This window comes from Pelmatolapia mariae, linkage group LG7, assembly GCF_036321145.2.
Source record: "Pelmatolapia mariae isolate MD_Pm_ZW linkage group LG7, Pm_UMD_F_2, whole genome shotgun sequence".
In the NCBI taxonomy this organism is placed as follows: domain Eukaryota; kingdom Metazoa; phylum Chordata; class Actinopteri; order Cichliformes; family Cichlidae; genus Pelmatolapia; species Pelmatolapia mariae.
The window spans coordinates 3,476,516-3,620,694 of record NC_086233.1 but is presented as its reverse complement, the minus strand read 5'-3'; the positions used below and the strand labels follow the sequence as shown (position 1 = coordinate 3,620,694).

At 40.6% G+C, this 144,179-nt stretch overlaps 3 protein-coding genes and 1 long non-coding RNA gene across 5 annotated transcripts; 1 reads left to right on the top strand and 3 right to left on the bottom strand.

Moving 5' to 3' along the window:
* Positions 1 to 52,551: 52,551 nt before the first annotated feature.
* myod1 (myogenic differentiation 1) lies at positions 52,552 to 55,220 on the top strand. Its single transcript, XM_063480462.1, has 4 exons — positions 52,552 to 53,130; positions 53,736 to 53,817; positions 54,514 to 54,653; positions 55,188 to 55,220. The coding sequence occupies exons 1-4, from the start codon at positions 52,552 to 52,554 to the stop codon at positions 55,218 to 55,220; spliced, it is 834 nt and encodes a 277-aa protein (XP_063336532.1).
* A 17,405-nt stretch (positions 55,221 to 72,625) lies between these two features.
* LOC134630371 (troponin T, fast skeletal muscle isoforms-like) lies at positions 72,626 to 79,414 on the bottom strand. Its single transcript, XM_063477591.2, has 9 exons — positions 79,397 to 79,414; positions 78,731 to 78,749; positions 78,550 to 78,595; positions 78,342 to 78,458; positions 77,803 to 77,880; positions 77,360 to 77,473; positions 77,174 to 77,286; positions 76,886 to 76,976; positions 72,626 to 72,946 (listed from the first exon to the last, which is right to left on the bottom strand). The coding sequence occupies exons 4-9, from the start codon at positions 78,423 to 78,425 to the stop codon at positions 72,821 to 72,823; spliced, it is 606 nt and encodes a 201-aa protein (XP_063333661.1). The 5' UTR covers positions 78,426 to 78,458; positions 78,550 to 78,595; positions 78,731 to 78,749; positions 79,397 to 79,414; the 3' UTR covers positions 72,626 to 72,820.
* A 1,936-nt stretch (positions 79,415 to 81,350) lies between these two features.
* LOC134630372 (uncharacterized) lies at positions 81,351 to 83,988 on the bottom strand. The gene is made up of 3 exons (XR_010094288.1): positions 83,397 to 83,988; positions 82,756 to 82,796; positions 81,351 to 82,504 (listed from the first exon to the last, which is right to left on the bottom strand). It is a non-coding gene; the product is annotated as an uncharacterized LOC134630372 (long non-coding RNA).
* Positions 83,989 to 95,100: 11,112 nt separating this feature from the next.
* On the bottom strand, positions 95,101 to 135,774 carry lsp1a (lymphocyte specific protein 1 a). 2 transcript variants are annotated; one of them, XM_063480461.1, is made up of 13 exons: positions 135,397 to 135,774; positions 121,904 to 122,050; positions 115,953 to 116,340; positions 115,516 to 115,655; positions 114,991 to 115,243; positions 114,316 to 114,453; positions 111,266 to 111,309; positions 107,287 to 107,368; positions 105,416 to 105,553; positions 104,048 to 104,146; positions 103,457 to 103,543; positions 102,916 to 103,024; positions 95,101 to 96,357 (listed from the first exon to the last, which is right to left on the bottom strand). In XM_063480461.1, the coding sequence occupies exons 1-13, from the start codon at positions 135,453 to 135,455 to the stop codon at positions 96,335 to 96,337; spliced, it is 1,707 nt and encodes a 568-aa protein (XP_063336531.1). In that variant the 5' UTR covers positions 135,456 to 135,774; the 3' UTR covers positions 95,101 to 96,334. The 2 variants fall into 2 exon arrangements, with proteins under 2 accessions (XP_063336531.1, XP_063336530.1); XM_063480460.1 differs by having other exon boundaries at positions 114,991 to 115,246; positions 135,397 to 135,773.
* Between the last annotated feature and the right edge of the window lie 8,405 nt (positions 135,775 to 144,179).

Below are 144,179 nucleotides of genomic sequence, written 5' to 3'. Positions count from 1 at the left end.
TTAAGTCACCTTTCTTCTCCATTCTGATGCTCGTTTTGAACTTCAGCAGGTGTTCCTGGCCACATCTGCATGTCTAACTGCAGTCAATTGCTGCCATTGGCTGGTTATACATCGGCATTAATGAGCAGTCGAACAGGTGTACCTAATGAAGTGGCGGGTCAGTGTATATGACAGAATTTTGCGAAATGCCTAACAGGTCCCCTTTAAGTCTATCAGTAGCAGTTCAAACAGTGCTGCTGCACATAAAACACATCAACACTGAAAGCCAAATGGGATTACATGCAGCACAGAACTCCATCTGCTTCCACTCAGCTTCACTCAGTGTGAGAATCAGACGCGGCATCCACCATAATCTGACATCACACAGACAGACAGAAGGTGCAAAACTTCAGTCTGAAAGTCCATCCAGTCTGAGAAAACCCTCCCTCCCCACGTCTGTACAGCGAAACAAAGAGCAGACACGGCTCCGTCTGAAACTGATCTCTGGTCCTGAACCCAAAACAAAATGAAAACAAAACAAATCACAACCCTCTTCCCATGCTCCCCTCCATTCATATTCATCCCATAAGAAAACAACAAACCTATTAGGGCTGATCATCAACCATAAATATCAAACAATCGCAGGGCCCAGATGGAGAGGATTATGTCGCCTTAAAGTCATTACCATCACATCCTCTCCTTAAGCTTCCAATTCCCCCTCTCAGCTGCATTGTAATACCCGACTGCGGATCATTTTCCCATATTAAACTCACTGTTTGCCGATGAGCTTATTAATGCTTTTGTTTTGCCGTGCTGAAACAAGCACTCTCAGCTCAGGCAGATAAAAACTCCTGAGCATGATGAATCCAATTTAGTCTCAAGTGGGTCAGAACAATAAGGAAACAGGCAGAACGGGGCCCTTGGTGGGGCTCTTCATAGGTGGCAGCAGGCTGTTTCTTTTCCCCCTCAGTGCCCGCCTCCTTTGAAGTGAGGACAGTGCATGTTTCACGCTGAAAGTGGATGTCAGAAGTCGGGCCGGGTTTATAACAGGCCGTAACCCGAGAGTGCAGAGGGGCTTAGGCTTCCCCAGCCAGAGTTTTGATATCAATTAGATTTGTGGTCACCTGATATGGCGAGGGTCCGGTGCTGAACATCTGCATGGGATAATGAGAGGAGGAGGAGGAGGGGGGCCTGTAACTCTGCAGTGGTACCTTGGCACTGCTGGAACACACATGAAACATCAGCCAAGACTGATGAAATACATTCACAGAGAGGCAACATCTTTTCTCACAGGGCTGCAAATAAAAACACCATTAGACCCTTTATTAAAGCATTTCCATGAATAACGTAATAATAATAATCCTGATTATTTTCAAGTCACTGTTTTCCACTCACACTTTACTTGGCAAGTAATCCAGGTCTATTAATGACTTCCCAAGTATGTTTTGCAATGCATTTTTATTATATCAGAGAAGAATGCAGTCACGCTGATAGTGAGAAATCCTTTGCTCTTATTCTGAAAGTTAACTTATTGCAAATCAACAGTGTTCCGTTTTCTCTTTTCCCTGCCAGCTGGTCACCAGTGTGGTAATATGTGATGTCTTTGAGTTGCCCCCAAAGAAAGCAACCAGTGCTGTGGTTGGATGCACTCTAACTGAAACATGATTTGCACGAGTGCTTCTTCTGCAAGTCCTGCACACACAGAATGTGCACATTAAAAAACAGACCTGTTGGATGTGACCACTCCTGCACAAATATCACAACTGACAGGATGTGGACTCATCCATGAGCAGCTCATGTTTCTAACAGGATTACTGTGATTGCCGTGACGCCAACTTAAAAATGCCATTATTCTTAGTTTCAGAAGTATTTTCCACCATTAATATCTAAGCGAATTGAAGGAAATTTACAATTACTTTATGGATTTTCATGTGTTTAAAATGAACAGATACTGTGATTTTTTGTTTTTGTAACACTGAGCTCAACTGTTTTGTGGTGATGCTAACAGTCTGATCTGTCGGTGATGACGTGCAGCCGTGTGTCATCTGTTGACACCCTGCTGGTTAACGTCTTTCAGCTGGATGTTAACAAGATGCTGAGAGGCTGAAAGGACAGAACTACTTCTACCAGCCGTCACCAGGAAAAAAAACCCTCAGAGGTTCATTTCTGGTGAGCAGGTGAATATTAGCTCTTTTGCTTCTTTAGCTTTGGTTGCAACCCAAGTGTAACGTTTAACCTTGCAAATGCAGATTCTACCAATCCTACTAAATTTTTGTGAGGTTCCTTCATCAGACCTTTTCAAGCTGGATTTATCTGCTCATTCCTAGAGTAACTTTTGATGATACGCAGTTCTTTATTTATCTGCAGGACCTTGGCGCAGTTCATGAATAGCAAACAAAAGGTTACTTGGACATATGCTGACCTCTGTATTTGATAACTGGCAATGTTTTATTCTGTATCTAGGAAAGCATCGTGGGTCGGTCTTTATGTTAACAAGAATAGAGTGATTAGAATTAATCTTTTCAGTCAGCTCTTGCCTCTGCTGGGGTTGAACACGTCCTTTAGCATAGGATACACTGGGGACATCCTTTTCATGTCTTTATGCTCCAATAAGTGCATGTTAAACACACAGCTCAATTCTGAACATCACACTGATGAAATAAACATTTTGCAGTAAGTTTTGTGCCACAGACTTTGTAATTCATCTCCAAGTTACTTCCTTAAATAATTTTGTTGCCTATTTTCTGCACTTGGTAGCAGTCATCTGGTGTAAAGGACTCTCAGCACAACTCTCCTCTCTTTTCCGAAGTTCTTATCAATTCTCCTACCCTTGACTTCCATGAAAATCTCACTGAGTTGAAGAAAAACAGGTTAGGAAAAGGAGATAAGAGGAACTTTAAGAACAGAACTCATGGACATAAAATACCGTGAAAACCTGCCATTGTATCCAAAAGAACTACAGTACTCACCTGCAGTAGTATCGAGAATGACTGACATTAATTGGTAATTATTAATGATTATTCACAGTTCAAAGGTTATTGCCAGACCTTGACAGTATGGGTGATGGCGATGGTGGGATGACAGACGCCTCTCTCAAGCGATCTGCTGTTGCGACACCTGTAGTGAATAAGGAACCAGCTGAAAGTAGCCTTGAATTTTGGTTTAATATTGAATGTCTGAAATATTGTAAATCATAGTGGAAATGTAACAAGGAAAAAACAACAACGCCATACTTATCAAAGACTCAAACTTTTCCAGAAACCTCCTCCCATCAGTTCTCATAGTGGAAATTTGTATAACAGTGTGTTCACTTCCTCAGCATGCATTAGGACTTCAGTCCTCTGGTATGACCCAGTGAGTACTTGTACTGGTCAGTTGAGTGTTTGAAAGCCACGTGCCCAGTGGAGCAGAGGCTGAACCACTTTAAAGGTTTGCTGAGAAGATGGAGAACAGAAGTTGCTGCTGGACAGGAAAGAAAGTCCTGTTCTCCGGGGACACAGACAGAACCTGTCCCATAATTAACGGCCTCCATGTTCCTCTGCCAACCACTCATAAAACGTAAAACAAACAACCACGCAAGCATCTAAGGTTTCAAAGTCAAGTCCTCAGCTCCAGCTGTAGAGTAGGGTGCATATTTCACCATCTACTGCTGAGACCAGAGCAGAGGGAGGCTGAAGACAGAGACAGAGGAATGAGTACTTTTGATAAACTGCAGATGTTCTGCAGGATAAGCTGAAGCTGCTGAAAGGCTCTCTGAGACGAAATATCAACAGTTCTACAGGCTGATTGAGTTGTTAAAGAGTAGATACACCATGCTGGAGCTCAGAATAGGGCTTTCCTGTTTATTGCACAATGCAATAGAACTATCGGCTTTGAAGACAGGTTTCATCCACAACTGTGTGAAAAAATATTACAGTTAATCATGACATTACCTTTATTTAACCTCCTAAGACCCGAACTCTTCCACGGCATGCATTTTTAATTTCTCTTTGATATTTGGGCTGATTGGGACCTGATGAATGTAAAAACAAAGAATAACCAGATTTTTTTTACCTGATTTTTGTTTTTAAGAAAAATGAGAGCCACATATGAGGATATTTGTTTAAAATTTTGATAGAACAGTAGCAGTATAATGTCCTCGTAAGTGGATATCAGGCCCCTGTAGAGCAAAATTGAGTATTTTGGTCTAAATAACCCAAAATGTGATGTCCACATATGTGGATGCCAGATCCTAGGAGGATAAGTGTAATTTATTACTTGGGTGGGTTACACAGGCATGTTGGGGGTCACCAAAGTTAATTTGGCTCATTTTCGTGTTAGATATTTATTTGTAACTTTCTTTTGGATACTACGTTAGCCAACAGAAAGTTAGATTAATTTGGAAATTCTGAATTGGACAGGGTTCCCTTTGTCCCTGCTATCCCTGTGATAGACTAGCAACCTGCCCAGGGTGTGGAGGGTAGCGCTCATACCTGACAAAACAAAACAAAAAACGATGCCAACTTGTTAACTGTGCCCATGACCGTGTGCCAAAATGGCCATGGCATGTTCCTTTGGAAACCTTCAGTATCTTTGTGCTGCATTCACTGCCTGCTTGGGTGCTGTTACATCTCAGTAACCTTACCCTGGCTGACCCCTCCCATTTTGTCCTTCGTGACCCCTCTTGGGACCAGAGCTGAATTTACATTCTTCACCAATCCTTTAAGCTCAGCAACCAAGATGCTCTCATCCCCTGATCAAAACAGACCTGTTGACACTTCCAGGCAAGTCCCAGAACACAGTTTGTCCTCTTCTGCTCCTGTAATTGGCTTACTGAGACGAAAAATATGTTCTACAGAGAGACGAGAGCAGGAGGAAAGACCTACCGCACTAAATCTTCTAGTGGCTGTTAACTGTCATCTGCTGTGACAAGTACAGCTTCATTAGGAGGGGATAAACAGAGTCTGGGTGTTGGGTCAAAGGTGAGGGATGATGTGTAAAAAACGAAACACCTGCAGGGTCAAGTTGTGAACATGAATTCCAGCTTCAAAACCACAAATTCACTATAAGTTAAAAAAAAAAAAAGTAGTAGTAATTAGGTTTGTTTTTTGTAGAGAAATGGGCCAAGAAAGGGTTTTTTCCTTTTACTGTCACAAAACTAATAGCATTGAAGGTATTTTCTAACTCTAATGGCAGCTAAATGGGTAGGTCAGTGCATATTACTTCCCCCCCCCTAAATGCTTTGTAGCTGACGCGATTCCCATGATTTGTGATTTAAAACCTCTTAGTGAAGTTTGGCAGATTGATGCACCCCCACGGGAGAAGTGATTTGAAAACCTGAGAAAATATTCCAGGACTGACACCATCGCAGTTAAGCTTCATCGTGGTTCAAACCTCAAAATCAAAACCGTACAGACTTGATGTAGATTCTTCTGGGTACAATCTGTGGTACGAGGGCCGGTCAACAGCGCTGTCCTGTTCTAACCGCTTTAGATAATCTATCGCTCTTTTCAGGTAACCGCTACCTGGGTCTGACTCAGGGGCTCATAAGTGTTTTTGTCACCGAGCAGTAACAAAGTATTCTCATGATAGTCTTCCTGGTTTAGCAAAACTGTGCACCTACCCTTGTCTGCTGGAAGGATGGTAATGTTGTTGTCACAGTTTACATATTAATTATTATGAAACTGACCTCACGGTGCATTGTTGGTTAATGGTGCTAGTTTTGGTCGTTATGCAAAAATCCAGATGTACTAGCATAATAAAAGAAGTCAGTTGGAGTTTTGGTCTGTGCATTGTGTAATGTGCATTAGCACGATTAGGATATAAGTCTTATCACAAAGGTTACAAGTTGCATCTGCCTTAGAAAGCCAGGTATATCAAAGCATTCCCCACCTGATCCAATTTAGCATCAGTGTTCAACTATATCAACACTCAGGCATGCTAGCTGTTTAACTGTGCTTGGACACAGTGGTGTTTAGACGCTGTAATTCACACATTTATCATTATAGTTCAGTCTGTTAGTACGCCAACATTCACAATTCACAAGTATTTATAGAAATCTTCAAAAATAAAATTCCAATAGAGTTGAGCTCTTTCTACAAAAACAAATGCATGGTGACATGGATCACTAACATAAATAAGGTTCATCCTCGGGGACTGGGAAAAAAAATGGATCGGCATCGTAGGCCAGATAAAAAAGTCCAAGTCGGTTAATGCCATGTACTTAAATTTTCCAGCTCATGTCAGAACACCCAAGAGTTTCTTTGGAGTAGTGGCCATTAGAGGAACTGCAACTATACTTCAGGACCAACTTCCACGCACTCGTGGTCATCTCTGAGCACATGCCACCTGACCTTTATGAGAACAGTGGGAGAAAGAAAAAAAAATCAAAGGCTGACATAGGGAAGCAAAGAAAAATGACTAACACAGACACTGAAATGAGATCCATGTATGAATGATGACACATAGTGATGTGGTGACAATGTAAAGTGCCAGAAACTTGACTGGTATTTTGCAGTGTTGTGAGTCATCATGTTGATATCAAAGTGATTTCCCTGATCCCTGAGGATAAACTCATCATAGTTTCGTGTCTCTGTGACCTTCTACTCCGGGGACAATGATGGTGGAACTGATTTGTCAAAGCCTTTCAGTACATGAAAAGCAAAGCAGCCAACAGTTCTGCCAGTCCTTGGAGAAACTCTGTATAAAAATCTGCATTTTGTGGTAGAGTAATTTTGTCATCGTTCTGGATCATTTTGACACAGCATTTTGTGTTTCTTGTGTTTTTATGACCTCTTGTGTTATGGTTTACATTGGTAATCCTGAGTTTATTCCATGTTAACTTTTGTACATTGAGGCTCCCCATGTGTCTTTGCCTTCTGTGTCCCCTTCTGTGTGTATGTGTTTAGGTGTGTTAGTCCTTGTGCCTTATTTCCCTTTCCTGTGCCCATGTTCCCGTCCTTGTGTGTGTCATTCCATCTATGTTTATCTCCCTAGACCTTCTTGTTTTCCCGAGTATGCTGTCCTCCCAGTCCCCGTGTCATGTTATGATGTTTTGTCTCCCTTTGTGTCATGTCTCTCTCCCGTCCTCCCTCTCATGCTCCCTCATGTCCCCTCTCGTCTTACCTTTTCCCCCACTCCTGTGTAATGTTCCACCGTTTCCTGTTTTATTGTGAAAGTCTCATGTTTTCATGTTCGGTGTACTTCCCCTGTGGCGTCTTGTTAATTCGTGTCAGCTGTGTTCCCCTTGTGTTCTCACGTTCCTCGTTATCCTTCTGTGTATTTATGTCAGCGTCTCCCTCGGTCGTCTCCCTGTGTCATGATCTTCCTGATAGTTGTGCATTTCCTTGGGTTCTTCCCCCTGTGTTTAGTTGATATTATTTTCTCAGTATAGTTTGTATTATTTTCCATTCTCGGCAAATAAAGCTGTGTTTTGAGTTCACGTTCTGCCTATGAGTCTGCGTTTGGGACTTTTTCTACCTGCTGCTCACAGTCGAATCATGACAAATTTCTCTTAAAGTAAGTGTTGTTCAACATTGTTCAAGAAGCTGACCACAGCACAGCATTACCACTACAACGGTATTTTGAATGTACTTTAGTGATTTTAAGCTGGATTGTATTTGTATAAACACAGCTGTCACTTGAAAGCTGGAAAACCTTAGTTATAGATTTGTACATCACAATCATTGCCAAATCCAGAACCTCAAAAATGACTCTAGAGAAAGGCTTCAGGAAGTTGCTCAGTGTTTGATTTGCTTTAATGTTTCTCCTAGCAACTAACCCCCATCCTAAATAAAAAGAAATCACAATCAGCATGTCTGAGTTATTAAAAATTAGAAAATAAAATGGTGTCAGTGCGTCTCTACTTTTACAATACAAAAGTAAAAACTTCGGACAGCTTTTCAGTCTGTGATCAAAGAGATGTTGTGCTGCTGTGGGGGAAATTTTAAACCTTGAACTGAAACTGAATGTAAACATCTAGACACACACACACACACGTACACGCTTTAACCATAAGATATGAGTCATATCAAAATCCATAACCTCTGCCACAATTCTTTCCTAAACATGAATAAAATTTAACAAGGTCTCGCCATGGCTCACACGCTCGTCAGTCAGCACCCTCTCAGTCTTTCTTGCATCATTTACATTTTACAATGAGTTAAAAGTAGGTCCAAGGTATTTACGGGGTGAAGTCTTGGTATTAAGAGCTACCGACTGATTGCATGCCTGAGGTCTTACTGTCGTAAAACTCACTCTAATCAATTACAGCATACAGCTGCAGCGTGCTGATCTGATCGCGTTTCCCACTCAGAGCACCTGCTATTAGCTGTGATCACAGCTCTTTGCAGCTGAAAACCCACTGACTCACATCGGCCTCACAGTTGGCCCAACCACCAACGGGGCATCTACACACACACGGATACATATCGGCTTACACAGCAGCGTGCGTGCCAACAGCTAACACGCTTCTTTATGTACTGCCTCGCAAACTTTGTCATTTTATTTTCGTGACCGTCACAATTTCACACATCTTTTCCGGGTGTGGTTGGATAATCCCTCGCGGGGCAAACGCCTGCGGGCTGGCAGAGCCACGGCGTGCCGGGCCAAGGCCGTCATGACCCCCAAAAAAGATGAAGGCTGAGGTAAGAGGGCTTGGTTGGACAATGAAACACTATCCAACTTTTAAGGAATTTCTTTACTTCTTTTTGCTTCTTTTTAAGAGAGAAGTCGAGTTCTCTTAACAGCAGTAATTGCTTTTATTTACAGTACAGTTACTGCTTCGCTTCAATGTTTCTATTTAAATTTAGTTATAAAGGCCTTTAAAAAAAGTTTGATAAGGAGCTTTATTTTTCCACCTGACCTCATTGATTTTAATTGCACATCTGTTACGATTTCAGATCCAGAGAATCTCATAACTCCAGCTATGTTCATACATCATGGTTTTATTTTTAATGTATTGTTTTTAGCATTTAGGTTAGCCTCTCATTAGATCCCAAACTTAAATCTTAAACCTTCATGGCGAAGCAGCCGTGTTAGAATCAGAGACTGAGATGCAACATCTTAAAAATGCTTTTTAAAAAGTCACCGTCTGTTTGGAAAAAACACACATCGCGCTTTAGATTTTCTTGCTGTGCAAGTAATTCCATTACAAAGAGAGAAATTTAATGAAACATACAATGCAGTACAGAAAGAGGTCCTCACCTTGTTAAGTAGGCATCGCTAAATAAATAGCAAATGTACTGTATAAAAATATACATATAACTATATAAAGAAGTCGCATGTCTAGGTATCATCACAAATGACCAATGGGGAGCTGCAGAGAGAGGCAAACCCCATCCAATAAGATCACAGAACCTCCTGCTGAGGCCATATACTGCACTTTATACAATACAGTTATTTTACTGGGGGAGCTTTGCAGATTTGGTGGCTAAAACTGGACCTTAAATGGACAGATGTTTAAGATACTTCCAGTTACAACAGTGCACCCCCACTGGAGCAAAGCACGAAACTAATTTGGTTATTGGGTGGTTGCGAAAGGCCACACAGCATCCACTCAATGTATACATACTATTACACCATGTTTATACCATTTACATACATCTACATTTTGTCTCATTTTTTTCATGGTGAACTTTGTGTGGACTGCATTGTTAATCTCATTGACCAATAGTTTTTGTTAAGGACCTTTTTCGTCTCATGAAAACAAGACAATAACTAAATAACATGTATTAACACTTTGGTCAACAAATAAAAACAAGAAGGAAATATTCTGGAGAGATGAGAGCTGATCAGAAATAATTAAGGTTTGTAGAAAAGGCAGGACGTGTTTGGAAGTGATCCAATTACAATTCTCTCTTTAGATGTCCAGGTTTGATCTGCCCAGCTCGCAGTTTCTCATGAAAATACAACAACATGTCAGTGGTTGGGAGGAAGAAAACAGCAGACATATGAACTCATTTCACATCTGATGTCAAGGAAAATAAGACACTTTGTAAACATCATGGAGTAACTCTCACCTGTAAACACAACAAACCTGGATGTTTTCATCAGTTTCTTGTTCATCCCACAAGTGAGAGTGTCTGGATCATCTGACACGGTACCATCACCATTATCATCTGAATGGTAATATGAAAAAATTCATATTAGAGCCATTTTGTTATATTTTGCAACTTTGTTAAGTAATGTATTATTTAATTTAGTTTAGTTGGTTACTGTTCTTAACATCTTAGAGCAACTGTAACCACATCATTAATACAGCATTCTGATTCTGATTCATACATACAAACTTCCTCTTTGCTGGAAAATCCAAGGAGGACATCCAAGAGATGATGTTAACTGGAATCAAAGGAAAAGTTCTATGACATTATATGAACTTATTTGAGTTCCAAATACAGACTAATACTATGCTTATTGTGTCAGGTGACAGCTTTGGGCACACTCTCCTTGTTCACGGTCCTGGCCCTCTGTGGCATGTTGAGTCATGTTGAGTGGTGATCAGTTTTCAGCTGACAGAGGGGACATCGGAGTTGATACCAGCCAAAGTAGATTGATACAAGTCCTAAGGAAATAAGTGTACAAGCAAGTAAACAACAGAAGTTCACAATATAAAATAAACTGTTGGGCCCGCTGACGTTGGTTCCTCAATTTCAAATACACCAACACCCTAACATTTAAATTTAAAGACATTAAATGTCTTGGAACTGAGACTTCTAGAGAGCTTTGATTCTACTTACAGATTACTTGTTCAACTTTAATCTGCCTGATGATACTCCCCCCCTTAAGCCACCACCCCCGTGTTACAGATTGAAAGCACGCCTGTGTGTTTAGTGTATGTACTGTATATATCCATCGGTTTCAGCACATGACTCACAGTAAAAACCTCCAGTGAGTGGGACTCTAGAGAATAATCTGGTCCAGCAATTTGTCTCCTCTCTGCAGTTACAAGTCATCGCTGTGAAACACCCTCGTGCTTCGAGAGTAGAGTCAGTGCTTGTTAAAAACAAGGATTACCTCACCGATTCTGCACGGTAAAGAGGCTGAACGCTCCAACATAGACATTCTTTCCACTTTACTGTTGGGACGGTAATGAACACGAAGAAAAGAATGCCTTCTGAACTCCATGTTAGTAACGCCATTGTCTCCAGTAATAAAACCATGCCTGCTTCTGTGTTCACCACTGAGTTGCAAAAGCCATTAAGCTATTTTCATTCATGTACTCCTGAACTTTTACTGAGTGGAACTGTCTTTAACAAATCTTTAACCAAGTCACTGCAACTACTTGCAGTCGGTCCCTAGCAGAAAAAAAAATCAATGCAGTAACTGGAAAGCCACAAATTTCCCTAGTCACATAGAATACTTATACTCCAATTAAATCAATTTTATTTATACAGCACCAAATCACAACAACAGCTTCCTCAAGGCGCTTTATATTGTAACGTAGACCCTACAATAATACATACAGAGAAAAACCCAACAATCATATGACCCCCGATGAGCAAGCACTTTGGCGACAGTGGGAAAGAAAAACTCCCTTTTAACAGGAAGAAACCTCCGGCAGAACCAGGCTCAGGGAGGGGCGGGGCCATCTGCTGCGACCGGTTAGGGTGGGAGAAGGAAGACAGGATAAAGACATGCTGTGGAAGAGAGACAGAGATTAATAGCAAGTATGATTCAATGCAGAGAGGTCTATTAACACATAGTGAGTGAGAAAGGTGACTGAAGAAGAAATACTCAATGCATCATGGGATTGAGTGTATCTGTGTATCTCCAGCGTATCTGAACCATTAACAATTAACTAAGAATGTATTTTTTCTGGAGTTATTATATCAGAACCTCTGTATCAAGATCAGTTGTCAGCTGGAAGAAAACCACACTTTTTCCTCTCAAAGAACTTGAAGAAAGACAATTTTTTGTGAAAACATCCACTGAGATCCAACCGAAATACTGAGACACTCAGCCTCCCACTAGAAAAAATGAACTGAACACAAAAGTATAGATGTTTAAATTCATCACAGGATATAAACATGACCACCGACGCCCAGTGGTTACCTTTACCAGGATTCACTTAGAGCCATAAAATCCAAGTTTTCAAAATAAAAATCCTAACTGAATCATGCTCCCACATTTATAAGTGCTATTTTCAGTTTTTTTTGTGCTGAAAACTGAAGTAGACGTTTCATTGTAGTTTGTGCATATTGGAATATCAGAACTACATGAAACATCATTGGCAAGAGCCAGAAATTGAAGGCTTGACACAGATCTCTGCCATCTGCTACGATGATCATCCTCCAGTCAGCAGGTTACCTGCTGCTTTGCAGTGATAATATGTCCAGCAAACAGTCATACTAAAAGAAGCTTGGTGCTTGCACAAACTCCACTTCAATTAACGTGAAACAAATGTGATCTAAGCATATAAACTGGATAAAAAGCCTTTTGAGTCACACATGAACAACTAATCTCTGGTAGGACTTCAGACTGCTCAGGTAAAGTTTAAATAATTTGTCCTTCCAGGGTGAAATAAAGATTGAACTGTACTGTAATGAAGGCTGTGGTCCCCCAGTGGTGTCAGAATGGGGTGTGTGGTGAGTGCAGAGGTTAAAGATCATGGGAGATGGGGCGGCTGTAAACAGTTTTGGTGGGCTCTAACAGGCAGGTACAGCCTGAGTTTTATTTATGAAGCTACAGCCGCGGCCTGGGTCATGGTTGCCAGGGGCGACAAGGGGGTCGTTATCTTGCCCACAGGGATAGGTAGTTGGTCACGGGGCCAAGGGTCAAGGGGGTGGGTAAAGGGGTAAGAAGGGTGGCGGGGTGTGTGTGTGTGTGTTTGTGGGCACGGAGGGGGTCGAACTGACAGGTGGGACGACGCCGCTGCAGACTGGCCACACCTGCCCCGCCTGTCAATCAGCATCCAGCCACGAGTGTGCAGTTACAGTGAGTGAGCGCGCACGTGTGTGTACGTGTGTCTGTTTTTCTGAATGAGATTAGAGAAGTTGAGTTAGACAGATGGACCAAACTATAGTTTAGACTTCTTTCACTTCTAACAGCAACGACCTGGGTTTGGTTTTAGAGGTGCACCATACGCAGAGATATTTTCAGTTTCCAGAGATGGCACGTGAGTGATACATAAGATACATTTAAGGTTTAGATTTTATGAACAGTTATGTTAGAATCAGAACTTGAGTATTTTATGAACATAAATCTCAACTTCGGCCCAGTGAGCACCCAGATTGTTAACACTCGGAGGCTGTGATGGAACATTCTGAGCTTTTTTCAACATGACAAGAAGACCAAAAAAATATACAGATTTTTTAAAATTAGATTTTAGGTGCAATAAGTAAATCTTTGATCCTGAGTTGAGAAGTCACTCTGACTTTGTACTTTAAGAGGAAATGTAGAAAGAACATGAACACTATAAAAAGGATGAGTGTGATTAGATTATTGCTCTGAAGATTTAAACAACATGACAGCTGTTTTTCCTGACATGTGACCAGGGTTGATTTTTGAACTAATCTACATCCTTCTGCTTATACAAACTCTTAGAACCTAATGCAACAACTGATATGTGATACATGAATTTGCAGCTTAACTGTAAAGCTTCTTATATCTCATATGTTTCATCCACAATGTTTCTGCCTCTCAAAATTTTAAGACAAGCTGTTGCATAATCTTTCTGACTCAAGGGTCTGTTCAGAGCTGGGAAGTTTTTTCCATATTTTTCAGAAAACATGAATCCACTAGAAATAGTTCTCTTTCAGCTTTTTTTTCTCAAAACATTAAAAACAGAAAAAAGAAACATGAATGAAGTGCAACGGCACCAAAACAGAAGGAAATGAGCTTCAATCTTCAGTTTATTCTACTTATACTGAATCTGACAGCACAAACCAGGAAATTAAATGAAGAAATAAATCTGTGGGAAGTTTCCCACCCTACTATTATGAAATAATCCACTAAAAAGTTGCCGTAATAATTCAATGCCAAGGCACTAAAATCAGTTTCTGGCTGATAAAAGACAAAGCAGACAATAGAAATGAAGGAGACTAGGGAGGAAAATAAGAAGCAGTAAAAGTAGCGTGTATCAGTACAGATGATCCCAGTTATCCAAGCACAATTTCCCAGAATGCCCTGCAACCGGCTCCGTCTGTCTCTTCTAAAGGCTGGTTGTGTGAGTGTGTGCGTGTGTGTGTGTAGATACATTTGCTGTGTCAGTGGCAGGTGCAGATTAGATGGGCCGTTGTCCTGACAGTTGCAGTCGACCCCAAACAACACATGCAACACACACACATCCACCCTTTGGTGAGTCAGCAGTGTGTGTGTGTGTGTGTGTGTGTCATGTCAAAAGTACACTTTCAGTATCACACAGCTTTCATTTCGATTTCAAAGAGAACAATATATAATTCAAGGTCACAGTGGTCTCCTTCAAACAAGCCTTTGTTTTTCACTCGGTCATTAGGATGATAACATTTTAGTTATGAAAAATCAAAGTGTCATCCTAAAAGGATTTTTCATGTAATTTTTCATGTAATCACCTACCAGAATAAAGCAAATGTATGTTACATTGTTAATCACGTTAAACCAAAATTTTCAGTTAAGAACAAATTTAAAAATCTTTCAAGTTATAATTCCAAGAATCCAAGCTTTAATCCCCATCCTGAAAATATCTGTGGTGTCCTTGAATTTTTTTGTGTCCACTAATAAAATCTTTGAGTAATTGTACAGTTTGATATCATCACAGGAAACAGCCTGCCAGTGCAAAATAAACTGATTCAATCCCCTTTTTGGTGGAAAAATCTATTTCCTTTTTCCTGCAGAGGCAGGGCAGCTCAGCTCATCTTCTAATTAAGTTTAATCTTTGTTTTAAAGTTCTACAGGCCATGAAGGAAAACTTTTTTTCATCTTATGCTTAGAGGGGGAAAAAAAGAAACACAAGTTTGCCCAGAGTTCAAACTCTGAGAACCGAGAAAGATGCAACAGCAGTTTTATTTGATGCTCAATTTGCACTTTTGGGCATGAAATCAGCCACAATTATTTTAATTAAAAAAAGCACACAAATTCTTTCTGCTGCGTGATTGCAGTTATTACACAATCTGTGCATAAACTTGTTTACCTTCATATGATCATTTTACATTAAGCATATATACTAATGCTATGACTATCAGCAGTCCAAATTATTCAGGCCTTCACTGCACCGAGGACAAATATGAGGCATGAGCAAACTGTTCTGCACAGAGGTGAAAAAAGTCCTTTTGTCTCCAGAGGGCGCTAATCCTGTTGCACTGCCAGTGCGTGTGTGTACGTGTGTGTCTTTGAAGGCCATGAGGGACCCATGGGACTCTCCAGTTGCAGGCCTGCAGACTGGCTGGCACCCTCAAAGTAGCTTCTTCATCCTGGAGACAGCTGTTGTCTCCGTGACGACACGTTCAGCCAATGAGGGAGTGGGTGAGGAGGCGGTGGATGGAGGGGGGTGTCGGCATGTACATTTGTGGATTTGTGTGTGTGTGTGTGTGTGTGTGTGTGTGTGTGTGTGTGTGTGTGTGTGTGTATCGTATGTGTGCATGTTGTGCAGCTAATGGCGCTCATATTGAGTGACAACATTCCAGTACGGTTCTTTTGTTTTTGTAAATATAAATAAATGCAGACAGAAAATAATTAAATGTTAAAGTGAAATGTAGATCCAGATTCGCACATGAACTTCAGGAAACGTGTGTGAATGGATGTGTGTGTTACAGTGTGTGTGGAAGTGGTGCAATCCAGTTGGCTCTGTGCAGTAAACACCATTCCTTCAGTCCCACTGTGGCACAAGAAAAGACTCTACATACATTCAACAACAAGGAAACATAATTCTGGGTCTGATCCTGCAGTTAGCAGCTGGACGTGTAAAGAGCCTGCTGGGACCAGACAAAGGCTTCACTTACACCCAGCTCACAGGCCCCACCACGACTGCCATTTGCCACATGCACGTATCAACAAAACGTGTCTGTCCGGTATAATATTCAAAGGTTGTGTCTGCTCGTCTAAAACAGTCATTTAAAATTCAAACGGTCCCTTATAGTAGCTCTGGAATAATTTAGTTCACAAGAACACCTGAAGCAACTTTCTGGACTAAGAATTTAAGCTAGCAGGGAGTTGATATTGGCTCCAAAGTATCCCAGCCCCTGTAGGGTTCCAGATCAAAATGTCCAACTTTACAGCAGAAATAACTCTGTTTACAAGCTATTAAATGTTTTTGGTTATGTGAATAGATACTGCTTGCACAAAAAGGTGTGTCAAACATAAGGTCTGGGGGCCAGAATCCAGCCTGGAAAAGAGTTGCCTGCTAGACAGCTTTGACAGATATGAAGGGGGCACAAATTTTGGGACTTTTAACGATATTTGTCTATGTTGTAGTGTTTCTGTTTTTTTAAAGTGAATTTTCAGCATTATACCAGTCAGTTACTTGGCAGTAATTAGCCTGTATACTTCATGAATGCAGCTTGCTAACCAGGCTGCCTTGTGTTAACTGAGATTTGATTGGTTATGCACACTCATTTACTGTCAGTAAGTCAGTAATCATTAGGTTAAGAAATATCAAGGCAGTGAGCCTGCACTGCAATTTAACTCCAGTTCCAGTACATTGGTTTGTATGCAGTAGTGCAGACAGGTGGAAAGTTGTTGGCAAATTTACATTTTAATTCAAGCTACCTTTTTAAAATGTAGAAATGTAAAAAGTATAGATGTAACCATGTTATTATCGTATTTAAGTCAGCCTTCTTGGGGAAAATGGTCTCCTCTGCTGGTGTAGACTCATTTTGAGAACTCCCTTTTAGACACAAGAGAGAAAACTCAAAGCAGACATTTGGCGTTGAAATGTCTGCAGGCTGAGGAGACAGGTGCTGGTTAGAGATTTGACAAAACCCCAACAATAACCAAGGGAACAAATGCAAAGAAAGCTGAAAAGTGATTGGCCAAACGATGATGTAGGGACAGCGTGTGACATTTGCTTCTTAGGAAGTGACCCAACACCTCTGAACATGGTGTCCAGTGGACTCATAATAACCTCCTTCAGCAAAAAGTGCTGATGTGGTCGGACGGGGGTTAGGGTAAAACACTAATATGTTCTCAAGACACAGCTTCAGTAGAGAAAGACAGGTGTGTGTGTGTGTGTGTGTGCGTGCGTGTGTGCGTGCGTGCGTGCGTGCGTGCGTGTGCGCGCGTGCGTGTGTGCGTGCGTGTGTGTGTGTGTGTGCGTGCGTGCGTATGTGTGTGTGCGTGCGTGCGTGTGTGCGTGCGTGCGTGCGTGCGTGTGTGTGTGTGTGCGTGCGTGCGTGCGTGCGTGCGTGTGTGTGCGTGCGTGCGTGCGTGCGTGCGTGTGTGTGCGTGCGTGCGTGCGTGTGTGTGTGTGCGTGTGTGTGTGCGTGTATGTGTGTGTGTGCGTGCGTGTGTGTGTGCGTGCGTGCGTGCGTGTGTGTGTGTGCGTATATGTGTACGGGTTCGTACTATCCTGGTGGGGACCAAAATCTGACTTTTACTATCCTGGTGGGGACTTTCTGCACCGTGGGGACCAAAATCCAGGTCCCCTCGGGGTTGAAAGCAATTTTCACACTCAAAATGCGGTTTTACTGTCAGGGTTACAATTAGGTTATGGTTAGGTTTAGGGTAAGGGTTAGGGTTAGGCATTCATTTTTAATGGTTAGGGTTAGGGTAAGGGGCTAGGGAAAGCATTATGTCAATGGGATGTCCCCACGAGGATAGCAAACCAGACATGTGTGTGTGTGTGTGTGCGTGCGTGTGTGTGTGTGTGTGTACGGGTTCGTACTATCCTGGTGGGGACCAAAATCTGACTTTTACTATCCTGGTGGGGACTTTCTGCACCGTGGGGACCAAAATCCAGGTCCCCTCGGGGTTGAAAGCAATTTTCACACTCAAAATGCGGTTTTACTGTCAGGGTTACAATTAGGTTATGGTTAGGTTTAGGGTAAGGGTTAGGGTTAGGCATTCATTTTTAATGGTTAGGGTTAGGGTAAGGGGCTAGGGAAAGCATTATGTCAATGGGATGTCCCCACGAGGATAGCAAACCAGACATGCGTGTGTGTGTGTGTGTGTGCGTGCGTGTGTGTGTGCGTGTGTGTGTGTGTGTGCACGTGAACAAACTGTCTTGTATTTAAATACAAATTCATGGATTTCTCATTTACACCAAACTAAAAAACAAAAAAAGGAGAAAAATGTATTTCGAGCCTGGTTAAGGCTTTCAGTTCCAGACCCCTGATTCAAGTATTTGTATGAGGATTTAAACAGGTCAGGTATTTGGCATTTGTTTGACACAGTTCATTAGATTGTGTATCAGAATCAACTAAAACAGAACATTGTGACAGTAACAAACATGGACAGGAAATAATTTGAACAAAAGCCAAAAAATACATATGTTTTGAAAGCTTACATGGTAACTGCAACCAACTGCTGCAGATATTTTACATTAGATTGACCATATATAAACTGCATCAACGCTCTCTTCTAAAGTCACTTTTCTAACCAGTTCCAAACGTGTCACTCCTGATTTCCAAAAGCCTTTACAGCATTCAACTCTGACATCCTAGGGCTGTGTACTCTGCTCCATAGTCCCCCTGTCAGACCGTTTTAGATTCATCAAAAATTGCTGAGAAGCTTTCACTGCGTTTACAGTAGCACAGCATGTTGTCATCAGCTCTCAAACTATTCTGTTCACCTGTCCCTCTCCCACTCTGTGGCATCCCCGCACACACGGAGTTGTGTTTAACGAAAAAACACTGACACAGTGACACAAAGTTACTGAATGGAGACAAACAGCCTTCTTCACTACCATGTGACAGAAATGCAGGAGCCATGAAGTAAGAAATATAATATTAAAAAAAAGACAGTTGCTACATTTGAAATCAGTTTAACATTATTAACAGTTTATACATACAATAGTTTATACGTTTGACCACCATTGTCAATCCTTGTGATCACTGCCAAGCAACATGATTGAATCTTTATAATGTTCAGCTTTTCCTTTTCTGAGCTGAACAATCCATTTCAGCTCACTTAGCTCACATTTGCTTTTAGCTATCACGTTTAATTGGGACAGGGAGAGCACTGTTCATGACTGCTGGTCATTAGAACAGCTCAAGTTCACCTTGGGGTTTTCAGCAACAACTGCTAACATGTGAGTCTCCAGCATCGTCACCTGATTTAAGATAAACACAAGAACCCAGCTGAATTTCACTGAAAGGGTTTTAAGTGCAGTTAATATTACATGTAATCACTCATCAAATTGAATCTTTTCTGCAGTGTGAGTCACTCCATCTGGTTTTTCTGCACTGCCACATCATCCCAGGCTTCATTCCAAGTAGCTGGACAGAGAAACCTGACACTAAGGATTCAGTTAGGAGAGGTCACACAGAGGTCAAGGCCAATGTCCAAATATCAGGAGCAGCTGATTAACAAGCTCAAGGTGTTGCAGTCGAAGAGTTTGACCCCCAAAATTTACTAGTGTCTGACATCAATCATGATTTTGTACCAGTACCAGACTTTCTAAGTATATATTTTTTTCTGAATGTCAGGTTTGGAAAGTTGGCTTTTGGTTTGCTATTGTTGTAATTTGGATGACTAGAGTTGTGCTCACAACCTTGGACAATGAGGCTTCACACTCTGAATACAAACATGTTCTGTTACAGAAAGCAATCAAGTGTTCAACGATGGCAAGAAAAACAACATTTAATCTAAAAAGAAAGCCCCAAACATCATATTCCTCAGCACGTGTGTTTCAGTATGAAAAAGATCAAAAGATTCAAACCCAGGTTAGTCCCAATTTGATGTTTTCTGAATTGATGTTAACGAAACACATTTGTTTGCCATGGTATCATTTGTTTTCTCTTCTCACCATTTCAGTAAAGATTAAATAGACTTTTTTTAAATAGATTTTTCAATGGACACAAAGACTTGTGTCTTGGCTGTAAACAGTCTAATCTAACCGAGATCTAGCTGTATGCTGATGACAGAGTTATTTAATGGTTGCACAGAGCACCAAGCTACTTCCAAACTTCCTGGTACAATCGGCTATATTATAATATAACTAAATCCATAATGTCTAAATTTGGACGGTCAGTAGGAACACTCCTACCAGATTTAGAGCATGATTGATTGGCATTGTCATTAATCTTAAATTCAAAACTCTTAAATTCATTTATTCACACGTATCTGAGATGTAAGGCCATCACGAGAAACCAAAGTTCTTACGACCAGGCTACATTTTTATAGAAACACTAATAAAGTGCTCACTTTTACACGGTTTATCTCTTAAAGCACACTCCCTTCAGTTTCTACCAGTCGTTACAGAAACAAAAATGTTGCAGGGACCATTTTCTGGCTACAGGACCAAAAAAGTGAGTGATGACTTTAACCGAAATAAACTAATGTGAGAGAACCTTAAAACTGTTTTTGTTCATCTTTTATCATCAGAATGATTTTGCTGTTCAACCTGATCACAGTCTTTATGGTCAGTGATGTAGAGCTAGGCTTCACCTTACCAATGAAATTCTTTAACATCTTCACAGATTGATCACCCAGTTCTCCCCTCTCTGCTTCTGGATCTTCCTGGTCAGAAAGTCATTTGTCAGTATTAAGGTGGATCATGTCAGGAGCCACTGTAGGTACCAAGGTTAGGACACAGCAGTTGAGTAAACATCAGTTGGGGTATCGCTTTCAGTCTGGCTGCTGGCCTCACCTCAGAGTAAACACAGGCAGCATCTGAGTTCTGCTGGTCTCGTATCAAACTGACATACGAATGTGCAAAAAAAGAGAAAAAAAACTTCTCACTTATGCCACTGACTGTAGAGTAGACAGATCATGGCTGGGGTGTTTATGTCTCCTCCTAGGATCCTGTCTGAGTGGAGGCTTCACTGCAGGTCAACCTGTGACCTGCTGGACATGAAAGTTCCCCCCAAACTTAAACCACCGACAAGAAAGATTTACATGTTTGTCTAATTAAAATACTGGCGTTAGGTTCCATTAAAACACACCTAAAATGACTTTAGTTAAGCTAAAACACTGCAGCAGGAAGTGTTAAATGATATGATTCAGTGTACAATATCCAAAAACTGTATCCAAGGATGTGAGCACAACTCTAGTCATTCAAATTGCAACAAAAGCAAACCAAAAGCCAACTTTCCAAACCTGACATTCAGAAAAAAATATATACTTGGAGAGTCTGGTACTGGTACAAAATCATGATTTGATGTCAGATCTGTGGTTAAAGATCCAGATCTCAGAGTCAATGAGAGAAAATGTATCCTAGTTGTCTTTCTGAATTCCCTATCCACTCTTTAAAGCTAAAAAGAGGAAATGAACATAAAGGTTATGACCTTGTTGCGACCATCCTTTTGCAGTTCTGAGTCTGTCATTGAATCAGCGAGTTAATCCAATCTTGTCAGGACCTAAAACACTCAGGGGAAAACAACTTCACTCCAAACAATGCAGACTTCCCTAACACTATGTTGTTTTGAGCGATTTTCAGATTTCAAAAGGACTCTATGCAGTGCTGTGAAATTTGAAAATTAGCCCACTGCTGCTAATCACAGATGATTAACTGATCATCAGCTTCTGTAACCACATCTATAAAAGCAGATGTTTTGGCACTTTGTTGGTCTTAAATATTCACGTGTATATTAACACAATGCCACAATCTTTTAAGGTTTGGACTTGTCAGTAAATTTGTCCCAAAGTTACATTGTGCTTAAGTTGCAAATAACCTCAGACCTCAGAAAACTGTTAAATGTTAAATTTCATGAAAATACAATCAGAACAAGACTGAATGAGTATCGCTTGTTTGGAAGGGTTGCCAGCAGAAAACCTTGTTTCTCTATAAAGAGCAAGACAGCATGGATTAGGTTTACAAAGCTGCATCTGAACAAATTGAAGGGTCGTGCAACACAACAATGACCCCAAGCACAACAGCACATCTCCAACAGAATGCTGTGTCAAAGTCCAGACCTCAACCTTTTTGACATTCTGTGGCAGGACCATATGAGAGCTGTGCACAGACAAAGTCTAGAAGCTTCAGTGAACTAAAGCATTGTTATAAAGGAGAGTGGGCCAGTGAGAGACTGATAAGGTACAGAAATCCAGTGACGGATGCATGTTGTCCTCATTGATAATACACAGTAATGCATATATACATTAATGCTTGTTAAAAAATTTCCACAACTAAGAAGGTGAGCAACTGTATTTGTACAATTGTATTACTTTAATCCCACACGATAGTTTTATTAGTTTCAGAATTTCAAAATTTGCTTCAATGCTACAACTTTACCGTCTTTACCGTCTTGAATAACTTGATGAAACTTGATACGTCACATTGTTTGTTGCTGTTCTAATTTGGCATTGAACTTGGCATCCTCCTGCATGTCTGTGACTCACTGTTTGACACTAAACTATCACGTTTCCAAAACAGCAGTGACTCTCCACATGGCCGATGAAATATTCAATGATGCTTGGGTTTCAGTTCTTCTCCGGCCTGAATCCAGCAGCTTTCTCTCTGGCGTCCCGTGAGGCAGTGGCCACAGGACCATCGGCGTCCTCTGCAGTTTGGCCCTCGTCAGTCAGAAGCGGTCCCCTGAGATCCATTTATAACCCCAACCCAGGCCTCGCAGGGCAGCACATATTCTCCTGCACTTCTCTGCAAGTGTTAAAAGAGGGGTTCTTAAAAATGGTGCAGCCATGTACGCCGGCTCAGAGCTTTAAATGAGCTTTCATCGAGATGGGGGTCGACTTTTCTCTCCTTACATCCAAAAGCACTCAGAACCAAGGCCAGCCACCTGCTGACAGGTCAGCTATCCTCGAGGATTTCTCCTGTGGTGATGTGTGGCATTCCGTGGAGAGCACTGATCCACTGCCGGAGTTTGTGTATCACAAACGACGAGATTATAAACCGTAGCTCAGGGGGTTGGGAAGGGCACCTGTAACCGGAAGGTCGCCGGTTCGATCCCCGGCCTCTCTGTCCTGGTCGTTGTGTCCTTGGGCAAGACACTTTACCCTACCGCCTACTGGTGTTGGCCAGAGGGGCCGATGGCGCAATATGGCAGCCTCGCTTCTGTCAGTCTGCCCCAGGGCAGCTGTGGCTACAACTGTAGCTTGCCTCCACCAGTGTGTGAATGTGAGAGTGAATGAATAATGTCATTGTAAAGCGCTTTGGGTGCCTTGAAAAGCGCTATATAAATCCAATGCATTATTATTATTATTATAAGATTAAAAAAAAAGTTTAAAAACTGGTTTTCAACAATTTGAAAAAGATTTGAAAATAAGATCAAAACTGGTGAAAACTAGATGTGACAAATTCAAAATAATGATATTCTTACATAGACTGTATATAAAAGATGGTTTTGGACTCCACATTCTGAACGGCCGTTGCCGTGTTGTTGCAAACATTAACAGTAAAAGAAGTAGAGTTTCAAAATTATTGACCAAAATGTGTAAAATTGCAAACAGTAATAATAGTACAGATTCATATTCTGTATACATTTATTCTCAAGGAATTCCCTAATTTTATTTATGAGTTTGAACTTATTAAATGAAGCTTATGCGTAAGTTCAATAAGGAAAATCGATGGTCTCCCAGGTGTTGCTGGCTGAATCCAAGCTTCACATCGCTTCCACCTTCCCATGCTGTCAAGCTGTTTGTGACATCACTGGTCTTGTCCAATCATATTTCTCCCGGCCTTCTTCAGGCCAATCAGCATTCATGCCACGTACTTTAAATCTGCACATCGGTCATTCTACTTTGCAGACCCCTTCGTGCAAGGGTGTGTTGGTTGCTTTCAGTTCTAGGGCTGTCTTTCCTCTTATCGATCATGTCTGATTCTGCTGCTGACATGTTCGAGGATACCTCCTTTACAGGTTCCCTTTCCAGGAGGAGGAGCTCTTTCATTGCTTCCCATCAACAATCTGCTATGACAGTGGTTCCGAAAGTGGGGAGCGTGGCCCTTTTCTGTTATTTAAAAGAGGTAGTGGTTTATTTTATTGCTGTAACCTGTAACTTTTTGATTTTCTTGTAAAACAAAGGGGGGGCCTAGCAAGAAAAGTTTGAGAACTACTGTGCTATGATAAATCCTCTCAGCTGCCAATATCAATCCAGTTCCCAGCCTCAGTTCAATTACAGGAGCTTGTTGCTGCATCAGCCACTCCAGGGAGTCACGTCTGCCCTTCTCTTCTTCAGGCCCCGTCTCCTGGTGCTTCTGCTCTACTCAATTCTTCAAATGAACATAAAAGAACCAGGAAGTACAGCTATCACAGTCTGCAGTTCTTGCTGCCAAGGCTGGCAAAAGCAGTTATTAGGTTATCTTTATCTTTATTAGGTTATCTTTATCTTTATTAGGTTATCTTTATCTTTATTAGGTTATCTTTCAGAAACTGTATTTTGCATTCGGGCTCTTTCAGTGCTGAGTGTTGACTACAGCTGCTCAAGGCAGAGCAAGCTATTGGGTGAAGGTAAGTACAGAAACCTGCATTTCTCTGCATGTGTACATTTAAAAATGAACCAGCAGCAAATCCTCCAAGCACACTCTCACTAAATATTGCTGTATTTAATAGTTTGAACTTATCCCAGAAGAAAGCACCATTAGGAAATATAGAAGACACCTCATATTTACACCATTCCCAGACAACTGAAGCTGAACTTATAACTTTATACAGAAAAAACCTGTGAGCTTCACATAATTCAGACAGTTTTTTAAAGCTGGAAAACAAAACTCTAAAAGCCCAAATCCTTTTAAGGATCTGCCACAAATGTTTTTTCTTAAATGTTTTCGGAAATCAAACATCTGGTACAATTTGTTCCTGAAGTTTGAACAGCCCAGCTGTTGCCCCAGACATGACAGAGGCACGTCTCTGTGGATGGCAATGTTAATATCTCAAACTAACACATGGACCACCATGACATTTTCTAGAAATGTTCGTGGTCCCTTGAAGAATAATCTTACTGACTACCCAAAGATAGGATTTTACCAACATTTTCACTCATCCAAATTCTGTAGACGTAGTGACACCACATTTTTAAAACTGGCAAAAATCTCCATGCAGCATAGTTAGAATTAAAGGCTGCGAGAAAGCTCAAAGCAGCAGAATGTCCTCCACCTGGATGTTTTTGTTCACAGAGGAGAGCAAAGCGAGAGAGAGCAGCAGCAGCAGCAGCAGCAGCTTTGTTTATAATAAAGTACTGACCATAGGTTTTGTGCTACATGCCTTTTTTGGGAAAGTTAATTAATTTAGTGATGAAACTGTTAAGTTGTGACACTGAGATGAACAACCACCGCTGTTAGTGAGAGATGTGAAGTGATCTAACTGAGATGGCATTTCCAGATGAAAAGTAAAACACAAAACTGGAATCCATCCATCATATTCTGCCGTTCCAAAGTCAGGTTGCAGTGGAAACAGGGTAAGCAGGTATTGCAGTCCTCCTTCCCAGCAACACTTCCTAATAATAGATCTCAAGGCATTCCCAGGCCAGATGACAGATATAATCGCTCCGGTGGGTTCTGGGTCTACCCCAGGACCTCCTTCCGGTTGGGTGTGTCTGGAAAACCTAGAAAGGGATGTGCTCAGGATGCAATTTAATCAGTTCCCCAAATCACCTCGACTGATATGAAGGAGCCAGTTGAGGTGATTTGGGCACCTCAACTGGGCTTTGTGTTAAAGGAATACTGGAATACTGGAATATTGAAAGCTTTATACCAATTCATTGATTAAAAAAAAGTTTAATTAAAATCTGAAATGTTAGCCAAGCTATTATTTATAGTCTGTAAAGCAAAATCCTTAATATTAACTACAGTAAATGACATAACAGGAAGCTCTGTGTTGAAATAGGAGTCATGGCTCTGCAGCAGAGAACCGGAATAGTTGCATGATCCCAAAATAAACCCCAAAGGTCTGAATGTCTTCGGTTGGAAATGTGCACTATGGACACCCTCTAAGCCCGGGACCAGATTCCTCCTTAAAATAGCGTATTGGGTGAAGAGAGACGTTCTGAGGAGGGAGAGGTGTTCTCTGAAGGTATTTACACTTTGGTTAATTGGCGGTTTCTTCATAGCTTTGGTGGACTGTAATGAGACCCGAGAATATTTGTGAGCAGTGAGACTTTAAACTTTGACCTGCTTTTGCACATGTTTTTTTTGCAAAAACAGCAGAAATAAGTGGGATATATTTTATCTTCTATATTGTAAATTAAGTAAAGATTTTGGACATGTCTAACATTGGTTAATAACAACTTTCCATGAAACAAATCTGTATCCAGCTCCAGCTCATTTAAATCCTCTTTAGCTGTAATACCTCTGCTTTCATGAAGCCTGTGAAGACTATGAGGCTGTTAGTCACAGAAAGCAGCCTACACTGGAGATCCAGGGGCCACAGGAAGCAACCTGCAACTTAAAGTTATCCTCTCACTGGTTACTCTCAAACTACAGAGACAAAACATTCAGCGTATATGATGTAGGCTTTTCCTAGGTATCTCAGCAATAAAGATGAATGAGCCAGTGTGGGAAATGTCACCTTAAAAGTGGACTGAGAAGCTCTAAAGGCCTAAAAGTCACTTCTAATAACTGAAAAAGGGAAGAAAAAAAGAATATGTGGTGCTTTCAAAGCTCAGACTCAGTTATAGTTGCATAACTTCAATTCTCATTTTATACATGCAGACACAACATGAGGCATCTGCTTCTCTCTGGAATTTTATTTTATATTTTTCATCCCTCTCTTTTGCTTATCTTTATCAGCGTTGCAGGCAGGCTGGATCCAATCGCCTCCACAGGGTGAAAGAGGCAGGATACGCCCTGGACAGGTCACCAGTCTGTTGCAGGGTTAACATTTTATATTTTTATTCTTATAGAGTAGCTTTACATTATGCACATCTGAAAACTATCATTTTTTCTCTCAGTTCCTCCTCAAAACGGTTCAGAAATTTTTCACAGTGCATGTTTGAGGTACATTCTTATATTTAACAAAGTTTAGCGGACTACATACTGAACTTAGAGGATAGAAACAAAAATATGGATATTATCATTCTAGTACTCATGTGATATTTGGTTTGATCTGCTCTCCTGTACTTTGTCTGATTAGCAGCCTGTAAAGGACAGTAATGCTGTCTAAACCGGGGACACCTTAGGTTCAATAAACCCCACAAGTTCAAACCATTCGAATGCTGCATGAGATGCAAAAGAGGGGAAACCTGGTCAACCAGTTACCATTCTGTGCTGCTCAGGATACAGACGCGTGTGAGTATGGAGTCTTTCTCCCCAGAGTTTTTTATTTTTTTAATTTCTTACAATGAACTGTATAATCTACTTTAAAATACCTGTCGACAGTTGTCATGAACAGAAGATTCTAACAGCACAAAAATAAGTGACTAGAAGAAGATTACACAAACCCTGTACCTACACGGTTGCCTTAAATGAAAAGTTGAAACTTTCCAGTGACTCCACCAACCTGACTTCTGTGGTTCCAGAGCCTGACTGCAAACACCGACCTGTTTAGTTTTCAGCTAAATCAGACAAAAGACATCAGCCAGACCTCAGCCAGAAGATGCATGTGGTACTCAGAGGCCAGAGGTCTCACTATAGAAGCAAGGTGGTGAAGGGCCCTAAAGGTGAAATCCTAAAATCCAATCAGAAATATGCTGCGAAACATGTGTGCTTTGGTAAAGTTATGGCTACAGGTTCTCTTGCTGCTTCCATACACTTGCACACCAGCAAAACAAATAAACAAACAAACAAAAGACAAAAGACAAAACAACACTCATTAAATAAAATTATAGATGAATTATACAGATAGCTTTGCCACTATTATTATTTTTTCAAATCAAATTCTCTAGAGATATGATGATAATTCACTACGTATATACATAATTTACATGTGTCTATCCATCAGGATCAGTCAGGGCTGTTAACGGCTCACAGTGAATCAGAGCTGTTATATGTTTCACAGATGGGCAGACACCTGTTATACCGAGACAGGGACCCACTGTTAGCAGGTCAAAGGTCATAAGGAAATGCAAACACTATGAACGACTTCTGAACAGACAGAAATACAGGCATACAAATATAATTCATCTTTACTGAATTAAGAACTCAGAAACAACACAGAGAATATTCTATGTCATATATATGTTAGACATATACTGGATAGTGCTACATACTGTATATTTGCACAGAATAAAATAATGGGGCTGCTAGAGGAAATCATCTTTTATGATGTCACTGCACTTATGTCCACATTAAAGTGGCATGCATTAAGCATTAAGGTTTGGGGAACTTTGGGAACTTTCAGATTTTTGTCTGGAGGCATTCTTATTATACATTCTTGCATATGCACAAGGAATATGGATATCTCAAAGTAAATAACTGATTTTATGACAAATAAATAGAACAATCAGCCTCAGCTTGTCACTTGTTGCACAGTATGAACGACGGAGATTGTGTCAGACCAACAATATAAAACCCTAAACTGAGGATTAAGTGTACACAAACAGACCAAAGCTGCAGTGTCAGCAGTCCAAACACTGGTGGAGCATCTGGAAACTTCATCCACTTCCACCTCTGACACTGCTGCCAGCCTGCAAACACCCACCACCCCCTTTACAGGCTGAAGGCCGCAGGTTGAGAGCCTACAGGGAGGGAAGGGGACAACAGTAAGCTTGAGGACCCGAGGGAAGTGTGCAAGGAGGAAACTCCCATGGGAGGCCAAACGATCATGCCATGTTACCAATCAGGGCGACATGACCTGGAAGTCTTGTTTTCTACATCAGACTCAATATGGTAGACCACTCTCTCCACAACCAGCCTGGGAACCCAAAACATCAGCAAAGTACGAGAGAAAGTAGGGATCCTACAGGGGGACAAAACTGGACACAGCACAGAAATGACTGCAATTTATTTTATTTTTTCATTTAATGCCAGTAAGAAAATGAACAGGAATTTAATAAAAGGTTCAAATAAAGTACAAAAAGTGCTAAAGAAGAAATAACAATGAAACACACACACACAGAGACACACATATTCCTACTGGACCCACTGTATAAAACACTTAACTTCATGAAGCGCTATCAGTGAGTGAAAAGCAGAGACCAGGTAATATATATATTACAAAAGTAAAAAGCACAATAAAGAATTTAAACAAGGTCAAAGGTGTGAGCAGAAGTAAAAGAGTAAAATCAATTCAAGCATCTTTTCTGCTGTAATCATAAAACAATAGAAACCAATAAAACAATCTTGAAATCTATTCTGAAGTTGACAGGAAGCCAGTGCAAAGACTTTAAAACTAGTGCTATATGTGCTATAATGCAATGAATAAAATCCTCCTGATACTGATCAGTATTTTTAATTACAATCAGCTTTCATTTCATTACAGGTTTATTTGTTAAGTTTCAGTACTGATGCTTTTTGACTCACTGTATCTGGACTCCATGAAATAAAAATGCCTTGTTGACGTCAGAGGTCAGAGGTGACTGTTGTTGTGATTTGGCGCTATATAAATAAAATTGAATTGAAATAGTAGAATGGCCAAACAGTTTCAAGCTGATAGGAAGGCAACAATAACTCAAATAACCACCTGTTACAACCAAGGTGTGCAGAAGAGCATCACTGCAGCAGAAGACCACACCAGGCGCCACTCCTGTCTCTGAAGAAAAGGAAAGTGAGGCTTGAGGTTCACACAGGCTGACTAAAACTATTGAAAACTGGAAAAATGGGATTGAGGGGTTTTTTTTCTGCTGCGACATTTGTATGAAACAAGTGCTGCCCTCTGTCTCCTCACATTAAAGAGGAAGTTTGAGTCAAAACACACCTGAGGTTGCAGTCTAATTCTCCATGCCTGCTCAGGTTACACCCTCAGACCCTGCAGCACTGCTCGATCGACTGATTCTGTGAGCTTCAGTAGGTTTGATGTTAAACCCGAAGCCGACTGGTGGTCCTGCCATCCAGTGCTGATGCAAAGTCTGAGAAAGAAATCAAGTTCCTCAGAGTCCACCTGTTAACAGAGAGGACTTTAGAGCAGGTGGGATTCCAGTTTGATTTGGCATATATGTTTTTTTAACAACTGAGCTTCCTTCTTCAAAATCCCCTTTCTTTGAGCCATGGTGAGAATCACACATATTTATATCAAAATGATTCGGTTCACTGAGGGAAAGTTCTGACCACAAACGCTGGTTCAGGAAAACTTTTGTTTTCCGGCAGCCAGCCCAGTTCTCACAGCTTCTTCATCTCTATCATCATCTGGACCCCACACTGCACTCCCAGATAGCCTGTCGAGTGGGTGTGTTCCTGCTGTCCCTGGTTGGTTCGAACTGGGGACCCCCCACCCTGCCCCTGGCTGAGTGCCGGACTGCGGAGGGCAGTACGGCGCCTTCACTACTTAGAGAACGAAATTCACCAGGTTCAGAGCTCTGTCTGCGAGTGGAAAATGGGATTATGTCCTGCGGTTTGTCTAAATCCACTGACTGGGGGAAAAGCAGTTTTTTCTGCGGCTGGTGTCTGATTAAGAGCCTGAAACACCATTACAGAACATTTGAGGTATTCAACTGGCGAGAGAGCAGAGCGACGGGCACTGACTGCAGCAGGTGGAGCTTTATGAGGCTGAAATTCAAACATTTTAATGATATAAACAGTTGAATGTATGAATGAACTGAAATCTGAACTGGTTTTGATGAATAAAAAATAAAAGCAGAAACACTATATATAGAAATGCACAAGGACAGCGGAGACCTCAGCCAAAGCCAATACACTGATCAAATGTTACAATTATTTATTCAATAACATGAAACCCCTGAACTTTGGTCGTTTTAAGTCCAAGGTAATGTTTTTTAATGTTATGTAATGTTACATATTCATATCATCACATATTCATTCTTATCTGCAGAGAATGGGACTACTGTTGTTTTTGACAAGTTATTTTTTGATGCTACAGTTTACAGATCTTCCTTAAAAGAAAAACATGGAGGTAACCATAAAATTAGTGATTTTAAAAGAGGAGTGCTATGGATAAAGTAAATGAATGTTTCTGTGGGAATGTGTCATTTTTCAGTGGAAAAAAAATATAATAAAAACACGAACAAATGAATATAATACATAATTATGTAATTATGTAATACAATACAATTATGTATGCAATACATATTATAACATGGAGATGAAGCTAGCCACTGAGGTGTGCGGGTGCATCGAGCAACGACTTGTAACTTTCCACAGGCACTTATTTATTTTTACATATCAAAAATAAAAGTGCCAGCTTTACCACACTGGAGAGCACACTAGTGCGCCTACAGGTGGAGGAATCGGTTACATGAGGGTTAACAATGAGGAAGAGTGAAAAAAAGGTGACCTAATGGTTATAAGACAAGTGGCGCCACCATGTGGCTATACACTGTATTGCAACAGCAACAGTAGCAACTGTTACAATATGTATTTGTTGCTCTGTCCAGTTCAATGTTATTTGTTGATAATATTTTACTACAGCCTTTAGAGCATGTCATAGGCATTAACGATACTGCGCTGCAGTGGTTTGAATCATATCCATCTTATAGACTCCAGTTTGTTCATGTAAACGGAGACTCCCCGGAGCATAGACCAAGAATTATGGAGTTAATAATAAATAATAATAATGGATTGCATTTATATAGCGCTTTTCGAGACCCTCAAAGCACTTTACAATTCCACTATTCATTCACTCTCACAAGTTCGAGTTCTACAGGGTTCCATGCTAGGAACAATTGTGTTTACATTATGCTTACCTCCCCTAGCCAGTATCATTAGAAGAAACATACATACAAAGCACATTTTCAATGCTATGCAGATGATACCCAGCTTTATCTATCCTTTATCTGTAAATGTATCTATAAAGCTATCTATAACACTACAGGAATGTCTTAAAGACATGAAGACCTGGATGACCTCTAACTTTCTTTTTTTTTTTAAACAAAAAAACCAATTTTTTTTTTAAATTACAATCAGTTTTCATTTCATTATTGGTTTATTTCAAGTTTCAGTACTCTAACTTTCTGCTTCTAGTAAAACTGCATTTCCAGTCTTACCTTCACCCTCCACATCTCGAGCTCTTCTCGGAGCCCTTGGTATTTCTCGAGCTTCTCGTGTTCCTTCTTCCTGATGTTGCTGACCGCTACATTGATCACTACGGCCATCTTCTTCTGTTTGTCTGCCACCACTATATCCGGTTGGTTAGCCACCACCATTTTGTCATTCTCCACCACCCTTGGGGGCATCTCCCATTTTGACCTCGGGACTTCCAGGTTATACTCGGCACAGATGTTCCTGTACACTATGCCGGCCACTTGGTTATGGCGTTCCATGTATGTCTTGCCTGCTAGCATCTTGCACCCTGCTGTTATGTGCTGGATTGTCTCTGGGGCATCTTTACACAGCCTGCACCTGGGGTCTTGCCTGGTGTGATAGACCCCAGCCTCTATGGATCTTGTACTCAGAGCTTGTTCTTGTGCTGCCATGATTAGTGCCTCTGTGCTGTCTTTCAGTCCAGCTTTGTCCAGCCACTGGTAGGATTTCTGGATATCAGCTACCTCCTCTATCTGCTGGTGGTACATACCGTGCAGGGGCCTGTCCTTCCATGATGGTTCCTCGCCTTCCTCCTCTTTCTTGGGTTTCTGCTGCCTGAGGTATTCACTGAGCACGCTGTCAGTTGGGGCCATCTTCGTGATGTATTCGTGGATGTTCGTTGTCTCATCCTAGACTGTGGTGCTGACACTCACCAGTCCCCGGCCTCCTTCCTTCCGCTTAGCGTACAGCCTCAGGGTGCTGGACTTGGGGTGAAACCCTCAATGCATGGTCAGGAGCTTTCTTGTCTTTATGTCAGTGGCTTCTATCTCCTCCTTTGGCCAGCTTATTATCCCAGCTGGGTACCTGATCACGGGCAGGGCGTAGGTGTTGATAGCCCGGATCTTGTTCTTACCATTCAGCTGACTCCTCAGGACTTGCCTGACCCTCTGCAGGTACTTGCTGGTTGTAGCTTTCCTAGCGGCCTCTTGATGGTTCCCATTTGCCTGTGGGATCCCCAGGTACTTGTAGCTGTCCTCTATGTCTGCAATGTTGCCTTCTGTTAGTTTGAGCCCCTCAGTTCTGACTACCTTCCCTCTCTTTGTTATCATCCGACTACACTTCTCCAGTCCGAATGACATTCCGATATAATTGCTGTATATCCTGGTGGTGTGGATCAGTGAATCGATGTCTCATTCACTCTTGGCATACAGCTCGATGTCATCCATGTACAGGAGGTGGCTGACAACTGCTGTATTCAGTATCCTTAGCCAGTCTTGTCAATTATCTCACTGAGGGGGTTAAGGCCTATGCAGAACAGCAGTGGGGACAGAGCATCTCCTTGGTAGATGCCGCACTTGATGATGATGATGTGTGTGTGTATATATATATATATATATATATATATATATATGTACATATATACTAGTAATTAACGGATGGATAAAACTTCATTGGCTCCACGTTCCACGTTGGCCTGTCGATATCAGTTACTCTCCTTGTCAGGACACATGCCAATTTTGGTAGCAATAACATGGATTCCCTGATTAGTAACATGCTTGTTTTGGACTAACACATTATTAGTCAGCTGGATTTAATACTCTGGTGCATTGCTCTATAGTTATACAACTTCTCCTTTTGAAGCTGTGAGTCATTTTTTTCTCTCTTTGTCATCAGTTTTTGGTTGTCACATTGTGTCCCAGAGGCCATGCTGTCTCTCTTTGTGGTTATTTTGAATCTCTTAATGCTAATTTTCTTACTTTTATTGGTCATTTTGGACCTTAGTTATCATTTTGTCTTTTATAGTGGTCTTTTTTGTTTCTTTGTGGTTTGCTTGCATGTTTTGAGTTCCATGACCTTTTAAAATAAAAAGTAAAGGTTTGATACAGAGGTTCTGACTCGCCCTCAACATTTAGTTTAAAGCACAACTATATTCTCACAAAGCTGCAGAGTTTTGACTGAGTTCTAAATAAAGGCAGTCACATACACCACATACAGGAATACGCACTACATTTATAGAGATGCTACACACACATGTGACATTTCCTGTGTGAAGCATCTTGCAGTAGCTTAAGCGAAGATATTTGCAGTGTCTGCATCCCCAAAGGGACTCAAACCCTCCACCACAGCCGTGCCTTGCTCTCCTCGTGGAGCTGCACAGGACACTTGATCCAAGTCATATCAGAGGGTTTAAATGGCTTTAAATGAGGGCTCTGGGGAGTGGTGAAGGGGTAAGGAGGTGTGTGTGTGTGTGTGTGTGTGTGTGTGTGTGTGTGTGTGTGTGTGTGTGTGTGTGTGTGTGTGTGTGTGTGTGTGTGTGTGAGGGGGTGGAGGGTGGCTGGCGAGGGGGCATTCTGGGAACTGGTCATGCTGAGGCCTTCCTTATGGCTCTCTATGAGAAATGGAGAGAGTGTGACAAGAGCCAAATGGAGATGACAGCCAACTGGTTTGACTTCCTCTGCCATTCACACACACACACACACACACACACACACACACACACACACACACACACACACACACACACACACACATACTTACACAAACTTCCATCCTCTGTTTTTTTTGTTTTTGTGTTTTTTTCTCTTCCATAATTTTGTTTTGGAAATACACAAGCTCGTGTTTCGCCTCTCTGAGAGCCACCAGCGCTCTCCAGCTTTCATGTGTCCATCCTGCTCCAGCCCTCTGCTACTTAAGGACCTTTGTTTAGCTGCGGCAGAGCTGAGGGCAGATTTTGGCAGACAGGCAAGTGCTGATAGGGACAAACTCCATAATGCAGAGAGAACCGCGTGCCAAGAGGCTAATAGCAGCTTAAAAAAAAAAGAAGCTGGAGGAACAAAGCGTCAGCTTTGGTGGGTCTGCCAGCGGAAAATATCTTCTGCATGCTGTTGTTCTTCAGAAGAGTGATGAGCTCATTATGTGTGTACTGAGGGGCGGCTCAATCTCTTAGGACAGGTCACAGTTTAAAACCAGAATCATTACCTTTGATATCACCATCACAGTATTCAGTTCAATTCAATTCAGTTTTATTTATATAGTGCAAAATCTCAACAACAGTTGCCTCAAGATGATTTATATTCTAAAATAAAGACCCGACAATAATACAGAGGAACCCCAACAATCAAATGACCCCCTTTGTGCAAGCATTTGGAGAAAGTGGGAAGAAAAAAATCTTTTTTAACAGGAAGAAACCTCTTGCAGAACCAGGCTCTGTCTTGATCAGTTGGGGGTGATGGACAGAAAACAGGACAAGAGATATGCCAGGACTTCTGTTCTTTCTAGAACAGAACTGTGGTTATATTAGATTAATCACAACGTAATGAAAATCCAGACCTCCTTGGGTTAAACAGATGTCAAGGAGAACATTTTCTACTCATTTGTCAAAATTAAGAATGACCTGAGATGATCCAAACTGCTCAAACTTTAAGAAGGTACTTTAAATTCACCTGACTATCTTAACCTGCCTGCTTTAAAGAGAGACATTAAATCTATTCTTTCAAGATACCAAATGCTGACACTGGGCACAGAGTACCAGAAAAGGTTTACTGCACAAGCTGTTCTTGTAGAATAGAATAGAACAAAATAGAATAGAATAGAATAGAATAGAATAGAATAGAATAGAATAGAATAGAATAGAATACCTTTTATTGTCACTATACACATGTACAATGAGATACAGAGATGAGACAGGCAAGTGCTAGGAGATGAGATACATCTCCTAGTCCCACTGACTAGGAGATGCACTGACTCACACATGCAGTGACAATACAGTTCCACCTTCCCAATGAGGGGGGGGGGGGGGGGGGGGGGGGGCTTGTAATAGTATTATATATTTGCAGTGTGGGTTATTGCATGTAAAATAAATATAGCACAGTGGTAACGGCAGTTGTGTAGTCTGTGTCCTTGTCCTTGGATTGGGGGGATGGAATGTGTTGTCAGTGCATATGTGAGTTCAGGGTGGTTATGGCTTTTAGTAAAGACAATACTCACTATGTCCTGGAGACACACTGAGGAAGGTCTGAAGAAGTCACTGGAGGACTGCGGGAGAATCGATAAGCTGGCATTAAGTGCTGAGTACTTGGAGTTTGATAAGCTGCCATTGGCATGTCAGGCTGGAAAATCGAAGCCATAAAGTGAGAGTAAAGTTAGAGCTAACCATAGCACCAAAACAAAAGGAAAAGTTGGCCTTGAGGTTTAATAGCAGAGAGAAAAAAGGAAGGGGAAAAGACACCAGGCAGTACTTGTATCATACAGATGTTGGAAATTGGAAATGATGTCATTCCAGCCACCTTTTCTCCTTCTGTGAGATCCCGCCTGCGGAGGCCTTGCGTAGCTTGGAGATCATTTGGGGTGTGTGGGTAGTGTAGCTGATCAGTGCAATGGTAACACATATTTGGAATGATAGCTTGGAGTTTGAAGTTAAGCACACATAAGAACAAGGCATACACAGAGAGGCGTTATATGTAACACATGTAGGAACTATGGATGGATTAGATCATTATTCAACAGTGAAAGGTGATGCTACAACTTTTCAGTAAGAAAATGATGTTTGTGCCTCCCTAGTCACACTGGGAAGAGAAAAAGCACCGGTGAACAGGAGGTAAGTGGCACTGGACTGATGTTTTGCTGATGGGAAAGTTTCATTAATGCTACTGAAATGCAGACAGCGGTATAATATTAGGCAAAGCAGTGCTTAGTGACGTAGAAAGGACCTCTTCCCAGTGAGCGAACACGTGTCTCTGCTATTCAGAACTTACAGCACATATTGGTCAACAGTATATCGTTGTGCTGTCTTGGGAGGGAGACAGGACAAAATCCACACTGTGTCTCTGAATGCATTCCAAGAGCAAAGTCAGAAAAGCAAGAAAAAACAGGAGGTGTTTTGATTCTTAGCAAGGTTGACCAATACATGCATCATGTTTCTCAGTGTGCATGAAGGAGATTTTTAAAATGCAGCTTCAATCTTAAGCTTAAAATTTTATGTTCTGTATCCCTGCCTGTTCCTTCTGCTGCTGGTTTATTTGCTGTTAACAGCAGGTTGTGTCTCCCTCTCAGACCTCAGGATGTAGAATTCATCATGGTGCACATGCTGAAACCAGATCCCCATCGGTTCCTGGGGCCTCCCTTGTCCTCGCACCGGGCGTTTATGGCAAGCATGCTACAGTTACAGCGCTGCAGTTGAGGCTAGACGGCCTTTTACTGCCAAAGGATGGAGCATTCCTCCATTTTTGTCACAGCTATTTGCTCCTCGCTGCCCCTCTGTCCCAAAGGAGAAACCAGAAGAAGGAGGAGGTAGGAAATTGAGATGATGCAAAGAGCTGGATCACACTCGCTTTGCTTTCCAGGATGAGGGAATTCTGCATCAATGTAAAAGAAACATATGAGCAGCTCTGCTGACTGGCACGTACAAGGCACTGCATCATGAGAGAACCACACTGGCATGCAAATGACTCCATTTTACATTTCAGGCTTTACATTTAACCAAGCACATGCAAAATTATTCTCATCAAACATGCAAATTCTGTGCAGGATGTTAAAAAGTGTATAAAATTAAAAAACTGGCAGAACAACTCACACAGTCTCCACAGGCCTCAGATAGCATGTTAAATATTAAAGTTCATGACAGTAAAGTTATAAAAAGACTGAAAAAGTGTGGCTTTGCTGCAAGTTATTGCTGCTAAAGGTGTTTCTACAAGTAACTGACTGATGATTCAATGATGTATTTAGTTTTTCACTGTAGTGCAGAGAGTCCTCTGAAATCGTGCTTTCACCTATCACTCTGTGAGACTAACCAACACATTTGTCAACTGAAGTGATGTCAGAGACTCAAACTGTGTCCAACTGTCAAACAGGAAAGAGGTTTGGAGGTGTGATGAGTCCTGATTGCAGCAATTCAGAGGAAGTTAGTTTGTTAGCCACTTAACAGATGAAACAATACTTAACTACTTATTTCCTACCCTTAACCTTTGGATAACAAATGAGAGAAAAGAAAAAAATGGAAAATGATGTGAATGACAAGATAGAGCTCTCTCTGTTTGAGAGATGAGGAATGCAGGAAAGAGATAAATATGATAAAATATAACAAAAAGAGCTTTTTTTCTGTCTTTTGTGGAACATTTGAGTCATAAACCTCAGTATGTCTCTTTTTATTGCCTATCTACAACAGCCTGTTACTAAAAAAATGAACGTTTTTCTATTCGAGTGTGTAAGCTGATGAAAGAGTGCTGGAAAACTTTGAGTACTGACAATAATTCTTGTTGGTTTTCTCTTTAATTACCAGCTTCATTATTAACAGTCAGGGATTGCGTGTGTTTGGTTATACTGCAGTCCTGTTTTTTATGATAATGTTCAAATAAGGGTCAGTGATAGGGTTAGGATTTTTCCTAAAATAACTCTGCTTATTGACTCTGGTGACACTTGGTGTACAATAAGTTTTTCTAACCATCGAAAGAATGTTTGGATCCAAACTGCCGACTCTCAGCTCATCAGATGATCAAATGGTCCTGGGAGGGTGTTGATGTTTGATGGATACTTCACCATTTGTACAGAACAAGAATGTAACAAAGTGTGTGGACCACCAGGACAGAGATTACAGGACACCTTTGAGCCATCGTTAGGCTCTGACATCCAGAGGACGGTCGTTCTTGGCTTGGATCTGTGTCCGTGTTTGGAGTCCCATCAGATCTGTTGGAGCCCTCCTCTTGCTGCGAGTCCCCTCTGGCAGCTCAGCTGGAAGTCTGAGAAGACACAGGGACTCAAACGGTCAGTAAACACCAGGTTTCTGTGATCTTAGCTGCAGGTCTGCTGAGCCCCCACAGTGCCGAGCATCCAGGGGGACACCCTGTCTGCAGGGACCAGACCAACTCCAGTAGCACACAGGTCACCTCTGAAACTGCCTGCACATGTTGTGTTTCTTCTTCATTCACCTCTTTCACTCACCATGTTTACATACCTCTCTGCATTTAAATATGAGTTATTATTATTCTCTCTCCCAACCAGTCACGGCAGATGGCCACCCCTCCCTGAGCCTGGTTCTGCTCGAGTTTTCTTCCTTTTAAACTGGAGTTTTTCCTTCCCACTGTTGCCAAGTGTTTTTTCATAGCAGGTCATGTACTTGTATTATTGTAAGATATCTACCTCTACTGTTGTTGTCATTTGGCGCTATATAAATAAAGTTGAACTAAATTCACTTGAATTGAATAAAGACTCAAAGTTTCCTCACTTTGACGAGAAAGAGCAATTTGCACCTACGTCACATATCTATCAGGTCACCCCACCATCATATTCTCCATTCTGGACACATTAGCATACATGAGTGCCCCTCACTGTAGTATAATCTTCAAGTTATGGTTGTAGCTTTTCCCTAATAAAACCACTATCCTTGCATGATTTCATTGTATAAAGTGGCCCAGAAGGAACACACAGAGATGATGTCAGTCACATAGAAGAAAAGTCACTGTGAGCACTCTGACATCTGAATCTCCACTCTGCTGCTTTCTGTTGTAAGTGGAAGCTCAAAGGTGAACACGGTTTGGTGTGCTTAAAGTGTGAAGCGAGGCTCTCAGTGTGTTGACTCAAACTGTGGAGCCTCCTCACGGCTGCAGGTTAAAGGGTGACAGACCACACAGACGGAGCCACTTCATGACCACACACACACACACACACACACACACACACACACACACACACACACACACACACACACACACACACACACACACACACGCACTGCAAAACCTCCAAACACTCGGTGTAATCTGAGTCTCATCTGTGATTTGCTCTCTGCTCATCACAACATTAAATGCTGTGTGACACAACCAGACAACAAAGTGTATTTACTGCTACTGGTGTGTTAAACATGCCCAAACACACATAGACAACACGCTGACACTGTGAGCTGTAACAGGTGGAGAATTTAGGTGGAGATTTCCAAAGACCTCAAACCATCATGATGCTGCTTATCAAATGCACTTAATTAACTGATCATCAGGAAACAGATGTTTTAGAGGTTTATGTGTTCTACAGTCTTTATCCTAGCCGATTCACCTCAAGGTCAAGGCTTCGCAAAGCTACAGCTGATATAGATACAAGATTCCCACAACAACTCTGTGCACACAAATGTTTCCCGCACAAATCTGTGATTTATCAATATTTTTGTACCTGGATTTGTTCGTACTTCAGGAACAAATCAGAAGTCAGTCTGACCAGACTTACAAACAAATACCAGCTTGACATCCTTAGGAATTTAAACATGAATTCAACAAACATGCATTCATTTCAAATTTATCAATTTAAAATAAACACTACTTTTAATATTGCAATAATTATTGTTGTTATTTTTATTATTGCCTTTTATTGGTTGTAGGTCATTGTTAATAGTTTTCCAAAACAGTCGCAAAATTCTCAGAATTAAAATTTTTGAAAAGCATGTGAACAAAAATACACTAAAGGCCAAAGGTTTATGGTTTAACGCTTGAATTTAAACATTTTATTATTTCTTGTCTTAACTTATTGTTAATGTTCTTAAATGTTCTTATTGCTTATTAAAAATGACTTTTATCATTGCTGGACGTCGTCGCTCACAGTATCATTTCTTGGCATTATGTCATCAATGCTGGAGAATCTGGATTTTTTTCGCACCTCTGGCTGACATACCACCTTTACTCTGCCTATTTTCTTCTTTTTCTTTGAAGTCTGTTAGTCTTTTTCATAACTACTTTGATTGCAGATCTTTCTTTTTTTTTTACACTAACCAGAGTGAGTGTTTCAGGGGAAATAATTGCCGTTGTTTCAGCCCGTCACTTTTTATTTATTTGTTTTAAATTGCCATCACTCCTGTAGAAACACTTTGGAAAGCTCCGCCTCTTCTGGCTTCCTCCTTGGATCTCAGACACAATCCTTTCTGTTTTCTACAATCACAGATAGTAGTATCCAAACTGTATAGAGATTGCACAAGACTGCTGGTTCTAAATGATTCTGATCAAAACAGGCATCTTTCATACATCTGATGGTATTTTTATGCTTTTGATTTATTTTTTTTCTTCTGGGCAGGAATGTTTTAATGCAAATATTAACCAATAGAAAGGCTGACTGAAATGCTGTGGTGTGTATATAAAAGAATGCTTGTGAAAGTAAAACTGATCTAGAAGATGCCCAAACTACCAACATAGTCACAATGTCTCCTTCAGTTCAGTAACTTGACTAAAGCAGAGAAGAACTCTTGTAGATGATGATAATAATAATGATCTGCAGCTGCTTTTATCAGCACAACTCTCAATCATCCCTAACTTTAAGCCTTCACTTTAAGCACCAACCAGTAGTATATAGATATCTATAAGATAACTAATCCTCTGCAAGGTTTTAAAAGGAATAAATTAGCTGAGACCAAAATGTTTTTTTTGTTGCAGGATTAAACATGTTTACTTCTGCTGTAAAGTTGGGACATTTTAACATGTGTGTCTATGGGGACTGACAAGCTTCTGCATTCACCTTCGAGTGGACATAAAAGTAACTGCAGCTTTTGGTACTTCCACTTGGTCCCACTTTGCAGCACTGAATACAAATGTCTGTAAATCTTCTTTTGTGATTTTGAATTTGAGTCAGAAACCTGAAAGCTGAATTTTCCTTCATTGTGGTGGTCTAATTTCCCACAGACACCTCACATGTGTAACAATGTGCCATCTCTTGAAATAGTCCTGGTTTTAACCTTTCCCTCCTCTGAGCATCATCATTCATCATTGTTTAATTTCTGCTACATAACACCGCAGCATCCATTTACCCTCCATCCCCAGCTGGAACACACCACGCTATATTTGTCTCTTCAATGAGGAAGGGGGCATTCCACAGGCTTTCTGGGTAATCACAGCGTCTGGCTCAAAAGGCATTCGAGGAGTCTCACTGGACCTCAGTGCCAACCTTGGATTTACTTTCCTCCTATTTCAGAGGGCAACAACATCTTTTAAATGGTGGGGTTTATTCATCCACAACAACAACAAACCCAACCAAAGGCTCGTGAAATCAGGGCCAGCACTGAGACAGGGTTACGGTCTCTGTAACGAGGCAGAGTCTGGTGTCAGGTACCAGCAGTGAAACGGGGCACCACTGTTGGCTCGGCTGTCCCTGCTCTCTGATCAGTAATTGTATTTACCTTGTCTCTGTCTTCCCTCCATTAAGGGCGGTAATGAGAGGAGTTGTGAGTTGAGGAGTTTGCTGCTGATGACGGTCCTGAGGATTCTTAACAGACAGCTGCTGGCTCGGTGTCAGGAGAAGTCCTGCTGATCGGTTTGACAGCTGTGACCCGCTGCAGGCTGGGCCAGCACCGGCACTGCTCACTGATTTCCAAAACAAGAAACTAAAATTTCTGCAGATGGCTAACACAACTAATATTGATATTAACTGTACCTAAATATTCTCATCCCATCTCTATATTGTATTATTACTTCTGTCTACTTGTTATGTGGGACTATTCCCTGTCTGTGCATCCTTGATGAGAGATTTCTCCTTATGTTAATCTTTTGTTATATGTTGTAAAACGAGTCTATGACTCTGTGCTTGATACATAAACTGCACCTAGAATTGAATTGCTATTTTTTTTTAAACCAATAATGGACTTGTAATATTCATCCCTGTAATCTACTGATTAATAATGTAACTATAACTACAATTTGCTATGCCTATATGATGGAAAGAGTTTGGGGAAAAATCCAAAATTTAGCCCATCTGCATGTCAAGGTCTTCTGCTCAGGCATGTCCGGACAGCTTCCAGCGCGACTGCTTCGTGTGGATCTCAAACTGGAAACTCAGTTTTCACCACCTGTGTGCACTTCACAGATTCTTTCAAACTGACCTAAATTCACTGTGGACTGTCACTGTTGATGATTAGAGTCACTGGTTACATCCTAGCATTTTTCCCCAAGGAAGAGACCACAGTGTCGAGTTTTGCACCATGTTTTTGTTCCCTGGGGTGAGGCTGTCAGTATAGACTTCTACTGTAATGTCCTGACCAAACAGTGGCGCTGGCTCAGTGTCATTTGAATACTTAGCATAATCCTCAGTCACCATCTGGATCCTTCACCAGATCTGCCATCCTGTGACATCGTTAACACATATAACAGAACTTCTGAGAAATCTGAAAATAGCAGCCATGTTGAAAATAGTACAGAGACGCACACGAGAATGAACGTGAAATTTATTTATTTTTTTTGATTTTCTTGGATATGTTCTCAGAACATTTTGATCATACCTCATACATCTTTGATAAAAACAATGGAGATTTTGCCAACATTCAGCAGGAAACTTACAGATTTACTTCAGAAACAGCCCCCTGGGACACAATCCTGTAAGATTATCAGCGTGTTCCCAGCTCAAAAATTGAGCTTATTGAATCAAAATCTTGCTCAGCCTCAGCAACAGCTCATAAAAACTGCAAAGTTATTGAAAGCAGAGGATTTCTAGTGGTTTGCTGTTATTCTTTGCTGTGGTTTGCTGTTAACACAACTTGAACTTCCTCCATGTTTCCGCTTGTAGTTTCACTACTGTCTTCCTTTGCTGTAGTCTCCTGCATTGCTGCCACCTACTGCACTGGAGTGGAGCAACCTGTTGCATCGTGGCGTGTATAACTAAAGTGTAAAAAACAGTTGCTAATTTTTCAGATGTAAACAGACTCTGATGTCTCGCCTTCTAGAGTCTTTAGACTGTGATAGGAAAAGTTAAGTGTCAGAGTGTTTAGATGAGGTCAAAGATGTGCCATCACACTTTAACATTCTGGTTTCTCTGGTTTCTTCTTTTAATATATTACAGGAGCTTGCTGTCATAGATGGGCTTTGTTCAGAATGAGATGTTCAGAATCTTTCAGTAATTCAGCCCCAAAGGGTTGCTTGATGTAACCGTAAAGAAAACTGATGGCATTTCAAGGTCAGACTTGTTCCAGGAGACCGAATCTTCTTCATGACTTTTGTTGTGTTGGGTGAACATTGAACACAAATGTTCACCCAACACAGCAAAAGTCAGAATGCAGTTTGGGGGAGTCTTTGTTTCCCTGCAGGAGTCAGATGATCTGTTTTTGTTGTGTTTAGTGGCCCAGCTGTTCGGTCTAAAGCATGAAAACATGATGCCTGACATGAGTCCAGAGCTGGGACGTATTTATAAGCTGGGTCATGTGATGAGAGACAGGAATTCAAAGTGAGGGCCGGCGTTCCTACACAGCCACGAGTCCACTGGGATCCTCTGAACAAAGCTGGCTTCTCTTTTCTTTCTGAGGAAGCTGCGGGAATCCGGAGAGGCCAGCATTAATAATCTGCCAAGGTCAACATGATAAAACTACAGAACAACTTCATCTGCAGAGGTTAAGTGAAAGAAAGAAGTATGCTTTCTTTATCACACCCACAGGATTGATATCACTTTCAGTCTTTGGCTGGAAAACGTGCTGAGCCAACCAGAGCTTTGTTAGCAGCATTAGCAACAAAGCTCCGGCTCCCCACACTAAGGTGTCTGTTGGCTTTATATTTAACTCCAAAGAGTGTGCAGAGTGTGTGAAAACAAAAAAAGCGGTTTAATTGCATATATAACACAATATAAAGCACGGCGCTGGTATGTCAATGCTTTGAGTGGTCAGTAAGACCGGAGAAGCAGTATGAAATTACTACCGATGTTTGCGACTAGGCGTTGCTATTTTTACTAGTTGGTAGCAGAAGTACTAGTCCTTTAATCTAATTGTTTTACATTTAATTGATTCCCAATGATGGTAAATTGCTGCGTCCTAATGTTATACAGCCATTCATTAATGAAGAATGTGATTAATGGTTTCAAATGCCTTCGTTTAATGACTATTTGACATTAAACAGTTCTCAAATATAACTTGATATCTGTTTCTTAGTTTTAGACTAGTCAGTTAGTGTAATTTTTTTTCCTCATTTAGCTGACTAAGAAATTGGTCACCAGGAACATCACTAGTAAAAACTATCTTATTTACTATTTACACTCCTCCCTGTGGCAGAGACAGAACACAGTGACAGGAAAAGGCATCAAAAATGTCTCAATGCATGGATAGGTTCATCGTGAGTTGTTGTAAGTAGAAAAGTACAAATAAAATCTCTCATCTGTACAGTTCAGACTTTCCCCAACCTGCTCTGTTTCCACGTATTATGGCTATTCAAGCTCCATCATACAAACTCTGCATTTTCCACCTTTGCCACAGAGATTCAGGAACTATAACTATAAAAATAGCTTCCACAAAACTTGATTTTTACACAAATCAATTTCTTTTCTTGAGTCTGCCTTCATCCTTTGAGTCCCCTCTTCTGTCTAATGTAGTTACCTCTCTGTGAACTCCAGTTGCAGGAAAATCAATCATATTTCGAAGGTGCTGGTGCCACCCCATGTACCCCCTTTGGACATGTTCCTGCTGTCTTCACAAAAGAAACTTTATACATAATGTAAACTATGTAACTATATGAAATAAACCAAACTTGCATTTAAATATATGTCAACTGAATAAATAAATTGTGCTCTTCCTAAATGTTCTTCATAAATGTATGGACAAACTGAGTGTATGTTTATGTTTTTCACATCATGTTTCAGGCTAGACCACAATGACTCACATTCTGAAGTATAATTAATGCAGTGTCATTTTAGGAGATAAATACAATGCTTGAAATACCACGAAACAGCAATAAAACCATTGGTGGGTGTGTCTAAGAAACGCATAACTCAGAAAAACACTCCAGACATACCTGTTTATTTTATTGTGTCTCATGATGTCTTTTTATCAGCTATTAAGGCATGTAATTTTTTATTTACTTCACTCTTTTGTGTTGCGACAGTTTTTCTGTGAAAAGCGCTCAATAAATAAACGTTACATGAAGTCAAACTGGGGTTTAGAGTAGAAAAGGACGTTCAGTCTAAAGTCTCAGGCTTCAGTCCACAAACACAACAAACCCAACAACTGTAGAGCAGTAAATCTGTTGCTCTGACCTAATCCTGCTCTCTCTCTCTCGCTGTGTGCGTGTGTGTGTGTGTGTGTGTGTGTGTGTGTGTGTGTGTGTGTGTGTGTGTGTACGGGTTCGTACTATCCTGGTGGGGACCAAAATCTGACTTTTACTATCCTGGTGGGGACTTTCTGCACCGTGGGGACCAAAATCCAGGTCCCCTTGGGGTTGAAAGCAATTTTCACACTCAAAATGCGGTTTTACTGTCAGGGTTACAATTAGGTTATGGTTAGGTTTAGGGTAAGGGTTAGGGTTAGGCATTCATTTTTAATGGTTAGGGTTAGGGTAAGGGGCTAGGGAAAGCATTATGTCAATGGGATGTCCCCACGAGGATAGCAAACCAGACATGTGTGTGTGTGTGTGTGTGTGTGTGTGTGTGTGTGTGTGTGTGTGTGTGTGTGTGTGTGTGTGTGTGTGTGTGTGAAGCAATCTGCCAGCAGTGGGGGACAATGCAGTAGTTGTAGTGTTGGTGGTTTACAGCAGGCAGCAGGTGTGAAGGCTGACACCTCTGCTGTCAGTCTGCAGGTCTGGCCCTTTTTTTTTTGTTAGAATTAGAAGTCCATTATTGTCATTGATAAAAATATAAAGTAGAAATTGGTAAGACAAAGCAGTACTTGTTCATTTTTTTATTTGTCGTGTTTAAGATTTTGAAAATGAAATAAAAGATCTCTGCCAGACCTCCTTTAGCACAGCATCACCTGGTGGAAGCTGAGCGGCCTCCTGCAGTGTGTCTGTTACAGTGGGGTCCAGCTCAGGTGATAACTGATGTGTCTGAGGGTCAGGGGCAGCTATGTCAGTGGTGTGAGTCCTGTTGACCTCGGTCCCAGGCTGACAATCAGCCTTTATTTCCTCCTGGAGACCAACCAGCCCCTCCTGTCACTCATCCTTCCGAAGTGAAACAACAGAGGAGGATGAACGGAGGGTGCTCAGCTCTGAGCCAGTGAGAGGACACAGACACAAGATGAAAAAGATGCAGAAAATTCAGAAATATGGCTGTAGGACCCATCATCTACTCTTACTTAGTTATGGCAAGACTTGAGCCGTCTCTTTCCGAAGGGCATTCAAAGTTTTCCTTTGGGAATTGGCTGCTTTTTCTCTCATTTTCAGTCCAATCCTTAAGTTACTTAACACCACAAAAGGACACTTAAATGAATGGATGAACCAGTGGTGTGTCTACACACACAATTTAGCAAAGTGTGCTTTCTTCTCTGACTCCTCTCGCAGTCCAAACACTTGAGCCACGGTCCAGTTCAGTGTCTCCCCAGGAACGCAGACAGGCAGGATTTTATCATATTGATATGATAAAATGTTTATCGAATTTGAATTTTTGACTACATTTCAATCACTTTGGTTGTTACAAAAAGCTAGAACTCTATTTATGAGACAGGATATTTAGTTAATTAAAAACATGGGTTTTCCCATCATTAAATTGATTGTTACTCTAATAAATTTATATTATGGGAATTTATATTAAACCTGAATGAAAAATATTAAATCTGACTATTATTTAGTTTCCTGTCATGTAAAAGTCTAACTTGAAATCAGAGCTACAAACACGTCTTCTAAGTCTTTTGCAGATCTACACTCGCTCCATCTGATTCAGTAATTCAGGGACATAAGTTAACTGTTACTGTCTGTCATAATAGTGTTTCACAGTACTTTCATTGCTCAGCTATATGAGTAGTTTATAGGATTATTAACACATCCTTGACATGTTTCTGATGAAGTGCTTTAATAAGAATCTTCTTTTATGTGACATAAACTTGTGTAGTCTCATTTTACTGTTTTGGTGACAGGACAGCCTGTAATGTTAAGTCATCTTTTAAAAAACTACTATTTATCGTGATGCATTAAATGATTCACTTCAGTAAAGTATTGCAGAAAAACCTGTCACATGTGGAGTGTCATACCTTGATTTTTAAGACTTGTCCTCGTACAAAGTGATTTGCTCATCAAACATCACTTTTTATCACAGTTAGTCACTAGTGGACAAGCCAGGCTCTGGTTGTGTCGATCACCCTCCGTATTTCCGGCCTGCCATCTGTCGATCAGCAGCATCCTTTGCTCCTAGCGGTAGCTTCAATACTTCACTTCAAATTTGCCAGCCGGGTACACATCACTGTCTCTTATTTCACGTATTGTTGCTACACTAACTGCTGGTCTCTTCTGTAGTTTGGGCATTTCTTCCACAGCAGCACAAAAGTTTTTAATTTTATGTAGAAACAGGTCTGAACTCATAGTCAGAGCCTCTGAGCAGGAGGATCCACATCCATGGATTTATCTATGTGCATGCTTTTTCTACATTTTGCAATAATGCGTCTTACTGTATATTCCACGTTTAACGTCAAACATACAGTATTTAGCAGTACTTGAATTAATGTACTTTCTTACTTTAAGCCATGGAAAAAACAGACGTTATCCGGAGGTCAGGGTCAAGAGCATTTGCTGCCCAGGGACACCTCAGTAGGCACGAGATGACGTGATGAGCACTGCTGCTGTGGTAGAAGCCTCGTGGGTCCTGATGGCCGTTTAAATTATCCAGTATGAGGAGCTGACTTGTGGATCCATTTTGAAACAATATTTACGATCTGAACTTTATCTGTGAGACAGAGAAGCTTCAGTCTGCAACTGCCTTCTCGTTTTACTCCGACAGCAACCTCACGTTCATCCCGGAACGTCTCAGTGCGAGGATTTATTTTTCCCCCCGCTATCCGTCATTTTGTCAGAGCAGGTGTTTCTATCTCTGCGTTTCTTTTCTTTTTTCAAACGGCAGATATCTCATTTTGGAATGAACCTCTTCATTTGGGGCAGGCGTTAGTGATCGGACGGAGTGAGGCGGTGGAGGAGAGGGTGAGGGTAGGTTAAACCCCCGGAGACCTGCCCCTGACTCTGGCCATAAGCCAGTCAGGGTGTACATTTCCCCCCCCCCGAGTTCCGGAAAATTGGCGAGATTAATGCTGTGGCAGAGGGATGGTGGTGCTGATGGTGTTTCCAGATGGCCAGCGGATTCGGCGGTGGTGGCGTTGGCGCGTCACAGCGTGGCCTCCGACCGCAGCCCCGGCTTTATGAGTCGTGTAAAATTGCTTCAGGCCTGAGGCCCGGGCCCAGTCAGCAGCAGTTTTGGACACCTTGTTATCTGTCTCTCAAATACTATGTCCCTCCACAGGACAGCATTTCACATTAGTTTGGTTTTTATGTTTCATTTCATTCAGTTAAAGTGCAAAGACTTCTGCTGAGGATCATTTTGCTTTGAAGTGACATAAATAACATCCCCAGACTGCTTTAAATACAGCAAGGATGCTTAAATAACAGGAACATATCATGGAGAAAGACTCAGTTACAAACACTGCAACAAAAGTGGGTCAACTTAGTTGGAGTGTCAAGTGTAAAGAAGGTCTGCCAATCTTTGATACCATAGGAAAGTTTTCACATTGACGCATGAGACTAGTAAGTGAAAAACAAAGTTTATGAGTCTACTGACCTGCCTCAGAACCTTGAGCAATACGTATCGGTGAGAGAACCAGGTTTTTGGAGCCTTGTTATGAAAAGAGTGAAAAATGTAAAGGTCACTATGAGAGTGGATTAGCACAACGCCAGAAGTTCAGCCTCTGGGAGCAGGAATGTGGCCAGGCGGTTTCATGGAAATCTGCACATTAGATTCAAAAGTAGAAGTTCAGATTAGCAAAGGTGAAGCTTAGCCAATAGCTCGAGCTACACCCACCTGTATTTCCATCCACCTGTCATTCCATGTGGCCATGCACCTCATAATCAACAGAACTGTTTTTGCAGCAGCTTGGAAACATGTTTATTTCTGCTTCAACATTAGACATTTTAATTTCTTCATCTTTTGGCTATAGGGAGTCGCCACAATGGATCATTTGCTTCTATCCCTAGCATCTTCCTCTGTTACACCAACCCCCTGCATGTCCACTGCATCCATGATGGATGATCCAACCGCAATTCAGTTAAATTCAATTCAATGAAAATCAATTGTATTATCCAAGAACAGTTACCGACAATCAGACAACCCCCTATGATGAGCAAGCACTTAGCGACAGTGGGAAGGAAAAACTTCCTTTTGGCAGGAAGAAATCTCTGGCAGAAGCTCAGGGAGGGGAAAACATCGGCCATGACCAACTGGGGGTGAGGGAAGGAAGACAGGACAAAGACATGCTGTGGAAGAGAGCCAGAGATTAATCATAACTAATAATTAAACACAGAGTGACAATCCCCCAGGAGGGCTCAGTGTCACCTGTTCCAGCACTAACTCTATGCTTTATCAAAAATGAACATTTTGAAGGCTAATCTTAAAAGTAGAGATAGTGTCTGTCTCTTAGATCCACATTGGGAGCTGGTTCTACAGAAGAGGGGCCTGAGTGCTGAAGGTTTTGCCTCCCATTCTACTTTCAAATTCTAGGTACCACGAATAAACCAGCAGTCTGAGAATGAAGTGCTCTGCAGGAACACAATCCAACATATTTGTTTAATATTTGCACTGAAAGACATATCCTGGTCAAAAATGACTCCAAGATTCCTCACAGTGTTCATGTTCTTGAAGCAAACTTCATGTGTATAAGGATCTTATTCGGCATGAAGCTGTGCTGCTGCGCACTGATCAACGCCTCTTCGCTTGTTAGTACATGTCCATCTCTATTTTCAGTCACTCTAACCTGTTCTCTCTCTCTGCCTGGCCAAACAATACAAAAACACGGGAGTTAGTCAATTAACTCATATTTGAAGCCTCAGATGAACATTGGAGGAACTGCAGGTTCTGGTTTTAACTTAATTTCCTTGATTTTTTTTTTCACCCTGGAGATTGAAGCTTGGATTTAAAAAAAGAAAATAACGTGGAGTTTCAGGGGTCTTTATGATTCATTTTAACTGCATTGTGTATGTCACAGAACTGGAAAAATGTGCAAAAAAAATAAAAATTATTCTTTGCATTTTCCCCATTTTATCGCGTAATTATAAGAAAACCTACTTCAAGCATCATCTCAGCAAACAGCCTCTAACATCTGTTACCTCTGGATGAGTTCATAGCCTGCAAATTTCACCTCACGAGTAAAGAAGAGCGCGATATTCATCCTGCACACTGATGGCTGCTTCTTCGGCGCCCTCCAGCTGTTGCAGTTGTGCACTGCAGCTGCACAGCTGTCGGCGTGTTTTGTGAAAAGGGATAATGCGCATTTTGCAGTTTGTGGACGCAGCGGGTGCAGCGGTGACAGCTGAGAGGAGGAGGTCAGTCCTGGGTGCAGACAGTCGCAGGGGAAACACTGCATCTAAAAATAAACTCGGTGACATTTAAGTTGATTGCTCGGTTCACACTTTCATGCAGTATTTACACTTTAAAAGCGGCGCAGCAAAGACACGAAGCCTGATCGCTGTATGGAGACTTTCTATACAGTTGCATGAGTGATGCATCACTTACTGTGTTTTAATATAAATATATATTTGTTAATACTATTAATTGTTTTTTGTGTGTTTTTAAGCTGTATTTTCCCTTTTTCTTGGAGGAATAACTCTGCTCTGATAGACGGTACAGAGGAAGTCAGAGGTTACACTTATATCTACATACATATCTACATTCGATATATATACATATTTGTCGAACTAAATGAATAAACAAAAAAATAAATACACAGATAAAATTCCACTTTTAATGAAATAATATAGTAATAAACCCTTACCACATTATGACAATAATAATAATAATTATTATTATTATTAATATTAATTGTGATTTTTTTCAGTTATATTTAGCCTTTAATTTGTGATTTTTTTGTCAACAGTTTTAACCTCCTACCACCAATTTTAAATCTTCATTTTTTTAATAATTAATTTTCATAAGTTGTTCTAATTTCCGTTCTTTGTTATTATTATAATTGTAAACGCCAGTGCATAGGCCTACTCAAAGCTAAAATAAACAAGTTTTTTATTTTGGTTTACAAAGGCGTTTTATAACTGAACTGTATATATTTTCATTTTTTATATGTTTTGTTATTAATTAATTCGATCATGTCGTCAGTCCATCTTGCAAATTAAATGCATTATAACGCCGTGAATAAAAGTATTTAATTTATGACGTCATAATTCCTTAGAGGTCATTAATATTCATTCAAATTATACAAATAAAGCATGACAATGAACCAATACACAGAAAAGTATACCACATGAAATAATGACAGCTATTTAACAGATGCATATTTACTTTGCTGATATCGATACGCATTTTTTAAATGTATGTATTAAACTTACATTTCCCACACGCCCCCCGCCGTGTGCAGCAGTACATTACTGCCCTGTGAGGGGTAATCGGACACTAATTAGCGTGAAGCTGTAAACCCCTCCTGCCAGCAGCTGATTGGACAGACCTCGGTGGACCCCATCATCTTGACCCCGCCCCCCACCGTCCCAGGTATAAGGGGATCCAGGTCAACGGCTGGAGGGCAGATCAGTTTGTGACAGGACTGTACATTCCCTCGAATCCTGCTTCACGTTTCAGTTCTTCCCTAAAAAAGAGAGAAAAGTTTGGTGATCACTGGATTTTCTTCTTCCTGCTGTGTTCTGGACTGAACCATGGAGTTGTCGGATATCTCTTTCCCCATCCCCACCGCTGATGATTTCTATGACGACCCCTGCTTTAACACCAGTGACATGCACTTCTTCGAGGACCTGGACCCGCGGCTGGTCCATGTGGGGCTGTTGAAGCCTGACGACTCCTCCTCTTCATCCTCATCCTCCCCTTCCTCCTCCCCGTCCTCCCTCCTGCACCTCCACCACCATGCCGAGGTGGAGGACGACGAGCACGTCCGCGCCCCCAGCGGGCACCACCAGGCGGGCCGCTGCCTGCTCTGGGCCTGCAAGGCCTGCAAGAGGAAGACGACCAACGCGGACCGGCGGAAGGCTGCCACGCTGCGGGAGCGCCGGCGGCTCAGCAAGGTCAACGACGCCTTCGAGACCCTAAAGCGCTGCACGACGGCCAACCCCAACCAGAGGCTGCCAAAGGTGGAGATCCTGCGCAACGCCATCAGCTACATCGAGTCCCTGCAGGCGCTGCTGCGCGGTGGCCAGGAAGACGGCTTCTACCCGGTGCTGGAGCACTACAGCGGGGACTCGGACGCATCCAGCCCCCGCTCCAACTGCTCCGACGGCATGGTGAGTTCAAGGAGCGACAGGTGTGAGAGAGGCGCACGGAGCCGACCATCTTTTGAATTTAGCCAAAGGAATTGGGGATATTTTACTGTCTGCTCCAACTCTTATTTTAACTGTTTAATATTAATTTAATTCTTTTATTATGATGAATCGAGACAAATCAAGCAATTCGTTTTTTTCATGACATTTAAATTTCATGTAAAATAGTGATTTAAAATAGAATCATTTAGCTGCCTGTGTGTAACTTTCTCATTACTGGCCATTTTGTGTCAGAATCGGAACGAAGCAAATTTAGTTTCAAAGCGTCTTTAAAACATTTTCTTTCGTCTCGCCTCACCAAACACACAGGAAACAGATTTAAATGTTTTTAGACCCCAGATGTAACAAACGGAGAGACGTGGATGGAAAAAATATATATATCTGAGTTCAGGGACTTTATTAACGTGGTATGACACAAACAGCTACCGTGACTCAACCATTACTACACACACACACACACACACACACACATACTTATTTAGACTTATTTTCTTAATCACTCTGCGGGATTTCTCTGGTGGATTCTTTAGTGTCTCTGTCAATATTTCATTTTCTCTTTTCTTCTTCAGACGGATTTTAACGGCCCCACCTGTCAGACAACCAGAAGAGGAAGTTATGACAGCAGCTCTTATTTCTGCGAGACCCCAAACGGTAAGAAATGATTTTAATACGTGTTTAAAATAATAAACCACGCAGTAAAGTGACGGCAGTTAGCGGGGAAAGACAAATAGAGGACGCAATAAAAGCAGCAGGCCAATAAAACAGTTGATGCTGTGCTTTCTTTGAATTAATTCTTTCTTTATTTAATTGTTTAAAATGTAAAAGTTCAATGTTAATGTTAATTTTAATGTTAGGAGCAACGTATAAAAGTAAGATTATAAACCATACGCTGAATTAAAAGCTCATTTTTAATTTCAGCTAATGTAAAACGAGAGCGTTTCTTCGGTTTTTTGTTTTTTTTTAGATCTTTTCGACAGTAAATGATTAATATATAATACAGAAGCTGAGATAGTGAGAAAATATTCTGAGTTAAATTAAGCTCTGTAAAGCGGCCTAAATACAAAACAAGCATGAAAACAATTAAACTAGATCTGTGATTAATGCTAACAGCTAATTCGAAATAATTTGAAAATAAAGCTAGATTATTATTATTATCATCATCATTATTATTATTGGTTTTGGGTTTGTTTTTATTTTTTTGCAAGGACCATGATGTTTTTTGTGTTTCCATAACAACAGTTTTGTCACACTTTGTCCCCCAATATGAATGATAGAAATATAAAACTCATCCATAGTAATGATTTTTTTTTTTTTTTATTTACTATGATGTCTTGTTTTTTTGTGCAGGCGGTCTGAAAAGCGAACGCAGTTCAGTGGTCTCCAGTCTGGACTGCCTGTCCAGCATTGTGGAGCGGATCTCCACCGATAACAGCAGCCTGCTGCCGCCTGCTGACGGCCCAGGATCCCCACCGACGACAACTGTACCGGTGGGTGAAGCAGGCACTGCCCCGGCGACCACTCAGGTCTCGTCTCCGACTGCTAGCCAGGACCCCAGCCTGATTTACCAAGTCCTATAGACCCTCACACATAGATATTCAACTCGGACATTACAATAAATTAAAAAATCCCCAAATCTTGTCAAACCATCCAGCCATAAGAACACACACACACACTGAAAATGATCATTTTCATCAGCTGAACTGAGAAACCACCACTATGGTTCGGATCAGCTGCTTCTTACGTATTTATTCCCTTTAGATCAATGTATGGAAGCTCATTCCTGCCAGAAAAAAAGATCAGCAGTAAAAATCATTTTAAGTGTTTTCAATTGAGTTGCCAAGAAAAAAATCCCGTGGCTGTGAGGTCTAATTAAAAGTACACATGCCTAAGATTTATTTTCAGTTAATAGATATATGTTTAACAAAGGAATGATAAAATCTAGAATTACTGATTTCAAGCTTATATGTAAAGAAAGATTTTTTTAAGTGTCCAAACTAAACATCTCAATGTTTCATGATCAGATACGGTTTGTTGATTCTACACGGAGACGCTAATAAAAGGAGGAGCCTGAAAAAAATGATTTTAAAAAGTCATAGTCAGGAGCTGAAGTCTTAATTTTGACCTTGTATGTCATACAAATGAAAAGTTGCTTTTATCATTCCAAAGTTACCTACATTAGTTAATTTTCCAAGCAGGAATGAGCTTCCACAGCCACCCCAGATTCCCTTTCCTGTTTCTGAAATAAGTCGAGATCAGACCACTTAATTCTATAGTTACGTTTTAAATAGAAACCAGTTCGGTTCTTGCTGTATTTTTATTTAATTTTAAGTTATGAAAAATATTTTAAGCCTCAGCTTAGTCTTTCAGATGGATCCCCCCACCTTCCCCACTCCACCCTTCTGTGTATAGTCTAGCTGATGAAGGACGGAGGCCAAAAACCACCCATTAACATTCCTCCACTTTCGTCTATCTGAAGTCCGAAAGGCCCCAGCTGTTCGATTCCCTCAGGAGGAAAAAGGAACTACAGTAACTGTTTGACATTTTAGAAGGAAACTTGATGTAAAAGCACAAATTTCTGCAGTAAAAGCTTAACAGAATCCGACCTGCGTGTACGGAGGTATTGTAGTGACTTTTTTCCTCCCGTCAGTTTTGAAGTAGGTTCAGACCTCCTTCCTGTCCAAAACGGATTTTTAATTTCTTTCATTTGTCATTTCACTCACTGCAGCGGAGGACCACTTTTCTGTTTCTGTAAATATTCTGTAAATAAGAGCTGATTTGTTCCAACTGAAAGTATTAATTATGTATTTAATGTTTCTGTCTGTACATGCTTTTGTTTGTTGTGAAAAATGTTAAACTTTATATTTATACATCTGAAAATGAGTGACAGTCTAAAGACAAATAAATGCTTATTTATACAAAATATATACATATGACTCTGACTTATGATTTCTTGTTTTTTTGTTGTTTTTTTTAAATGTCCAGAATTTATTTTTAAAATTTTATAATTTTGTGGGACATTTTTCAAGAAAATGTTTTCATTGCCTTGATATTTAAAATAATTGAACGCATAAATTTCAAAGCAACGTGGTTTAAAAATATCGTTTAATAATTACCTTTATTATGTTTATTTGACCACAGGCAGATTCAAGGGCGTAGATTTGGTTTTGGCATTGGTGGGGACGGATGATTCAACCAGCCAACCCTGCCCTGTTTGTTTTTTTTTTCCTTCTTGTCTTTGCTTCTGGATTAAAAAAGGAGAAATATACTTGCCTACATATGCTATTCTACATGCTTTTAACCCATTTAAAATTACAATTCATAGTTTTATATGTGAATTATATAACGTTAAATTACTATTAAACAAATGACTAAGTATTTTAAACTTTAGTTTACTTCAGCCATATTCCATATAAATCAGGTATCATACAAAAATAAAAATAGCTTCAAATACAGTCATGACAATAAAAGAATATGACTTTAAGGACTTAACAACATTACTTCAGTTATAGTACACCAACATCTCTTATACATTAGCACTAAGGGAACACTGAATGACCTCGTGGTTTTTGTCCATAAAACTACTCATCTAAGATCACCACAAAGTAAAAGATCTCTCAGCAAAATTAGCAACATTTTAGGCACACTATTGCCCCTATCAAATCAGTGAGCTGGGATTTTTTATTCTAAACACGAACTACTGTTACAGCAACAGACATGGACTACTGGTGTCCCTCACAACAACTCATTGTCCACTATGTGAAGGAGCCAAACACCTGCCTTCTCCTCTCGTTAACTGAGATAAACTGCTGGCATATTTGTTTTACATCTATACTGTCCAGTTTCTCCTGGTGGACATGGCAACACGTTATTCATGGTTACATACAGCTTTAGACTGATGTGGGCCAAAGCCTAGCACATACTTGCCAACCTTGAGACCTGAGAATTAGGGGGACATTCAAAAGGGCTGTTGGGGGGGGGGTGAGTGATATACATATACATATATATGTACAAAAAAACTTCAATTTTACAATGTTTATTTACTGGATAAAATAAGTTAAATGTCACCGTTATCATTGTCCGGCCGGAAACAAGCTGATTGCTTGTATTTAAACTGCTATAAATAACTTGTTGGTCTAAGAAATGTACGTAAAAATTACCCTAAATAACTGTAAAATGGCAACGGTAAATTACCATTAAATCAAAAAGAGTAAATGATTGTAATATCTATATTAAATTTCTGTATATTGACAAACGGTGATTTGCTTTTATTTTTACACTGCTAATATGTTGAAAATATATTAATTTACAGTAATATGGCACATTGTCTTCGAAAACAACAGGAAAAATCTGTAACATTATCTACAATTAATCACCCTACAATTTACATAATAATTCTGTATGAATGGCAATCTTTCCTGCTTTTTCATTTGAATTTGCAATTTACAACTGTATATTAATTACCCAAAACATACCGTACTTTTAATTTTAACAAAATGTCAAAACATTGTTACAATTATTGTGAAAATTACGGTGAAATTTTTTTAAAATTAACAAGCTCAGACTGTTTGATAAAACAGTAAATCTTAACAGTAAATACGAGCAATTACTAAAAATAAAAAATATGTTTATTTCTTTAAGTTCGACAGCTTTTTACAATGAAAAAAATATTGTGTGGCATAATTAATGGCAAAAAGCCATTTTCTATTGTAGAACCAATTACCCTAAAAATAACACCGTCTGTGTGCTTTTACAGTGTTTTTTAACCCTTTAATGCACATCATGAGTCACAAGTGATTGTGTTTTAATCTTCCTTATCATTGCAAAAAAATTACATTCAAATTTAGAATCTCAGGGATTCATCAGTTAACTTGGTTTGATCATTAAACATAATTTTTCTTATTAGTTAATTGCTTACTCCTCTCCTTGAACTTCCACCATTCATGTCTATCCGTTTATGACCACTGTGTACCCATCTTCTGATGACTACTTCTAGAAGGATGATGCACCATATCATGAAACTGGGTTCTTAAACATCACAATGACTTCACTGAACTCCATCAACCTCCACATTCACCAGATCCCAAACCAAGGGCACCTTTGGGATGTGGTGGAACAGGAGATTTAAATCATGAATTTAGCACTGTTCAATCTGTTTGAGTGTGATACCACCTGCTGAAATTAAAATTAATTGATAAAAATGAAATACCCCAAAAAAATAATAAAATGTTAATAAAATAATTGGTGTAGCTTGCAAGGTCAAGAGCACTTAAAGAATGTATTCTAAAAGCTGTAACAATCAGTTTCTTTAAAAAGTCTCATTTATATGCACGTTTTGGAGACATTGCATCACGTGTCTAAACGATACCTCTATATTAAAAAGGAGAGTACTATTATTGTCACAGAGAGATAGCTGTCTGACTGTGAGGTACTGCAACAGCAGAGGGCACCAATACTCATTGATGGCGTGTAGTCTGCCAAACCAACGAAGAAGAAGATAGCGCCACTTCTAACGGTCCAGTCTGACTCAGCTCAGCAAGGGAGTTCCAGCAGCACCCTGCACTGAACCAACAGCAATCTGTTTCAATGTAAGTATATTGTTACGACCCGGCTCGAGGCCGCAACATTAAAAAAAGGAGACGAATAGCAGAGTGTAGGTAGGAAGAGGTTTTATCTTATAATGGATAGGAGGTTGGCTGAAATGGCTGGTGGCACCAAGGCAAAAGCAAGTGAGCTCCCTGGGAAGCTTGCCTCAGGTATGCTTTTATCCACACCTGACTAGGTGTGGCCAATTAGCACCAGCTGAAAACATTGAGGAGATTAGGGGATGCAGAGGGACGTAACACCTCCTCTCTCAAAAGGGTTCCTCTAGGACCCCTAAACAAATTAAAAGCCCCTCTGAAGCCTTGATGCCTCAAAAATAAGCCCTCAAAAAGCATACACTTGAGTACTTTAATACCAGGTCTCCTAACACAACTAAATACTGACATTTCGTTAGTTAGCATCTTTAAGCATGGATGCCCCGTCATGAGGATCTGAAGTTGCCACACTGAACACACAAAGTAACATGTGACCAACACAAAGGAGTACAACAGTCACAAACCCAAAATGATTACCTGACCTGCTACAACACAAAACCAAAAGTAGCAGCAAATAATCCCAACTAAGTGATCTGTTGTCTCCACCACACAAACAGTCACATACAAGTGGCCCTATACCACAACAAGTTACTTTAATCCAAAAAGTTCAGTAAAGCAAGCACACTAGTGACCAACCACAAATAGAGAGCTATGGCCACACAATGATCACGTCAAGGGCGGCTCAGCACCCCTCAGTGTTATTGCCATCACCTGGCCAACAACACTCACAAGTGATCCAACAAACTAGCCATATTCCCCACAACACTAAAGGTCACAGCACAAAACACTCACCTCACAAGGATCTTATTAGCATCCATCAACACTGACATATGCACACACAGTGTACACACTATGCCAACTTAAAAACAACCTACCCGCCTCAGCTACAAGACCATGTCTTAACCTCCTGCCAAGTTTGGTGCCACTAATTCACTTTGAGCAACTCCCAGCCTAAAACGCTAAAAAAAAAAAAAAAAACCAATAAAACTTTACCTGTCTAGTCTTCAGTGGTGTACCGGGCTCGAGGCACCTTTAAATGCAAACTCAAGGGTAGGCAGCAGACCAGGGGTACAGTCTCCCACCAAACCCTGAAGCGTACCCCCACCCAGGATAACCATCAAACACAAAAAACTAAAACAACAAAGCAAAACAACAAACAAGTGCTTCGATGGAAGGGCAGCACAGCCACCCAGCTGAAACACACTTACTAAAGGGAGTCTGCCCAATTACAGTGAATACCATCACTCACCCACTTAAAAGCAATACAAAAAACTGATATTCAGTCTCCACTAAAATGTCCAAACAATCCCGGACGAGCCCCCGCTTATGTTACGACACGGCTCGAGGCCGCAACATAAAAAAAGGAGACGAATAGCAGAGTGTAGGTAGGAAGAGGTTTTATCTTATAATGGATAGGAGGTTGGCTGAAATGGCTGGTGACACCAAGGCAAAAGCAAGTGAGCTCCCTGGGAAGCTTGCCTCAGGTATGCTTTTATCCACACCTGACTAGGTGTGGCCAATTAGCACCAGCTGAAAACATTGAGGAGATTAGGGGATGCAGAGGGACGTAACAATATCATTAGAGGTGAAACGTATATCAGCTGTAACCATAGTTAGCTTGGCCAGTTTTCTTGTTGCGTTGAAAGCGTTCCTCTGTCACAGGCTTTGCCTTCAGTCCTGTTTAGTTTTCTGGAAAGTTCATGCTAATGCAGCAGGCTGAAGATTTTAGCTAGCTTTACTGTGAAACAAACACCTGCTTAATTTACCAGGAGCAGCTAAAGACAATGTTCCTTTTTGATTTATTTAGGGTTATGTATTTCATTGCGACCTGCTTCTGCCATCCTGACCATTGTAGAGGAAATTTAAAAAAATACATGAGTTGTGTCAGTCATATACTCTGAATAAGCTCACTACACTCCTAAAAATTGAAACAACATTATCTGAAGAGCTTTGTAAGGCGGTCAAGGTATCCAGGCTGTTTTCTGCATGTCATAAAGGGCAAAAGGCCAATGATTCCAACATACTCCAGAACACAGTTCTTCATACACATGTTGAACTATGTGGAGCCCAAGAAAAATTTTTTAGGACAAAGTGAGAATAGAAAAGATCAGTTTGCATACTATGTACCTCTAAGAGAGACTCTGATTTGTGGCAGAGGTGTGTAACAGGTGAGCAATCAGCTGAGTCTTCATCAGATGTACTGTGTGACATTAGTGATGGTAAGATATTCAAAAGTAGTACTTTTTTTCTTTTTTTTTTTTACCAAAATGTTTCAAACTACTGCTATACCAAGATGCCTTTGAAGTTGTCAATCCTTTAGGTTATGGAAATAAATAGATAAAACTGTAGTTAAAGGAACCTTGTTTTGCATGCTGGAGATAATTTGGGCTCACATTGCACTGGTGGCCTCTGCTTTAGTCGTACACATCATTTCTGTAGATATTGTTTGATGACACAATCTGTTTTTCAGGGTGGTGATCCAAATCAGTGTGGAGCAGAATGCACCATAGAGATGTACAACTCTCCTGTTGAACACCTCAAGACTGAAGGTACACCAGATATAGAAGGAGTAAAGTTTGAGTCAGTTTTCAACTATTTAAAATATTAAATAGCCAGGTTTGCCATTTTGTTTAGGACACAACATTTTTATGATGTTGCGATTTCTCTTAAATTTTTGGTGAAAAAAAAGAATGGTTCACCCAGTCCATTCTGAATCGGAGCGTTAAACAGTTTAAATACTCTGACTCTGATACCTTTTCAAAGCCGTGTGAGGTCAGCCCTCAAACAAACTCTCAGGTACGGTGGCCCCTAGAGACAAAGCACGTACAAACTCCAAAACACTTGCAAACTCCAAAGCACTTGCAAAATCCAAAACACTTGCAAACTCCAAAGCACTTGCAAAATCCAAAACACTTGCAAACTCCAAAGCACTTGCAAACTCCAAAGCACTTGCAAACTCCAAAGCACTTGCAAACTCCAAAGCACTTGCAAACTCCAAAGCACTTGCAAACTCCAAAACACTTGCAAACTCCAAAGCACTTGCAAACCCCAAAACACAACGGAAGTGCTCCAGGACGCTAGGGGCAGTGTTGAGCTTTTGTTACCTAGTAACTACACAAGCCATAAAGTACCAATGACCGACGCGCTTCCCAGGTTGCCTAGCAACCATGATACTAACCGCTGGAAACGTGTCATACAACTTGGTATGACAGAAATGAAAGAGAACATATTTTGTTCATTTGTTTGTTTGTTTCTACAAGAGCTTTGTGTGATTTGATAAGTATCTGAGGCTGAGACCACAGGACAGTAAAACATGATTTTTGGGCTTCATTTCTGTACTGAACAGTCATTTAAGATTAGTTAGTAAATAACAATTTGCTAATGTTGTTCATGAGACTAAAGTCATATCACTTTGGTAATGTAAATATTATATGGCCAATATTATAGTTATTATATTAATCATTATTAGTTATTACGGCAGTTAACATGAACTCTGTGTTAAATACTGAGCTTACAGATTCAAGTTGCAGTTATTTATATGTCTTATCACCTTAAATCTTCACTCAAAGACAAGTATCTTTGACAGTGCATATACATACACATATATATATATATATATATATATATAGGTGTATCATATATAAGAGACAAATGTTGTTCCTTCAGTATGTTGGCATTACTAAATTTGGCTCATTGCTTACATATATTTATAAAAATAAAATGTACGAGCTGTGTTTCTGATAAAATGAAGAGTAGACTGATATATGAAATATTCCTTTATTGGGTGACAAAATCAGACCATGTCATAACTGCTTTAAGTCATACAGAATAGATATCAGAGCCTTAAACAGACTGACTTCTGCTAAATGGGTCAAACTGGGCAGAAAGTAAACAAACACATAACATCCTTATAGAATATGATGTAACACTATAGATCAACTTACCTCAGAATATATAAAGCATATAAACAATTACAGCAATATGATGCAACAAACACAGCAGTGCTACTAATCCAAAATACTCAAAGCTTCATAGAACTGAAACAAACATTTATTTTTAGCTCCATTCTGCTGCTGATACATACTTTAGGTTTCTGAACATTAAACTTGTTGCTGCCTTTCATAGTGTGTAACTTGAAGGCCCTGAGTACTTTCTCCCACACTGAAAACACTGGGATGATAACATTATTTGAACATTACCTAATAAGACTGATTCAGGACAGATAATTAGTTATGTTAAACTTTTCTACCAGTCCTTCACAAACAGGGAACAGTCTGTCTATTCTCTCCATCTGTCAGCTGCTGCTGGCTCTTCCTCCTCCTCTTCCGCTGAGTTTGCCCTGGTGGATCATCAGGGGTGCAAAGCCTCACAGATGATGTGCAGCAGTGGGTCCCTCAGTCTGTCCTCACTCTGGACACTTGCAGTTGTCACACAAGGAAATCAAATGTGTGATAAGCTGCAGGATTCAAACACAAGTGTAACTTATAAATACATGTTCATACTTTTATTCCACAATCAGAGAGAAAGAAACAGAGAGAGAGTGCAGGACAGACAGACAGGTGACAGTCTCAGGTGTATACACTGCTACAAAACAACACAGAGAAGGAAGATTTAGCGTTTGTGTTATTACGAGTGCTAAACAAGAAGAGTTCCCAGATGGTATAGTGGACACATGTGTGACTCCTGTGATTAAAGCATCTTTCTTTCAGCTTAACGAGTGAACCGTCAGCTCGTTCAAAGACACGTTAAAGTCCGTTTGGCTCGACACCACCGAACAGAGGCAGCAATATAACATAGCAAACATTAACAGTGCAGTGAATCCTGCTTGTGCTGTGATATTCAGGACTGCAAACCGAGCAGCATCACTGACTTTCAGCTTGTTGTGTTTGTGGATATATGACTGACTTTAATTATCCATGAAATCATCACATCTCTGTAAGACTAAGGTCGACCATTGAACGGCGAATATTTTTAAGTAAAGGCTTTAAAACCAAGCTAATGTCACATAACTTTCCCGACATGTGTCCAACAGTAATGTTTTAATGTTCTTCATTATAAAAACATTTGCGCATAAATAAGTGACATAATATTCAGTACTTACTTCTGAAAGTTTACTCTTCGGCCGCTCCGCTTCCGCCATTTTTCGGCAAAATTATCCACACCACCGCCGCGCTATGAAATCTGGGGTATGTTGGGCCATGAAGGCTACACCGACCCATCCTTAAAATTCAGGGAAATTAAGGACGCATTTGAGGGCCGCATTTGGAGCAGCCTTTGAATTGGGACAGCCTTCATCGTGTCGCTGTGACGTAATCGGCCTTAAAATGCGGCCTACAGCCCAAATCCGGTCATTGGTACTTCATGGCTTGTGTAGTTACTAGGTAACAAAAGCTCAACACTGCCCCTAGCGTCCTGGAGCACTTCCGTTGTGTTTTGGGGTTTGCAAGTGTTTTGGAGTTTGCAAGTGCTTTGGAGTTTGCAAGTGCTTTGGAGTTTGCAAGTGCTTTGGAGTTTGCAAATGTTTTGGAGTTTGCAAGTGTTTTGAAGTTTGCAAGTGTTTTGGAGTTTGCAAGTGCTTTGGAGTTTTGGAGTTTGCAAGTGTTTTGGAGTTTGTACGTGCTTTGTCTCTAGGGGCCACCATACTCAGGACAGTTAATACAAAACTGGAACTTTTTAAGGCTGTTGCCTGTCATAATTGGTGACAGAGTGGAAGATGGAACAGATGATTTTTACCCCACTGCATCCAGACTGCAAATGAATTGCGCATGTGCGAAGCCACTGCTGGCATGTGATGCGCAGCAGCAGAAGAAAAGGACCTGCGAGGCTCAATAACAGAGATTTAATTAGAAAAGTACAGAAATTTTGCCCCCCAAAATATTATTTTTTTCTGTATTGATACCTACTGAATGTTTTCAGTCAGTACTAAAATGGTATTGTGTTTTAGTACCCAGCCCTACTTGCATTTCAATTCAATTGCAATTTTCATGTCAACGATACAATTCAATATCCCAATGCATCACGCTAATTTCATTTCAGTTTGTTTGTTTTCATCAACAAATGAAGGAGGTTACATATAAACTACTTTTTTTATTGCCCAAAACTTGTCTGAACACAGACTGCACTTGTTGGTCCACTGTGATGTATGTGGCTGAAGAAAACAAATTGCTGTTATTTTTAGGTTGTACAGTCCTGATCAAAAGTTTAAGACCATTTGAAAAATGGCAAAAAAAAAAATCATATTTTGCATGGTTGGATCTTAACAAGGTTCCAAGTAGAGCTTCAACATGCAACAAGAAGAAATGGGAGTGAGGCAAAACATTTTTTTGAGCATGTAATTTATTAAAAAGAAAGCTTAGACTTAGAGCTGGGCGATAGAACGATAACGATATGTATTGCGAAATAACTTTTACTCGATAGAAAAATTAAACTATTGCGATAGGCCTCAACTCTCTTGTCCTCTTAAAAAAAAAAAAAGAACAGCCAATCCAAATTAAGTAGCGCAGAGCCAAACCAATCACAGCCGCAGCGTCACGTCACGTGACTTGTTACGTACAGCACAAGTGCCAAGGCGCACATGTGTATTTGTTTTTGCAGCCGGGCTGCCCAGGTAATGGAGGAAATGAGTTTGCCGACTAGAGAAAAATCAACCGAGAGCGTGAGCAAAGGTTACCGAAGAAAAAACAGATGATGGTTCCAATGCCAGAGAGATTTTCGAACGGAAGGGCCATAGAAGTTCCGTAGTGTGAAGGTATTTCGGCTATTTCAAGTCTGACAAAAAACAGAGTAGCGCGCACTGTAAATTGTGCCGAAAGCAAGTCTGGAAAGACAATAAACCGGTGCATGCTCAATCTCTGACTGAAAGCGCTAATTCGTCATTCGGCTTTTGTCAGACTAAAGTCACTGTTAAAACTGTTTGAAAAGCTAAGCTATACAACAAGGAGAGATTGAGAATTTCCTTTTAGTTCTCATTTATTTGATATTGACAAAAGTTAGTCAATTTTGTCTGTTCTTCTGTAAAACAAACTAAGATTTATTTTTAGAATTAAAATTTTGTTTCTAAGTGGAATTGACAATTTAGTAGTCTGTTTTGTTTGTTCTATTTTGAAACTTAAACGCTTTAGCGGCTGCGTTTTGTGTAGTTTGCAATATTTGCCTTTATTTATGTGAAACTGAAGTCTGATGTTCCTTAAGTACATCTTCCCTGTTGAACTTATTATGGGAAATAAATATTTAAATCAAAACAAGCTGCTGATTATTTCACATTTTATTTGTGAGCAACGGCACATTTAAATCTTACAAATATAGTTATTTGGCTTATATCGTGATATATATCGTTATCGCCTGAAATGAAAAAAACATATCGTGATATGAAAAAATCTTATATCGCCCAACTTAGACTGAAACAGGCTGTTTTACAGCTGATCAACAGTTTAGGACCACACCTTCAAAAAACATGGGTAAACCCCCAAAACAGAAATCAAAGTTCCAAACTTGAATTCAGTAATGAATAGGTTCGCTGTTATTGTTGATCACTTCATGCAAGCGTTTCCATGAGGTGAGTGGGAACATTTCTCCAAGTGATGAAGACGGCCACACAAAGGGCGTCTGCTGTCTGGAACTGTTGTCCATTCTCCGTTGGATTTAGATCAGGGAAAGACGCAGGATGGTCTAAAAGAGTGATGTTATTCTCCTGGAAGAAGTCCCTTGTCCTAAAGGCATTGTGTACTGTAGCGTTTTCCTGTTGAAAAACCCAGTCGTTACCACACAGACGAGGGCCCTCAGTCATGAGGGATGCTTTCTGCAACATCTGGGCATAGCCAGCAGCCGTTTGACACCCCTGCACCTCCTGAAGCTCCATTGTTCCACTGAAGAAAAAAGCACCCCAGACCATTATGGTGCCCCCTCCACTGTGGCGCGTAGACAACATCTCAGGTGGGATCTGCTTGTCATGCCAGTAACGTTGGAAACCATCAGGACCATCAAATTTACATTTTTTTCACATCAGAGAATTTGTTTTTGAAGCCCTTCAGTCTCAGATGCCGTTTGCTGCAGTCGGCACCACTAATGGCCTTAATTTGGGTTGAGGATTTTTTGGGGTCTTCTACTTGACTTTTTTGTTCCATAAACCCCAGGATCATTTAAGAAATTCCAAATGACTGTCTTACTGCGTCCCACCTCAGCAGCGATGGCGCACTGTGAGAGACTGTGCTTATGCAGTTCGACCACGTTCAAAAAGGAAAGTTTTTTTGCTTTTGCCATCAGAACATCATGACAGTGTGACTACCTGACAGAAAATGACAATGCATCCACATATTTGCACAGATTAGGCCTTTTAAAGGCATGTGGTCCTAAACTTTTGATCAGCTGTAAAACAGCCTGTCTCAGTTTAAGTTTGTTAAATGTAAGTTAAATGTTGTCTACCTCCCATTTCTGCTTGTTGCATGTTATTGGAACCTTGTTAAGATCCAACCATGCAAAAATGATTTTTTGCCATTTTTCAAGTGGTCTTAAACTTTTGATTGGGACTGTATTTAATAATCGATTAGATTCTTCTGAATGGATTAAGAATGCTTTTTTTCCGCATTGCAATGCATCACAATTGTAAATCATTATACGATTAATTGTGTCAGCTCTATTAGATGTAAGATTGTATATTTGCTTGATACATGTCTATTTGTTTTTGAAATGGCCAGTTTGCTTTATTGTGCTTTGTATTTGCTTTCAGACTGCAAGGAAAGAACGCTAATCTACACTGAGCATCTGAAGAACAACATGCAAGTCCTCAAACACATTGGATCCAAAACCTGATCCAGTTCCTCAGACACCATCAGAGACTGTTTTGAAAGCCCTCTACTATCAAGTCTGGATAAAAAGAAACTTTGTCATCCACTGCAAGTATCAAGTGTTTTAAATTTTATTTGACTGTTTATTATGTACTTATTTGTTTTTGGTTGTATTTAGTTTGATATTAATTAGATCAGTGCCTTTTTCGTCATTAATTTGACTATTTAATATTAACTGTTTAATTTAATCATTGTCTCTACTGGTTTTTCCTTAATGTTTCTAGCAAATTATACCTATTATGTTTATTGCCTCATTTGTTGGAGCTTAATTTTTTAGACGACATTCTGGCTAAAACAGCTGCCAATAATTTACTGTAAATATGAACTTTTGAATAAAAAAACATGTTTTGTATTATACAGCTCTTCTGTGCTTTGTCAATAGGAGACAGTAATCAAGCTTATTAAAATTGTATTTTAACAGGTTTACATTATATTAGTGTTTTATTTCAATGTAATTATTGTGCAAAAACCAAAGTTCACTGTGAACCTTACATTTCTCAACAAAGTAAACCGTTACGTTTTCTGCATTATCACTATATTTTCCACGGTGAAATTCTGGCAACCACAGCTGCCAGTATTTTACCGTAATATTGAACTTTTTAATATTTATTTTATACAGTTTCACTGTATTTAACAATACAAAACTGTAATTAGGTTAATGGAATGTTTGTTGTTTTTACATGAATTACCATGAACAGATTTATGATTCTTTATTGTGAATTTTACATTTATCAACATAGCATACCGTTATATATTCTACATTATCACTATTTTCCACGGTGAAATTCTGGCAACCACAGCTGCCAGTAATTTACCGTAATATTCAACTTTTTACTATGATACCGTATAATTTTATACAGTTTCACTATATTTAACGAAGTAAGACTGTAATCAGGTTAATGGAATATCTGTTGTTTTCACATGAATTACCCATAAACAATTTTACAATTTATTTTTAAATTCATAGTCATTTACTGTAAAAAAATAAATAATTATTATTTACTGTGAAATTTATGGTTACCATAATAGTATACCGTTTTGTGTTCTACATTTACAGTTTATTTTTCACGGTGAAATTCTGGCAACCACAGCTGCCAGTAATTCACCGTAAATTCTACAACTTTTTTTTTACAGTGTATAATATGTGAAACATATGTCAAATGTATCCCTCATGAATGATATCAAGTCATCTTGAGCAACAAACAACATTCCTGTAACAAGGTAGAAGCCGCAATCAGTTTTTGGCAGTGGCTTTTATGTATCCTTTATTTATGCAGTTAAAAAAAATTCTTGTTGACTTTAAAAATGTCTCTTTTAAGAGTAATCTGGCCAAGAGGACAGCTGAAATTGCAACAAATGCAAAAATAGTTCTGTAAATATATTTTAAGTGGACAAACGGAAGCTGATTGATTATACACAGTTACAAAGATACTTGAGAGTAAATATTTTATTTTATATATAACCCCTTTGTAATACCTGTTCACCAAAGTCTATTTAGCAACATACGTAACGATATTACACATAAAAAACACACGAAAACATTGGAAATCAGGTTTTGGCACAACACCGGCTCAGATATTTGAAGTTTACACATCTACATTCTCCCTGGAAAATATGTTAAAAGTTTATTTTGTGACCCAGAAAGAGTAATAAGAGCAATATTAAAACTAAGTAGCTACAGTAGTAGTAGCCATTGTTGGAAACTGGAATTGGCTGGGCCAATCTGGGATATGGTTTTTCAATTTTGTTGTCCGGGTGCAGTGTTGGGAAGGTTACTTTTAAAATGTATTCCATTACAGAATACCGAATACATGCCCCAAAATGTATTCTGTAACGTATTCCGTTACGTTACTCAATGAGGGTAACGTATTCTGAATACTTTGGATTACTTAATATATTATCATGCTGTTTACAACTACGTGAATGTACTATTGCTGTGATTTATTACTGTTACTGAAGGTCCGCGGCTCCGAACCGTAGTAAAGGGACATCTGGCTAATACGGTGGGTTCCGTGTCGGGCTCGTAGCTGAAAACTAGCTTTACTTTGTTGTCTGGGTCAACTTTGCTAGCGAGAGACAGAGAGAGGCGTTGAAAGGCTGCTGCAACTGAACTTATTGTTTCGGAGGAAAACACGAACACAGTGTACAGTTGAGTCTTAATAGCTTACTTACAAATGGGCTCGTCAGGCACTCTTCTTGGCTGCAGTGGTTATTATTATATTTACATGCTTCCAGCTCCCGTTTTTGCTCCGTGACAGCTCGGACTTTTCCTTTCTCTCCCTCCTCACGCTCACAGACACATAACGGGTATGGCAGTCCATTCTCGCTGCAGCACGGACTACACTGCCCATGAGGCTACATTCTTTAGGGCCATGCCTGTAGCATTCTGCCTTTTAGCTTAGCACAACAACAACAACAAAAAAGCGCTCTCTCACCCAGGAAACACGCAGAGAGCGAGCGCGTCACCCTGTAACCATGGCAACCGTAACGCTGCCGCCTGGAACAACAGAGCGTAGCTGTCAAACAAACCCAAACAGTCCTGACCCGCGACAATATGAAACAGGAAAGTACCGCCGTGTAATCCATTTATTTCAACAAAGTAACTGTATTCTGAATACCACCTTTTTAAACGGTAACTGTAACAGAATACAGTTACTCATATTTTGTATTCTAAATACGTAACGGCGGTACATGTATTCCGTTACTCCCCAACACTGTCCGGGTGGAAAATCGGGAGAAATTCGGGAGAATGGTGGCTCCGGGAGATTTTCGGGGGGGGGCACTGAAATCCGGGATTCTCCCGGAAAAATCGGGAGGGTTGGCATGTATGGCCTAGCATAGCCTGTAACGTTATTATGACGGACACATTTTATGAGTGAACTTGACTTTAAGTGACTTACAGGTTTCTTTGAAAAATACTTTCTTATATCCAGGTTCTTCCTTTGTGCTGCCATCCTCCTCTCCTTGCAGATCCTCGCAGTGCAGGCTTGCCGCTGCTAAAACTAAACAGAGCTCCCTGAAAGGCACAGCCAATCACATTGGATATATTTGTCACATGAGGAAGGAGTCCAGTAAAGAACGTAATTTAACTCTTTCTGCACCGCTGGGTGAATGAGACGTTGACAGATCGTTTTTTATCTTCGTATCGGGTTTGTTTTTCTTTACTCGAAGAGATCAAATTATTGGTGGGGACAATTCAATAATCGCTGGTTATTGGTGGGGACATGTCCCTTCCGTCCATGCCAAATCTACGCCCTTGGGCAGATTACATTTTTAATTTCAAATATTTAATTTAGATTTTAATTCTGTTATTTTCTTAAGTCTGCTGTTAAATGTTTCATTACAAATTTTAGAGTTTTCTTTTGATACTAGAGTAAAAAGCTATATTCATGAGTACTAGGTCAGTACTTTAGTTAAGAGTGGTGGTGACTGTCACAATAACTCTGTTAACAATTATAATATTCAAGTTATTTTAAATCCCTAAATGACTAATAAAGGTTTGGGCTTTAAAACGCTTCTGAACAAACACAAACATTGTCCGATCCTGTTCCTGTGACCTTGGCTTACATGCTGAGGCTTTGTTCCGTGGTACACAGACCAACAGCGCCATCATGTGATTCTACGAAAGAACTGCAGCAATTGGCGCCTCCAGGTTTTGGTTTGTTTGCACACGTGCATTTGTGTGATCACTGGTATTTGTGACTCCTCATACTTGTTTGTGTTTTTCCTTTTTGGTGAATAAAATAATGTTTAGCAATTTAAGTTGTCTTGTCTCCCGCCATTGTCACTGGCTGTGCGGCAGCTTGTGACAAAATAACAGTGAAAGTGATTTTTTTCTTTTTTCCATAAATAAATCAAATTTTTCCTCATTTTTTCTGTTCAGGAATGCAGGTAAATAGCAGTAATATGAAAAAATGTAATGTGCTTTCTAAACTTTTTTCAGCTTTTCTTCGAAAACTAATAAAAATTAATAGATAATAACAATAATGATATTTCAACAATAAAATATAATTTTGAGTAAAGTTACAGTAAGTTTTGTGAGGTTATTTAGTAGAAAAAAGAATATTTTACTCATAAATATATATTGATTAGTGTGTAATTATGTCTTTCACCAAACTGATGCATTCTCATAAACAGGAGCTGGCACCTGTTTGTGAAAGCTGTCATATTGCCATGTCAGTGGCCGAGCTGGACATCGCCGTTCCATCTTATCATGTTTTATGTATCTGACTAGATTTCAGACACATATGTAGAAAACCAAAGGCAGAGGAGACAAGAACCTGTGGGGATTTTGAGTCCTGGAGTCAAATATTATTTTATGGCTGCACCTTCAGCCTCACGATATGAAGCATCATACCCGTGTTTCATTGTCATCAAAGAAGCGAAAAAGCAAAGGAAAGAGACAGTGTGACAGGTCTCTGAATAAGATGTTATCCTCTTCTGTCTTACCTCAAGCCTCATCTCCTGAACTGATGTCCGGGCTGCAGCTAACAGCAACTAACAGAGGCTAAACAGCAGCGGTTACTGACAGAAAAGTAGAGGAAATCCTCAACAACTCACCTCAGCAGCACTGTCACGGACAGAAGTGAGCTTCACTGACTCATTGACTCATATCAGACTCATGTCACAATATTTACAGCCTCCTCCAGAGTAGCTGGACAGATTGACTGCGGTAAACAACGGAATGTTCCTTGCATTAAATTCAACATTTAATATGCTTTTATAAGCTCCTATCTTAGATTAAAAATAAGATTTTTTTTTATATAAGTAGTATTATGTATAAACTAGTTTCCCTCCCTCAATTAAAAATGATAATGTGCATACTGATCACTTGCAAAACCTAAAATATTTGGAGACTCTGATAAAAGCAGGGCCTCTGTTTCCTGCCGGGTCATTTAACAGTGTTGAAGAAACGACTTTAAAATTACACGTCTAAAAATACTGAACTTTATTGATTTACTAAAGAACAACAGATCTACAGACATGGCTTGAAGTGTCACACTTTATTTACAAAAATACTGAGAACCAAACAGTCCAGGGTGAGGAAGCGTGACGGCAACAAAGTTTAATGGTTTTTATTCCTACTGAAGAGCAGCTAAAGGCTCCTGGTTGCATGTTTCATAGTGTGGTTGGTTGGCTGCAGGGTAAACCTCAGCATTACAGGCTTCTTCTGAGCTAAGACCTTTGCCACAGCGTGCATTGCTTCATCAGGCGTGTGTCCGAGATGATCCTGGTTTGGTTTCTGGGCACTGGCGGGCCGAGTTGATCTACTTTCTGCGGCGGGCGGCTCCCTTCTTGCTGCTGTAATGCGAAACGCACAGAAATTGGACATATTTCAGAACTTTGAGCGGTTCTCACATTGTGCGATGCCGTCGATGCTGATTTGCAAATTTAGACTCAAACTCAAACTTCAGAGAACAGCAGTGAACAGCTCAAAGACTCCTTGGTAGAAGTCAAGCACGAGGAGAGTGCAAAAACATGTTTTGCATCATCACATATGAAGCTGAGAGCATTTCACTAGCTGCAAGCATGTTTGTCCAAAATCCCTTGAGGAAACTGGCTGATTAAAATAAAAATCTCTTCTCAGTTAAAGAAACGGATGGGTGTGTTTTTACCCAACCGTACAGATTTAGATTTTTGTTAAAATTTTGTGCAGCAATCATTTAAAAAAGTAACTGAAAATATTAAAATCTTATATATTATCTTTTTGAGATATGGAAAATATCTTCATTCAGAAAAAACATGAAAATCCTCATAAATTGTTTAGGGTCTGTTTAGTGTATGTTTTGAGTGGGATTTTGGACAGCAGAAAAAACAACCCGGGAAATTCAGCTCGCATGCACAACTCATGCTGTACTTACCTGCGTGGGCTTAATTAATCCAAAGGCACTACCTCAAATCCACCCCCTTTATTTTCGATCGTATATGCACCGTTACAGTTGTGTTTGCTCTAATTAAGACCTGTGAGTCTGTGAATGCTCAGGCTTTAGACTGCTCGAAATGTCCAGACAGTTTTTTTTTTCTATACTTAATAAAGAGCATATTTCCCAAATATGGTCATCGCAGGCACGCAGCTCAGTCTGTAAGCACCAAAGCTCCGCCCACCTGCTGCCAGAAAGAAAGCGAATGTAACTGACATATTGTGAAAGGTTTCATGTGTCATGTTTGATGTCTTAGGGTGAGTACTTAATGTTCAGGGTAGAAAATGAGCTTTGGAAAACAGAGAATGCAGCGTGATGATGCAGCTGCACCCTTCTATTAAACACCTCTGCATTAAGTACTTGAGCTCGTTAGCCTGGCTGACCAACAGAGTCCAAACAACATGACAGCTGAGATGTTTTTGGCCTGTGTCTGGACCGGGATTGGAACTGAACCATCTGTGGCAGTGTTACTGAGGTGTTCTTGTGTTTATTGTATGATTCTGACTGTTTGAGGGATAAAACTAGCAGTCTTCTATCTAAAATTCTTCATAAGATGCATGCTTGATCTTCTAAGACCTTTTCATGTCATTTTATAATGTTAATGATAAATTAAATGGTTAGGGTCAAGGCTAGGGTGTTATCACTGAAGGGTCTAAATTGACACGGAAAACAAATAATGCACTGTGATAACTCAGCTGTTATTCCTGCACACACAATAACAGGCTGCTCTCTTAGACACTAAAATTTCCCTGCAGGGTGTCTGGTGTTTCATCATACTGTAACTAGCTTGATGTACTCTGTCCCTATTAGTTTTCAGCCTTAAACCGACATGAACTGTCTCAGTGTTATGACAGTTATGTCTTGCTGAGGGGAGAGTTATCACATTATCACGTTATCATGTGGAGTTAAATTAAGTTATACTTTGGGGGGATTATTGGGTGCTGGCGAAGGCAGCAATGACAATACTCACTGCTTTTGCAACTCATCAATGCGAATCCTGTACGTGAGAACCTGGAAACGACACAGCAGCAGCTTTAACTTGCAGCAGGATACCTTTACCTTGGAGAACGACTCCTTCAGCTGAACGGGCTCAGTGGGCTGAAAGCTGCGGGCCAAAGCATCATGGGAAACCAAGGCAGCGCCGTGCATAAGAATCTTTTTGTTACCCAGAGTTTCTTCTGTCCTGTGATGTCACCAAATTAAGCACGTCTGCTGTGGTTTCCCACAAAGGAGCACAAACATTTAATTCCCCTTTAGCTCAGCTGTGAAACCTCACCAAACCCTGACTTACCTTTATGCTCGCTCAAACACATAACTGAGGCTGTGTGATGTAAAACTGAGCATCACAGTCACTCAGCACCACCTTTACAGACACTTTAGATATTATTCATCTGCTTACAAACGGAGAGTTTGAGTCCAAAACTGGCACCGTGTTCATCCAGTTTCTCTTTGTTTCACCAACGTACAAGAAACTGTGGCTTATGACAAATATTGGAGTTTTACTAATTTAAAAGTGCGGTTGCAGTTCTCTGCAATGCATCCATTTAACATTAAATGCATGACATTAGATGTATATTTTACTATAATGCACAAATACTCCTACACGATCTGGAGTTGAACAACCAAACTTGGTATAGAGGCGCTTCTTAGGCCTATAAAGAATCTTGCCAAGCGTCTAAACGACATCTAGCACCCCTACCTTTTTCTTTATTTTTCTCAGTAAAATATCTTATTTTTCTTTGCAGTTGTCACCTGCAAAACAGGTCAAACAGTACAGTAGCATAGTCATGTAGTAGTTATAATAATATAAACAGAGAGCTCTTGTGCTAATATAGATGCTATAAATATATTTTTATATAGATATTATATACAGGTCATTTTTTAAAGTATATGGAGGCAGGATCTCTGTCCACATTTAAACTCACTGAATATAAAATCAGTTCCAGTCATTTTAAGACTGGTTCTCTGAGATCCTTGTTTTAAAAAAACAATCCTGGCAAAAAGTTCTGGTTAACATACCCCCCCAAAACAAACAAACAAACAAACAACAAAAAACAAAACAAAACAAAAAAAACCCACTCTTATTCATAAGAGGTTCCTGGAATCCCATGAGCACGTGTCACCTTTTGGAAACAAACTCCTCGGTCCTCTTTTGTCTCTCTCGCTTTTTAATCAGGTGGTGTGTTGTTTCCTATGTCAGCCAGCGGGGGCGCTTTGCTCTGACTGTCCCCATGCTAACATGCAGGGAGACGGCAGGAGTGCTGCTCAGCTGCACTACTTACAATTTACTGAGCTCCTCGATTCTCTTACGCAGGGTAGTAACCTGGAGGAAATCAAGAGTATATCGAGGGTTCAAATCCCGAGGTGACCTTGGGATGCCAGCCTCATCAACCAAAACCAAACTACAACAAACCTGGCACGTCTGAAGCACCGAGTCATTTGTGCTCTTAACTTTAGACTATTTATGACTATTTATCTATATTATTAAATGGTCAAATTTAATTTAATTAAGATAATTTGAGGTAAAGTAAAAGTCTGTAAATAAACATAATGCTTAACAACAAACAAGTAGATAAAAGTTCAACAAAAGCAAATCTGTCTCCTCTGTAGCTGAATGTTTATTATATACTAATTATTAATTTGTATGTAACAAATGATTAATTATTGTATGTAACAAATTAATAATTCATTATATACAATAATTGATAATATAATTTGTTGCATAAATGATTACTTACATATATGATTTCTTAAGTCATTAAAAATATTAGGTGTCCCACAAATCTTTGGATTTAGTGAACTATAAAAAAAATCAAGAGAATCAAGTAAATAAGAAACAAACTAGTAGTGAAAGAAATCCCACCTTCTGGTTTTTATGAAATTGTAATGAAATATTTTCAATGGAAAATGCCCTAAAAACCTTAAAAATTTTAAAAACATAATCATATTTTAGCATTCAGTTCAAAACATGTTTAGATTAATGTCAGGATAAACTCATCAACTAATTATGGGAATAAACCAAAAAAAATTGTGATAAAATATATGGAAAGAGAACTTTTTGTCTCATATAAAAGGGAAAACCCAGAAAATGAAAAAACACATTTTAAACTGAAATCAAAGAAAAGCAGGAAAATAGTTTTATGGTATTTAAATAAGTATTAAATAATTCAAATGAAAAGAAATGTAAAATATTATTCTTTTCTCATCCCACTGACCTCTCTCAAACCCGTCTTATTGTTCTTGTCTAAATGCATGAAATTGGCTGAGAAGTTCTCAGTCAGAGACGCCATCGTGGGCGCTCACGAGGACGCCGTCTCACCTCGTACTTCTGCCTCTTCAGTCTCTCCGTGTGGTCGAACTTCTCAGACTCCAGCTGGGTCATCCAGTCATGCAGCTCTTTTATCTTTTCCCTGCAGCAAACACAAGAACACAAATAAACCAAGCAGTTCTTCTGACAGGTGGATTTTGCTTCTGGCACATTCAGTTCCTTGTCTTTACTTTGTTGAGGTTTTTTACCATTTTCTAGGACATTTCTAAGACGTTCAAACTATTTTACACAGGCGTAAAAGTCTAAGTTTATAGTTTTAGTTTCACAGTCGAGTCGTACTTCAGCTTTTCCTCGTTCAGATGGTCGATGTTCAGCGCCTTGCGCCTGGCGGCCAGGATCTTCTTCTTCTTCTCCCTCTCAGTCTCTTTCTTTCCTCCTCTCTTCTGGTCAGCCTGTTTGGACAGATGCAGGTCAACAGCTGATCCCATAGACACTGTGTGTGTGTCTGTGTGCATGTATACTGACTCTCTGCAGGTGACTGCTGTACTGGGAGCCCATGCTGGACAGAGCCGACTTCTTCTTGGCATCCTCATCTGCCTTCTTCTTGGCATCAGCCTCCTCCCTGATCCGCCTCTCTTCCTGATTTGACAAAAAATACCTCAGAGTGAGACCTCTGCATCCACCACCCGCTCTCTGATCGTCCCTGGTAACCACCAATTTGAACACAGTACTTACAACATCGGGTCCCAGGACTAAAATTAGCTGCACTTATTCATCCTGAACCTGGAAAAACTGGCTTTAAATACTTTGCTGCCTACAAATGGAAGTCACAAGAAACTCCAACTACGTTCTCTCTTTTCAAGGGAACATTTTAAAAGGTTATGTTTATATATCTGCACCAAGACATTTTGTCTTTGCTCCATATATTCATATAGCACTCACATTTTCATAGTTTGAAAATAACACACCTCACGTCTGGCCTGGCGCTCCTTTTCCTTCTCAGTGCGGACCCTCTGCTGCTCGGCCCTCTCGGCACGACGCTTCTCCTATGGGACAGGAGCAAACGTTGGGTTAGAAAACAAAGATAACTCACACACCACACAGTGAGTGTCCTTGTTTTTGCTTTGTATCTCCACTAAGATAATTCAAATATTTTTTTAATTACAAAAATGTAAAAATTAAAAATGTAGTGTTTTATTGTTCCCATGATATTTTTTAGTGTTTTTATTGTTGATGTTTTGTCTTTTCTCCCTTTGATTTGTGTCATTATCAGCTTGTCTGTGAACCAAATTTTATTTAATAAAATTAATCACATTGAGAAGACATGCAGAGCCAACAGAGCTCAGCCTTTAGAAGCCATTCCTTGGCCAGAAATGAGAGCCAGTCACCAACTGCAAAAGGCAGGAAGTATTTCCTGTGTGGATGAATTATTGTGGAAGGCTTTTTGCAATTTTCCAGTTCCATGGAAATATGAACAGATAATACTACCCATTAGCTAAAAACTTACAATCCTCTCCTTGAGGGCGATCAGCTCCTCCTCCTCCTTCTTCCTGTGCTCAAAGTGAGCATCGATCAGGGCCTGCAGCTCCATCAGATCCTTGTTCTGACGTTTCTTCTGGATGTCCTGCGGGGCGGATCAACAGAAGCAGTATTCAGCTGTGCAAAGAAACACCCGTAAATGAACAAAATCTCTTCTACACTGCAGGCGGACTTACATCAAAGTCCACTTTCTCACCCTCTGGGATTTTTGGGGCGGTGGGCCTGCAAGAGAGCGTGGGGGTTTTGAGTGTACCGGCACACTAATTTAAAGTTTCCTTTGTCTTTTTTGCCCAAATAACTCCGATTTAAATGTCTACAGGAATCATTTGAAGTCAGACTACATAAGAAGGAACTTACTTGAACTTTGGCTTCTCCTCTGCAGGTTAAGAAGTGAAGAGGGGATGAGTGCATTTCACCAGATTAGAAAGAAAACAGATTATTTCAGTAAACCCAAGCATTACTCAGTGTGGCTTTGGATCAAGGTGACAGATTAGACAGTTTAAAAGGATAGGCTAATCACTTTTTAAGTTAGGGTTAGAACAACAGTCAAATAAGAGCAAACATGTATTACAAACAGTTTAAACAGGTGTGCAGTTAAAGTAAACCTGAATTGTTAACGTTGGTCTTTGGTTTCACACTGATACAGAGAATATGTCTTTTTTTGTTTTTGGCTTGACCCCAAGCAAAACATTTCCCTGTTTCCTTCATTTATCGGAACCCAGATTCTGGCGGCTTCATGCCATGCAGATGACAAGTGGCATAGCAAGAGTGTGGGGTCGCTGTGCAGTGAAGCACGTGTTAGCATTTCATATTCATTCGCCCTTCCTTCTCCACTAGTGGTTCCAAATTTTTCACCTTCATATTTGGATGCCAATTAGGGCCAGCGCTCCTGGATTCACACAGACAGGTAAAATTTGGACAGACAGCAGGCGTTCCCTGAGTACAGACGTCAGACCTGGACACTGTAGTCCTTCCCAAAACCAGAATGACAGATTTAAGATTGAAGTTTTTAAATCTACATACCTTCCTCTTCAGTGGGGTCTGCATGCAGCAGGCATCCAAAACAAAAAGCAGAACAGAACAGCGTTAGCGGGAAGCCTGGGAGCTGCAAACTGTACACAGTCTAACTAAGGCACACAGCTGATCTACTCAAGCTTAGCATGTTTAAAAAAATAAAGAATCTGGTTACCACAATCGACTGATTAAGAAAGCCAGCTGCTTATAAGGGCAAAGTTTTACCTTTACTTCGATAACTAAGATGGTAAAACAGTAGTTCAGTTTGTACGGAATCACATTTATGTATAATATTTTTCATGTTAGCTTTAAATTACAAAAGAAAACAAACAAACTGTTTACTAAAGTCATAGAAGGGAATGGCATTAGAGATGCTAAGCTGTCAAAAAATCCAAACTTATTCATATTTCTACTGAAGGGGTTGAGATAAATACATCCCTTAAATATTAATTGATCATTTATGATTGGCTACACCTAGTCCTTGTTTTTATCGAGGTCTCAGCTACACATTACCCTGCATTCACCCTTTTCACCATAGAGGCTGGACTGAGAAGATATAGGTATGTACGTAGTTTTAAAACAAATTAGCATGTTTTATTTTTGGCATGTGTATGTTACATGATTGAGCAGAATACAAGATTAAGAGGAAGATGAAACATGAGTCTATTTTTTTAAATCTTTTTTTCCTTCTATTAGCACTAAGGTTTGTCTTCCCACAGGGAGCAATCAGATGAAGCCTATCCTGCAGGTATGGTACCAATTTTATCCAATTTTTAAATCCTATCAAAGAGACTAATTGGTTACATGTTGTGCAGTAGTAAACACAGGGTTGAAATAAAAAAAATCTATTTTTCTATTTTTCTATTGGTTGTCTTAGATTTTTCAACTCTCAAATGATTTTGTGGTAATATTTTAGCATACAGTGAGCTAGGCTAGTGGAAAAGCCATCTAGCAAGAACTGTAAAATTATTTGTTACTAAAGAAGCAGATGCAAATTTATTGGTGTTTAGAAAGATAACACCAAAAACATGTCCCAGCTTCTCAAAGATAACATTTTTAGAATGGAGAGCTAATGGAAAGTTAAAGTATTAGCACAAATCTATTAGCTATAGCTGAAGGAGTGAGCTTATTAGCATGTTTTCACTTTCTGACCTTAGTAGTTCAAACATAGCATTTTCAGCTTCTGCATGAATGCCCTGTCTCTGAATTCATGTGGAGGTAAAAGAAAGGTAGTGTTAGCTTAACATTAGCAGACATGGAGAAGGTATAGACCAATCTCACAGCAAAATGTTCAGTGCTAAACCGATTGTAGTCGGGTTCAAGATACAAACATGTTGTGTGTTTACAATACAGGGTGTATAACTGTGGACATTTTTTGTGGGAAAAGAAGTTGGGAAAAGGACTAAGTCTGTCTAAAATTAACCAAATGCTTTTAGTTTGCAAACATTGAAAGAGCATAGAAAAAAGTGCGGGTGTGAATGGGTGAAGAGGCAAGTTGTGTAAAGTGCTTTGAGTGCTCAGATAGAGTAGAAAAGGGCTATATAAGAAGCAGACCATTTACCTTTTACCATGACCAAAGGGTGATCGAACATAAACTAGAAATGACAGTAAAGCTAAAATTAATACAAATATAAATAAACTCAAGAGGTTGAAAGTCATGTCAACTTTCACTGAAAGACTTTAGGGGCTTTTCAACAATCATGTCTTGTGGAGTTACATGTATACGAACATAATTACATGTTTAAACCCTTTGTTGTGACACTCATGGGGACCAGCATTGCTCCTGCTCGTTTTGCAGTGAGACTGGGCTGCACATCAGGGTTAGTTATATCGAACTAACTGGCTGTAGCTGCCGGAGCGCATGTGACGCCTGGGAAAGGATCCAATACCCTCTTCCCCCCTTCATGCCACATACCTTCAGGCTCAGGCTCAGGCTCAGGTTCTGGTTCTGGTTCTACCACTGGTTCTGGTTCTGGTTCTGGCTCTGGCTGTGGTTCTGGCTCTGGCTCAGGGGCCGCCTCAGGGGCCACCTCTACCTCCACTACTACCTCCTCTTCTACAGCTACACAACATGCAGCGAGTCACCAGGGGAGAGGAAGGGCAGTGAGAGGGTTAATGGAAGCAGGAGAAATGGAAGAGGGAAGGAGGCGGTCAGTGGATGAAAGGAGGAGATGTGAGATATGAGATATGAGGAGGTTCGTGGTGAGGCAGTTCAAACGAACTGTCACTGGATGATGCTAAAGCAGGTGAGACAGCAAGCAGTTACAGGAAAGAAAAGGTCAGTCACTCATTGATGAAATGTGATCGATTCCTGGAAATACCTGCACTGCAATTGGATGCGGTCAAAGACAAAAGAGAGATTCTAACCTGACGCCAACCAACTTTGTTTACAACCTGTGTCTTCACTTATCTCAGGTTATGTTAGAGTTAACTAGCATGCCACAAAAACCTGTTCAGGGACGACTAACAAATTAGTATCAGTGACGTGAGACTTATCATCCGGAGTCTGGAGGTTGTGTCTTACCATCGTATTCTTCACGTCCGTCCGAGAAAGAGAGGAGCAGAAGAATATTATTAAAAGATCCCATATGTACCCATTTTTGACAGAATACAAAAGCAAAATGTGGGTACACTGGGGATCCATGCTAAGCATACACAAAACAGTCCTCATGAGCTGATTGGAGCAAAACTTCCAAGTTGTTTTCAAAGTGTGTTCAGCTCAGGAGGACTGCACATTTGCAGATTGTCATGCAGAGCTGCAGGACTCTCTGCCAACAGGACTGTGCCGCTTTGTGCGATTCATGTTTCTAAAAGTTTAGATTTTAATCTCACAAAGCATAAAAAGCACTGGCCTGTTGTCAGTGCTGGTGTGGTCATTTGCTTGAAGGAGAGAGAGCATTATTGCACAACTTGAATCTGGAGGAGTCAAGCCAAACCTGCAATTTGTCCAGTTCAAATAACTCTCTACAGGGGATGGAAAGTCAGTTAGACAAGATTCAGAAGTAATCCTGGGCCTTTAGCATGGAACTCCCGACTGTACCTGGACCTAATTTTAGGGGTGGATCATTTTTTTAGATATATAATCAGGAGTGGTGGTGCTACTTACCCTCGACCCCACTGCAAGACAGAACACAAAGGAGTGCTTAGAAATGTTGCAGCTCATCGAAATCAAACATGAAAATTTGTGGTTTACAGTGAAAACGGCTATTTGACTAAATCATCTTAGCTCGGGATCTTCTTTATTAGTGTTGTCCAGCAATTTAAGATTCTAGCTCACAAAAAGGCCTTAAGTCAAACGTTTTTTGGCCATTCTACTGCTAGAAGATTAAAATCTTAGAATTTGTGAATAAAAATGTGGGTTGACTTACACTTCCTCTGTGTCAGACATGATGACAGTGGACTTTGCAACCTAAAATCAGAATAGAAAACAGAAACTTTAAGTGTGTGTAAGAAGCGACTGCCCAGCCTGCATGTATTTATAGCTCAGGATTAAGTTGCAGATGTCTTAAATATGTCTCAGTGGCTCCACCCAGACCATACCTCACCCTGCCTGCCTACACAGTTTGCTCCTACACCTCCACAAAATAATAATATAGAAATCTTTGAGTAGAATTATTTAGAAATGATTGTCAATAAAATTTATCTTGCATGTTGCATTAAAGGCATTCCTAAGATCTGTCGCTTCCAAATCTTCTTCAGTTTATAATTAGACTGTCGACTGAAATTTGAGCCTCAGGGCTGAATTTGCTTCTCTCATGATAAGTGAGAAGGGAGCCAAACATAGATTTATGCAAATAGTCTTTTTTCCAGCTGCTCAGAGGATAGATGTTGGGCTGCTGTTGAGTGAAAAAAGGAACCTTAAAGAAATTTAAATATTTTCCATCACCGTGTGTCAAAGAATAAAAGATGCTGCCACTCTACAGTCATCAACAGTATCCTGATCCTGCTGGAAAATCCCAGTTTGGATCTAAGATCTAATCAAAAGCCTGCAATGACAAACACAGATGACCTGGATTTATGCATGATTTAATTTCCCAGCGATTAGATTTTGGATTAGTTGCCCATTGGCCTCACTAGCGTGAGACCACCATGAAGGCGTCCGACATCACAGCTATTTCCAAGAGACAGCTGCACAGGTCCCACAGATCCAGTTTCAGTGCACCCAATGTTAAAGATTGGGTTCCTTCTCCTGGACCACAACCCATCATTCCACCTTCATTTCCTTATCAGGCTCTCCTCTCACATGGTTCCTTCAATCATCCTTCTGAGGATCCCTGTCAACTGGGGGCACTTTGCTCAAGAATTAAAATAAACCCAGGAAGGCCGCCTTGAAGGTCTAATTCCCAGATGTCATAAATTCCAAGCTCGGTGTAATGACAAAATGACGATTCCTTTACATCCACTCGTGAGCCCCTTGGCTCCTGTTCAAGATGATAAACTGTTTATCCTCAAGCTATGTGAGGTTCAGTTTGGGAACATGCCACGCCCTTTCACAGCTTCACCAAAATGTAACGTAAATAAGAGAAAACCTGCAATCCAGAAAAGATCTGAGGTCAAATACCAAAAACAACAACGGGATTAGTCGCCGCTGTTCTCGTGGTGTTATATAACTCGTTAGCGTCACCTTCTGTCTCCTGCAGCGGAAAGCTGCTTCAGAGGCTTTAAGCCAACTGTAAATCCCAAAGGCATGAACCTCCACTGGGTCACTGGACTCAAACCAAACAGCAACAGGAAAAACAACAAAGTCCAGCTGCTTGTCTGGTAAGAACCCAGAGAACTTTCAAATGTCTTAAACATCAGCTGAGGATTTTAGATAGATTACAAACTTGCCAAAAAGTAATCCAAAGGCTGGGCTTCTTTTGGGTGCTCACAGATACAGAAAGGCACTAAACACAAGTTGTTTACCAAGGTTTCAGGCACTCAGCACCATCAAACACTGGACTTCATTGACAGGGTTCAAACACAGAAGATGGAGGCCTTTTTTACTCCGAGATCCACTATTAATTGTTTCCTTCTCAACCCTGCCCTCAGCAGCAGCCTCTGCTACTCATGGCAGTGATTTTAGCGCATGTGGACTCAACTGTCCTGAGGTTGGGTGATGTTTGGGGGACATTAGGCCTAAACCTGAGCTTCCTCGCTACCATTCACACTCTCATTCACTCCCCTTACTTCCTTACCTCAGAAAAGCTGAAAGAAACGAGCTCCCGCTGGCCAAGACAGGCTGTAAGGTTCTGCAAACTTACCGCGCTGATTATGTCCTTCTGTTATAGTGATACTCGATCCGCTCGGCCTCCCTATTGGCTAAAGAATGAGCTCAGAGGCGAGGCTGTCCACCGCGGCAGAACATGGTCCACGCCTTTGCTGCCCCCACCTCCTTCCTCTGGCACTCAATAAGGAGATGGATGGGTCGAGTGCTAAGGAGGGAGGCTCAAGTTTGGAGAAGGGGACAGCCAAAATGACCCCAGGATGCTATTCTGGGGCTGCTGCATTAGGCAAGCAAATTTCATCTGAGAGCGAGAGATGTTGGACGTCAGGGAAGCGAGGCAGGTGGTGTTTCTGATCCTCCCACAGAAGTCTGGGACACATAAACATAATGTACAGCATACTTGTGCGAGCATGAGAAGCTGAGAGATTTGTTAGTTCAAGCTGTAAATCCAACATGTTGAACCACCTCTTGTTTTGAGGCTTTGATTCGCTGGTTTAAAAGAATCAATCTGACGGACAAATATAGTCCTGCTAAACAGTGGCTCTGATCCAGATCGTTTTTCTGACTGCAGTAGCCCAGAATGCAAAAGCAAATACTAGATGGAAATGTTTTGCCATCACTAGTGCATGGAAGCATAGTTAAATTTAATGATATAAATATTTAAATTACTACTTAATTAAATGCGACTTATGTTCTGAACTTGTGTGTCTCACTTAGTAATGTAATTTATTCTGGGTCAGGGCTTCTGTGTTTCTGTGGGACCTTTGAGTTAAGCAACATTAAATTATAGATGAGTGAGCGTGATCGTAGAGCTGCATTCTTATATCCTTCAGAAATCATCTCCAGTCTGAACTGTGATGATTGTCTTTCCATTCAGCTGTGAAGTCTAAATAAGCTGCTGCAGGAACCCTTCTGTAAAGTCTCCACTAGTATATTGTCACACAGATGCTGACAGAGCCTGCAATTTCCTCCAGGGGGTGCTACAGTAACAAAATTAAGAACACAGAGAGAAGTCTTGGTTACCTGCATATGTGGGAGGGTCAAACCATCAGTATCACGCAAAACACAAACAGATGAAACTTCATCAAGGATTTCATCTTTGATTTTGTTGACACAGAGTTATAATTTACCTGACCTCCCCGCTGGGTAGAAACTAATGTAATTAATGACAAATATGATTAAATGCTTTTTTATATTAGTTTTAAAAACACACAATTACAAAATCCTTGAAATGTAGGATAAAATGTACATATTGCATACACATCCCAACTTTATGATGCATGACTGTAAAACAAGTAGAAGATGTAAAAGGTATTTATGTTAAATTTAACTAAAGCTCTTAACAGAAGAAAACTAACCACCCTGGCTTCATGTTTGAAACATTTATGTACTGTTTTTAAGTGATCTCAGCTGAAGTCAAAAATCAGGGCTGGGCTGTAATTTCATGTAATACAAATTTGTAGCACAAGATGGCGCAACAAGTCAATCTAACATTTATTTGCCCAGGTAAGTCACTGGCCGTTTCTCAATTCTCAAGTACGCGAGTACGCGAGTACGTACTCGCGTTCTCTGCGAGTACGTACTGGCCGAGAACGCACGGGAGTACGGACTCGCCGAGAACGCGAGCACGGACTCGCGATTTGTACAATTGGAACACCAGCGTACGTGATGATGTCACAGGTCCGGAGTTTTTACTGCTGTCCCCTCCTAATTTAACTGTGAGTAACATGTTATGAAGCTCAACTTTAATCACAGCCAAACCGGTTTACTCAGGGACAAATAAAACACTGAAATGAACCAAACATTAACATTTAGAAGTGATCTAAGTGACTTATATATCATTTTTAACCTCAGTAGTGAAACCTCTATTAATAAAAATAGTGTACATGTACATACGTGTACATACCTTAATAAAAACAAGCAGGTGAGATGTTAGAACGCTTTTAGTTTTATTTTAGTGGACATTTAATACAATAGACAGCTGCTGGGGTTTCTTTAACCTGAGTAGCGAAAAGACCGCGGGCGGGGGGGGGGGGTTGAAAACGATGTGCCGGGAGTCCGCTGTTCTGGACGAAATGCATTCTGGGATATTTAGCTGTACCAAGTCCACACCGATGCATGCTCGATAAAACGGGCGGAGCGAGAACACATCCGGGACTTTTTCGCGTTCTCGGCTTGATGTGTACTTCAAATTGGAACAGTACTTGGTCTCCGACTGATGACGTATCACGAGTACACGAGAACGCAAGTACGCACAAGTACGCATATTGAGAAACGCCCACTGAGAATTCATTCATTCTTCCTAAAACAGCAGCAGCACACATCAGGAAACATTTCAACACACCAGTGTGGTAAAACAGCGCCCCCGTTGGTGACATGTTTAGAGTTATATTTGTGGAGGGCAGTTAAATTAAATACCTTTAAGAAAATGGCAGCTTATTAGAGAAACATTATTGATGAGTGCAGAAACAGAGATATTGATAGATGAATATTTAAGATATATATATATATATATATATATAATAAAGGAAGTAAATGAAATATTTAAACCAAACCACTGACTCAAATGACCTGGGTCGACATTACAGCCTCAATTATGAATTGGATGATTGAGGTTTGAGCCTTTGTGGTTGTGTCGGTCACTCTGGCACCAACACCACACCCAAGCTGTTCATTGGATTCAAATTCAGGGGAAAGTCTTTGATAAAAATTGTTTTGTTTGGGTGGGCGTTGGAGGACAAAGGACAGAGAAACAGCAAACAGTGTTCTTCGCTACTTCTCCTCACTTGGACCCTGAGATCAACTCTCATAGGCAGAACCTGGACTTCTTGCTAAACATTCCTCGACATTTTCAGTGCACATGTTGCTGACACTATAAGTGCAAGTAGTCTGACAGTAAAGGGCAGTCATGGCAGGCCTCCTGGCAGCTCTGTGAGACCGGAGATTGGCTGTTGGTTTCCATATTGTTCAGGTAAGGAGCTATCAGTCATATAGTATAAAACTCGTCATCCAAAGTTGTCGGTTAGAAAAAACACGAATGGTTTTGGTCACTGCCACATTCTCTACACAGCACTTAATATAGAAGAGGACAGACTGAGTGAAGGTCTCTAGGTCCTGCTGTTTAAAGATGGACCAGTCCAAGTAAATGCAGGAACTAATGAGAAACAAAGAAATTAAGTCTCTCTCTCTCTGGAAAAGCTTATAAAGCCATTTCTAAAGCTGTGGGAGTCCAGTGAACCACAATGAGAGCCATTATCCACAAATGGCAAAAACAGAACAGAGCTTAAACTTACCAGGAGTGGCCGCCCAACCAAAATTACCTCAAGAGCGTAGCGACGACTCATCTAAGAAGTCATTAAAAAAAGCAAAAACAGAACAGCATCCAAAGAACTGCAGGCCTCACTTGCCTCAGTCAAGGTCATTGTTCATGACTCCACCATAAGAAAGAGATTGGGTCAAAATGGCAGGAGCAGGAGTTCAGCGAGCCGGAGGGGCTCGTGCTGCCCGAGCAGGAGCTCAGCGAGCCGGAGGAGCTCAGCGAGCCGCAGGAGCCCAGCGAGCCGGAGGGCCCGTGCTGCCTGCAGAGGAGCTCAGCGAGCTGGAGGAGCCCGTGCTGCCCGTGGAGGAGCTCATCGAGCGGGAGGGGCTCAGCACACCAGAGGGGCCCGCGGTGCCCAGGCAGCTGTTACACCGCTGCCACTGGAACTGTGGCAGGCCACCTGAATTGTTTTGCTGCTATCGCCGGACCCGTGGCGGGCCACCTAATCGGCAACATTGCTGCCACTGGACCCGTGGCAGGCCGCCGGATCCGTGTTACTGCGGCCACCGGACCCGAGGTAGACCACCTGAACTGTTTTGTGGGGACTGTTTTGACACCGCTGCTGGATGCGCGGTCTGACTTTGGGACTGTTGACCTAGAAGGGGTTTGTTTTTGTTTATTATGGGACTGGTTCTAGCCCTCCGTCGTAGGCCTCCCACTGCCCGCCCTGGGTTGGTTTGAACTCTATTTTGGTTGGTGTTTGTTTTTGGGCCTTCGGGAGCCGGCCCTTAAAGGGGGGGTACAGTCAGGGACCTGGGTCTGGGTGACCCAGGGTCCCTGAGCAGTTATGGACTTGTATTATATTATATGTGTTTTAGATGCACTGTGCTGCTGTTCTGTGTCCACGTTTGTATGTAGGCAGTTGTGTGTGTATGTATGTACAGCTATTTCCTGTAGGCCAAGTGACAGGAGTCTTCAGGCCTGGTGGGTGTGCCCTGCCAGGTGGCTGGCCACACCCAAGGACCTCACCCACCTGCAGCTGATCTGGCTCGTCGGGGGAGCTACATAGGAGTGTAGCTGAGAGCTCCTCGTCGTGGGATCATTGAGTTACACTCCAAGTTAGTGTGTCTCTAAGTTTAGTGTCGTGCTGATCGTGTATGCCCGCGGGAGTTAGTGTTTGACGGCTGCTACTGTTGTTTCCCTGCAGGAGGAACGTAGAACAGAAGAGGACAGCATGCGCGGGGAGTGCGGAAACACGGGAGCGGAGAGCACGAGCACGGACGTTTGGGTTAAGACATGACACGGAAGTCTAGGGAGCTAACGGGGATTTGTTGTGTTCTTGTTATTTACTTCACTGTACATAAACGCACTGCCGTCACCAAAGAGTCCAGCATTTGGGTCCTCCTTTCCCCACATCCCCACGGTTGGCCAGCGCTAACCGTGACAATACATCAATACAACAGTTATATCCCAAACTTTAATAATATGTATTCATGAAGTCCATAGTAACTACAAAAAATGCTAAAAAAAGTGCAATACCCTACAAAGAAATTGAAAAACGTTTGTTTTTTTTTTTTTTACACATTTTTCTATCCATCCATCCATTCGCATCCGCTTATCCTTTTTAGGGTCGCGGGGGTTGCTGGAGCCTATCCCAGCTGTCATAGGGCGAGAGGCGGGGTACACCCTGGACAGGTCGCCAGTCTGTCGCAGGGCTAACACACAAAGACAGACAACCATTCACACTCACATTCACTCCCGCATTCACACCTATGGGCAATTTAGATTTTTCAATTAACCTATCCCCACATAGAGGGATATCCCTCAAAACTGTAAATGCACAAGAGTGTCTTCCTAATTTCATTTTTGACATACACTAATTCTTATATTATTGTGCACAATTTGCAAAAAACAGCATGTGCATTAAAATACACTATGTCCTAGGAGCTATACAGAAAGGCAAACATGACTTTCAATAGCAGCAGTGAACCTTTGATAGTTTTGTAAGGAAAAAAAAATACGACATCACTTTTGGTTTCTGCAGGTAATGGCGAACATATGATAGTTCCTGTTGACAACATGATGATGTTTATTCCAATGTAGAAAGTGCTATGAACACCTGATGTTTTTGTTGCTGCGTGCACAAAGGAAACCACAACCAGAGACATGTTGAATGCATATGTAATTACAACGCCTCCATTTTCATATGCAAAAAAGTTATTCCTCTAGCTTATTTGGTTGCAATTCTATCCGGATTTAAAAATACTTACCCAAGGGCACCATTTTTGCTCAGTGCGTTGAGTCCAACCCGCAGCCCTTTACCGCCCAGCTTTCCAGTCCTTGCTTTACTGTGTCTATCAAATAAAACTGAAAAAGGCCACAACCAGTTATTAGGTTTAGGGGGCAATCACATTTTCACAAAGGGCCATGCAGATTTGGATTGTCCTTCCGTTAATAATAAACACCTTTGTTTAAAAACTGTATTTTGAGTTGACTTGTGTTATCTTTATCTAATATTTAAATTAATTTCATGATCTGAAACATTTAAGTGTGACAAACATATAAAAAAATAGGAAATCTGGGAGGGGACAAACACTTTTTCACATCATTGTACACATCAAAAGCACTAGCAGTAAAACCAAATAGAAACCAAAAACAAAAAGCAACACAAAACCCAGGACCAGAGAGTGGTGACGAGTGATAACAGCGCTGAGAGGATGCTTAAATAAAACCTGTTTTAAGGCCAACCTTTAAGGTTAGCCACTGGGAGACTTCTTTTTTCTGACTAGAAAATTAAAATGAGGTCTGTTTTTTAGATTTAGTTTAACCATACACAGTTCAAAGAAGTCAAAAAATTAAAAGTCCCATGAATAAGGACCCTTGAAGCAACAAGGATGCTAATAGACTGATAGAAAGTTAAGCTTTTGTTATTCTTAGGAGCACACTTCACAACCCTCTGTTGGACCTTTGGTGCACCCCTGAAGGACCCCTGGGAGGCCCTCAGACCCCTGTTTTAGAGCCCTGAGGTGGTGAAACCTAAGGTGCCGTGGCCTGTCGGTGATGCATCTCGCCTCAGCTCGCCTTGCTGTCACAACTACGCTGCTGTCACTGAGCAGCTCACAGGGCTCAGGATTTATTTTTGGATTGTCATGGCGCCTGTTCCTTCCATTTGCAGAAGGGGGGTCGAGTTGGGCTCAACATGAACCTGCCGCTCTGACACTCCGGGCTGGGACAAGCAGGCAGCAGCCGGCCGGCCGCCCCCCAAGCAGCAGTCGCACAGGTAAACACACCATAATTACGCCTTTTGTTCTCCAGATAGAGCATAGGAACACTGTTCGCAGGCTTAGTGAGGTAGAATCACCCCCCCCCCCCAACTCAGCACCAAGGTGTCTGATGTGATCGGGGAGCTCAGGGTGCTTTTTCTTGTCCTCAGTGCAACATTAAAGCACCAGCAGGGATGAGCTAGGTGCTAATCATGCACTGTTTTGGCTTCAAAAACACACTCTGTCCTCTTGGTCATTTGTCCTCTTCTGCAATGAGGTCAATGAGATTGAGTGTACTCTTATCTTCTTTTGTGTAGTTCTTGAGAATAAAGCTGTTCACAGTTTTACAATGAACTTGAACCTGTGCTCTGTTCTGTTAAGGGGAACCTGCCTGGAGTGCTTTTGAACATCAGCAACAAGTTTTTACCTGGTAAGCTCTCCCATTTTTCATCGTAAACCACTGTTTGCTGTGATTGAGCGTCATAACTTCAGGTTAATGACTTTTTGGGGTGGATTCATTTGCTTAAGCAGGGCATTGTGGAGCAGCTTGGCTTTCATTACACAGCTATTATTACTCTTTCCTCTTTTGAACTAGCATCCTGAAGGCACTCCAAATACCAAAACTACCAAAGCCTTAAAAGGAGCAGTGAGCATCTCATGTGTCAGGCAGGCAGCAGGTTCAGACAGGGAGATGTGTGCGTGCAAGGGTGGGTGGGAGGTCTAAAACACAACCAGCACTGGCCTAGATTTCACTGAGGTGACACACATAGTAAACTGAGGATATCAAACACTCGTTTTTGCAGACTTCATGATGTCAGCGTTGCTTTATTTGTAACATAAACCTTCTTATTACTTCTTATCAAAAACATTTCTGGATCTTATTTTAAGCTGACCTCTACTCTGCTGTCTCATTTTCCATTAATTAAAAAAGAACTACAGAACAGTCCATTAGAAAATATATCTCCTAGTCTGAGGTTCATGATCCATTTCTTTTAAGTGGTGCTGTCATGTGATTGGACATTCTCAGTGACAACATATTTCCCAGGCCCTATCTGGTGTCTGGGAGCTGTGATGTCATAAGGTCAGATGCTTTGCATTCACTTTCACCCTTCAGCAGAACTGCACATACACGTCTATATGTGTGCATTTATTTATGTGGGGTGAGACATGAGAGGATATGTGATGGAGCTGCCCTCCATTTCTGTCTGGTATTAAATATCAAACTATGATTTATGGCCCGACTGGGAAAGCAAATATAACCTTTTTTTCAAAATAATAACACCAACACAAGGTAAATATGTTAAATTCTTAAATTTCAGGCTAAAGAAAGAAAAGTCTAGTTTGTTAAGTGCAAAGTAAATCATCTCACTAAATAATAGGGAGATACCCAAAAATCAGCCATTTATTGATTCTCCTGGTTTTGACATTGGAGAATGTACAGGATTATTGTGACTCCATGACCTGTTCTCTAGCATCACTATTACCAAGAAATATCTATGCATGAAGCTATATGACACAAGTCAATTAGTTAGACTACAATAAAATAAAGGCCTGGATGTAATAACTTTTTCTATAGTCAGACAAAATTGTTCTTAAAAATCTAAAAAAAAATCATAGAAACATGTTGTCTAAATACACTGGACGGTATTACCTTGGTCTTCGGCAACACTATGAGGAACCTGGGAGCAATTTTTGATCAGGATATCTCCTTGAGTGCACATATTCAGCTAATATGTAGATCTGCTTTCTTTCTTTCTTTCTTTGGAGTATCTATAAAATTAGAAACATCTTGTCTGAGTATTGCTGAAAAACAGGGGCTAAAAATAGGGATCACATTTCTCCCACATTGGCTTCTCTTTGGTGGCTGAACAATTGAATTTAAAATTCTTTTAAAATTCTTTTTCTCAAATACAAAATTCTCAATAATCAGGCCCACCTGATCTTAAAGACCTTTTAGTACCATAGTATCCTAACAGAGCTCTTTGAGGTTTCTTGAGTTTCTAAGAGTAAAATGGGAGGAAAAGCCTTCAGCCATCAGGTCCCTTTCCTCTCCTGTGGAACCAGCTCCCAGTTTACCTTTCAGCTTTTGTTCAGACCGCTGCGATATGTCATGTGATTCACTGTAAGCTTTTCTTTTGCACTCACCTCTTTTCAGTCCCCATGTTTATATATCACTTCAGCATGTCAGTCGTCTTCATCACCCTTGGTCTGTGTTTTGTCCTTGTCACCTCATTATTTTGTTCATCCTCTTTCACTTCCACCCCCCAACTGGTCGTGGCAGATGGTTGCCCATCCCTGAGACTGGTTCTGCTGGAGGTTTTTTCCTGTTAAAAGGGAGTTTTTCCTTCTCACTAAGTGTTTGCTCATAGGGGGTTATTTGATTGTTGGGGTTTTCTCTGTAGCGTCTTAATACTGTAGCGTCTTTACCTTACAGTATTAAGCCCATTTATGTGGCTGTTGTTGTAATTTGGCACTACATAACTAAACGTGACGTGAATTAAAACTAATACACATTATCCTCCATCTATGAAAATTATCATATTGCAACTTGTCACGTTTTATAACCTTAAATCTTGAACATGTAGAATGAAAGCCATAATAAACTTGACATTATTAGCTCTGATATTGATGTATAGCAAACTGTAAATAACGTATTGTCTATTGGGAATCTACAGATTCAGTTATATGATTTTAAGGTCACAAATTGACAGTTTCTTCCCATTTCTTTGACTTTCTGTTGAACTCTGAAAATACTTATACTAAAGATACTAAATACTTAAAAATACTAAAGTGACAATTCTTTAAGACAAAGATATACTTTTGTGAAAAGATTTCTGTGTAAGTCAGTAAGTTTGCTAAGAATAGACTACGCGGCTGCAGTCAATGGAGAAATATAGCTTGCATTTATATACATTCATCTTACTCACTTCTCCTGTTACACCAAGTTTGTATCTGATGGCTTTAAGGCAGCTGGTCCTGCAGAGACTCCATCTGAGAATCCACATCACAGCTCTCTGATTTATTGTTTTCAGGAAAGTGATGCGGCCTGTAAAAAACCAGGAGTCTTAAAAAAAGAAAGCAGGTGATTGGCCAGCGTCCGCTTTGCCTTCAAACTAAAATTAGGCTGTGAAACAGGCTTCCAGCATCAGCTGTGAAGGGGTATCATAGAGCAGGAGGAGTTCAGCTTGATTCTTTGGGTGGGTGTTTCAGCCTGAATTGCCAATATCCGTCTTCCATCAGGACATCAGTGTTTGAGGCACAGGACAAACTTTTCAAGAGAAGTTGATGTATTTTAACTCTTGCCAGACTAATGCCTTGTTCATAAGCTAAGAATGCACATCCATCTGTCTCCAATGGAATACCTTTGTATTGCTAAAATTGGGAATAAAATATTTCTGAAACAGACTGAAACCTTAGTTGTCTATAGTAACCCAATATCATTTTACCATACTTTGTACACTATAGGTGCCTGGTTAGTGGCTAGTAAAAGCATGCTAGCCCTCTGGTTAAAGGGGTTATTTTTTGCTGTTCATTGCCTTTAATGAAAAATGTAAATAATAATGATAATATATTTGTGGTAATAAGTAATGGATCAATATACTGCTGCCTGTCCAACTGGTTGCTCATCCCATGGATTCCATTTCTACCAAGACTGAAAACAGATAGTCCCTCCCCTGCATTACAGCCGTGTTGAGTTTGGCATAAGTGGGACGTGAACCAATTCTATGGTAGTGTTTTTACTAATTATAAATTTTACTGAGGAAAGTTGGAGAAGCTTCCAAGTCTGAAAAATAAAGTACATTTAAAAACTGAATACTACATATTTGTTCAGAAGGCCAACGGAGGGTGACTGCTGTGGTTGCAAAAAGAGTCACATTTGCATACTTACTAAACACTTTCCAGATGAATTCACGGTCTCAGGTGATAGTTTCAAATTTAACTGCAATAAACAGCAAACTAAGCTAAAGTGAAGACACAGCTCAAGTAAAAAAAGAAAGTGATTTTAATTTAATCAAGAAAATGACTTAAAAACACATACAGGCAAACATTGCAGGACATTAAAGGTGAAAAATGTCATTTAGCTTGGATGTTATTAGCCTTCTGAATTGCAGTATCAGTCCCATACACATCAACTTTAACTGCCCTCCTTTATCTTCTTGCAAGCAGAACAAGCTGTTGCATTGTAATCAAAGTTAAACAGTAGAACAGATTATGTAGACATCTAGTGGTTTTGTGAAGAAGTGCATACTGAGGCAGTAAATGTGATATTAAGATAGCAAACGTCACTTTGCAACACGTGTTTCTTATTGTAAAATTGTGTATTTCAACTCAAACCATGATTTCTTCTAAACTTATCATTCATCACTGTACCAAAACCAAGTACCTTTGGTGTGAAAGAAATGAACATATCCAAGATTTATGCTAATAATGTAATAATTTATGTTAATAATGCCAAACTAAAACTAAGTGTGAAAATTATGAACTTTGCGACGAAGTGTTTGGGACTGATAAGAGATTTATCAACTGGTAAATCTAAAAGATACACAAGAGACATGGTTTAATTAAACAGTCCATGTGTAAAACATGAATTCCAAATTAACATTGATTTCAGGTTGATAGCAAATGATCCAGTCATATCGTCAGTTTCCACTCTATCGTCATTACTGGAATAATTACAGCTGTGTTTCAAATCTCTCCCAAGTCCAGCTTCTTTTCAAGATTGTGCTTTAGCAAAGGTTTAAGTTCAGAACGTGTAACATGTCAAAGGGTGAACCAACACTTCTATGCAATTTCTAAAATGTAGATGATTTCTATAGGACCCCTCCCCCCCAACATTTAATATTTCACAAAACATCACCATACAGTGATCAACTAGACTTGAATTATGATTTACCAAAAACTGCAGAGGAGAGGAAAAACAAATAGCAAAGTTTACAGTCAGATATATACACAATACTAGAAATGCAATGCAAGAAAACATGGAAAGAAAGAGAAAATCGGTTAAATACAAACATTAAATGATCAAATGGTTTTGGGCTTGAGCTGATGCTTTCTTGTATAATTGTACAACCTCCACAATCTTGAGAAACCTCTACTCAGCAGTTTCCCTGTAGGTATTAACAAAGTTTTTCTGGTTCTGGTTACTTGTGTTAGATGTCTGTATCGCCAGCACATTGTTGTGAGATCAAGATGGAAACCACTTGAAGAGCAACGCCATTTCAGTAATCGCTGTGACATAAATCTGCAAAAAACAACAAGAAAATTGTTGCAAAACAGTCAAACTTCCATTTGCGCAGCTTTCAGAAACATTTTCAGGACCAACTTACTAAATCCTTCATTAATTTAAGTTAAGTTAAGATAAAATGCTGTGAGTCTGGTTACATTTCTGAAAGAAAAAGATCAATGACCAATGTTAAAGACAGAATTTAAATCAATGATTGACTTACAGTCAGAACTAAAGATGAGGAACCAACCATTATTATAATCTTATTTATTTATTGGCATCTGGACCAGTTTGGTATTGTACAGGTCCAGAGCTGTAATCTTTGTTAGTTTTTGACAGCTTGTGACTTTTTTCTCCTTAGGGTGCTGAAGCACTCATGGCTGTCGCTTATGGTAGTGTCACCCAGCCAGGCCTGCTTTCCCAGCAGTACCCCCCACCCCTGCTTCCCAAGCCTGGAAAGGACAACGTTCGGCTTCAGAAACTCCTCAAAAGGACTGCCAAGAAAAAAGCTTCTGCTCAAGCATCACAGTCTACCGCACCTTTCCGCTCCAGCCTCTCCCCTGTAAATGAAGCAAGCCCTGACCTCGAGCACAGTGACCACTCCACCCCACCTCGCACTCCAGACACACCACAGAGCATCTACAGCAACCAACAGCCGCCAAGGTTCACCATCAGGCTTCCGTATCAGCATGTGGCATCGCCATACCCACAGCGTGCAGCTTATGGCAGAGGAGCTAGGATGTCACCTCCAACAGTGGCAATGCCTTCATACTCTTACTCTCAACATGTCACCACAGTTTCTTACCCAGTTTACCCTGCAGGAGTCTCAGCAGCCCTGGGGCAAGTCACTCAGCCAGGGCCACCCAAAGTGCTGCTGTTGGCTTCTGAGGTGACAGTATCTGCTGCTGAATTGGACAAGCCAGCTTTTAGCACATTAGTTGAAACCCATGCTGGTCTCAGACCTACCACAGCTGTAGCAACCGCACCTTCAAAACCTCGAAGTCCAGGTCCAACTCCATTTACAATACCTGGGGGTCAGCCAGTGATTAGACCTCTCACTGTGTTGACCCCACTGGTCAAACCCAGAAGTCCACGTCCAACATTTAAAGCAACTGAACCCTCAAGATCACCCAAACCCATGTTTGATGTCCCTCAAATTAGGATGTACACTGCAAGCACATCATTTTACGAGACTTCCAGGATGCCACCAGTGTATGACACAGCGGGATTAACTGCTATTGGTAGTACATTACCTCAAAGTAAGACACCAGTTGAGACAAAACAAGCTACTCAGAGAACAACACCAACTTCAGATATTAAGAGAGGCATTACACCAACAGCAGAGATTAATGCCACCATTGTTCCTGCTTTGGAGATCAACACAGCCACATCAATATCTGAAATCAAAAGAGTCACGCCAACTGCCGAAATCAAAAGAGTCACGCCAACTGCCGAAAACAAAAGAGTCACGCCAACTGCCGAAAACAAAAGAGTCACGCCAACTGCCGAAATCAAAAGAGTCACGCCAACTGCCGAAATCAAAAGAGTCACGCCAACTGCCGAAATCAAAAGAGTCACGCCAACTGCCGAAATCAAAAGAGTCACGCCAACTGCCGAAATCAAAAGAGTCACGCCAACTGCCGAAATCAAAAGAGTCACGCCAACTGCCGAAATCAAAAGAGTCACGCCAACTGCCGAAAACAAAAGAGTCACGCCAACTGCCGAAATCAAAAGAGTCACGCCAACTGCCGAAATCAAAAGAGTCACGCCAACTGCCGAAATCAAAAGAGTCACGCCAACTGCCGAAATCAAAAGAGTCACGCCAACTGCCGAAATCAAAAGAGTCACGCCAACTGCCGAAATCAAAAGAGTCACGCCAACTGCCGAAATCAAAAGAGCCCCACCAACAACTGAAATCAAGAAAGTCACCCCAACAGCTGAAATCAGAGTTAAAACACCAACTTATGAGTTCCAAACATCAAGAACTGCAGCAGGAAGGCCTAAAACACCTGCGTACCATGTAAACCGCGCTGCAACACCAGTATTTGAGATCTCAAGACCCAATCCTCTCTTATTTGCAGTGTCACCAGTCACAGTAGAGTCAGAGTGGTCGAGAGCACCTCAAACAGTGGTAAGCAGTTCATCTGCTTCCCAAAGTGTGAAGACTACAGTGCCTCTTGAACAAACATTAAATGGGGACATCCACTCAGACATGATGCCTTCAGCAAAACCAATACAACCAAGTATTACAAAGTCAAAGTCGGAACCCACGCTGTCAATCAGAAAGAGTTCAACTGGGTCTGAGGAGCCCAAAGCTTCAATAACACCAGCAGTGACTGGGTATCAGAGGGCTAAGACTCCAACATACGAGGCATCCCGACTTATGACCACATCACCTGGCTATAAAAGACCAAAGACACCCACCTATGGGACATCACCTTTAAGTGGGTCACCTATAGGCTTTCAGAGACCTAAAACACCAACTCAAGTGTCTCAAAAGTCAAAGTCTAGTTATCGTGGACTCACACCGGCTGAATACGCTGCTTATGGAGGAATCAGAACTTACTCTCCAGCATTTGATATTTCAGTTTCAACTACGCTGACTAAAGAGGATGATAAAGCTAAAAGAGAGATCTCTGAAGAATCAAAAGCCCCCAGCCAAGAACCCTCTGAGCCATCTACAGTCAAAGAAACACCAAAAGATGTTGCTCACTACCACCAGAGAGATGAGAAGGTTGCTGCCACACCTCCAGTCCCTTTTATTGTTGTTACACAAGCATCTGACTCACCTGGAGCAATGTTAACACAAGAGAAGAGCACTGTGTCTGGTCAGGTTGCAGCAAAAGGAGATACAACAATCATTCAAGAAATGCCAAAGACTATACTTTCAACAGCAGAGAAAGAGAAAGTGGAAACACTTATTCAAGAAACTAAACCAAAGACTCCTGAAACCAAACGTCCTTTGCCTAAAGGTGGAGACCAAGATCCCCTGAAGGCAGTAAAGAAGCTTCTAGGTAAAGAAAAAGTCCCGACTGCTGAGCAGAAATCTATACCTAAAAATGCTGATATCGCAGAAATAAAGGAACAAGGAAAACCTGTAAATGTCACTAATATCACACCTAAAGGCTCAAAGCCAAGTACTGCAGCATTTCCTCTGCTTAAGGTTTCTGCTGCTGTAGCAGACAAAGAACAGGACAGGAAAACAGAATCACCTTCAGGAGATCAATTGGCACCTGAGAAAAAGGACAGTGATGAGAGCCTCCCAGCAGGCGAGTCTCTTCTTAAAGCCATAGTAAAGCCGAAGGGAATGAAATCTAAAGCGAGCGGCTGGTCAAGGCTCAAGAAGCACATGGTGGTGGAGCAGGAGGAGCCCAAATTCCCAGAGACAGACTCTGAGAAGGTGGTCACGGGGCAGGACCAGAAGGAGATAAAAACAGTGGAGGAGAAGGCTGGAGACGAGCCCAGCACCCAAAATGAAAACCAAACCAAAGACACTCCCAAGGCGACACAAATGTGGGACGCTGTCCTCTTCCAAATGTTTTCTTCCAAGGAGAACATCATGCACCAGATTGAGTTAAATAAAAGTGAGGAGGAGAAGAAAGAAGGGAAAAAAGATGAGCTGAAAGAAATACCGTCATTTGCATACAGGTTGCCTGTGCTGCTTTTCAGTCCAAAATTTGATGCTAAAAAGCTCAAAGAGGCAGCATCGAGGCCGGTCACAAAAATTTCCACTGTATTTGAAATGGGCCTGATTGGGCGAAAAGGTAAAGATGAGGAACCAAAAGACTTTAATAGAACAGCAAAGGGGTTCACCACTTCTTAAGCTACACCCAATATGAAGTGCCAAGACAAAAGCGTAAAAAAACCCAAAAAAACAAAAAAAACAAAACAAAACAGGATTCTACGTTTAATGTACAGATGCAGAAAATCTTAGCCACAGAAACAATGTAAAAGTCTGGAGTCTTAGTCCCTTGTTGTTGCAGTGCTGAAGAAAACTTCGGTCAGAACTTTATACTTGACAAATGCTTTGTGTGACTGGCTGTCAGGGTGTTAGCATACATGTCTGTATTTGTGGATTAGCTTGAAAGAGAACTCTCTTTGTCTTAAAGTCATTCAGACATCACACCAAGTGTTGTAAGAGCTTCTCGTTTGTTCTTTTCTTCAAAGTGTTCACAATAAACAGACACTGTTAGATTATGAATTAGCGAGATTTTAAAAGTGCCTTGTGGAGTTTTCTATTAAGAAACATACATACTGTTAGGTGTTTAAAAGGTCAGGGTGTTGAGTGTAATTTTCATTTGCAAAGCATTTTGAAAAATATTTTATATTTCTGGTTCTTAGCTTCCATCTTTTCTGCTTTGTTGGTGCATTGCTACAAATTTGGGCTTTGGCTTCACTCTACCAACTGTAATGAAAAGGACAAAACCTAAGGGAGATTAAAATTGAGTTATTCTAACTGCATGAAACAGGTCTTATAGTGTATGTAAAAACCACAACATACTGCTAATAGTGATCAGAAAACTCCATAGGGTACTTTTATTACAGAAATGTGGATGCTTAGAAAAATAAATTAACTTTTGGTGAATAAAAATATGTTTTTATGGCTAATAAATAAAATGTAACTGATTTTATGATACATAATTTGTTCAATCATTATTCAAATATGCAGTTTTATTCAAAATGGTGCTACTTACCTTAGGGTAAGACTTCTCATTATGATTTTGTTTTTCAGGCTGTAGATGGTTGTGTTTTGCGAATAAACCCTCTTAAAAATCACACTGCATGAACATTTTTGAGATAATTTAAAATCACTATGATCTAACAAAAAAGGGCAAATTGGAGGGAGTTTATTTAAATCTGACTAATATTATAATTTTCATGTTTACAGGTTACATATTGAGCCGCAGTACATTTTTACACATGCTTACTGCTAGCTGTATACAGTGGTAAATGCTGCATAAATAAAGTGAAGCACTGGGCTTTGCTATGAAAAATATAATTCCCATATAATTTTATAGTAATTTGAACTTTATTTTAGTGATTTTCAGCTCAACATGTTAAATTTTACTGTGACTTAAAGACGGTTGATGAGCTAAAAGCGTGTGAAAGTTGTTTGAAGAACGATGAAGAGCAGCCTCCACTGTGATGGAGGTCAGTGGGATAGTGATCTGTGAGGTCAAAGGTAAAGATGCACAGATGGGATTTGACTGTAATGCATGGTAGGCACTCCAATTTTTATTTTAAAAGCTTTGTTTGTTTGGTTTTTTTTTTGTCCAGCCCGAGTCAGGAGAAGTCTTTCACTAGTGATCTTTTTAACGTGTGTGTTGGAGCTACTGATTATTCTAGGTACAGCTTATAAAAGTCATCTTTAGTTCTCGATAGCTGCTGACACTGTCAAAATACATTTTTAGCAGAGTTACCCTCATGTTCAGTTTATTTACAGTAACACAAGAAATAAAAACTGCTCTGATTTTTTACTTTCCTACAGTTGGAAAATGTAAAAGAAATCTTACTCTACCAAATTCAGTTCTTTTCATTTTCATATCTCTATCTAGGTAACTCTGTTTGAACATAGCTTAGCATTTCATAATAAAACCAAATTGTGACTTCTGTGTCTCTATTACTGTATTTTTGCTATCACTGCTGTTTTATTTAAAGTGAAGCACTTTGAACTGTTTTCTTTTTCTTACGTGAAGCTTGCTGTACTGTCGCCCTGCACAAAAGGTAATGAAAAATAAACTCAGTCTGACTTAAATGTTTCTCAACATGTACATTTTTCTTGCCCATAGGTTCAATTCAGCGTGGAACATCAGGGGCAGGGATAGCTCAGTAGGTAGAGTGGTGGCCCCATGATCGGAAGGTTGGGGGTTCGATTCCCCTGAATAGCTCCCCTGAGGTACCCCTGAGCAAGGTACCGTCCCTACACACTGATCCCTGGGCGCCCAGTGGCTGCCCACTGCCTCACTAAGTGAATTGGGTTAAATGCAGAGAGGAGTTTCCCCACGGGGATCAATAAAGTATACATTATTATTACATCAGTATATTTTTGAGTCATGCAATGAATTGAATGAAGAAAAGAGACAGCTGAAACAACTTCCTAGTGATCACAAGCTGAAAGACACATCTGAACATCACAACAGATCAGCAGTTTACCCTTTACCCTGATTCACACGCTTACATACATCAGCCAGCTTGCCAGATGGTTCAGGCATCATAGTGGAATCAATGCTTAGAGTTTATTCTACATCAAAGCATCATTAAACTTTAAACTGCCAGGGCTGCACACTGCACATATATTAAATACAAAAATGCCACTAATTTGTTCTGCTAGCAAATTCTCTAATGAAAGTCACTGAACCAAGCAACAAATCGCAGGTGATACTGTGTATGCCCAATCTGAAAACAGCCTCCCTTTCTGCTCTGTAGTCAAGATGGTGACCACTGAGGGTAAGAACAGAGTGCTCTTACCATCTTGCTACTCAGAGGACTTTGTGTCATCATATTTGTAGGAATGGTGGTACACAGTTTAAGAGACAGCTAGCTCTTAGTCTTTTACTTCCTTGTCTGTGGTCTTACCCGACTTTCCATTGGTGAACTTCCCTTCATTCTCGTCGTCCACAGGAATCTTCTCATATTTGCCGTGACCAGTGACGACAAATTTGTACTTTTTATTAGCCGCTGAGCTCTGAGGAGATAAGCAAGAGCTCATTTTGAATATTTTTTACAGATTAGAAATCTGAAGATGAAAATCCAGGTCAAGATTTTCATATCACTATCATTGATGACATTTTTTAAAAATGATTCCTCCACCAGGTGAGAGTGGTGGAGGCCTCTGAAGTGTTCTTCCCTTATAAAAAACACACTAGATGAGGAATGATGTGCCAGTTTCTCTAAAATGAGAAAACTGACTAACTCAGGCATCAGATAACTGTACCCTGAAGTTGTGAAAGGGATTTTTTTTAATTAAATATCCTTTTCCAGTGTTATATAGACCAAACAATGAACACTTCTGATGTACACAATAACAAAAAAAGTGAGGTAAATGCAAACAAATTATTCTTAATTGAGCTTTACTTTACATTTAAGACTCTTCTGTGCTTGTATTGTATGTTTATACCTTCATGTTTTGTCCGGGCCTCCCCGACGAGTCTCCGATGACCTCCCACATGTTCTTCTTCTGCATCACATCTCCGGGTCTCAGATCCTGTTTTGTGTTTTTAAGAAACATGGCTCAGGAGTCTTCCATGAAATCTGGTGCATAGACTGAATAAATCTAGCTGTTCTTGATTTGCATCCCACTTACATAAAAAAGGAAAAGACATACTTTTATTGCTTTTTTTCTTAGTCGTTTCTAAATATTGAATTGTTTATGTCATTTCCTGATTTATTTTACATTTTTAGGATAAAGGAAATGGAGAATATACTGTTATATAGAGTTATCTCTGACACTGCCACTAGAGGGAAACCTCACATCGCAAACTGCACCTGAACGCATCACTGTGAGCTCAGCTATTACACAGGAGAGGCGAGTTTAGTGCAGCTGCTCTCTTCATTACACACACACACACACACACACACATACACAGATTTCCTTTGAATACATAAAAAACAGCTTAAAGGACAATCCCGCTGCCTGTGAATGCCAAACAAAACTGCAGAAGCACTATTAACATCTGAAACCACTCTTGTTGGAGTGAATGTGACTTACAGCGGGTCTGCTGCTCAGCTGTCTGCTGCTGCCGTCTGAGGGGCCTTTCACCCACTGATTGATCAGATTGGCCACGCCCACCTTCAGACCCTCAGTGTCCTGATTGATGAAGCACAAACAGGATGAAATGTTTCACTTTCATTTTCAGCTAAACTCAGATGTTTAGTTGAGTATTTAACTTTGTTTATTCAGTTGTTCCACACTTTCATTAAAGCAAACTAGGTTCATTTAGCTGAATAACAGCGTCCTGCTCTGTGGGAGGCAGAACATGCCTCAAAGGGAGAGGGAGAAACCATATGAATGCTTTGTCAAACATAATAAACCTTCAATACAGCAATATATTTAAATAATAATGATGATGATAAGAAAATATGAAGAAAAGATAGATGAAAAATTAAGTAAAATACAAAAGTTTTAAATTATGGCCTGTTTACATTTTTTAAAGTATTATTTTTAATAGATTACATTTTTTAAAAGGAACCTTAAACTTTTTAAAAATACATTAATTTTCTTTCATTTATGAAATTGTTAATGTATTAGACTTTTTAAATATAAAATTAAAGTAAAAAAAATATATTTTTAATTTCCTTGGGTGGATAAAATTAAATGTGATTATTATACATATTAAAAATATAGTATGAAAAATTAAAAATGACAATTCAATTCACTTTAGCAGTAGTTTTGCTTTTTTTAAAGATACAAAATGTTTCATTTGTGTAATTAAATTGCAGTCAGTGCTGGACCTGCAGAATAAATTAGATGAAAACTCCTTTGTAATGTCCATAATTTGTGTTTGATAAATAAATATATCTCCCTTAATTTGGTTCTTTGCTTTTCTCTTCATGACCTGCTGAGAAAAATCAAAGCTTGGACAAATTATTTGGAGCTCATAATAACCGCTCTCTGTTTCACTAACAAGCGCCTGTTTGACCGTTCACATCAGAGAATTCCAGTAAAACAGAACATATGAAACAGGTGAGGATGGATCTGTTTGCCAGACTTTAAATAAATACGTGAGGTTTTAGCCGTTAGGTCGGACAAACATGACGATCAAAGAGGCTTTAAATGGGTAAAAATTTCAATAATGATCTTCCACAAGCACATGCAGAAAAACAGCATGATCGGGTGAAGCAAAAGGCATTTGGTTCTAAAGTGCAGTGTTTTAATGTGATGCTAGCAACTTTATGGTCATCCTTAAACCCCCTAAAAAGCTTGTGATTACCTATTAAAATGACCAAGAAAAGTTCCTTTTAGGCCAAACTGGCTCTGCTTTAACTACATACCACAGATCGTAGCTTTACATGCATTTACATGAATGTAACACAAAGCAGAAATCTAAAGGTACCCTGTTAGATTGTTTCCTCTCACCTTGCAGGTGGCTCCCTTGCTGGGACTCTGGCTCCAGGCCTCTCCAGCCTCAAACAGGTTCTTCTTGGAAGCGACAACCTCAGGTGATTGGGGCAGGTCATTCAGTGATGCCTTCACTGCCCGAGCTTCCTGAGAGTTCTGCACAAAGACAAACCTCACGGTTAGCAACAAGTGGCAGCATCCAAGGCTGAAAGATGAACATCATCTTATTGACATCTTATCTTATTATCATGTCCTGATATTTAAAACCTTAGAATTTATTTTAAAGAGGGTGTATTTGTTAAAAAAAGTTTGCTAGCATAAGCTGGTATGCTATGTTTCTTTGCCATTGTGCTGAAAGCACAATATATATCTAACCGCATTCAAATTGCGGTTTATATAAATGACATAGTTTAGGCAGATTTATGTGAATCACAGGTGTAATCTCAATCTAAAAGATTTATGGTGAGAATATTCTCTCTCCTGCACACCTTTAATTTATGTTCTTTTGTTAAACCTGTTTTTGTGCTGCAGACTATAAATCAGCATGGGAACCACCTGAGGTGAAAAGGAAAACGAGGAATGGAAAGATAAAAATAAAAAGCTGGGATCACCACGTTTTCCTGTCATGCATCCGTTTTACACGCACAATTGAAAATATGTGCGGGTGATGTAATCGCCCAGGTGCTGCTGAAGTTTGTTGCCGATGCACAAAAAGGGTCAGAGCAGCTGCTGCTGCCCCCAGCTGAGTCCAAACAATGTGAGTGCAAAGGTTCAAACCTGCAGCAGAGCAAACGTCATGCGCTTCTCATTGCAGAAAACACCCGAGGGTTTGCAGAAAATTCAAATCAGAGGAAGGAACTAGTGCACAAACATTATCCTGATGAGTCACTGCTTTCTACATATTGTACTGAAATTATCTCAGTGACTTTTTATTTTTGTGCCATCCTCACGCTTAACCAACAGAAAGGATAATTGTCAGTCTGTTGTGAGGCTGTGCCTGTAATGAACACTGCAGCAAGGCAGATATGAATGAGACCAACAGGATGTGATAGATATCTGTGGGCAGGAGGGGGGGTTGTGGTTCAGGGGCTGATGAAAACATTCATTAGCTTCATCAATGCTCCCTCTGTCTGCATGCGTCTTTGTACAAGTCATGACTGAATATGGCTATGTCATGTCTCCCAGAAATATGAGTGGAGGTTTCATGTGAACACGAGGAGAGTCTGTGGGGTCTTAACAAGCAAGTGAAAAAAGACGGTAAACCTTGAAAATCAATAAAATATTAATGCTAAGCGACCTGCCAGTGAATACTGGTATCGTTATTCTGTTTGAGGAGCAGCTGGTGACAGTGAGAGATGGACCTGGAGAGCTGAGAAATTATTTGAGGTTAGGAGTCATGGACATGTTTGTGTGTGTGTGTTCCTGTCTAGCTATCTTTGTGAGGACCAAAATCTGCATTCTACTATACTTGTGAGAACCAACAGTCCTCACAAGTTTGAAGGCCTTTTTGAGGCTCAAAATGTGGTTTTAGTGTCAGGGTTACAATTAGGTTATGGTTAGGTATTAGGAAATTATGTCTCAGTTATCTCCATTTGGAGCTCAGGTGCACAGTCCTAGCGGCCGACTGGACCCTTATTCTCCTTATGATCTTCTAGTGTGAAATACATGCTTCTCCTCTGCTTTCCATTGTATAGGGTTAGGGTTAGGCATTCATTTTTAATGTTTAGGGTAAGGGGCTAGGGAAACCATTATGACAATGAAGGTCCTCACTAAGATTGCTGAACGGGGTGTGTGCGCGCGTGCGCGCGTGCGTGTGCGTGTGTGTGTGTGTGTGTGTGTGTGTGTGTGTGTGTGTGTGTGTGTGTGTGTGTGTGTGTGCGCGCGCTGACCTCCACAGCGTGGGCGTACTGCTCCAGCTTGTCGTCGATCTTGGATGTCAGGAGGAGAGGCTGCGTCTTCTTGAAGCTGTTACTGAGTCACACAAAGCAGCAGGAAATTAAAACCAGAGACACGGAGTCTGCGTCACATTAAGTTTAATAGATTACTCCCTTAAATTTAAAATAAACAATTTCTATGTTAGAGAGCATTACTACCTTAAACTAATTTTAATTTTTCAACTCTAAACTTTATTTTTATGATCCTGTCATTCATGTATCTTCTGCTGCTGATTATCCGGGTCACAGGGGGGCACAGTCTCCATGGCCAACTCTTCCAGCTCTTCTGGGCCACACCAAGATATTCCCAAGCAATAGGAGAGATATAATCTGCGGGTTTAACTGGAGGTCTCCTCCCATTTGAACATACTCAAAAGATCTCACCTAGGAGGAGTTTCCTCAATTGTGAACAAGTCCCTGAAATACTTGAACTCTTTTATTTGATTAGGAAGGCCAGAAACTCCTTCCCATTCCGGAGTTGCCATGCCATTGTTTCCGGACTCGGACCACGTCCTAACACTTGGTGGTGCTAATTTTTTATTACCAGTATGTTTAGATCAAAGCACTCCCGTGATGGGCATCAATATAATCAATATATTGTATAATGGGATATTGGGGGTGTCAATAATGCAGTTAATATGATTTTTTTTTTTTTTTTTAAAAAACCTGTGACAACTCTTCCTGTACTCTCTCAGCACACACATTTGTACGTTGATTTGAATAAATTGGCCAAAAAAGACAACGCACACTTAAACCAAAGTTATGGTCTGTGAAAATCTATTATTGTGACAGCTCTAGTCCAGTCTGAGAATGTATGGCAGCAGGATTTCATTAAGCTGAAATATGACATTTAAATTTAAACCTTCAAATTTGATCGCTTTATATTGTCAGTTCAAAATGTGTGGCTCTCAGGTTTGGGCTCACGGTTCACCTGATGATTTTAGAACCTCCCAGGCATTTGCAAAATAAAGTTTGTGTCTGTCTGTGGCTACATTTTTACAACTTCCCAGTTTTCCATGTTCACACTATAATCAAGATCAAAAACGTTGGGTCAGACCAACTCACGTTGGCTCCAGAAACTGAGTCAAAGCTGGATTTGCGGTTGATTAAATTAAAGTCTGTCTGAAATGTTTTTGTCTTGTGGTCTTCGCAGATCCAGCAGATCCTCCTCCCTATTTTTTGGCTTTCCCCGGCTTCAGATAAGAGCTCTGATGTCATTCTTTCATGGCAGGAGGGAAGAACTCTCATTTATCATCAGAATCTTTGACATGTCTGAGGCGCCATCATGGGGCAACACCCGCTTTTAAAAGGAGATTTGACCTGATGATGTCATGCAGCTGAGCAAACATCAGAGGCTGCTGCTGAGGTTGTCATAGCTGGAAGCCGTCACTTAGTTTTAACTTCTGCAATAAAGTTTAAGGAGTGAATGTTTCTACCTGTCAATAAGTCTAGATGTTAAATTCAAACTTTCAGTTATGTAGTAAACCACATGTCTGTAGCACTAAAACCACTACACAAATGTAGTAATAAATAAATAAAAATCCTTTACAGAGGTTTTTTATGAACTTATACACCTCTGGCCATGACACAAGATGTCCCAGACTTAATTTATGAGGATGATCAAAAAATGTATGACTACCTCCAGGACTCCTCCCTCCTGTCAATACTGCAGTGATCACACATGAGCAAAGCTCCTGCTTAGAAAAAGTCCCTCTGGCATTCATCCATCCAGACCAGACATGTTTCATTAAAGGCAGACACTTATCTGTCAGCAATCGTAAACGATTCAACTTAATGCAGGAAAAAAATATTTGAAAAAGTCAACTGTGAATTCCTATTTGCAGCACTTCAGAAATTTGGGTTGAGAAAACAATTTAATCAGTTGGATATGAGCAGGGGTGCACATAAGTGGTCCGCAGTTGCGCATTCGCTGTCAAAATGAAAGACACGCACCAGATAAGAAGTTGCAATGCGCGTTTGCGTACATAGGATTTTCTGGAGGAGGACAGACATTTGTTTAGAACTCTTAAAGATGTCGAAGAAGCAAGCTCCTTTAAGCAATTACTTCGATGTTCCTCCACCTCCAAAGAAATGTCAGAAGGAGTCCGAACTGCAAAAGAAGCGCGTATTCGCGCGTAAAATGGGTTAAATTCACAAAACTTCACTCTTCATAATGGTGCCAGGCAAGGATGTCCTCTCTCTCCATCTCTATAAGCACTATTCATAAAACCGCTATGTGCAATAATAAAGATAGTAAACTTCTAATACCAAACATAATATTCTCCTTTATGCAGATGATGTGCTCTTATTTCATCAGGACTCCCATTCTTTGCTGCCACAATCGTTTAAGTCCAGCTACTCTGTAAACTGGTCAAAATCCATCATTTTACTTCTTTGTATGAATGAGAGGGTGTGGAAGACGTTTCACCTCCTCCAATTGCTTTAATCGCAGACTAAATTCAAATGAGCACCCACACACTCACAGTTACACCTCTCATTTGCTGTACCACCTCTGCCCAGTCTGTAAGTTTCTTGCTTCATGTAACGTCCTTCTCCATCCTGTATGCTGGATTCTTAATTAACTATGTATTTTAACTTCAGCAATTTACAGTTCACGAGTACTCTGCAGGCATTAATACTGTGGGAGTCAAAGGTTGAGCTGCCTGATGCCATCACACCTCTTCTGAACACACAGTTGTCTGTAAATTAAAGCATCCTCATAGAAACGTTCCTCCTGCTCAGAGCTCCTCAGAGCTGATAATATCCTGCTGCAGACTGCCTGGAGCCACCATACCTCACTAACCACGAGAGAAAACACAGCCGCCTGCATCTGGAAAGAGTTAAGAGGAGCCATAAATCACAGCTTAGGAAAGGCGATGCACTGAGAGAGGTGGAGAGGTCACCTCCAACCCTTTTCATCAGGGTTTACGTTCAGACGGTGGAGAGTTAACCAGCAGCCAGAAAACTGAAAAAAGAAGCAGGTCACTTACTTCAAAAGGATTAGCTACTTCAAGTTTATCAGTGGAAATACCTCACATGCCTGCTTCCAGTTCCTATCACTGTAACTTGCTTAGCTTTAGCATAGCTAGTCAGAAAAAAATAACTCAGTTAAAATATGTAGACACGTATTTTATCTGATAACATCTGAATTTGCCCCTCTGTGGATAAAGTTGAATATCACATGCTCCTCCACTATTCAGATGCTTGGATAAAAAAAATCTGCATTTTTCTTTGATCTGGAAGATTCTGAACAACATTCAAATTGAAGCTACATTCAAGATTAGCTCATTTGTACATAAAGGCCACAGTTCTTTGACTTGTATCCTTCCATTAAGGTAGCATTCAGATAACACTCAGTTGACCTGATTGACTCAGTAGAAACTTTGAAATCAAGCTGCGCTCTTTGTCTACCTGTCAGACTGTGTCTCAGGCTTCCAGCAGAACATTGCTGACTATGCAGCACTGTGATAGCATGAAAATCAGAGTGTGTTGGGAATGCCAAAAACAACTAAGGTACAAAGGATTATATAAAGATGCAACCATCGCAGATGCAAACTTCCCTAAAGTGCAATCCCTTGGGTGAACAGGCTAAATTGTGTAGATTGGTGTAACTGTGGCATTTTCTGTTTCTACCCACAAAAAACAAAAAACAAACAAAAAGGAGCCAAAGAACTGACATTGCAGAGTCCAGAGTGTTATATCACACTCACTACTTCCATCCTTTACATACAGTTTTATAGAAGGAGGCGGGAAAAAAATACATTAATTTAAAAAAAAAAAAAAAAATAGGCTGCCTGCATTCTACGTCAGGATAATGAGCCCAAACACCATTTATTAGGTTGAATTATTTAAGAGATTTTAATAGGTTTAATATTTCTATTTGGTGAAATAATGCATATGTAAATCTGATCAGGATACTGATAAAGATCCTCACCTTTTCTTCAGTGAGCGGTTCAGGGACTCCGTTCTCTCTGTGATCTGAAACAGAAGAAGAAGTATGACGCCTTTTGTTTTTCCTTTCGGATGAACACGTTTTTCTCTGTGTCACTGCTGCAGTTCATGAATGTGTTAATTAAAGCTCAGCTCTGGGTTTGGCCTTGGACCTCCCAGTCCCAGACAAACAGAGCTGAGATGGCTGGCCTTCATCAAACCGCACGAGTCGTCAGAGAGTCAGAGGATGATGGAAAAATGTGGCTTTTTACAACATAAATTTATAGAGTGTGTTACATTACCCTAAGGACATACACCTACAATAAAATTGACATAGAGTCACTGGGTTAAAGATGAAGAGCAACAACTGAGAAAATGTGTTATACTCTGAAGAAAACTTGAATTCAAGGGGAAAATCATCCCTCTGCATTACTCTGTATTGATTTTCAGTCCATGTTCTTTTTATTTATCCCCAAACTTTTCCAGCAAAATGCCCACACAGAGTAAAAGATCTGCTGTGGGAGGTGACAATTTTCCTTTAGTGTACAGGCTCAAAGGGCCTGCATTATTCAGCATTCTTACTGGTAATGCTTGTTTCCCCAGTCTAAGTAAATGAAACTGACCCTAGATGGACACCAGCACTGATACCATCTGTTGAAAGAGCTCATCCAGGTGACCTGGACAATTTTGCTGTTTTTTTAATCCGCACTCAGGGGTCCGATTTTTAGGACAGGAGCAGTGTATCTCTGACCTCAGAGGTCAAACATCAAAGAACACACACACACACACACACAGAAGAGACCTCTACGCCACAGCTGAACACTGGAAACTCCGACTGAAGCCCTTTGAGCCTGAACATTAATATAAGATGCAATTTGAGAGAAATGCCTTCAACGGTAACATGAATGTTAACTTGAGGGACAGTCAGCAGGAGCAGACCAGGCATCCGATCACACAATCAAATCCAACACATGTTAAACCTTTTGTTACTGTTTTATATATAGTTATAATGTTGTGTGTGTGAAAGCCTGTTGTTTGAAATTAAATAAAAAAAATGACACTGCATAATTTCTTCTGGTAAAAAGCCATAAAATGTGCTTCCAACATGCAGCAAAATGCATCAAACACTGGACATAAATGACAATATTTAATGTAGAGGTGAAGCCTGTCTAATGTGAAGCATGGCTAGATTTGAGTTCTGTTGGGAAAAAGTCACAATGTCAGATTTAACAACTTAAAATAACAAACAGGATATTAATCTTAGTGTTGTACTTAGGTGGTGCCATTAACACAACTGAGAAAATTAACCTGAGGATTTCACTTAATATCACAGGTTTTTACCCACTGTTGTAAATGTCTCTTTTGCTATTTGGATTCATTTTTTTCTGTGTGTCCTTAAGCACCTGGTTCATTTGAATCTGTTCATGTTCACATAAATTCAGGAATAGAAGCAGCAAAAAAAAGAAGACATGCCAACATGCACACAGTGTCATGCACGTGGACGAGCCACTCATCAAAAATCCAAATACAGGACCCCAAAGTCCCAAACATGGTTTGGTTTCTTAATCTTTATGAACCAGATTTTTTTTTTCAAATAAGAAAAGAAATGTCTTCCTGGACTGAGAGGGCTCCATAAACGACCGCAACGTGCTGAAAAAACACACATAGGCATTTACAGTTTACACAGTTCATCAAGCTCAGACAGTGAAACATTTCGAGTGGCAGTGAGATCTAGGACAACACCGCGTGCTTTTCCTGGTGCAGCCAGGCTGAAGTGGCTTTTCAATCACACACACAGAGGTACACACACATGCAACTTACAAGCTGAGACTGAACCCATCTGCTGGGAAGATAACACACAGCGATTAGTCACTGAGTCACTTGTTTTTTTAACCCAACAGGTCAAACAGTAGGCTGCATTTTGTTAAATCAACATTACAGTAATGCGCTAGACGGAAGGACTGATCACCCGAAACAATTAAACTTTTCTTTTTCAAATTCCTCTTTTTCTGCTCACATGATAGCTCTTGCTGACCTGAACAGGTAAGATTAAATTCTGACAGCATTCATGGCTGTGCCAGTGGGTTCTTAAGTGAACTTTTTATGCTTTTTCTCTCATATATCCATTATATATCCACATATATAATGTGCATGTGAATTCACTGTGAACCACAAGCTCAGGTTCAGACTGATCTAAATGCTCAGTGCTGCAGTGTCTGTTTGAATATAGGATCTGACTGCCATTCATGATCATCTCAGGCACATAGGTCTGCCTGTGAGGACAGAAGTCCACCCACCTGTGGCTCAAAACTTTTGTTTGAACTTGACTTGTTTGCAAATATGATTTATTAACAAGTAAATACAACCAGCTTTCGATACATTAGGGTTTGATGACCAAGTTACTCAATCAGAAATGTTGTTTAGGCCTCAGTCACATCAGCCTAGAGACCAGGTGGTAACCGTCTGGCACACCTGATCACTAGGGGAAAAATACGCATTACCCAACCCACCGGTGGTTGCTGCATGTTCTTGCTGTCACTGAGTGAAAACTACGCAAAGAGGGTGCTGCACCAAGGCCCTCCTTGTGGTTTGCTAGCAGATTTCTACTGTTACCTGTAGTTTGCATGAAAGATGCTGACTTGTCTGCAAACACTCGGCATTTAGCGTGATGCCAACAAGAGATAGAGAATGTTTGCATTGAAAGTAAAAGAGTAACACCTCCTTTTTTTTGTCGCACTCTTCAGACTTAAAAATACTCTCTGAGCAGGCATGTAAGTTTTTATCTTCTATGCAAACTGCAGGCAATATGTTAAAAACCAAAGCAATTCTAAGGAGGCCTTCAGTGCAGAACTGTGTGTCTCTTTGTGACCATTTTCAAACTAGCAATCACCAACCAGTTGGGGAATACACATTGTTCCATAGCGACCGGTTGTAGCCAGATGGTTGCTGACCAGTCTCTAGGGTTAGAAAAGTGAAACAGTCAAACAAAAGAAAAAGCAGTTACCAACAGATAGATTTTATAACCGGTGTTAGAAGCCGCTACACACTCTTTACCTTCTGTGTGGAAACTTTTGGGCTGAAGGGACTGAACATCTCGTCTTCATCGACACTGGACGTACTCAGGTTCTTCATCCTCTCTGCTGCCTCCATCCTCCTCCTCTCGATTTCTTCCTTCATGCGTCTTCTCTCCTCCTGGGAGTTAGATTAAAAACACTCTTCAGCCCCAAAGCCATATAGATCTAACAGCTGCTAATACTAGAGACTAAGTAGCCATTGTTTTACTCTTGAAGCTGAATTAGTTACTTTTAGGCAAGGGCATGATAACTCCATAATAAGCTAAAGATGTCCCTACTGTATATCCCTGATATATTATGAATTTGGTTATGAATTTTAGACATTTGGCATGCTGCATACTTCTTCTTCTTCTTCTTTCACATTATACATCCTCACTGATAAGATAAACATATGGATAAGACCACAAAGATGGTCTTTGTAACTTTCTTAAAAAAAACAAATCTGAGGTTCACAGGCTAGTAGATTTTTTATTACTAGCTCTTAAAATATGAAGAACAAATATGAAGCTTGCATTACATTTAAACCCCAAATAAAAATGTTTTACTTGAAGCTGAGGGTCATTTCCCAAATTCCCAAACCCCCCTCCTGCAGTTGTGTATATATCTCTGTGCATATAGCATTTCAGATACTGAGCTTTTATTGAGGCATGGTCACCTCTTCTTTGGCCAGCCGCTGCTGCTCCTCCTCCTCCCTCCGACGTTCCTCTTCCTGTCGGACCCGTCGTCTTTCCTCCCTCCTTCTCTTCAGCTCCTCCAGCTCTTGCTCAGCCTCAGCCTGTCGTTGTCTCAGTTGCTCCATCTCCTGGCTCTCCTTCTCCTGGAGGCTCCGCCGGATCTTCTCCAGACGTTGCTCTGTCTCCAGGATGGCCTCCGACTCCTCTGGTTCAGCAGCTCTGCTACACACAGCACTACTGTATAGGATATAAAATGCTTTGATTTACGCCCTGGCTGTGGATCTGAAATAAGATCCAAATATTTTTGTCCAAAGTCTTTAAAGTACTTTTGGGATTCTGGAAAATGTAAACTTGATATTTGTAGGGGTTTTTGTGTTATCTTATCTCAAGAAATGATTTACTTCTGCTTTGGCTTTTAAAGTCAGTGTAACAAAAGCTACATAAGGTACATATTCAGGTGGGTGGAAAGGCACATAATAAGACAGCAAACAAAACTTGCTACACACATGGTGGATCTCTTTGTTTTGGTGATAAATGATGTCACTTCCTCATTGGCTGCGTTGCCGTTTGAGTTGCTGTGTTTTGGCTCTTGGTGAAGAAAAACCTTCGATGTGTAGGAGATTTTGACTTCTTTTCTTTTCTCCACCTGTTAATGAAAGATCGAACAAAATAGATTTCTAAATGCATGTAATGATATATACGCTGAAGTTTGCTCTTCATTTCAAAGTATGTCTTGAAATCTTTTTGAACACATCAACTCTTTTCTTGAATCATTTGAGACTCAGACTGTATTAACATGATTTTAGACCTTATATGAACCGTCTTTACCATCTATCAATAACTTGATATGTGAATAAGTAAAATCCTTATCTAGACTAATGTTGAATATTTTTATTTATGACAATTCCACAGAAAACTCAGTTTTTCAGTACGGAAGTCCTACCTCTGGATGTGGCCTTTGACTCTCTTCGCTCCTCCTCGAGATCAGTTCATCCTTCTTTCTTTGTTCCTCCTCCCTCTCTTTCTCCCTCCTTGCTCTCTCAGCTCGAATCATTTCTTCTTCATGCTCCTTCCTCCTCTCCATCTCCACCCTGTCTCTCTCTTCCTGCTCCTGCCTCTGGAGTTGGAGAGAAGTGATGGAGGCCTTCGTGCTCTTTATGGGCACAGCTTTTTTTATCGTGTCTTCCTCTTCGTACTCGTCTTCATATCCTCCCTGGCTGAGCTCCTGCAGGCGCTGCTGCCTTCGCTTCTCTCTGCGTTGGGTCCAGTCACTGAAGCCTTCGTCCTCCTCCAGAGACTGAGAACCATTTGGCTTCAGGCTGCTGCCATACCTATGGAGAGAAGAGATGGAAAAAGAGTCAGGACAGGCAAGATCATGAGATCCCAAACGTGTTTAACAAAATTCCAACCCTCGGTCATATCCCATTTGCATCCTAGTACTCAGGCTTTCAGTGTGATGTGTATTATAATAAAATACAACACAGCGTGAGACAAATTGAGCAATGCTTTGCTTAAACCGTGTTGTTATTATGGATAAAGTGCCCATTAAGTCAGTTAAATCTATCAGATTTACTACTCTGTGATCACTGTTAACGTCTCTGTTTTCCCATTACTCAGCAGCTAAGTCAACAAACTAGCTGATTAGTTCCCAGCCGGGAACTTGGCTGAAGTTCCTCAGGTTGCTCGATTCCACAATTTATGTCAAACCTCAAAACAGGGAATACAAGTTTGATACTTCAATAGCTCAACCCCTGCTTTGTACACCTCTCTATTAAAATTGAAAGAAAATAATGACACAACAAGAATATCTTTAAATTAAATCTGCAGACAACTCCCCCTAAAAAAGAAGAAAAAAAATCAGGTGCAGGATGTCGCCATGGTGGGGAAAATAGTCCCTGTAGATTTCTAGTCTGGAAATAAATCACGTGCAGCCATGTTTCAGCCAAAATGTGACGCAGTCCACTCAAGACAATGCATGCAATTTCACCTCCATCTTAAATGGATACAAAAGTAAACCCTGGAAGGAGCCATGACTTCACCCAGTTTGAACAGTGAATGCATGGTGGAAAACGTCTACTTTCAAGTTGCAATATGTTCATTTTGAAAAACAACTAGTGTACAAATGCAGCATTAATCTTGAAAGTCCTGTTCCTGACATAAGGAGCAGAGCTCGGTTTCAGTCAATCAAAAGGCATTAAGTGATTTTAGCAACAAGGTCTGTAGTGCTTTGTTGAACACAAGTTTCGACTTGCTACAGGATGGCATTAGTCTGGGAATCATCTTGACTGGGAAAAAAACCCACTGCACCAGATGCATGGAAATCATCCTAGCCAAAAAAAATTGCAGGATACAAAGATAACAGTCACTCGTCAGAGGTAATCCATCACATTAAGTGTCCTTCAGTAAAATATTTTGGGAAGCAGTTGGCAGACCACCATATCATTAGAGGACAGATCACCACAAACAAAAAGGACAACATTTCCTACAAGACTTAAAAATATAATAAGCTGATTGGTATTTTTCACCACGGTCTGTCGTGTCTATGTGTCTATGATGAGCTCAGATTAAACTGATTGGAGTAATACATTCTTCCACTTGCCAGCTTCTGTAATCACAGTGCCATTAAGGGCCTACCAGAGCTGAAACCATGACCACTGAAAACAGGGAGTGGAAGCTGACCATAAACATGCACACTTTAATAATATTCCCAATTTGTCTTGGGTGGTTTTAATGAATTTATCACAGGGATGTCGAGCTGCTGTCGTTAAGGCTATACATCAGGTTTGATATTTAGTTCTCAGGTTATAAGCAATGAAATTGTTTGACATTCAACAGCAGTGAATGACTGTTTAATCAAAAACAATTGTCCATTCAGTCCATTTCATTGCTACTCAAATCTAAATCTGACTTGGACCGACTGCAGTCACTCTCAGATTAGTGAATCTTTGTGAATAATTGCAGTCTAATTTATAAACACAGATTGATTGCAACATGACAGCAATCTGAGTGAGTCTGTAATGCACAACAAACAGCTCTTATACAGCAGACGCAACTCAACTGTTTCTACTCATATTCCTATATAAAAACAAGGTGAGTACCTATGCGAGTCTGTCATCTTGCAGCAACTACATCAGTACATCAATTTATGAATTTCTGTTTCATATCTAGGGAATTCTGTCTGGACGACAAAGGAAACAGATTTGGGATTTGTGCCAATTTATTACAGTTAATGGCCGTAGAGCCACAAACAAATTGCATGCAGATGCCAACTTGACCCTGTTCAATCGCAAACTGATAGCGGGCCGATTTTACCTTTTTGCCATTTTCTGTCGCTTTGCAGACAGAAGCTGATTGCGAGTGGTCACAGATGTGGTCCCAGTTTTTTAAGCAACCACTTCAAAAACAACGTGCAAGTTCACTGCAAATTGTTGCAATAACGTCAGCCATGCAGCCATCTTCAATCACTGTTTTCCCTGGTATAACCGTAACATTAACCTTGGACCAAAGAGAACACCAGCTTACTGCAAACACATTGGCACATACATTATTTTTAGCTCATTTTGAATTAAAAGGACAGGTTGCTGCAATACCATCCTACAATATAATTCAGACCTTAATGCGTCATTGAAAAAAAATTCCTGAATAATGCACGAATCCTTATCTTCTCAGGGACACCAACGTAAACAGGACATTTGAACACATTATGAAACACGGGGTTGAGATCATCTCATTCCATAAAAGTCCGATTTTAAAGCACAAGTGGGTGCACTTTGATGCTGAAGCTATTCCACACAGACTCATTTCCAGTCTAGAATATTTGTCAGATCTGAAACTGCTCACACAAAGGTGTGAGGTCCTCGCTGCCTGCTTCCCTCTGCACACATCGAACAGCCACAGGAGGAAATCAGCATGTAACATGCTATAAACGATCTCATATTCTACTATGAAATATTTGAACTTCAATTTAGGCGTTAATTATTATTGAGCTCCAATTATGTTTTGTCTAAATGGACTTAGCCCTGAACACTTATTCAACAGTCAGAAGATCTCCCACTCAATCCTGCTGATTAAACTAATAAGTGTGCTTCGTGTCTTTGGGAGCTGGCAGAAAGGAATTCACTCAGCATTCCCCAGATGATTAAGACACTCGGTTGGTCAGTGGGGCCCCAACTGTATGATGGGAGCCTCTGCCTGAGCTCTCAGAAAATAATCTGTCCAAACAAACAGCAAAGTTTCTACTTCAGAATGAAGACGTCCATCATGAAGTCATCAAGTCCTGATAGGCAGCACTCGGTCACGCTCGATGACCTCTCCTGATTTACTGCATTTTATGAAAAATGGTACTGTTCCCTCTGAATGAAGGTAAGTGCAGTTAATGGCTACTCGAGGCCGGCTCTAAAAGCGAGTCGTCACCCCTCCCGCCTAATCAGTTTTGGACAGCAATGAATTTGTAAGTGCTTAGAATATTTCTTCTCATCGATGTTAACAGAGTGGACAAAATATTATTAGATGATCGACAGAGCTGATGTTTAACTAATAAATATGAATTAAATTATATTTAATGAATTACAGATTGTATATAAAAGATTGGACCTCCCCAGTGTGACCAAAGCAATTGATTGATGCCATTTATAGCCAAAAAAAACATAGCTAATGGCTCTGGCCATTAGCTATTAGCTATGTGGCTACACCCCTACTTTAAGCCTCAGCAGTATCCAAAAGAATCAGAAAAGAAAGCAATTCCTCATACTGATATTAAGGAGGGAAATCATGTGCAGAGCAGGCAGTAAACAGGGCTAATCCTTCTGTAACTTTGGACACTTTAACATGGGAGTCTATGGGGACTGACTTACTTTTGGAGTCTAAAGTGGACGTTAGAGGAACTGCAGCTTCCACACTGGCTTCATTTTACTGCCCTGAAGGTTGGTGCCTTGTATCAGTGCACTAAAACATATAGCTAATGTACATCAGTCTAAAAACGTATCTGCAGACGTAGAATTTTCACATCTTTTTGAATAAAAAGGATATATTTGAGTTGTTTCTGATAATTTTTCTTCAGTGGAAACCAATGGGCTTGATGCTTAGAGCCACAGAGAGAGGCTAGTGGAATCAGAAATGGAGTCACTGTAGATCCAGTAAATGATAAAAGGCAGCATTTGCTTCAACCAACATTCACAAGCTCAAAATCTGTCAGCGCTTCTGAGCTCACTGATCTCGGGGTGAAAGAAGATTTCAAACCAGCATTACGTCACCTGCATCTCACAGAACACCTTTCAATTACAAACCACAGCAGTGGAGCTACCTCATATTGAGTCACCGCAGCCTGAATCCAGCTGAGCCTGTGACGTGATGAAGGAAAAGGTGTTGAAGGTGCAAGCTATAATTAAGAGCCTGAAATTAAAAGTCAGCTGAGAGACCACGAGCTCCGACATGGAGGCTTTGTAGTAAACATTCTTTGGCGGTTGTGTAATGAGAAGGCAGCTGCGTGTTGGTCTTCATGTCAATACGACAGGATGGAAGAGGTTGTTTGTGGCATTTCCCAGTGGAAACATTTGTTTTATGTAACCAGACATCCGTGAACCCCTGTAAACCAGCCAGGCAGGCCGGGGGGAGTGAAACCGCTGCAGAAACAGGCTGAACTTTGAGGTTCATGACTGGGAAACGTGATGACAAAATCTTTTAACTGCATTATCAGGAAATTAAAGAAAAACAAAACATGCAGACACAGTTAGCAGCTTGTTCAGGAAGTCATTGGACATGAGATGAGTGAATGAATAATGTTTGCACTTAGTAGCTTCCTGGGTTCTCATGACTGCATGGAGAAGGAATTCTAGATATCTAGATATCCACTGAAATCTACGGACTCTCAGGCTTCAGACTTTTATTTTGTATTTGTTAAAATTAAATCCTGATACCAGGGTTCATCTACGAGATGACTATGGCTAGAACGCCAGTGGTTCCATAACTTTGAATAAAACCTAACAGAACTTAGTGAAGGGCAGGTCGGAGATGTAATTATACTGTTTCTTGAGCAGGCCCTCAATAATTGCTGAAGCCCAGCACTATATGGGGAGAAGATCACTAACTCATCTGCATAATATTCAGTCAGTCATGTTGTTGTAATGCTGAAAGCTCAGTTTGCAGCTCCGTGATGAAGGCCCATGTGTGTCCTTAACATAACACAGTGAGAAAGTGCTTTAAACCTCCATTCTCTCTGAGGGCCAGCAGGAGGTGACTGCTTAGTGGCAAAACAAACTGCAAAAAAGTTCTATGGGGAACAATGTCCCTTTAGCTTATTAAGCCTTTCCTTTGCAGTCTTGAATCATGAATTTTAAGTCTTACCAACGACAACATGATGTAAATTTTGAACATTACGTCACCCATTAGAGTCAAAAAGCAGGGTGTGATTTCATGCGGGCCTTCGCTATCATGAACAAGTATTGAAAGAGTGTGCTGTGTCTCAGTATCACAGTCAGATCTATCTCATTGCATCATTGCGTCTGGTTTCAGTGATGACAACATTCAGCTCGAAGCTTCAGAACAAGACTTCACTAAATAAAAAAAAAAAAAAAGGGGTGGACGCAGACACTACATCCCATATATATATATATGTATATATATATACACACACACACATTACACATGCTTCTTTAAGAGCCAGAGCTGCTTATAAGCAAGAAGTCACGTGTTGCAAACTGTTTAAAGAAAGAAAAAACTAAGCAATTGAGGCACATATTCCAAAACAGCAATTAAAACCCACCAGCATGTTCCAGATGTCCTACTCGGAAAAAGGCTGCTTTTCCTACAAACACCATAACCAGAGATCACGTTCTTTATATTTTAAAAGGAAGCGTTTGGGATGTAAAGGGCCTCTGCAATATTTTCTGTACTCACGTGTTCTCCTCTGGCGGCATCTCGCCGTCCAGTGATGACTCTCTGGGCGCTGAGCCGCTGTTCCTCCGGCGTAAGGACTCTCGAGCTCTCCGACGACGCTCCCTCTCCACCTCCTCGGCGTCCTCGATGCTCCTCTGGGCCGTCAGCCTAGAAAGGAAGGAGGACTCCATTTCACTAAGAGTGCAGGCAGGTTTGAACACGTTCCATTGCCAACCATGTCATGATCTTTGGGACTTTTGTAATATTTCCTATTATTTTATTCATCCCAAACAGCATATTTACAGAACAATTTGGTGCACATGACAGAAACAAAAAAACGAGTCTAGCTTTTTTCCCCTAACATACAGTCTGAAATCTTTACACCAGTTTTGTACTTCAGAAATCAAAAATACTGCCTGTATTTTTCAGTCTTATTCAATGTGTCAGATCAAAAGACGTGAATTTTTCCAGCAGTAATTACTGCAATAACTTTGAGACTTTTGGGGGGAATAATTAGTACTTTTCCATGTGGTATTGCTCCACATGGCGTACTTCTTTCAACAGAGGAGGTTGGGAAACGTCACAACCTTCATCATGTATCACACATGACCCAGATTCCTGACTCACGGTCGTCTCTTGAGCCTCCTGGGTTTCTGAACAGTGAGTCTCTGAGGCCAGAAGAACATCTGCCGGGCCTCGGATGAGAAACACCGTCGTCTGTTTGCGCGTCAGATAAACACAGTCGTGCTACGCTTCATGTCAACATGAGATCACAGTATTTATTACAAACACAGTTGATCTTTATTTATCATAAGACAGCGAGCCAAACGCGAGCACTCTTTGCAACAACGCTTTGATTTACACCAATGTCGGGAGATTTAAAGACAGCAACTCACCTCACACGGAAACGGCAACATAAGAAAAAAAAAGTGCAACGTTTTTTTGTTTATTTGGTGGTCAACAATGAAAAAAAAATAACACTAGATATGTTGGTTTCAATTAAAAAAAGCAATTTGCAAATCAGCTTTCAGAGAAAAATGAGCTCACTGGTTATACAGGATAACGAATAACAAAATAAAGCAAAGTAAACAAATTAACACCTAAAGAAAAGTTAATATAAAGTGAGTGAAATGAATCAATGATTTGAAAAAACCAAAAGGAACCAAGTGATAAACCATAGAGGTTGAAACATGACCAGAACGGTGCTCACCTGCGACTTCTGCCCTCGCTACCTCTCCAGGCTCCTCCCTGTAGTGTCTGATTAACCATCGTTTAACTATCTGCCTGATTAGTCATTGTTTTTGGCAACAAGTATGGCCATTTTCTCAGTGGCACTTTGTGTTGGGAATGAATGTGTCATATATTATATTTCATTGTTTTGACATCAGATTTGATAGAACTGTAGATTTTTCTAATTTAGACTGAAGGGCTTAAATAAAGTGTCTTTTTACTCTTGTCCAAGTTTCTAGATAAATAGCTGAAAGCATTTTTTTTTTTTTTGGAATTATAAAGTATATTGGTGAGAGTCTTGTGTTTATCCAGCTTCTTTCCCAGAAGAGGCATCTGGAGGACTAACAGTTGCGTGAGCTCAGGTGTCGAGTTACTAAGCTCACATTTGGCTTCTGTGTCACTAATAGATTGCTAACGGCTCCAAGGCTCCATCTGCTCCTCCGCCCTCATCTTTTCTTCAAAACAATGAATTGATGCAGGAGAAACGGCTGCATGATCTCTGATATTTACAGATAAGACTTATTTTTGGCACAGTTTGGTCTCAGTTGCGTTGTCACCTCTTTTGACTCGTCCTTCTTCCTGAGATCTCAGAGATTTAGTCTATATCAACAAAGTGAAGCTGCTCTTTGTTTTCAGCTCCAGTTTACTGGGAATAAAAGTCTGTTCAGAAATGAAGTTCAGCTTTGGGTTCGGTGTTTTCTTTATGTTAATCTCCTGCTCCTGCCAACTGAGAAGCTTCAACACTTCAGATTTCCTCTACTCTGGCTGTATTAAAGTCTTTGCAACTGAAATGCGCAAAGTTAGTCATTTAATTTCTGTAGGTATTGAAGTAGGAGGATGTTGGTGCAAGCCTCGGGACTTAAATTAAATGTGGAACAGAGCTCATTGGGATGGGTGGAAACTGCAAACTGCAAAGAAACAACAAAATCTGCAGATCTCCTCACCCTCAAGGAGGTCACTTGAATAATGTGTTTCCCACTCTCTAAAAAGCATGGTTGGAAACTGGCTGGTTGACCTTTTCACAGATCATTTCCTCAAGGGTGGGTGGACACCAAAAGCATTTAGTACAAGTACTTCAAATGAATGATCGTGTCTCTGACGTGGCATGTGGTCACACTGATGGCTCAGCTCATAGCTTTGAAGTGTTTTATACTCCACATTGATGTATATTAGTATACATCTTAGTATATTAATACGTCTGTCATCCTATCTGACATCGAATAAACTGTCCTGACACAATGACCACTGCTACCTGCACATTCAAAGCAAACACTGCTTCCCCTCGCTTTCCCCATTTCAACACACAGACTATTAGTTTCTGGGCCACCTCAGCAAAACACCCTGCTGACCCACATCCATCTATGCTCGGGCCTCTCCACCCCTTTCCATTCTTTCATTTCCTTTTGCTACTCCCTGCCTACAGGAAGGATGAAAAACTGACTGAGGGAGGAAGACATATCAGTGCTGATAAGAACAGAGTTCATCAGCACGCTGGTTCAGGAGATATGAATCAGCACACACATCTTAGGTAGTTTTCAAAGATTCTATATGTTTCCTGTGCAATAAAGGGCCAAGTATCACAGATTGGGATTAGGTTGGGTTTGGATTAAGAATGGGAATGTCATCTTTTGTGCCAGGGACAGAGAAATGGTGGCCTTAAAAAGAGGAGCTAAAACAGCTAATTTTAGATAGAGGACAAACTGGCTGGCTGGACCAAGGCCCAGTACAATATGGGCAAGGATTAGTTTGAACTGTGAATTATACAAAATGACTTTTGAATTTTTTTTTTAAAAAAGTGGCTGTAGTCATTATCATGGGAGGAAAAGAGGTTGGGGTGGATGGATGGGTCATGAAAATAATCAAGACGGCAGAATTAAACTTAATAATGTGACTTTCCAACTCCAACAGGTGGAATGTTTCTGAGTAAAATTTGGAAACTGTCAGCACAATATCTGCGCGTAATATCTTGTGGCAAGTATAAACCAAAATGACCTACAAATGCCAAAGAACTATTCAATAATCCTATGTGAGCCCTAAAGTGGAGCACAGTTGGCACATAAAACCTGGCTCTGCTTGATTTGCTGCTGTCAGCAGTTTGGGTGTTGAAAACTGCCGAGCTTTGACCCAGCAGACTGTTTGAGTGAAACTCACCACGCTGTCCTCTCATTACGTTTCCTTTCTGCAGTCAGCACTGTGGGATTCTGTCATGCCTGGCAGCTGCTCAAACTGATTCGGGCTAAATGATTAATCTCCATCAGAGTGTTTCTAAAATACCGGGATTACAGTTAGCTTTACTTCCTCCTTCTCATGATTTGTGTCATCAAAATCAAATCATTTGCAATGTTTAATCATTGCTGCAAAGCAGAGATGTCTGCGCTGGTCCTAAACCTGGCTCACAGCTTGGAGCTGCTCTGTACTCTGTCAGGGTAGTTTTGCCTCTCCAGACAATTAAAACAAGCACAGCGCACTTGTTCTACCTCAGCAGGAATCAAACAGGTTTTTCTCCGGTCTTGTGTTGCTCTTCTGTAAACTGACACCACAGGCATGACCGAGCATGCCGCTTCCCTGAACCTGTCCTCAGATAACGGCCGACAGAGCGCCCTTCAGCCCTCGAGGTCAGTGTGATTGACAGATTACACAAATAAACAAGAGGGAACATATGAAAGCAGGTTCAAGTGAGGAAAGTGGTTACAGTAAACAGAGCAGCAGATGTGCTTCATGAAGGTTTTTATTAAAACATTTATTTCTTCGCTCTTGTGGCGTGTGGTGTGCAATGATATTGGCATTTCCACTTTTTTCTTCCATAATAAATATCTGTACATCCATTCTTCAGTTTTCTTAACCGCTTATCCAATCTAGGGTAGCGGGGAGGCTGAAGCCGTCCCAGCTTTCACCTTATGTGGTCATTTGATATTTTTGGAAGAAAAATGAAAAAGAAAAACGACGATGGCAGATCAGCCTCAGAAAAAAGGTCACAAGGTCAGACAGAGGCAAGACCAAGCAGGCAGCTGTTGACTACGACTGCAAGAAATCTAAATGCGTTAGTTACAGCCAGATTTATTTTTTGTATTTCTGCTGTAAAGTTTGGCATTTTAACAGGTAGTCTGTGAAAACTGACTCACTTTTGGAGAAAACCTCAAGTGGCCATTAGAGGAACTGCAGCTGTGTACACTTCACTTTCAGCCCTGAAAGGTTGGCATTTGGATGAAACTAATCCAATGCGACTCTAACGGAAAGAAACTTAAAATCGTCGCATCCCAAAATGCTGTACTGCTTCTTTAAGAATAAACTGCTTTCTTGTGTTTTGGAGACACAGCCGGTTGCTAGCGGATTTAATAAAAGAAAAAGAAACCCTAAGCTTTGTAATCACCAGCATTTGTAGCAACCAGCAGAAAGAACCAGAAACACGACACACAAAGCCACAAACCAGATAAAAGCTTTGCCACCTGCCAACAGAGTCACTAAACCGCACACTGCCATGCTCTCCCTGTCTGCACTTGTCCAGGCTTTAACTTTATTGTCCGACCATGTTTCACCGGAACAAGAACAAAGGAGGGATTCATCTCAGGAGAAGTGAGGTTAATGTATTAAATCCTTCGCTGCTCTTTTGCAAGCACACACTTTGTCATCGCAGGGATGACTGGCTTCAGTGACATAATAACATGGTTTGCTCTCAGGCTGAAAGAGTGCCAGGCTTCGTGGCACAGGCGCGGATGATGGGAAGACGTTTGCAAGATGAGGTCATGGCTGTGTTGAAACAAGTCAGGACAGCGGATCAATTACAACAGAAAAGATTTCCATTTTCCTATTTAAAAAAAAAGTTATGGGAGTCACCAGATGAGCTGTGAAGAAGCAGCCGAGCATCACAGAACCACAGAGTCAAAGTGCTATTCATCTTCACAGAATTTATGAAGAAATATCCCCCATCTGTCCAAAACACAGGTTATTTATATTTGAGGCCCCAGATATTTAAATACAGTGGAACCCCGACTTACGAATACCCCATTTAACAAAAAATTCAAGTTACGAAGGCATTTAACGGCAATATTTCTGCCCGTGTTACGGCAAAATGCCCGCGTAACGAAATCCGCTGGCTCTGATTGGCTGAGCCCAGAATGTCTACAATGCCCACAATGCCTTCCGAATCATGTGACAACCCCCTTGGTTTTCGTACTTGCACTTCGCTGTTCCACTTGAACGACGTATTGTTGTTGCAGTTAGCAATTAGCCTATAGCCTATCGTTCACTCAAAAGGCGCGATGGGTGCTTCGACTTACGAAAATTTTCGACTTACGAAAGACCCTCGGGAACGAATTAATTTCGTAAGTCGGGGTTCCACTGTATTATGATTTAACCCCTGAAATTACTGCCAAGTCTGCATTTATAGCTCAACCTCCTACCTGTTCTTAAAAATGTTTTGGTACATTTATAAAAAACAAAAAACAAAAAACTGAGTTGTTGTCCAAAATAATGATTGCATGTCACACAGAAAACCTCTCAGCACAGATTCCGCAGCTTAACCTGACCTTCAAATATTTGTTTCATCAGGGAAGTCCTAACGAGGTTAGCAACCTCCAGGACATCAGCATTACATACTCTGTGCATGCATACAGACAAGATGACACTAATAGACACACTAATAAAATAAAAAAAAATAAAAAATTATGACATGCATGAAATTGTATCAATCAAGCAAATCATTATTTCAAACATAAGTATCAAATGTATTAGAAAAGTGGTGATGAAAGAGTTTAGAATTTATCTTTACAATAAATACGTATCAGTGTTCTTTTCCCTTTGTTTCTATGCAAGAGACAGGGCGCTAATGCTACAGTGTCACAGTCACTTAGTCAATGTGCTCGTGTCAGAACAAATTCTTATTGGTTGGGCAATCAACGGTTTCATAGGAAAGAAAACAGATGATTTTAGAGATGATCTATTCATTCAGAGGTCTGAGAAATGGTCTACTAGTGAAAAACAAGCCCAAGTTTGCGCAACTGTGGACTAAAACCAAACATAACAGTGACATCTGGCTTAACTAACGTCTGCATCTACGTGACGTTTCCTCTAAGTCTACTCCAAATTCACTGACATCATGTTAAACATTTCTGTTTTATTAAAACTGATTGCTTAAAATTAATATTTTCAACACATTTAACATCAACACTGGAACACTCTGTTTATGCCGCGGATTGTACCTGTAATGTGATTACTGCAGGAATTGCTTTGTGTTGATTTTTAACTTTGCTTTGTGTCTTCAAAGAAAGATATTCTGTATACTCTTTAGGGAAGAGTTGTGTGTGGAACCGTACCCACAGGTGTTTATTGTTAACTGGTAATTATGTGACATTTCAGGTCATTTTACAGAGAAACAAGAAAATAAGGTAACAAAGTACTTTCTTTGGTGTACTGCATTACTTTTTTTTTTTTTTAAAGTACTGATTAATGCGTAACACTTTTTGATTAATGACCCCAACACTGAAACTGATAGTGGTCCCAGCACAGAGCCTTGGGGCACAACAGTAATCCAGTTTCAGCTGCACCCATCAACTTTCACACAGTGAGTTCCTGCTTGATGGACAATTTTAAACAATATTGTGACTTTAAAGAAACAAGTGTTTAATTAAAGCCTCAACAATATTACAGCCGGCCATCTGCTTTACAATCCACCACTTTACATTAAGAGTGCAAGAACTCGAGCCAGAATTTATTTTTTATTTTCTCCAAACAATAAAATTGATGTGATGATCCAAACTTTTTCCTGCAGTGGCATCAGCAGGAGAGAACTCCAACATATTGGCAAATGTCTTAATAAGTCTTCAGCGACTAGGAACTGAATTATATACATTAAAGGGCTCTCAGAGATGAACAACAGTTACCAGTTTGCCCTAAAACTTTTATGCATTCACATTCAACTTTGGATAAACTGGTGATCTCTGGTGATCCTCTTATTTTTTCATCCAGCCACATCATTAAATTCTTATTTTTACCATTAAATCGGTGCTTAAATCAGGACCTAAATCCTGCAAACCATAAGCCACAGCTGCACTAAATTTATAGCATGCAAACACAGTAATCATTGCCCCTGTTCAACATCAGAATATTACCTTGATGTTTTGCTTAGATTACTGCTATGGCCAGCTACAGGGGCAATAGCATGTCAGTAGACTCTGTAGTGTGTTATTTGTATTAATTCCCTTCCAAAACCTTGCATCATTACCTGGTACCCATAAAACGGGTTGTACTGAATTTATTTCTAGAACTGTGTCCAGGGAAAGAGAGGAAACCAAGGAAATAAACTTTATGCTTCTTTGTGCATTTAAATGGAGGATTCCAGCATCTGAAGCACATGTGCCTCTTGTTCCTCACCCTGACAACGGCTCAAACATTTTTGACAAGGAAAATGTGCCTAAATATTTCTGTTCCAGCCTGGGGCTCTTGAATCAATAAACCTATGACACTCACTGTCCCTGGAGGAGAATATTAAACAGGCTAGAGCTGCCAGATCTCTTTCGAACTAGAAATAGAGCCGCCATGTCCTGATTCAAGTGATTCAAATGTCCTCAGCTCTATTCTGGTATCTTTTCATTCAGAAAAGGTTCAGTCAAAGACACCTGGACCTGCAGGTGTTTCTTTAGTTCAAAACAAATGATTATTTTAAATTTGAAGAAATCTACAGAAAGACCGGCAGCTTCAAAAGCACTTCTGAATAACTGAGATTCTGCACAGTGTTTTGTAAGGTAAGTGCTTTCTCTCTTCTTTGTTTCAGGCATTTTAATTAGTTTCTTAGTTAGTGATGACAGAGTAAATGCCAACTGAAAATAAAGCAAAGAGATAAGAGAAGATATATTTCTGCATTGCAGTAAAAAAGTGGAACAAATCATCCTGCAGTCAGACACAAATAGTCTCGATTATAACTCCAGCAACATCCCCAGAGACAGTAATCACCATGTTATGGCTGGATCTCTGGGTGTCCAAACCCCCCCATGCAGAGCACAAACAGACCACTTATCCCCGAAGTCTGGGAATCCTGCAGGTTTGTTTGCACACAGGCTTTAACGGAGAGGGCGAGTGAGAAAGCTCCTGCCAGTAAAATGTAACCCAAAAAAGTAACTTCAAGCAAAAGTTTGTCATTACAGACCTCAAACTATTCTATAAATGTGGATCAATGGAAAATTAAAAGAACACAGGGACGCAGCAAAAGAGGAAAACAGAATCTTGTGCGATCGCTCCATGAGAATCCAAACAAATCCGGAACCCAGCAAGACCATCTATCCCCAAACAAACAAACACAAACTGTGTATCCGATTGCATCCAAACCTTTATTTTACATTAAAGAGGCAGAAAACAAAAAAGCAAAGGCGGAGAGGTGAGTGGCCTGAGAACAGAGAAGCTGGGAAAGCTTTTGCCATGTGAAAATGTCAGGGTGGACTTTTAACAAAGTTCGAATTACTCGAGTGATTCATGTCTCAAAATTACAAAATTTACCCTGAGAAATTAAAAGGTTATTCTCTGTGTCTACCTGAAATGGAACTTTTCTAACATTTTCCATGGAATTTAACACGAAATTTAACACATGTGATGTTTTTACTGCATACATGTGTGACCATGAACTTATTTTACTGCTGACAGTAAAATAAAAATGAAGCTCATGGCTCCACGTGTAAAAGCTCACCATCCACTGGCATGTAGCACCAAGGTCAGAGAAGAGACGTGTGGCCGGACACAGAGGAGAAGAGAGCCAGGGAGTAGGTGGCGGCAGGCGCAGCCACAGGAGGTGGCTGTGCGAAAGGACGCAGCCGAAGGTAGCGCGAGCCACGGAGCGGTAACTGACGGCAGGGCATGGCCGCAGTCGCAGGAGAAGGGGAGAGGGCCTTTGGTCCATGGATGGCAGACTTCGTCCAGGTGGCAGCAAGACGCCAGCTAAAACGCTTTAGGCCCGGAGCAGCGGCGGGCGGAGTTTAGAGCTGTGCCCTCACGGGGTAAGTCCCGTTGTAAAAATGTATAAAGACACCCCTGGTACATTAGGATGGCTGACTGCCGCTGCTTCACTGTGTTTAGCGGAAGCGGAGCTTGCGAACTGCGGAATCAACCTTTATTGTGCTTAGTTTTCTTTTAATTATTCTTTCCCCTGATCAGGATACATTTTTTATGCTGTAAATAAAATATATATTTTATTATTTTAACCAGATTTTACATGTCTTTCTGTTCCGGTGATCATTCTCTGATGCTCTTCCCGTTTTAGAAGGGGTTCCCTTCTAACTTACACCCTTGACACACATACTCTGATAACTCAACTTTTAGACCAACAGAAAATTGCTCAGTATGTAAACTTCAAGTCTGTAATAATCTAAAAACAGTACTTTCCAACTTTTTTCTTTTTCAACTAAATTTAGATGTAAAAGGAAGTTTTGGGGTGTTTTAAGGCTGTGACTGCATTAACCCAGACAACTCTCTGCTACTTTCAGGTATAGTTCTCGTCAAAAGACGGCATTGATATATTGAACATCCAAGGGAACTAAAACCTAGGTGATGCTACAAATGACTCCTAACAAATTTAAATTCACAATAATGGGTGCAGTTTATAAGCTGAAAAAACAGATGTTGTGTATGTGTGAGGGCAGATAGCAGGAATGTTTTTGGTTCCTGGGTTTTTAGGCTATCATTCGATGTTTACTGAAGTGAGAGAGATAAAAACCTGTCATCTGTTCTCAGAGATACGACCCCTGGAAACAGGAAGCCCCGCTGTGTTTACTTTCCCTCCATCCCTTTAATGAGGACAACCTGCAGAGGGAGGGAGAGTTCAGGGCCCCCATCACTCAGCAGCTTACGCCACCCCAACTCCCCCCAAACACATTCTTCGCTCTATCTCCCTGCACCATAAACACTCAGGAAACCCACCCATGTGTGGGGGATTCAAAGGTCAGAGGTCGCAGCACTCAGGCTGTTTTGAGGCAGGTATGCCTCCTGGGTGACATCACTGCTGCGGGCTGAGCCAGGCCCCACCAAGCTGGCAGGAGGAGGGCAGTGTTTGTCTCCCACGCAGAGCTGATTAAAAACAGATCAACTGCCTGCCTCGACCCGATGCAATGATTTGAGCTCACACTGATGACATATTCTGTGTTTGTGTTCCTGTTGAGATCTATCTCCGTATCAGTTATGCTTGTGAAATAATATTTGTATCTAGTAAACAGTGTCAGCTTGTCAGATACACCAATCCTGCTCAGGTGGAGGAGAAAAGCTAAAATATTTCAGAGGTTTGCTCGCGTGGCATCGACAATGTTTTCCCCTCACGCCGATCGGTTGTTCCTTTAAGCTATGTTACGTGCTTACACAGGTATTTTTAAGATTAAACCTTTTCTTTGAGTTGTGACCTTATGATCACACACATCTAGTGTTACGCCACTGAAAAGGGACATTATGGAGAAGTCTCTGCAGAGCTTGCATTTCTGATTGGTCTGGGTGATGTCACTGCCTGTAGTCCTGGCATGCTTTTGATTGAGTTTCAGTTATGTTTCTATGCATACAAAGACTTTTTTTTTTTTTAACTTAAACGTTTTAAGCTTATCTTTATATAACAAACATGGAAAACACTATAATAAAGACTATTCCTTGTTATGAGATAGCTCTTGCCCAAGTAATCCTGAGTTGGACAGATGGTTAAGAAAATGGATGGAGGGAGGCCTGGTTGCTTCATTCTTGGCAATGTAACATCAGTTTCCAAATTGTGCATGCCAGATTTTTGAATAAACTGTCCCAGAAGTTTCATGTTTTTAGATTCTTCTGTTTAAGAGAGAATTTTAAGAGGGCACAAAAGTAAAATGTTTGCATAAACAAGCGCTCCACCCCTGTGCTGACTGAAGGTGCACACACAGACTGTACAAAAGATGTTGCTATCAGATTTTAAAAGGGAAGAACTTTGATTTATCTTTAATGACCAGAAGGGGGCGACTCTTCTGGTTGTACTGAAGTTCATGAAAAAACTGTCGTCAATAAATACTTCCAATTTAAGTTACAGTTATTTGATAATAAATTTGTTATGAAATTTATGATCACAGTCAAAAAGAGATTATCACGAGTAAGCTCATTAGCCAATGACCAGTGAGTCAGCCAATCAGTGTGGAGTGCGTTCATTTTCTCAGTCGCACACTTTGCTCGTCACATCCATCCCATTTTTAATATGACCAAGATGCTCAAGTTAAAAATGACTCCACAAAACGGCGGCTGATGTCATGTTCTACATCCATCTTTTATATACAGTCTGAGTGTTACCTATCTACAAAACAAAAGATTGATTCAGATTGTTGCCAAATAATGTTAAGTTGATCTAAGCTAATCAGTTAATGTTTTCCATGAATAAATTGACTCACTTTAAGTCACTTGAATGTTAATAAATTCCTAAAACATATGTGGGAATCTTTGAAATGATTATAGATCAAATAACAGGAGAACAAATTTGTATCTGGAGGAAGACACTGGTGTTAAATCTCAAGAAGAAATGTCTAAACAGTCTGGATGAAACTGACCTGTTTGATAACAAAAGACACAAAAATGCCAAGTGAATCACTGCACCTTCAATTTTGAGCTGTGCAGTCTTTCTGGTATTACGTCATTGCTTCTGTCAGCTCCCCAGACTGAGGACATCTGCTGAGTGGACTGAATCAGAGTGACACACTGCCTCCTCCAGCTGTTATCTGTGCATAAACATAAAGCCTGAATACCGTTCTCACTGTGACTCAGAGGTTTACTCTGAGCCCCCTGATTACGACACCTCTAGAGTCGCCGAGACACCACGAACGCTCGTAAGTGAATAACTCAGTAATGTCAGGACAGTCTATGACAAATACATGCATCAGTTCTCTGTGGAGAAACTTTGAGTCAATGGAAAGTCTCCAAATAGAGAGATGAGTTCAGACATTTGTCAAGCATATGATGCATTTCCTTACATGACTTCAACAAACACAACTGGGACTTTTAGAACACAGAAACACCTACTCAAACTCCAGCGTTCACAGATGGAGTTCAAAAACTAGAGACCTGTGGACAGTCATCAATACATGCAAAGATTGTAAACCCAATCCAGATCACAGTGGACCCAAACAGATGCAACATGCATAATCTCCACTGGGAATTCATTAGTTGGGCAACACTGTTATCCCAGAGTGACACAGTCTCAGAGTAAGTTAAGAGTCACACATGCTTACAGGTTACGCTGAAATGACCAAGATTAAAACAAATCCACCTAAATGTGAATATAAAACATGGCATGAAAGACCTGGATCTCAAATTTGCTTGAGAGGATACCTCTATGGACTGAGCTAACACTCGTTAATATGGGTCATGACTGACTTTATCCTGAGTCGCTGCAGAGACTGTTTTGGATGATGTAAAATTTTGTCTTTACTTTGGTTTCCCTCGCAGCTTCCGTGGTGCACCAACTGCTCTGAAGGATGTTACCTCCTATTTAATTCAAACCATCTGTTTTAAAACTCATCTGTACAGATGTGGCAAAACTGAAAGCCAAGTCAGCCAATAATTTATGTCTATGAGGGACTACCAGATAAAACATCCTCCCTCTACCGCGTGAGTACCTCAGCATGTGAGCGTGCGTTATCATCTCTGTTAAAAACCACAGAGTCGCACTGGAACCTCACACAGGATGAAAAACAAAATCCTTCCCAATAGACAGGACGTGCCGCCACCCGTATGAGCCCAGAAAACAAAAGACTGACTCAGGTGACCTTTCAACTCTGACACTGGTCACTGACACCACTTCCCTTCTTGGTGAAACAGAGAAGCCCTGGGCGTGGGGCTCGCCTCAAACCTCCAAACTTTACAGTCTTACATTTCCTTTTAAGTGTGTTTTTAATAGAAAATAATAGAGCACAAAGTAGATTATAATATGATTCCTTTGTTCTTTTTAGGTACACTGAAAGGAGGTAAGGCGATTCAAAATCCCTAAATCCCCCCAAAACCCTGCATGACCCAAAACACTCCCAGTAATCCCACTGTTCCCATTATGTTTACAGCACAAACACACACACTCTTTATCTTGATGTGCTGATATGAAACACTGAGGTTTCCCCTTCGGTCATGCTCCAGAGCTTTAGGGGAAAACCTCACATGTCCTGTTTATTGACTGAAGCAGAAAAAGAATGAAGAACTGAGTGAGTGTGTGAAATGTGAGTGTGTGTTTGTGTGGTGTTTAAATATTAACCCGATTCTTTCTCTGTGAAACGAACAGGAACCAGCAACACGAATGGAAAAACGGATCGACCACATACCTCATCAGGTTTTGTAAACCCTGTTTGCTGGAGTTTCTCCTCACCAGAGCGTTGGACATGCTTTCGCTTCTTTTCTTCTTCTGCTGCTTGGAAATCTTCTTTTCTCCCTCTGGTAGAAATAAAACAGACCACACCGGCCGCTGAGATTAGCTTTCTCCTCTTGTTCCAAATCGACAGTGAAGGCAGCTGTCTGTCCTGCAGCCGTATCAAAGCCCAGAGCTCAGAATGAGTGAGAGAGAGAGCGTGTGTGATACACTGTTAAAGACTCCACACACACACACTGTCTTATTGTTGTAAATCTCACGCACAGTGCTCTCCCCTGCAGTGCTGGTTGGGAATGTCAGCAAGGCTCAGAGGGACTCCCTCCTCTATCTATCTCTCTCTCTTTCTCAGAGGCTAGGTTTTTAGTCATTACACTCCCCCCCTCCCCACACACACACACACACACACACACACCTCACCCCCCTCCCTCTGTCCTACATGTGGTTTTCATTGAAGAGCTCAGAGCAGCGGGGCCCAACATTTCTCTCTTTTTCGTCTCTTTCTTCGCTGCCTTTCCCTGTTATTCTGCGTCATGTGGTCTCCCCCGAGGGGGTATGAAAGATGATACCCTCAACACCCCACCATCAGCCCCCCCAAAATATTCACTACTGAAACATCCTAAACTCCTCCCCAACATTTCAATCCCCCTCCAAATGCCATAACAGCACTTTAGCACAGAAGAAAACATGGAGTATAATAAAAAGTGTACACAAAAGTACTGATATTGGAGACAAATACAGCTTATCCTATGGATGCATGGAGTTTTGTTTGGTTTACATACTATACTTGAATGTTCTAGTGATATTCTCTGGTATTACAAAGAGGTAAGTTGCAGTGTTGCAGTTTCATGAGCTGCCACTTGAGGCCAACTCCAAAAATGAGTCAATCTCCATAAACTCTAGTTTTAAAATGTCCAACTTCACTGCAGAAATAAACTTCTTTACAATGTAGGAGAAAAAAAGAAAAGAAAAAGTGTCTTGGCTTCAGACGATTCATCTTGGAACTGATGTGGATTCCCGCCCTGGAGTGGATCAGTTCTTCACAGTCACAGGACCTCTGGAGGGGTCATGGTAGAGTCTGCTGAGGAATGGGGAACATCCACCTTTTAAATACCACGGGTGGTTTATTGTCTGTTAATTTAAGTCTACACTGAAAGCCGTCAATCTGTTAACCATGACTGTTATAATCCTCTAAGTTACAGCTCCCTGGTCTCACAGGTACAGAGTATTAGGGGCACTTTAAGAAAAAGAAAATAATTTGCTCGTCATTTCAAGAATAAAGTTGAAATTTTGAGATTAAGGTCAAAAATTTGTTTTGAGAAAAAAGTTGAAATGTGTAACTGCCACGACTGCTGTGCCCTCTACAAAATACCTTGTGTAGGTGAGTGGCCTGTGTGTGTGTGTGTGTGTGCGCGCGCGTGCGCGGGCACGGCTCGGCCTGGGGCTTGCTGAGCCTTGGCCCCTGTGGGAGATGGTCATGGAGGGAGAGGTTCACCCTCTCCACCGCTCCCTGTTGGACGCTGCTGCCCCTCCCTGAGATGTGGGTGCTTGTTGGTTCTGGGGTGTGGCTGGATGTTCAGGCATGGTCGTTGACCTGCTCCTTCTCCTGCTGGGATGGGTGCACAGATATCACCAAGGTGTGTGGCTTCAGGTCTTCAGTACTCTTAGGGGCCCTGGATGGCCTGGTTCTCCTGGAGACATCTCTTCTGCCTCTGGCTCCTGGGGGGGCATTATTGCGGCTTTCCTCCCTCATTTTCAAGTACATTTTGTGATCAAGACACACACACTCTCTCTCTCTCTCTCTCTCTCATTAAAACACACACACACACACACACACACACACACGACAAGAAGATTGTCAACTTATGTGCCTGTGCATTTTCAAATTTTTGTATTCTAGGTGCTGTATGTTTGTTTTTCTTACAGGTGCGGCAGTTGACGAAATATTGTGCATTTCTGTTCGTACTCTATACTTTTAATACAATCACTACGAGGGTGAGATGAATGTGGATGGCAAGAAAGAATGTGGGTGCATGAGACACTCAGTTGCAGACAGCTATACAGCTATATGGGGAATTGCTGATTGTTCCAAGTGTACTTTCAACTCAGCAATAATAAAAAAAAAGCCTTTTTAATTAAAAAGCCCTTTAATCAGAAAAAGGTTTTCTCAAACTACTGTTCATTGCTGACAGGATACAGAGGTTTCATGAACCTTAACATATACTGTCAATACTTTAAGGAATTTTAAATCATTGCAGATTTAAATCTACTGCACTCATTTAAATATTGGTTTAATGCTACAGAAGAAACAGTGCCACAAGATTGTGTAATTAACAGTGTGAACGACATGATTAGAGAAAATACAGAAAGAATCATTTTTCCCTTGAATGGAAAAAACTGTTCCAATTCTGGAAATAATGATGCCATTGTAACCTTCGTCTGGACTGTGATGTCCACTTTGGCTGAACTTGTAGCCGTGTGCCCTTCAGACTCAGACAAACAAACTCTGCGTTTTGGTCTTCGCCCACTTCTTCAAAACCCTCACACATTTACAACACACCGCTGTTGCTACGGTTACCAGCTCAAGCAGATCTTACTCAGTGGCACGTCAAACAAAAGGGCATTCTGGGAAGGGAATTCATGGTGTGGCGGCCCCCTTCGTGCTCAAGCTCATAAAACTGAGCAGAGAAGTGACTGACCTGAACAACCTTGACACTCGCACACTGTAAAACAAAACAACCCCCCCAAAAAACAGATCAGTTTTTTGCCAACTTACAGCTACTGAGACTTGAAACCCAAAGCCTTGAAAAAAAATTTAAAGAAGAAAAAAGGTCAGGTTATTTTTTTTTTTTTGAGAAACTGTGTGTACATCCTCTGGTCTCCATAAGAAATGCATGAGAAGACAGTGCTTCATTAACCTTGATTAATGCTCTCAGTAAACTGGCTCCAAATACTAAATCCTCCAAGTGCTAAAAACTGCACTTATAGCTGCCACCTGAAGCTGCCTGAAAGAGTCTTTCTCTGTACACTGTGCCATTTTAAAATGCCCAGTACAAATCTTTTGAGCCTCTATGGATAGTTTTCCACTTTATAACAGCTCTATGATTAATGTGCTTTAATTAGTTTTAATTCTTTTTTTTCAAAAAGTCTAATTCAGTACAGGAAGCTCTAGTTTTTTAGGCTATGAGGAAAAAAAAAGCAAGATTACATCTCAATTTTTTTTAAATTTCTTATTTTAACGATTCATCTATTTGGATTTTGTTTGTGCTTCAAGTTAAGGTGATGACTCAATTTTTTAAACTGACACTCGTGCCAACACAGGGAGTTGTGGGGTGCGTCTTTTACATCCAGTACATAGTTTAAGGTCTCATTGGGTAGTTTCAAGGTTTACTGAAACCAACCTCATTGGTCCATTATAGCCAATAAAGTTGTTACTGTAGGAGGGAAACAGGCTTCATTCATTACATTCAGTCTCTAGATGCTAAACAGATGAAGGTAAAATCTCAAAAGTTCATAACAGACTTCAAACAATCTGTGGCATTAGAGTGGTTACATTCATCTTTTATATATTATGTTTATTAGAACTCTGAGCGTATAAGTCACATCCACAGAATGTTTTAGTCCAACTGTTGCTGTGGAACTGATTCAACACAAGAGCTTACTGGAAGAAGTGGAGCCATTAATAAACTGTGGTGAAGTGTTCAAGTGTTTCTCAACATGACGCAGTGAATTTCCCCATCAGTTTCAGTCAGAATTCATGTTCTCTCTACAAGCATGTTAGTGTTGGACTCTGGAGTGATGTTCTGTGGTAAGAGCTGTAGATTAATTCTCCCTGCGGTGGAGCAGCATGTTGGTAGATTTCTAATCTTTCCCATTTCATTGCTGGAGAAAGAGAAAAAAAAAAGACTTGCATCAGGCCCAAAGTGTTTCATTTCACAGCAGGATGCCAGGGCTGAACTTTTGTGGTTTCTGTAGAAGTAAATGAAGCTCATGTGGATGATTTACACGAGTGGGGACATCCAGCAGTGAGTCAGACATTTGTTCTCCACAGTAAAATAGACTTTCTCCAACAAACATTATGAGAATAGCATTCATGTGGCAGTTGATTGTCACATTTATCATATCTCTCTTTGCTATTTCAATTATCCAACATTTTAAGAAGTGCTTTAAGACTGATATGCCGTGAAAATTCCACTATCAGAAGGAGGAGCATTAGGAAAACATCTTAGCTTGAGCTGTAATAAGTACAATCACCAGCCGAAACTGTTAAACACTGTAGAAATTGTAGTTAATGCAGATATGTAAATCTGCCAATCACATGCCAGCAACTCAATGGCTTTATACAAGCGGACAGACAAAAATCAACAACTGAAGTTCAAGCAGAGCAAAAATTGTTGTTGAAACATGATTTAAGAGACTTTGGAATGGTTGTTGGTGCCAGAAAGGCTGGTCTGAGTATTTCAGAAACTGCTGATCTGATCACACAACCACCTCTGAGTGGGTCTCGATGGCAGAGGAGAATGGCCAGACTGCGTCAAGCCAATAGTAAGGGAACAGTAGCGCGACCACTCATAACAATGAAGAAGATGCAGAAGAGCATCTCTGAACACACATGTTGCATGCTACAGCGGCACAAGACCAGACCAGGTCCAGGCTACAGCGGCAGAAGACCAGACCAGGTCCAGGCTACAGCGGCAGAAGACCACACCAGGTCCAGGCTACAGCGGCAGAAGACCACACCAGGTCCATGCTACAGCGGCAGAAGACCACACCAAATCCATGCTACGCCGGCAGAAGACCACAACAAATCCATGCTATGCCGGCAGAAGACCACACCAGGTGCATGCTACAGTGGCAGAAGACCAGACAAGGTTCCACACATGTCAGGTAAGAACAGGAATCTAAGGCTAGAGTTAGAGGCTCACCAAAACTGGCTAATAGAAGACTGGAGAAAAACTCAGTGGGTTGATGACATTTCGATTTCTGCTGCAACATTCAGATGGTAGAGTCAGAATTTGATGTAAACAACATGAAAGCATGGATGCACCCTGCCTTGTATCAACAGTTCAGACCACCGGGGGTGTGGTTTCAACCTAATAGAGCGCCTTTGGTATGTGATGGAATGGGAGATTAACATCATGGATGTGCATCAAATCGGCAGCAAAGTGCTATGCTATCATATCAAAATAGACCAAAATCTCTGAGGAACATTTCCAGCACCTTGCTGAATCTGTGCCACAAAGAATTAAGGCAGTTCTGAAGGAACAAGGGGTTCCTGCCTAGTACTATTCAAAAGGTGTGTCTAATGAACACGCCATGGAGTGTAATTCAAGTCTGAGAACATCATCATCTTTGTCGTCTACACAGGGGGACCACAAAAGAAGCAAAGCAGCTCACATTTTTTCTTTTAAACATATTTTGGAAGCTTGTATTGCAGGTATTTAAAAGTCCTACTGTATATCTCCTAATTGATTGTTTTTCAGACACAATAAGTCATGCAAAAATATAAATTTCAATAAAAATCTAAATCTATTTTATGATTAATATGGACTAGATTGCACATGTAAATTGGTGATATTACTTCTTGTGCATTTTTTAAAATCAGACTGATATTTACATTATTAAATTAAAATTTACCATCAGCATACCACGCTGGAAGTCTATAGCTGAAGATCTTATAGATAATATTGTACAAAGCCGCTCACAGACACAGGCAGCTGTGTTTTATCGCCTCCACCTTCCTCGCTGGAGAACAAACACTTCCATCCATCAGCAGAGACACAGCCCTCTCTCTGTGTTGGTTCACTTTCAGCTCAAAGCAAACAAATCCGAGTTGTGCTGTTTTGTTTTGTATTTCTGAAGGTTATCTGGTTCTGCCAGGTATCGACCTGCCATTGGTCCATTTAGATTTACACTCTAGAGGTAAAGTATCTTTCCGATGTCACACCTGGATTCAGTATCAGAAGCAGTTCTAACAGCTGGATTTGCAAAGGTAAACTCATGGCTTGTTGGCTTACTCTTTTAAGATTTTCATTATGAAAGTAATTTTACAGAAATATTTAAGGGAAAAGAACAGATGTCATTTTTGTTGTGTTGTTCCCAAAAGGAACTAGTTTGAACATTTGAACGTCCACATTTAATGGCAACAGTGTGTCTACCCGTTCTGAATTTCCACAATAAAACCTGCAATTTCTCCTGAAAATCTCCTGTAATATTTAATTGTAACAAATGTAAGTTTTTGTGTTTGTCTAATGTTACTCGGCTTTTCTAGACAGCATATTTGTCAAAGTGAACTAGCAGCAGGCAACCAAAATACAAGCAGAGCTGTATACCCTTATCGACCTCTCTTAATTGAACATGAATGACTGAAAGCGGGGTAAATGTTTAACATTTCAGAAGCAGATGAGCAAAATAGTCATTTCTAACATAAATAATATAATACAGCTTGCTCTGCCAAAACAATTAGTTATTTTTTCCAAAAAGTATACTTCAGTACTACAAATCTTGCAGATTTTTTGGGCTGTGAGAAAAAAAAAATCTGCTTATTTTCGCAGAAGCAGGATTAAATCTCCAGGTCCTCGGAATAAAAGAACAGCTCGCTCAACCAGATCTGCCAACTCCCTGCTTTCTGAGAGAACTGGAGAGATGTGTTGATCCAATAGTTGCAGGGATCGTGTCAGCTCAGGGAGTGTTGACCTGCGACCCAGAATGTGTTCCTACCTCTCTGCTATCCGGTGCCAGAGCTGCTCTCATCACCTCCCACTCAGGGCTAGGCAGCGAATCTGAGATCTCCTCGCCTGACACAAAAAACCTATCAACCCCAGGCTCTCCTTGACAGATGAGTTTAACACGGGAATTCATTCATAAGTAATTTGAGAACAGCAATCGGGAAGCACTGGATTTCATATAAGTGAGATGTCATATTTTTCAGGTTGTAAATTCAACGTGTGAGGCCTTTTTGACTTCAGTGGGTTCAATTTTTCTTTTATTTTCCAGTTGGAGTCGAAAATTTTACAAACAAAACAATCAACACTTACTAAAAAAATGTGCTGGGAGGTTTGAGTGCATAGATTTCTGGATGTTGTAGCCATCCATGATTTTTTACTGCTCAATCTGGGATTGTGCTGAGCCAATCCCAGCAGTCAAATTCCATACCCCACAAACGTGGACAAGTCGCCAGTCTATCACAAGACTAACAGAGAGACAGAATCATTCACACCTACAGCAAATTTAGATCAACGATGAATCTAACAAGCATGTCTTGTTGGACTGGGAGGAGCAAGGAGTTCCCTGAGAGAACCCGGAGTTGATTGTTCCAAAATTAGTCTACTGATGTGACTAGACTACTGGACTCTCGTGAATAGCTACATTTCCTATGCACAAAATTTACATCGCACTGACCCACATGAATCCTTGCACAAGCTGCAGAAATAACTTGTAAATCCTCACAGCCACAGCAACTCATTGTACAGCTGTGAATATCTGTGGAGGCATTGGGTTTCAGATTCTTCAGATGATTAAACTGTGGAAACAAACTGACAAGGGGAAAGATGATCCAAAAAAAAGGATCTAAGGCTGAAGATGACAGAGTGAACATCTGCTTCTGGATGATACCGCCTCAGTTCTCTGAAGGTAGCACACATAAACTTGATATTAGGCCCATTTTTAAGCCCTTGAGGTGTTTTTACTCAAGAACATGATCACTTTGTTTTCTGCCTGTGGTGGTAAATAAAGACAAGTTTCCATGCCAGCAGAGATCTGCTGACACCCAGCTCATAATGAAACCTTTTTAGTCAGGATAAACTGCAGAGACTGTAGTTTTTCTTTCAGCCGGGTGGCAAAGCGCCAAGGGGCATAGAAGAGATATATCCTGAACTCTCAGCTTCGGACACTGTGGGGTTCCCTTGGCTGACATTCCTTTTCAGTTTTGCATGGTGGTCAGGGACATTGGCATGAGATTAGAACATTAGGGTGGTGAACCCAAACTTTAAAGAGAGGAACACAGAGTGTTTTACCAACAGTTAAAAAACACAGAGTCCATCGTAGTCATGAAAAAGCAGACCAGCTTTTTACCCTTGCTGGAATTGTCATGGGAATTTTATTCAGTCTCTGTGTTTTGCAGACTGGGAGAATGAATATAACAAATTTTCTTAATATTTTTTCGGAGATGTCGCAGGAGCATGTGGCACAGGACCACTGCGACATAATATCACTCTCTAATAATCAAAGCAAGCATGGTACGTCTATACTCATCACCACGTTTTATCCAATATACAGTGCCCGGGTCATTACTCATAGAAAGTAATGCAATACTTTTTTTTTTTTTTTTAAAGGTACAGTAAGCATTTATATATTTTTTTTTAGATTAAGCAGAAAAAAAGAATATTGTACTATACATTGCTTAGTGTGTAATTATGTCTTCCAACAAACTGATACACACTCACACACTTAGAAATTATATATTAAAACAAACAGAGGACACTGAGGAGTGCTACCAACTACTCACCTGAGCTCCTATACAAGATGGTGCAGTCTACACTCTGGGCCCAGTAGCTTTACCCACATACTGTAAGTGTGGGAGGCCTCAGCGACGAGGGCTAACTTCCTGACAGATAGAGATAAAACTAACTCCAAACAAAAACAAAGAGTTGGTTTTATAATAAAATAAAAATAAATATAAAACAGGTGAATCTTTGAAGGAATTAGCCAGGATCCAGCACAATCCAAACAAAAATGGGTGTC

Bases quoted from the DNA above. Each gene is read 5' to 3' on its own strand.
- myod1 (XM_063480462.1), top strand. From the start codon at position 52,552: ATGGAGTTGTCGGATATCTCTTTCCCCATCCCCACCGCTGATGATTTC. The intron at 53,131-53,735 runs GTGAGTTCAAGG...TTTCTTCTTCAG, and splicing joins CCAACTGCTCCGACGGCATG to ACGGATTTTAACGGCCCCAC. The intron at 54,654-55,187 runs GTGGGTGAAGCA...TTTCATGATCAG, and splicing joins CACCGACGACAACTGTACCG to ATACGGTTTGTTGATTCTAC.
- LOC134630371 (XM_063477591.2), bottom strand. From the start codon at position 78,425: ATGGAGCTGCAGGCCCTGATCGATGCTCACTTTGAGCACAGGAAGAAG. The intron at 77,881-78,341 runs GTAAGTTTTTAG...CCTGTCCCATAG, and splicing joins TCGCCCTCAAGGAGAGGATT to GAGAAGCGTCGTGCCGAGAG. The intron at 76,977-77,173 runs GTACGACTCGAC...TGTTTGCTGCAG, and splicing joins CTGAACGAGGAAAAGCTGAA to GGAAAAGATAAAAGAGCTGC.
- lsp1a (XM_063480460.1), bottom strand. From the start codon at position 135,455: ATGTCCAACGCTCTGGTGAGGAGAAACTCCAGCAAACAGGGTTTACAA. The intron at 115,247-115,515 runs GTGTGTAGCAAG...TATCCTATACAG, and splicing joins AAAACAAAGAGATCCACCAT to TAGTGCTGTGTGTAGCAGAG. The intron at 107,369-111,265 runs GTGAGGATCTTT...TGTGTGACTCAG, and splicing joins AACCGCTCACTGAAGAAAAG to TAACAGCTTCAAGAAGACGC.